This window comes from Mustela lutreola, chromosome 2 (genome assembly GCF_030435805.1).
Source record: "Mustela lutreola isolate mMusLut2 chromosome 2, mMusLut2.pri, whole genome shotgun sequence".
Taxonomy (NCBI): Eukaryota; Metazoa; Chordata; class Mammalia; order Carnivora; family Mustelidae; genus Mustela; species Mustela lutreola.
In genome coordinates this window covers 1,369,645-1,500,688 of record NC_081291.1, presented here as the reverse complement: position 1 = coordinate 1,500,688, position 131,044 = coordinate 1,369,645, and the positions used below count along the sequence as shown (strand labels likewise).

The 131,044-nt window shown below is 66.2% G+C and overlaps 12 protein-coding genes across 28 annotated transcripts in view; 6 read left to right on the top strand and 6 right to left on the bottom strand.

The window, feature by feature from the left end:
* The window catches only part of SPPL2B (signal peptide peptidase like 2B), a 15,427-nt gene extending 14,805 nt beyond the window's left edge, over positions 1-622 (bottom strand). The window contains exon 1 of one of the 2 annotated variants that reach the window (XM_059159358.1): positions 472-622. In XM_059159358.1, coding sequence (XP_059015341.1) covers positions 472-540 — 69 coding nt within the window. In that variant the 5' untranslated portion in view covers positions 541-622. The remainder of the gene's footprint in view (positions 1-471) is intronic. The other variant, XM_059159357.1, reaches the window with a different exon arrangement.
* Positions 623-639: 17 nt separating this feature from the next.
* LSM7 (LSM7 homolog, U6 small nuclear RNA and mRNA degradation associated) lies at positions 640-5,639 on the top strand. The gene is made up of 4 exons (XM_059159359.1): positions 640-701; positions 781-871; positions 4,054-4,125; positions 5,369-5,639. Exons 1-4 carry the CDS (start codon positions 696-698, stop codon positions 5,509-5,511), a joined length of 312 nt encoding a protein of 103 aa, XP_059015342.1. The 5' UTR covers positions 640-695; the 3' UTR covers positions 5,512-5,639.
* Positions 5,640-18,032: 12,393 nt separating this feature from the next.
* LINGO3 (leucine rich repeat and Ig domain containing 3) lies at positions 18,033-30,910 on the top strand. Of its 5 annotated transcripts, none has more exons than XM_059159352.1 (2): positions 18,033-18,127; positions 28,895-30,910. In XM_059159352.1, the coding sequence occupies exon 2, from the start codon at positions 28,941-28,943 to the stop codon at positions 30,717-30,719; it is 1,779 nt and encodes a 592-aa protein (XP_059015335.1). In that variant the 5' UTR covers positions 18,033-18,127; positions 28,895-28,940; the 3' UTR covers positions 30,720-30,910. The 5 variants fall into 5 exon arrangements, with proteins under 5 accessions (XP_059015335.1, XP_059015338.1, XP_059015336.1 ...); XM_059159355.1 differs by lacking the exon at positions 18,033-18,127 and adding an exon at positions 21,367-21,628; XM_059159353.1 differs by lacking the exon at positions 18,033-18,127 and adding an exon at positions 21,646-21,740.
* Positions 30,911-36,909: 5,999 nt separating this feature from the next.
* Positions 36,910-41,129, top strand: PEAK3 (PEAK family member 3). Of its 2 annotated transcripts, XM_059159350.1 has the most exons (5): positions 36,910-37,045; positions 37,486-37,568; positions 37,954-38,492; positions 38,599-38,634; positions 39,699-41,129. In XM_059159350.1, the coding sequence occupies exons 2-5, from the start codon at positions 37,487-37,489 to the stop codon at positions 40,479-40,481; spliced, it is 1,440 nt and encodes a 479-aa protein (XP_059015333.1). In that variant the 5' UTR covers positions 36,910-37,045; position 37,486; the 3' UTR covers positions 40,482-41,129. The 2 variants fall into 2 exon arrangements, with proteins under 2 accessions (XP_059015333.1, XP_059015334.1); XM_059159351.1 differs by lacking the exon at positions 38,599-38,634 and having other exon boundaries at positions 36,913-37,045.
* Positions 41,130-42,613: 1,484 nt separating this feature from the next.
* On the bottom strand, positions 42,614-44,309 carry OAZ1 (ornithine decarboxylase antizyme 1). Its single transcript, XM_059159349.1, is given in 6 exon segments — positions 42,614-42,905; positions 42,989-43,074; positions 43,162-43,334; positions 43,421-43,507; positions 43,509-43,560; positions 44,066-44,309. Coding segments are annotated over 6 exon segments (678 nt in total). The 5' UTR covers positions 44,212-44,309; the 3' UTR covers positions 42,614-42,771.
* A 543-nt stretch (positions 44,310-44,852) lies between these two features.
* On the top strand, positions 44,853-55,371 carry JSRP1 (junctional sarcoplasmic reticulum protein 1). The gene is made up of 10 exons (XM_059165322.1): positions 44,853-45,049; positions 45,238-45,510; positions 51,344-51,470; positions 51,610-51,796; positions 52,687-52,845; positions 53,223-53,260; positions 53,420-53,540; positions 53,906-54,082; positions 54,637-54,725; positions 54,832-55,371. Exons 1-10 carry the CDS (start codon positions 44,853-44,855, stop codon positions 55,279-55,281), a joined length of 1,818 nt encoding a protein of 605 aa, XP_059021305.1. The 3' UTR covers positions 55,282-55,371.
* Positions 55,372-55,566: 195 nt separating this feature from the next.
* Positions 55,567-59,019, bottom strand: AMH (anti-Mullerian hormone). Its single transcript, XM_059159341.1, has 5 exons — positions 57,974-59,019; positions 57,311-57,453; positions 56,846-56,954; positions 56,598-56,757; positions 55,567-56,515 (listed from the first exon to the last, which is right to left on the bottom strand). The coding sequence occupies exons 1-5, from the start codon at positions 58,386-58,388 to the stop codon at positions 55,630-55,632; spliced, it is 1,713 nt and encodes a 570-aa protein (XP_059015324.1). The 5' UTR covers positions 58,389-59,019; the 3' UTR covers positions 55,567-55,629.
* A 132-nt stretch (positions 59,020-59,151) lies between these two features.
* SF3A2 (splicing factor 3a subunit 2) lies at positions 59,152-68,851 on the bottom strand. Of its 2 annotated transcripts, none has more exons than XM_059159342.1 (10): positions 68,734-68,851; positions 65,211-65,318; positions 64,794-64,942; positions 63,470-63,541; positions 62,433-62,479; positions 61,882-61,991; positions 60,815-60,864; positions 60,597-60,737; positions 60,151-60,219; positions 59,152-60,054 (listed from the first exon to the last, which is right to left on the bottom strand). In XM_059159342.1, exons 3-10 carry the CDS (start codon positions 64,917-64,919, stop codon positions 59,275-59,277), a joined length of 1,395 nt encoding a protein of 464 aa, XP_059015325.1. In that variant the 5' UTR covers positions 64,920-64,942; positions 65,211-65,318; positions 68,734-68,851; the 3' UTR covers positions 59,152-59,274. The 2 variants fall into 2 exon arrangements, with proteins under 2 accessions (XP_059015325.1, XP_059015326.1); XM_059159343.1 differs by lacking the exon at positions 68,734-68,851 and adding an exon at positions 67,691-67,823.
* On the top strand, positions 66,322-68,910 carry LOC131826050 (basic proline-rich protein-like). The gene is made up of 2 exons (XM_059165321.1): positions 66,322-66,616; positions 68,135-68,910. The coding sequence occupies exons 1-2, from the start codon at positions 66,322-66,324 to the stop codon at positions 68,908-68,910; spliced, it is 1,071 nt and encodes a 356-aa protein (XP_059021304.1).
* A 58-nt stretch (positions 68,911-68,968) lies between these two features.
* On the top strand, positions 68,969-71,407 carry PLEKHJ1 (pleckstrin homology domain containing J1). Of its 2 annotated transcripts, XM_059159347.1 has the most exons (6): positions 69,221-69,406; positions 69,495-69,562; positions 69,748-69,814; positions 70,531-70,621; positions 70,699-70,762; positions 70,861-71,407. In XM_059159347.1, exons 1-6 carry the CDS (start codon positions 69,313-69,315, stop codon positions 70,924-70,926), a joined length of 450 nt encoding a protein of 149 aa, XP_059015330.1. In that variant the 5' UTR covers positions 69,221-69,312; the 3' UTR covers positions 70,927-71,407. The 2 variants fall into 2 exon arrangements, with proteins under 2 accessions (XP_059015329.1, XP_059015330.1); XM_059159346.1 differs by lacking the exon at positions 69,748-69,814 and having other exon boundaries at positions 68,969-69,406.
* A 546-nt stretch (positions 71,408-71,953) lies between these two features.
* Positions 71,954-129,921, bottom strand: DOT1L (DOT1 like histone lysine methyltransferase). 8 transcript variants are annotated; one of them, XM_059159332.1, is made up of 29 exons: positions 129,586-129,920; positions 115,919-115,962; positions 111,207-111,281; positions 108,161-108,224; positions 106,714-106,942; positions 104,673-104,767; positions 104,100-104,162; positions 97,604-97,659; positions 95,488-95,567; positions 91,908-91,976; positions 91,115-91,221; positions 90,671-90,712; positions 89,950-90,060; positions 89,622-89,856; positions 88,992-89,105; positions 88,339-88,430; positions 88,011-88,112; positions 87,576-87,713; positions 86,768-86,893; positions 85,034-85,518; positions 84,732-84,867; positions 84,235-84,381; positions 83,059-83,173; positions 81,569-82,146; positions 81,058-81,260; positions 78,638-78,702; positions 77,316-78,245; positions 76,034-76,607; positions 71,954-74,512 (listed from the first exon to the last, which is right to left on the bottom strand). In XM_059159332.1, the coding sequence occupies exons 1-28, from the start codon at positions 129,664-129,666 to the stop codon at positions 76,069-76,071; spliced, it is 5,121 nt and encodes a 1,706-aa protein (XP_059015315.1). In that variant the 5' UTR covers positions 129,667-129,920; the 3' UTR covers positions 71,954-74,512; positions 76,034-76,068. The 8 variants fall into 8 exon arrangements, with proteins under 8 accessions (XP_059015315.1, XP_059015318.1, XP_059015316.1 ...); XM_059159335.1 differs by lacking the exon at positions 76,034-76,607 and adding an exon at positions 77,087-77,217 and having other exon boundaries at positions 129,586-129,919; XM_059159336.1 differs by lacking the exon at positions 71,954-74,512 and adding an exon at positions 77,087-77,217 and having other exon boundaries at positions 76,493-76,607; positions 129,586-129,918.
* On the bottom strand, positions 97,751-103,829 carry LOC131823237 (uncharacterized). 2 transcript variants are annotated; one of them, XM_059159345.1, is made up of 3 exons: positions 102,658-103,829; positions 97,846-102,621; positions 97,751-97,797 (listed from the first exon to the last, which is right to left on the bottom strand). In XM_059159345.1, the coding sequence occupies exon 2, from the start codon at positions 100,914-100,916 to the stop codon at positions 99,618-99,620; it is 1,299 nt and encodes a 432-aa protein (XP_059015328.1). In that variant the 5' UTR covers positions 100,917-102,621; positions 102,658-103,829; the 3' UTR covers positions 97,751-97,797; positions 97,846-99,617. The 2 variants fall into 2 exon arrangements, with proteins under 2 accessions (XP_059015328.1, XP_059015327.1); XM_059159344.1 differs by having other exon boundaries at positions 97,846-103,829.
* Positions 129,922-131,044: the final 1,123 nt, after the last annotated feature.

Genomic DNA, 131,044 nt, shown 5'->3' with positions numbered 1-131,044 from the left:
CGGGGCGGCGACGCGACCCCACTTCCAGGGAGGGTCTCCCGGCCGCTCCGCGACACGGCCAGGCACCGCGCCCGGTGCTTACCGCAACACGCCGCGCGACAGGGGAAACTGAGGCTCGGAGACCGGCAGCCGCCCGGCCAAGGCCACGCAGCCAGGCAGGGGCGTCCCCGGCGGCGGCTGGACACCTCGAACCGGAGCGGGGCCCGGAGAGGTAGGGGACTCCCCAACTCCAGACCCAGACGTGCTGAGCGACGCTACAGCGGGGGAGGGCTCCGAGGCGGAGGAGAGACAGCGGCCGGGGACAGGCCCGCAAGGTCACGGCCCGGCTCCCGGCTCCCGGGCCGCTCGCGAGGGGGGCGCGCGAACGCGAGGCCGACCCCCAGGCCGGGTCGGGCGGGGCCCGCGCGCGGTCCGGGGCCCGGGGCCCGGGCGTCACAGCCGGCGGGGCCGGCGGGGCCGGCGCAGTCTCACCTGGGCCACGAGGAGGAGGAGGAAGGCCACCGCGAGCCGCGCCAGCGCCGCCGCCGCCGCCGCCGCCATGTCGGCCGGTTCCAGCCGCAGGCGTCGCCAGATGTTTCCCAGCAACGCCCCGGCGCGCCCGGCGCGCTTGCGCCGTCTGTGCTCCGCGCCTGCGCGCGGGGGCAGGGTCAAAGGGCGCGCGGCGGCGCCTGCGCAGAGGGGCGCCGTGCGGCAAGATGGCGGTGAGCGCGCGGCGGGGCCGGCGGGGCGAGACGGGACCCGGCCGCGCTCCCCGCCTCACGCGCTCTGCTTTCCCCGCAGGACAAAGAGAAGAAGAAGAAAGAGAGCATCTTGGACTTGTCTAAGTACATCGACAAGACGATTCGGGTGAAGTTCCAGGGCGGCCGCGAAGGTGAGGCCCCGCCGCCCGCACCCCGTGAGCCGCCTGGGGCGCGCGCCGGCGGAGGGGGACGGAGGGGGACGGAGGGGGGCGAGGGGGACGGAGGGGGCGGAGGGGGCCGAGGGGGGTCGAGGGGGGCCGAGGGGGGCCGAGGGGGACGGAGGGGGCGGGGGGGGCCGAGGGGGGCCGAGGGGGCGGAGGGCGGCCCCGCCTCGAGCGCCGGCCCCGGAGAAGTCGGCGGGACTCCGAACCCCGCCGGCGTCGGCGCTGCGCCTCGCGTTCCGCGCGCGGGGAAGCCGAGGCCCGGGCGGCGGCCGGACAGCCCGAGCCGCGGACGTGCCGCCGGGACGGGCATCCCCGGCCTGCGCGCTGCGCGCCCGCCTCTCGCTGTGAGTCCCTCCCGGGAGCTGCCCCAGCCGGGCCGTGATGCCCCTGCACCCCGCGCTGCCCGGGCTCCGGGTTCGTGTCGTTCTCGCTGGCGGGGCCTGCCCGGGGCGCTCGGGCACGTTGAGCGGCAAGCCTGGGTGCCTCTGGGGCCGTGTGACAGCCCAGCCGGGCATCTCCCCGCGGAGACCACCTGCCCCTGCGGTCAGCCTGCAGCGCGGGCCCCGCTCGGGCGCCGTCCGCCGCCGCGGTCCCAGGGAGAGGGCAGCCTCGCGGCTCCCAGGAGCCCTGCGCTACCACGGGGCTGCCAAGGGCGTGCGGCGCAGTGGGCCGCCAGCTCGGGCTGTTGCCGGTGGAGATGGAAACCTGTGAGCTTCGTGGCTCTTGCCGGCTTCCTGCCGCAGCACGCGGTGTGGACCCGAGGGAGCCCCGCCGCGGGCGGAAGGGGAGGTCTTCGGGCGCAGGAGGCTGCGGGAGCGGACGGAGCGGCCCTGCTCGCCCTCCTTCCAGGGCTGGTGGGATCGCTCAGGACGACCAGCTCCCCGGAGCCGCCCGGGAGTCCCAGAGTGACTGGGGGAGGCTGCAGTGAGGTTAGGGGCGTGGGCTGGGCGCAGGTCGCTCCTTTTGGGGGTCTCTCATTTCTTTTTTAACCCCGGGGTAACGCCAGAGTCATTTTCCTGCTCTCAGCGCGAGGTTCTTGCTGTGGGAAGCATCCCTGACCACTCGGGGCCACGCCCCTTTGGTGTAAGCGCCGGGTACCACCTGTCCAGGTTCCCCGACACACTGCCTTGTGCATCTTCCCCTGAAACGCAGTGCGGCAAGGGCAGGAAGGCGGCCCGGTGCTGCGCGTGCATGTGGGCAGCGCGCCCTGGGTATACCCGCAGCCCTAGCGCTTCGGCACACCGCCCGGGGGACGTGGGACAGCTCACCTTCCCTGAGGCGCCGCTCCTTTCTCCCCTCCGCCGACCTGACGGGCCTCGGTGAGGACTGCAGGGCTGGAGGCAGGCGTAGCTCAGTTCCTGACACCAGCAAGCACTGGAGCGATGTCCTGTCGCTCCAGCTGCCTCTGACCTCCGGGGTGTGCCCTGAGGCGTGGGTACCTGGGTGGCGCCGTCGTGGTTCACTGCGCGGTGCCTTCAGGTGGGGGCAGCTGGCAGCGGTGAGACAGCTCTCGCTTCCCAGGGTGCTCGCGTGGGCTTTCCACCCTGCGTAGCACATCGCCAGCCCTCGAGCAGCTCAGACAGCACGGACTTCCTGTCCCGCAGCGTCTGTTAGGAAGGAGTCGGGGTGCTGGGGCTCCTGGTCTCACGGGTTGCAGTAAAGGAGTATCGGGGGGCCTGTTCTCTCCGGCCCGGGCTCTTCCCCCTGCCCTGCGGGTTGTCGGCGGATTTCAGGTCCCTGTGGCTGTAGGACGGGGTCTCCATGTCCTGCTCAGCTGTCTGGGGACACGTGGCTCCCCGAGGTGGCCTGCCAGCCCTTGCCACAGGACGCTGTCCTCAGCATGGCAGTTTGTTCCCTCGGGCCCCGCAGGAAAATCCTTCCCGTGCTTCCACGTTCTTCTTTTACGAAACCCTGTTCCCTTCACAGCGCATCTGATCGGGTCAGGCGGAGCAGAGTCTCTCCAGGAGCTGAAAGTGCACTGGTTTGGGGACCTCAGTCACTTCTGCAGACTCGTTGGTCTTCCTAGTCCTATAACACCCTTACAGGAATGACATCCCATCGTATTCGTGGGTGCCCTCCCCCACTTGACGGGAGGGGTGACGCAGGGTCGTCACCGGGGTGGGAGACATGGGCTCGCGCCCCACTGAGGCAGACCCACAGGAGTGGGCGCAGTGCCCGCTGCTCTTAGTCCCGTCGGGCAGGTGTCCTCGTGACCTTTGTTTTGCAGGGTGGGGATTGGGGGCCAGCAGGGAGAGGAAGCCACAGAGCCAGGGGATCCGACCCAGGAAGTCGGAGGCTGGCAGACATGTTCCATAAAGGGCCCGAGTGTCTCTGTCACAGCGGTCACTCCTGCCCCTGGAGCAGGAAAGCAGCCACGGACCGTTCGTCAGCAAGTGGACGCGGCTGTGAGCCAGCCTGGCTACTTTGGGAAGCACAGTGGCCGGCTTTGGCCCGCGGGCTGTACTTTGCAGACCCGGCCCTACTCCCGTGTGGCTGCAGGTCACACCAGCCGTGCTCATGGCACAGACTCCACAGCTCTGCCCCCATACTGACATGGGGGCACGCCCGCTTCTCCCACTGTGCCTGGGAAGGGGAGGCCTGTGCGGCGGGGTGGGGGGGCTTTCAGACCAGACAGCTGGTCCCCTCGTCTCCTACGCCTCACACGGCGGCGCCGGTCGTCACTCCACGGGGGCCGTGGTTGGTGAGGTGGGAACAGTCTTTAACAACCCCGAGCATTTGAAGACAATGAGACGGTTGTCACACGTTTCTGTATCCGTAAGGGGAGTCTCCGCGTGGCGCAGCCACTCCCGAGCGTCTGCGTGTCCCGGGGCTACTTCGCCCCGGAAGGCCAAGCGGGCGGTTGCATTGGAGACCGCGGGCCCAAACCACGGGCCCACACTGCTGAAACTGCCCCCGCAGGCCCTTTGCGAAGACGTTTGCCGCCCCGTTCCGTGGGGGGGTTGGGCTCGACCTCCTGGCTCCCGGCCTGGAGCCCGCCCTCACCCTCACCCCCGAGCCGGTGTCCCGTCTCTCCCGTCCCTGGAGAGGCTGCCCCCCACATCGGCACGTGGGGTAGCCCGACTGCACCGGTCCCAGAACAGCCGCTTCCCTGACGCCTCTCTGTTTCTCTTCTTGGTGGTTCCTACAAGCCAGTGGCATCCTGAAGGGGTTCGACCCGCTGCTCAACCTCGTGCTGGACGGCACCGTGGAGTACATGAGAGGTGGGCATGGCCGCGGGGCGCGGGGGCTCCTTGCCGGGCTCGTCCTGCCCCAGACCCCCCCAGCGGACCCCCCACCGCAGACACGGAGCTTGTGAACCACATGGCCGGTGTTCCCCGTCTCCTGCCGCCCCTGGTGGACGCTCCACTGCTGGCAGAGGGTCCTGCTCCCTGTCCCCGCAAGTCTCCAGATCCCATGCAGCAGCATAGGGCGTTGGCCGGCGTCTGCCCACCTCCCAACACGAAGTGCAGGTCAGCCTGCCTGAGGTCCAGGAGGGCGGCGGTCCTGCCCCTCGGGGACGGCCTGTCTTTCTCTGGTGACAGAGTCACAGGGCCTCCTCTTTGTGGGGAAAGCGCAGTTGTGGCTGCACAGCCGGTGCCCCAGGCCTCTTGCTTAGCCCTCAGTTTCTCCGCTCCCCTCTGGGGCCAACCCCGTGGGGATCCTGGCCCGGCCTCCGTGGTTAGACGGTGTCTTCCTCTGTGAGAGCCGCACCGCGTGGGCCTGGCAGGAAAACAGGCCGGTGCTGGGGTGCACGCCAGGCCGCGAGGCCCTGGGAACCTGCTGCTCCGGGGCAGCCTCCCCGTGGTGGGGCCGGTGCTGTCTTGACTCAGCCCCAGAGCAGCCCCCAACGTGGGTTCCTGGAGGGATCAGGCCTAGCACAGAGGTTACTCCTGCACGATCTGGTCAGGGAGAGCTGTGCCCCAGAGACGTGGTCTCCGGCACGTGGGACCGCCTGGCCCTCCCCCAGCATCCTGCAGAGGAGACCACGGTTTTCAGCTGCTGTCACTCCCATGAGGCCTTTCATCCCAGCCCTACCTGCCTGTGAACCTCGGGCGAGCGGTACCCGCACGGGCCTTCCAGGATTTTCCAGGAGCCGGGAGTCCCAGCCTGGTTGTTTTCCCAGCAGCTCCTATCATGGTACCTGCTGGCTTAGCCGCCAGGGTCCCCACTTAGCAGCCTGCCCCGGAATTCCCCCCCCGTGCCGTGTTTGCAGAAAGAGGGCCGGCGTGGACCGCTGTCGCCCTCGTGGTCCAGGCCATCTCCAGACGAGGGCAGCGTGCCTGGGCTTTGGGGTGGGGGGGGAGGCACTCGGCCTGTCGCTCAACCCAGCCTCTTCCCTTGATTTGGCTCCTTCGGGCCACACCCCCCACCCTGTCTGTCCCGCAGTTCTCCCCCATGCCCGTCCCTCGGGTCTAGAAGCCACGCGGGGGCCGTCTCACTGCCACTGTCCCTCTCTCTCCACAGACCCCGACGACCAGTACAAGCTCACAGAGGACACCCGCCAGCTGGGCCTGGTGGTGTGCAGGGGCACCTCCGTGGTGCTCATCTGCCCGCAGGACGGCATGGAGGCCATCCCCAATCCCTTCATCCAGCAGCAGGATGCCTAGCGGGCGCCATCGGCCGCCCGAGGACTCGGAGCTGCCCTCCCCTGCCGCGTATGCCCCCGCAGGACGGAGCTCTCCTTTTTATATAGGTTATGTTTCTGTTTTCATAATAAAACTGCAGACCCCAAGTGTCCCGGAGCCCCAGAACCTTGATCTCAGCCTGGGCTTTCTGGCAGGCCCTTCCTCCGGGGATTGGGTACAGCCCACAGGTTTGCTGGGTGCTGGGTCCAGGCCGCGCGCGCCGGGGGAGGGGCCGTGTGAGGCTGGAGGCCCCGAGCCCCGTGGCAGGTGTGGACCCCCAGGGCCAGCCTGTGGGTTGGGCCGCACGCGTCCATGGGAAGGCCCCGGTGGCCCATCCCTGCTGTGTGCTTTCAGTGCGCCCCGACGCCGGCCAGCAGGGTCCCCGGAAACCAGGGCCTCCTAGGTCCACACAAGAGCAAAGCAGGGAGATGTTCGTCTCGGCTGGGCCCTGCGGCTTCTGTCTTCCCTTGGGTCCCGCCCCAGCAGCCCCCTGAGGGCCTCTCTAGACCACCACCCTCCCCGGACGGCTCCAGACCACCCTCGGGAGTGCCCGTCTGTGTCCTGTCCTCCAAGTGGTGCGTTTCCCTGAGCCTTGTTTTCTCAACTCCGTGTGCGTGTTAGGACTCCCCAGGGCACCGCCCCTGCTCGAGCTTCCTTTGCCCGATTTGTCACCCAGGAGGGCTGGGAGGATCTGTGGCCCCATAACCCCTTCACGGCCAGCGAGGCACGCTCCAGAGGCCGGCGGCAGTCGGGACCGGGGGCCGGAGGGGCTCCGAACGGGGGGTCAGACGGGCTCAGAACGGGGCTGGCTGGACGCACGAGCTACCGTGGCGCGTCACCAGCAAAGAAACCGAAGCCGGCCGGCTCCCAGCTTATCGCGGGGACCTGGGTTCCGTGGCTGTGGGCAGTGTCCGCTGCTGCTGCTGAGAATTCGTTGTCCGCCACGAGGCCGAGCCCCGTGCTCGCTCCTCATCCCTCCCGCCGGCTTCCCTGCCGCCTCCCCCAGCTCCCTTATCAGCAGTCTCATCCCAGAGCCAGACCCTCAGCGGCTGGGCGGGTGGGGGGGTGACGGGGACAGATGCCGGGCTCCCGCGGGCGGCAGGCTGTGACCTAGAATCGGCGTCCTGCCTGCCCACCCTCGGCACCGGGGAGCCACTCCCTGGTGCCTGTTTGACAGGGTCGGTGAGGCCGTGTGGGGGAGGGGCCGAGCCCCCAGGCACCGGGGCGTCCGCTGTCCGCTTACTCACACACCGAGCCCGCCCAGCGGGCCGAGTCCTTGGGGTCACTACTGAGTCGGCCCAGAAGCCTTGACCCCAAGGTGGGGGGGTGTGCAGCAAGGTCGTGGAGGTCAGCAAGACATTAGAGCCCTGGGGGCAGCCTGGCTTCCTGTCCCACCGCTGTACGCCCCTTGCCCCGGACCGCGCCCCACCCTCTGTCCCCGCGGCAGAAGCCGCCCTCTGTGGCCGCAGAGCGCAGGGCTCCAGTCCCCTCCCTCCGTGGCTGTGTGGTTTAGAGGCTGGGTCCCACCTCTCTGAGGCCCCACTCCTCAAGTTCAAGGAAAGGCATCACGCCGTGACTGAGGCCAGGTGCCGGGCCACGGCTGTGTGGGGAGGGGGAAGAGCGCCAGGCTTTGTGTCAAGCCTGAGAACGAGAACACGATGCTCTGGGGCCCTGGAAAGAGGGAGACTTCACCCCTGGGGCTCGGGCAGAATTCCCCAGCAGGGGGTAAAGTGGGCCTGTCCCACGGGACCGCATGTGCCCGAGAGCGTCCGTCTGACCTGGTTTGTGGAAGACCCGAAATAGCCTCGCTGCCCGTCACCGGGGGTCTGCGGCGTAGACTCTGCTTCCTCCGACCAACTGGGAAGTGACTGTGCAAAGAGGAAGCTCTCAGCACGCGGGGGCCGATGAGATAGAGCCTCTCGCTCTCCGCAGCTGTCCCCAGCGAAAGGGGGCGTCTGCACCCCCCAGAACCCGGGCACCTGCTTGGACCATCAGGACGTGGTGGAAAGAGCCTTGCAGCGCCCACCTTCCCCGGCGACGTGCGCCACGGTGGAACGAAGCTGGGCCCGCTGCCTGCAGCCCTGAGAGGGTCTCCCACCCCCAGCCCAGGTGCCCCCGCCGCGGGAATCGCAGCCAGCGCGCAGCGTCCCGGGGAAACCAGTCGGAGGCCGCGGTGTTTGTGACCCAGTGACGCGCTCCCCAGACTCAGGGACAGTGTGACACAGCGGGGCTCACCGCCGACTCCGTGGCTCTGACCCCGTTTTCCTCCGGACGAGAGTGGCTGAGAAGGCCTCATGCTTCTGTGCTTTTGAAGGTCTAGAGCAGATCTGGAAGGGTTGTGCTGACCTGGAAGCGAGGACAGCGCCCGAGGGGGTGTGGGCCTCCTGTGGGTGTTCGGACGTCTCACGAGAGAGTGGATGTTGAATGTCACGTTGAAATCTTAATAGTTCACGAGGAGCCAGGGTAGGAGGAGACCAGAAGCGGGGAGATGCAGGGGTGGACGTGGGGGGACAGCGCAGGCGGAGCAGGGAGCGGGGAGACATGAGGGCAAGGCGGCCCGGCAGGTGAGCCCGGGTCCCGTCCGCCCGCCTTCCCTGCGGGGCTATAAACCCCCCGCCGCCCCACCAGCCGGCCAGCCTGTGGCCATGCCCCGGGGAGGCGCCCCCTCACTCCTGCCCAGATCCGGCCCTTCGAGCTCCCGGGCCGCGGCCCACACCGGCCTCGGCACACGGGGCGGATGCTGCGGCCGCCGGACCAGGGGCCGGCCCTGCTGCACGTGCACACGGTTGCCACGGCCCGCGGCTTCCGGGTGCTGGCCGAGAGGCCTCGGGTGTTGTCGGCCGAGGCCCCGCTCTGGGAGACGGTGCCAGCAGCCCCCGGCCACGCGGAGGGAGGGGCGGGCCCCAGCTGGAGGCCGGAGCAGCCAGAGAGCCCCGGGACCCCACCGCACGGCAGATTCTGGAGGCTTCCGAAGGTGGATGCGATCCTGAGGTTGCGGCCGGTCAGCCCTGCCCCTCTGCGCCCCGGACGCCCTGTGCAACGGCTCACGCGCCCCGGGCTGGCACATGCCTCCCCAGACCCTGTCGCCCCCCCGCTTCCAGATGAGGACGCTGAGGCTCCGCAGCTGGGCGGCCCCCAGCATCCTCTCCCCGACCCGCCGCCGAGGCGGACCGCCTGTCACCGCAGCCCAAAGCCGGGTGGGTGACACGCGAGTCGGGGGCGGGCGCACGGGAAAAGGAGGTAGCCCCCCGCCCGGCCCGCCCTGGCCCCAGCAGCCCTGGCCCCAGCAGCTCGCGGGGAGCCATCTCCTCCCTCTAGCGCTGCGGGTGCCTTCCCGACCCCAACGGCCAAGGAAGGACCTGCCTTTGACAGCCACAGCCCCGCGGAAGCACCCCGAGGCAGCCGAGCGGCGTGGGGCCATCCGCTGCAGAGCCCGGAAGCCCCGCGGCATCCGGGTGTCCCTGTGAGTGTCCAGGCCTCCTGCCTGTGAACCCGCACAGGGGTCAGCCGGGGGCCCAGGTATAAGGGGCTTCGGCCCACAGGACGAGTCTGGGGGGCTCTCACATCCACGGGGTTGTGGCTTGAGCTCGGGGCTGGCCCCCCCGGCACGGCTGCTCCTGGCGCCGAGCCCCACCCACTCCCGGAGCCTCACCGTCTGCAAGAACAGCTGCCGCACCGCCTCCCCGTTCGACCGGGAGCTGTGGCCTGGCGCCCTGGGGAGACCCCGGCCCTGAGGCCTCCACCTGGCCCATCCCAGAGGTGTCCCTGGAGGCTCCCGGTCTGTCCCCTCCAGTCATGTTCAAGGACGAACGCAGAGTTTGAGCTGAGCAGGGGGGGTTCATGGAAGCGCGTGTGCTCCCAGACGTGAGTGGGGGTCTCCAGGGACAGTGGGGGTGTGGGTCTGTCTGTGGCCAGACCCCCAACGAGGGGGGAGCATTTGTTACTCGGGGGGACTTTGGGGGCAGGTTTTGCATCTTTCCTCTCTCAGTGGGTCAGGGCCTCTGCCTTCTTGGTCTCGGGCCTGTCTGGTTTGACCCGGCTTCCTGGGGCTTTGTGGGGGGGCCATCGGGACCAGCCTCCGGCCCCCGCTTTGCTGGCCTCCAGACGTCCTCTTCGAACCTGCCTGGCCGCCGCCTCTGATGTTCCCCTCAAGGACTGGGCGACAGTCCCTCTTCTGTGATAACATCAGAGCGAGCAGGACGCTGACCTGCCTGGGACCCCAGAGGTCCCCACACTGTCCGGGTTTTCGGAGCCCTGGAGAGCCAGAAGGGAGCAGCCGACATCTCGGCTCCCCGTGTTTGGGGGTCCCCTTCGGGGTTGTCATCCTCTGGCAGCTAGAGGTTTACCTGGCCCAGGCACAAGGAGATGCGTTTCGTGCGAGACTTGAGGCTCTGGGGAGCGGACATCAGGACGGGGTGCGTGGTCAGGAGGAGGCCGAGGAGAGGCGGTGGGTGCAGCGAGAGAGGCCCGGGAACCCGGCAACACGGCGCCCCCCGGGAGAGGCGGTGGGGCTGGGTTCGGCGGCCGCCCCATGGACCTGGAGGCCTCCCTCGACCTCCTCCACGGGCCGCGGCGACAATGACGGGTCCGCTACGCCTGCTGGTTCCGCTCGCAGGAGATGGCGGTCTTTGGGGGGGCGCGCAGAGGGAGCTCTTGGCCATTGAAGTCCCCTTGCCTTTCGGACGGCAGCGAGGGGCAGAGGAAAGGGGGCACCTGCTGCGAGGCTGGGGGACGTCCACTCTTCAGAGCCTCCCTGATCCCAAGGCTCGGTCCAGGGACAGGCCCGGCATCCGGGCGGATGGGCTGGTGCGGGGCGCCCGCCACTAGAGGCTGGCGGAGGTCCTGCTTCTGTGAGACCGCAGCGGTGGGTCGGCCCCGCACCGTCCTGGTCCTCGGCCAACTACCCCTCGGCCACCGCTTACCCTTGGGATAGGAGTGAGGCAAGGGGTTCTTCAAGGTCAGGCGTCCCCCATGGGGACTGTGGCCCCAGGCACTTCATCGTCTGCTCTTTTGTCCAAGCGGGTCGGGGTCTGGGCCTCTTAAAACCTCCTACGGGGCTTTGGCTAGTGCCCGGACCCCGGAGTCCAAACTCTAGAAAAGCCTCCCAGCCCGAGGAATCGCCGAAGTGCCGGTCTTCCCAGGCTCGGGACGTTGTCCAGGCGGGCCCTTGTTGGGGACTCTGGGCTTGTGTCGGGGCAGCTCCCCGCCCTGGTTCCGGGGGACGTCGGTTCTCCCTGGGCGGGGGGGGACGGCGGAGTGGGTCACCCACAGGCTGTGGGGGGCTCCCTGAGTTCTCTGGTGAGAGCACGGCCTGGCGGGTGGGGCCTGTCCCTGGAGCTCTGTGGTCCTGTGGCAGGGCCGTGAGGTCACTGCTGAGCCACGCTGCCACGGGGACCACCTGAGCCGCCGGCAGACGTACCAAGACTCTGGGTGTCTGGGCTGAGAGCGCCGGGGTGGAGGGGTGGCCCCGCGGGGCCCACGGGGGTGCCGAATCCCCTGGTCCTCCCCGTCGGCTTCCAGAACGGGCAGGATGGGGTCCTGAGGGAGACCGAGCGGCCCCGGAGGCCACGCTTCAGGAACGGGTCTGTTACGGGCGGGGTTCAGGCTTCACGGATGCTGGCCTTTGCCAGGCCTGGACGTTCCAGCACCACCCGGGGTCTGGGAGCCGCAAGGTGGTTTCTCCACCAACGAGACAGAGGTTGGGCGAGGTAATTCGGTTCTGCTCCCCCCTCCCCCGAGGATGTGGCAGGCCAGGGTGGAAGTCAGGGAAGGGGCCCCGGCTTGAAGACACGCCCCTTCGTGTCCTCCCAGAGACCCCATGCCCTGTGGTCCCCGAAGGCCAGGCCTTGCTGCCCAGGCTGGCGGGCCCAACCGGGGCCCGTCTGAGGTCCTGCTGCCGTCCCCAGCGGGTGCACATGTGCAGAACGCGGTGGACGGCGCCTGCCCAGGTCTGCGCCCCCGTCCAGATGCAGAGGTCCCCGGGTTCCAACAGAGGGTGACAGCCACGACCTAGGGATCCCTGCCGGTGAGATCGAACCTGGGTCAGGGCCACGACGTCCTCCCGGAACGACCCAGGCCCTCGGGACACTGCTCTGACACAGAAGAGGGGACGTACTCTGGTTGTTCCCGGAGGACCCCGTCGGGAGGCAGGCAAGGGGCTCCTTCTGACTGGGCTGCAGGGACATGGACCGATGGGCTGGTCGGGACTCGCGGCTCCAGCTAGGGCTGCAGGCGAGGGGGAGTCCCCTTCAGTCTTGGGCTGTCCCCCGAGGGGGCGGGAGAGGAGTCCCTCTCTGGGAACTTGCATCTGTGGGACTGTCCGGGGGGGCATGGAGGCCAGGACGTAGGGGGTCTCCGTATGCAGTGTGGGGTTCTAAGGAAGGCCTCCCTGTTCTGGCCAGACCTCCCCGCCCTCCAGCTTCCATGGGGGCCAAGCAGGGCTACGAACGCGGTTACACTTCTTCCTTTCCAAGTTGTCCCACCGGAGCTGGTTGCTTCCAGGTACGACCGGGCTGAGTCTTGGGGGACGGACGCAGTCCTGGGGGACGGACACAGAGCCTCCTACGGCCTTCGGGCAGTGGCTTCCAGATCAGCGAGGGTCCCTGTCACCCTCAGGAGGGCCGGCTCTGTCCCGGGAGGTGCCCCGCTGAGCCATCGCGGCGGGAGCCGGCACAGCCGGCCCTGAGGACGCGGGCCCCATCCTGGCTCCCGGGAGCGCAGGCTTCCTGCGGACCCCACAGGAGCGACGTCCAGTCCTGCCCGGGTGGACATCCTCGTGACTCCAGGATCTCTGGATATCCCGTTCCCCTCGCGCTAGGATGCCTCCACCTGTCAGTCAGGGACAAGCGGCGGCCTCCCGGGAAACGGGGTCCCCTGGACTGGTCACGTGGTTCTCGTCTGACAAGCTTCTACCTGGAGCCCAGACCACGTGGAACCGACCCCACCCCCCACTTTCCCCGGAGCCCTCGCGTGTCCAGGCCGAGCGGCCTTCGGTGACAGAGGCGAACCCACAGGGCAAGCTCTTGTTGCAGGAGGGCCCTCACTGGGGAGCTCTGCGGGGACCCCCACGGCAGGGGACCCCCACTGCCGCGAAGTGTTTCCGGATCAGGCCTCTGACTTTCCGCCTCGCGGGGCCAGCTCCGGCTCTCGGGGAGGCCGTGCAGCCGGGCCTCTGCCTGCCTGTCTCCCTCCACCAGGACCCGTCGGCGCTCTGGGGCCCCATCCGCCCCTGCCAGTGCCCGCCCACTCTGCGCTGGCTGCGGGGGTCAGGCCTCACCAGGGCCAGTCGACCCAGAGGCAGAAAACACTCCTGGCATCCTGGGAAGCCCCCACCCTGTTGCTGAGAATCTGAGCCCCCAGCCCTCCCGCCAACAGCAGGGCCACACCCACTCGGGGATCCGCATGGCCTCCCAAAGTCGCGCACCCCAAGCTGGCACTCCACCTTCTCTCTCCCCTGCTGCCACCTCCCCAGCCATCCTGGCCCCGGGCTCTAGCCCCACAGTCCCCCCTCTTGCTCAGGCCGCACACCTCAGGGTCGCCCTTGATCCCATTAGCAAGCGTCGAGAGGCCTCCCTTCCGAACCTACCCTGAATTCCTTAAGGAACCGGTAACACCAACCCCACCGCTCAGGACACAGAGGCATAGGGAACACTGCCCGTGTCCCCTCGGCCACACTCCCTCCACTGCGCTGGGGTCACCGCAGCCTCCCTGCTGACTCTCCAGTGCGTTGCTCTCGCTCCTGCCTCAGGACCTTTGCGTGTGCTGTTTGAGCTCCTGAGCATGCTTCCTCCCACACGCTCACAAACCTCACCCCCCACTTCCTTCAGGCTGCGGCTCCACGGGAGATGCTGCCCGTCCTCCCAAAACGGCCCCCTTGATGCTCAGCCACCTTGGGCACCTACAGAGCGGGTCCCACTGACCCGGAGGCTCTGCGAGGCAGGGACTGCATCTGTCTCTGAACGCTGCGACGCGGGGGTAAGACGCCAGGTTCTCTGGGGGCCGCGGCGAGAGCGGGGTGAATGGGCCACAGACTCCGGGGGGACCGGTTTCCTCAACAACGAGGCCGCCCCCGGGGAGACGGAAACAGGGAAGGTCAGACACGGAGAGACCCTGTCCCTTAATAGAGATGCATCAACCGACGGCACCGAACCGACCGACTTTGGACCCAACTTGGACAAAGTAAAAGCGTCTCACAAGTCAGGGGATCTGGGCGCCGGCCGGACGTTGGAGAACATTCAACAATGACTGTGAATTTTTTAAAGGATGATAATGGAGTTGTTGGATTTGGTTTCGTGTTTTTAAGTCCTTATATTTCAGATACGGACGGAATCACACATGTCCGGGACTCCCGCCACGTCTGCCTGGGAGAACTGAGGGTCTCCACGAAGCCCGAGGGCCGCGGCCCGTGACGGGGGCACAGGGGCTCGCTGCAGGACGCCCTCAGCCTTCGCTCGTGTTCGAAAATTTCCAGGGCCGCTGGCCGGCTCAGTCCGTGGAGCCTGCGGCTTGATCGCCAGGTCACAAGCAGGAGCCCCACACGGGGGGTGGAGCCTGCTTATAAAAGAAAAACATAAAATTTCGGTAACAAACTGTTACCTGCTCTGTGTATCAGAGCAGATGTGCTTTTAGTGGTGGAGGCTGAGTTTGATTCTCGCTCGGTGGAAGGTGTTGCCTGCTCAGGGGACACTTGTCAAAGCTTGTGGCTTCTGTGCTTAGACGCCTCCCATGTGGCCACACAAAGCCAATCCTTATGTTCCCTGCCTAGAACCTTCTACGGCTCCCAGCGTCCCCTCAGAAAAAGTCTGGATGCCTCTTTTTTATTTTTTTTTTTTTTAGGATTTTATTTCTTTAAGGAATCACCACATCCAACGTGGGGATTGAACTCACAGCCCCGAGATCCAGAGCCGCACGTTCTACCGACTGAGCCAGCTGGGCGCCCCTAGGCCCTCTTCATACTCATCTTTTGTTGCAATCGATCTGTCCCCTCGTTGTGACTGTTAAATCTACGGTTCTTAAACAGAGCCCCGGGGTCCTGGCTGGCGAGCCTGCCTGACCAGGGCCCCAGAGGCTCGAGACCAAGGAGTTTCTTGCTCACAGGATCCGTGGGAGGGAGGCCCGGGCAGGCCTGGAGGCCCCCAGGGAGTAGGACCGGGCCCCGGCCTTTAGTAGGGTCCCTGCGTGGAGTGTTTTGGGGGTCCCTGGACCCAAGCAGGGTTGGTCAGCTCCTTGGGGGCACAGCTAAGGGGAGGCCCCCGAGGCAGGGAGACCGCTGACCGCAGGGCTGTCATGGGCGTCACAGCACCCGCCTACACTGGCTGCGCCCAGATGCTGCTGTCCAGGGCGCACTCCTCTGACCGACCAGTGCGGGTTCAAGGGCCCCGCAGGACACGTGGGGAGACAAAGCGGATGCCGACGAGAGGTTCGGTCCCACGGCAGGGACCCCAGGGATGGTCTCCGTTGCTGTGCGTCTGCCCCTCGGAGCCGATGACTCCCCTCCCTGTCACACGGGGAGGCCGCTGTGCGGGGCCACACCCGCGGTTCCCCGGCCACCTGCCCCCGAGGCCTCCCTCCACCGGCACGCAGCAGAGAGAGGCCAGAGGAGAAGGGCTTTTAATTTTAGAGATAATTGCTGCTCCCTAAGGGCTCCTGCTGCCTTTCTCGGGGGCAAGAGCACAAGACGGCAGAGCCCGAGACCCAGGCACAGCCCCTCATGGGGCGCACCAGGGCTCTGAACCCCCCGGGCAGGCGGCCGCCTCCCTGCCCCCCACCGCCTCCCACGGCCTCTGCATCCGGAGCTGGGCTCTCCTCCTGGGTGCTGCATCTCTGTGACAACATCCCCAGCACAGGTGGTCGTAACCTTGGCAACCAGGTACTACGCCCCCTCCCCGGCTCCACCCAACTCAGCCACACCCCCTTTCCAGGTCCCCTCATCCCCCGTCGCCCGCCCCCACGGCATCCTGCTGGGGATGCTGGCCGGCCTCCCTCACCCTGCTGGACGCAACGGAGCAGCACTGGCCAAGGGGCTCGCGCTAGCTGTTTGCTGAGCACCCACTGTGTGCTCCAGGGGCTCCCTGGGGACAGGGAGTGGGAAGATGCTGGCCAAGGACAGAAAGGAGAAGACAAGCCGTGGTTTTGGGGTGGGGTAGATGCGCAGAGGAACATCAGGGTACCACTTCCCGGCTCAGAAACCGCACCTCTGGGAGCAAACACTATCTAGGGGACGCCTCCTGTGTGTGTCCTCCTGTGAGCCACAGCAGTAAAGAAGGAACACAGGCCAAAGAGACTAAGTCAGTAAATCACACAGTGTCCCAACGGGGGAGACACCCGGAGCGGGGGGGGGGGGGGCGGGAGTCAGGAGGGACCGAGGAGGGGGCGTCCAGGGAAGGGCACCGTCCACGGAGGGAACAGCCCTGCGCGGGTCCCGAGCTGCGCTGGTAGGAGGCCTCCCCCTGCCCTTCCGCCGGCTTCGGAGCCTCGACCACAAGCTGGGCAGAGCGGCCATTCCTCCGGTGTCCCCTCTGTCATCGGCAGCGGAGTCTGCAGGCCGAGCAGATGGGTCGCGTCTGACCCCTGCATCGCGGATGTGCTCACGGAAGCTGCAGGGGAGCAGCCCGCAGACCCAGGACCAGGGAGCGGCGGCTGCATCTGGATTGGAACCCGGGCCACAGCTCCGGGCTGCCTCTCGGCCTGTAGGACTCACCCCCAGGGCCCCTCCTCGGGGAAGCCTCCCCGGGTTGGGCCCTGCCCGTCTCTGCTGAGCTTTCCGCCGCTTCATGATTATTTCATGTGCCTGCTGCCCCCGCCCGCCGCAAGGAGCCCCTCCTTTCCCCGAGTCTCCTCCATCCGGCACCTGGCCTGGTACACAGCAGGCGCTCAATGACGCTTTCCTCCAAGGGCCCCGAGGAGCAGGTATCGGCAGGGGCCGGTATCAAAGGAGAGACACAGAAGCTCAGAGAGGGGAAGTGACCACCCTGAGGTCATACAGCAGGTCCCTTGGGACAACGTCTCTGCACAGTGTTCCGGGCTGCGCCCAGGGCCGGGAGCCACGAGGGAGGGCCGCCCGCATCCCCCCTCTGGACCTCTCTGCGGCCAGGGAGGGGCCACCCCCCACCCCTGGCCTGTGGGGGGCCTGGCCTGCAGCTTCCTGAGATGCAGTTTCTGGGCCTCCAGCCAACGCGACAGTCTGGGAACAGAGCCTGCTTGAGTCACAGGTGGCTGAGCGGACGCCGAGCCGCCGGGAAGATGCGGCAGGCCTGGAAGTCGGGGGTGGGAGAGTACAAGGTTACACTCGGCGCCGAGGCAGCTCTGCCGGCCCCTCCCTGGGGGCAAGGGCATCTCGCAGCCTCGGTGTGCTCCTCTGAGGAATGGCAAGGGGACCACGAGCATAGCAAGCCGCCAAGGGCCCGAGTTTCAAGCGAGCTGAGCACTGGTGGTGTTAGCACAATGGGGGAGGGGGTGCCCCACCCCATCCTCGCCCCCGGGCCCCCAGCTGTAGTAACATCCCCCTGCCCTGCCGGACTCCACAGTGTGCGTCCCCTCCGTGGGTCCGGGCTCACCCCTGGCCGGTGCGGGGCAGGCCTGTCTTGCAGGTTAGGGGACCCACTCCTAGTCCCACTGCTGCCCGGTCCTGCTTCCGTGCAGGAGCCGGGGCATCCCAGCCTGGGGCTCGGAAGTCGGTCGGGAGCCTGCACGCTGCACGGGGACATTCTGGGATTCTCAGCAGATGGGGTGGGCCCCCTCCGAACGTGAGCTTCCCAAGCAGAGGGGCACCCACGGGCCCCCAAACTAGTCACCGTGGATAAAAGGAGACCCAACATTCACTGGGCGCGGCGGGCCCTGACCCTCACACACACGAGTGATGACCAACGGCCCAGGAAGGATGAAGGGAGAGACGCTCCAGGCAGAGGCAACAGCAGGTGCAGAGCCCTGGGGCGGGCCAGCCGGGCTGGCGAAGAGCAGGGCCCTCCCTGGGGACAGTGCGGGGGCGGCTGGGAGGAAGTGGATGCGGCAGAGCCAGAAACACGCGGACTTCAGACTAGACCCTGAGGGCGATGAGGAGCGCTGGAGGTTCGGAGCCCCGCGGGGAGCTGGCTGGGGCGGAAGGTGCTGGGGCAGGAGTCCAGAGCCAGGTGCGGAGGCCGGGCCTGAGGACGAGGCAGGGGCAGGGAGCAGGCCCCGGAGCGCGCAGCCAGGGCGCCCCGGCCTTTCCCGCACCGCGGCGTCCGCAGCCCCGCCGAGCCCCGGCCCCGCGGGTCCTCAGACCGGCGCCCACGCGGGCGGGTGCGCACAGACGGCTCGCGCTCCCCGGCCTGCTCCCGGCCCTGCCCGCCGCCCGGGCGCGCGGCCCCGCACCTGCGCGCACGTGGCCCCGCGCGCCCCGCACACCTGCGGCCCCGGCGCCGCGCACCCCGCGAGCGGGCGGCGCGCACGGCCCGGCGCAGCCCCGCGCGCCCCCGCCCCGAGAGCCGGGGAGGGCGGCCGGGCGCGCGCGGCGGGGGCGCGCACGGCGGCCCGGGAGGAGGCGGCGGCGGTAGCTCGTGTCGGCTCCGGGCGGCCCCCGCGCCGCAGCCCGCGCCGTGTCCGCGGCGGAGCCGCCCAGGTGAGTGGCCGCGAGGGCCGGCGACCCCGCTCCGCCCGCGCCCCGCAGCCCCCACCCGCGCCCCTCTCCTCCCCCCCGGGGCGCTCGCCCCGCGCACCCCTCCTGGGGGCATGGCTCTCCGCCAGGCCCCCAGCGCTCCCCCTGGAAACTTTGGGGGCCACTCCCCACGCTGGGGTCCCCCTCCCGTCCCCTGGGGCACTGGGGAGCGGGGAGCGGGTTGGGCGGCTCTGTGGGGCAGTGAGGACGCGGGAAGGATGCGCCCCTTCCATGGGGGAAGAAGGGAGCCCTGACTGGGTCTGGGGGAGGGGGTTGGGGGACCATGAGGATAAAGACTTCATTCCTGCCTCTGGGTCTGATCCAGCCCGGAGGTGCTGAAATGCCCGGAAGGAGAAGGGGGCCTTTGGGGTCCGCACCAGGACAGGCTCCATCCTGGGGGCTGGGGACTGCTCAGCCTGGTGGGGAGGTATTTGGGGACATGGGGCTGAGCCCTCTGCACTGTGGGCCTGTGTCCAAGCGACGCCAAAGACGTGGTAGGAAGCTTCTCTCCAACCCCTCAGGCTGGGCCTGGGTGCCCCCTGGACCTCTGGAGCAGGTCAGTGAGACCACTGGGCCCCATTCAACAAGTTGTGGGGGGAGCAGACAGCGGCTTGTGCCTTGGTCTGGGCCCAAGAAAAGAGCCGGTCCTGACTTTGGAGAGCGCCTTAATAAGTGGTTTCTTTAACATGTGCTCTGGGCACGAAAGACACAGGTACCCCAGCCCCCCACTTCTTAGGTTTGGGCCCCAGACCTTGCATTATTAACAAGCAGACCCTGGTGATTCGGTGTGTGTCCTGAGGTGGTTGAGAACCTCTTGCAGCCAGCAGAGGGTGGGAGGGAGGGTGTCTTGTGTGATGTGGCAGCAGGCCGAGGGACCATTTAGGACTTGATGGGGGACCTCTGGGCCCCAGAGCAGTGGGACCTGGAGCAATCCGGGAGGGCTCCCTGGAGGAAGTGTGGAGGCTGGGAAGGGTGTGGCAGGCGAGTGACAGAAGGTGGAGGACATGCGGTCTCAGTGTGGACGAGGTGGTGAGCGAGGAAGGGTCGTCTTTGTCAGGAGTCTCAACCCAGGCGGGCTCTGGGCCCCTCTCAGCCAAAGCAGCCAGCTGAGGCAGCATCCAGACGGGAAGAGCCCACGGGCAGACCCCTTAGGCTTCCCCCACAGACCCTGCTCCTGCACTCTACCCGGATGACACAGGGTGACAGCAAGGGGCTGCCCAGCTCCGGGACGGGGGTTCGGAAGGGCTAAACCCGGTGATCTCACCCTGGCTTTCCTTCCATTCTGCGTACCAACTGGTGACGGGGGGTGTTGGAGAGACGCTCGCAGGCCTCCGGGGCCGAGGCCGATGTGACGGTGCGCGGATGCACGCCGGGCCCTGGTCTGGTGCTCGGTGCCCCTGCTGCCCTGGCGGCAGCCCTGCCCTGTGCCCGCTCGGCCTCAGTGTGCTCTTCTACAGAATGGGGGCGGCTGCTCGTCGCCGCCCCAGCAGAGGCCCGGGATCTGCAGGTGCCTCGCTGAGTGGGCCCAGAAAGCGACGTGAGGCAGCCGCTTGATTGCTCTCCCCCGTGCTGTCATTCCTGGGCTCCCCTGAGTCACCACCTAGTCACCAGGTAGACAGCCTCCCCGGGGGCTCTCCAAGGAAAGCTTGTGCCGGGTGGGCCCCAGTGAGCCGCCCACCACCACGTGTCAATCCTGGGCCGCAGGAGGGCACCCTCTGCCCTCCAGTAGTGCCCTGGAATTTAATGAAAGGAGCTGGCATCAGACCCACATTCAAATGTTGACCCTTAAGCTTCGTGATGCTAGGTGAGCTGGACCACTCGGACCCTCAGTCTCTTCTTCTCCAAATGGGCTTCATTATTCCCACCCTCAGAGCTGGGCCAGCAGGTGAGCAGCCTCAGTGTATGGTGGGCATTTGAAGAGCAGTTCTAGATCAAGAAACCTCTCCCAGAGAGGGCAGTTGACAGTGCCCGTGTGTAGGCTGGCAAGGAAACTGGGTCGGGAGGCCCCCAGCCCCCCTAAGAGTTAAGGGACTAACAGCAGACGGAGGCTAATTAGGGCTTAATGAATTGTCATGGATGAAAGCCCCAGGAGGGCCTGGATCTAGGACAAAGGATGCACCAAATGGGGGGGGGGGGTCGGCAGTGTGTTCCCAAACGCAGGCCTCGGAGGGCCGGTGCCGCTGCAGCTGGGCCCCCCAAGTCTGGGAAGGGGAAATGGGGGATAGTTCTAGTTCCTGCGAAATCCAGTTCCCCTTGCTCCCTCCTGTCCCTGTTGTAACAGGGAGACGGGTTGTGGTGGGGGGCGATGGGGTCCCGCTGTCAAGCTTCCACCCCCCCACCCCAGCCCCATGGGTTCAGCTGCTGCCTCCAGGGGGGCCTGGCCGGGCCTTGCCCAAGGCAATCTTCAGTACCCCCTGGCCTGGGACAAAGCTCTCCAGAACAGCAGGTGGATGGGAGATGCAGGGGGCCCTGGCCAGGCTGCGTCTGCCCGAGGGGACGGGCCCGAGGGCCCCGGCCACACTCTGCCTCCTCCTTGGGTGGAGAGTTTATGGCAGATTAGCCCTGGACAGTTTCGGGTGGAGGGGCGTAGGGGGGCCCTTTCCCCAGGGGCCTCTGTGATGGACAGATTCCGGGGCCCGTCCCCAGGTGGGTCCCTACACTTAAGCTGGTGCTGATGGCCTCCTCCATGGGGAGCCCAGCCCCCCGCTCTTCCCGGCCGCTGGAAGCAGGCTCACAGCTCTGCAGCGGCCCCAGCCCACCTCCTCCAGGCTGCATGAGTCTCCTGGGGTCGCCGTCACAAACCAGCGTCGGCTTAAAACCACTCCGATTCTCCGACACATTGGGCTCACACATCCTAAAACCTCGGCGTGGCAGGGCTGCTCCCCCCAGGGTCCAGGGAGACCCGGCTCCTGCCCTGCCCCGCAGCCCCCCTCCGTCCTCCCCGCCCTCAGCCCGGGGTCTGCCTGTCTCAGGGACCCCCGCCCTCTGCCGCCCTCTCGAGAGGACGTCGGGCGCCCCGGGATCCCAGGGCGGTCTCCCCGTCGGAGGTCCGCTCACCGTCACCCTTGGTTTCGTTGGCAAACTGCCTCCTCTTGGCCACAGAGCGCGACAGGCGCATGTTCCCCGCGTCTTTGGGGCGTCTGCCGACCTGCTGCCTGCACACCCCGCCCCCCATTGATCTTCACAGCACGGTCTGCCTGGGGCCGCTCTGTTACCTCTTTCTTCTCTTTATCACCCGTAGAGGGAAAGGCGGGGATTTTGTCTCTTTTGTTCAAAGCCGTGGCCCTCGAGAGCAAGAATAGCACCTCGTAGCCCGCAGGTGCCCATGAAGCGCTCCTGGAGTGAGTGACAGAGTGCGGGCAGGCCCCGCCGAGCGAGGACTCGAGGCTCCTACCCCAGCCAGCACCCAGGGCAGACTCTTCTGGAAGGATCCTTCTCTACAAAGCATCTGCCCCTCCCCGTGCGGTCAGCCTGGGGAGGTGGGTGCAGGGAGGGACGCGGGCCAGCCTGCGGGCGCGGACGGGACGGGGCATTGTCCCGCCCCAGAGGCTGGCGGGTCCTTCGCTGTGTCTGCGGGGTAGGCCGGGCCCCAGAGCAACCCAGCTCCGAGCGCGCCGCGGGGGCAGAGCGGGACAGGGTACAGCTCGCTGTCACAGGACGAGCTGTGGGGTAGGCAGGACAGTAGGCAGGACGGTCCGGACTCGGGGCCTGCAGGGCTGCGGGGCGACGGGGTCAGGCTACACGGAGCGGACGCACCTTCAGACGAACACAGACGCCCCCTGGTCCTGCCCCAAGCCCCTCCTGACGGCCGCCACGCTCAGCCTGGGCTTCCAGCCCCTCGGCGGGGTCCACGCCCCGTGGGCTTCCACCCCGGCCGACCCCGGCTCCCAGCCCCCAGACGCAGACACACGCCAGCCCCTCAGGGCTGCGCCTCAGGCACCAGGCTTGTCACCACACCAGCGACTGGGCTCCTACGGTCCCTCCACTCAGAACACCATTTCCCGGACTGTCGCCTGGCTGACCCCTGCCTCCCGTGCAGATCTGGGCTCAGAGAGCCCCCCAGGCCATGCTGGGCAAAGCGTCAGACCGCCACAGACCCCCACTTTTCCCAAGCCCTCGATGTGTGTTCACTTTCATGACCCTTGTCCGCTCTCACCCAACACGACGCTCGGGGAGGGAACCAGACACAGGAGGCCACACGGGCTGTGAGTCCACGCGTGTGACACGTCTAGACCAGACTCCTCCACGCCCGGGAAGACGGCTCGTGGGGGCCGGGGAGTGACGGCCGACGGGGACAAGGTTTCCTTTGGACTGATGGAATGTTCTGGAATCAGATAGAGGTGATGGTTGCCCAACCCTGGGAATGCACTAAAAGGCACCGCACCAAATAAAAACTTGAAATGGGAAAAATGTGCCCGTGGGGGCCGGGCACCCGTCGGGGCGTGGCATGCGGTAGGTCTCAGGAGGAAAACGGGACACCCGGAGTGTGAGTGGGTGGCAGGGAGCCTCCACGCCCCGGCCCGGGTCCCCGGTGACCACTGCCGCCCCGCCCACCGCGGACAGCCTGTCACAGCAGCGGGGCGCCGTCCGGGAAACAGGTCATCCGCCCACCTGGACGCTGAGGCCGGGCCGCCCCCGTGGGATTTGGCTTACGGGAGGCAGACGAGGCTGTGCACCCAGTCCCCGGTGCTGGCTTGTCCATCCGGGGCACGCGGGGGCCGGGGGGAGGAGGCCTGGTTCTGTGAGGGGGTCTGGGTGGCCCCAGGCTGAGCGTCTGGCACCCAGCACAGTGCCCTCGGGGACCTTCATCGGGGGCAGCATGCATGCCCGGCTCCCGGCGCTGCCGACCCCGAGCCTTCCTGGGGGGTGGAGGAAGGCGCGGCGGTGCTGGGGGCCTCGCGGCCCTGCCCGGCTGACACACGGGTCTGCGGAGCACGCAGACGTCACGGTTCCGCGGGGGATGGGGTCCCCTGGCCCTGGGAGAGCCGTGGAGACGAGGAGACGGCGTCCTGGGCTTGAGCTTTATCTGCTCATCACCCGCTGTGTGGCCCTGGGCAGGTCCCTTTCCCTCTCTGGGCTTCTGCGTCCCCGTGTGTACCACAGACCGATGGTGAGCTGATTCCGGGGAGGGGGGGCTCCACCGTGTGCCTGTCATGTGTCGTGCGACCTCCAGACAGGGCTCTCACCCTGGGGTGCCCCACTTCCCCGTCCTGTGGTGGTCGTGGTGGGTGGCGCTCCTGGCCTCACGTGGGTGGGGGCCGGAGATGAGGCTTGGCCCCCCGCCCTGGCTGGAACGGCCCCCCGGAGAACGACCCCACCCCCACGTCTGTGGGGCAGGTCTCCTCTGCCCGCCCCCAGGACCGTTCTGCAGGGGGGACACTGAGGCCACCAGAAGGAAGGAGGTGGGTGCTCCGTGGGAGCGGTCTGCCCTGCGCGGTGGCCTGGCGGTGCCAGGAGAGGCCGGGATCTGGAGGTGCAGCTGAGGGCATCTGCCAGTGCACTGGCCGGGGGGGGGGGGGTTGCCATGATTCCAGCGTGTGCGGGACAGGGGCGTGGAGTGGAGACGGCTCCCCGTTGCCAGGGCTGGGGCGGGGTGGGGGGCACTGCAGCAACCCCCCCGGAGAGGTCGGGGATGTGGCCGGGTCCCCAGGACTGGAGCTCGGGGGAGATGTGCCGCCCAAGACAGAAAACCGAGAGTCGTTAGCTGACAGGGACAGGAGGAGAGGCCCTCGGGGGCGCCCGGCCCCAGGTCAGGGAGAGAGGGTCTGGAGCACGTGTCCCCCAAGACCCCAGCCCTGGGAAGAAGGCAAGGGGCAGAGAAAGGGTAAGAACAGGGCCCTCCTCTCCCTGTCGGCCACAGCCCACCACAGGGCCTTTGTCCACGCTGTGCCCCTGCCCTTCCCGCCCGCCTCTGCCCTGCAGAGCAGTGGGCACAGGGCCCTGAGAACCCCCAGAAGCAGGACGGGCGCCCAGACCTCCAGCTGGATGGGAACCCCACTGCGGGGCCCAGGGTCAGGACACAGGCCCGTGAGGGTCCCTCCCGGGCTCGCCACACCCCGGGCTCGCCTCACCCCTAGCCCCGTGGGGTGGCCACGCCTGAGGGACGGTCAGGGACACGCTGGGTCACAGCTGGAGGGCCCCGCGGCCGAGGGCCAGCGGTGCTCCCATCCGGGGCGTCGCCGTGGCTTGGCCGCCCAGTAACAGGTGAGGGACGCGGGTGAGGTGCCCCCAGGGTCCTGCCGGCCCCCGCCGGGCCCCCCTCCGGCCGCCGAGTCCTTACTTCCCGGTTTCGTCCTCCCCCGTGTTCGGGGCCAGCTCTTGGGTAAGAATTCTTTCCGACGTAGAAACAGCTTAAGAAACGGGCAACGTCCGTGTTCGCGTCTTGCCCGAACCGCAGGGCCTCACCCCAGGGTGTCTGCGGGCACCCCCACCCCCCGCCCTTCCTGCCACCCCGGGCTCAGCCCCGCCCCCTCTGCGGGTCTCGGGCAGAGCAGCACCCCCCCCCCCGCTCTGGGTAAACCGGAGCCTGCGAACCCCTCCGCGGCCCCACCGTCCCTCCCCTGGCGTCTTTCTCTGACCGGAGCCAGGGGTGTTCGTGAAGCTCCCCCCGGCCCCGGCGCCCGGACGAGGCTCTTTGTCTCCTGGGCTCCGCGTCTCACCAGCTCTGGCTCAGCCCCGGGGAGCTGTCCATTGACTGACTAGTGGACAGAAGCGGGGACCGCGGGGCAGCTGCATGGCCGTGTCTCTGAGGTGACAGAAGTAGGCCCCGCGTTATGCACAATAAAAACGGTTTCAAGATTCCCCGGAAACCACGCACGGCTGCTGTCAGCCGCCCTCGAGCAAATCGTCCTTTTTAAAAAGCCCGGCAGCAACAGCTGTGCTCCGGACTGCGACCGGACGCGCTGCCCGCTGCCCCCCGAGACGGTCTCCCGCCACCCCGAGGTGCTGTGCTACTCAGTGTCCCCGACTGGGAACGGAGGGTGACAGCGAGGTGCCCCCATGGGCTGGGGTCCCGGCGGAGACCCTGCTGCGCCAGGGCTGGCCCAGAGCCGAGGCTCCTCGGTGTTTGCCGTGTTGAAGGCCGCGGCGGCGGCGTTCACAGTCGGGTGGACGGGAGACCAGCGACAAGCGAGGGTCTCAGTGGCGCGAGAGTCTTGATCTTGGGGTCGTGGGCTCGAGACCCACGCAGGGTGCAGAGCTTACTTTATCGAGAGAGACTAGGACGAGGACTGTAGTACGAAGTCACCAGGAAGTGACACGAGACCAGACCCAAATAAAGTCAGGGAGGAGCCATGCAGGGAAAGTGTTTCAGGCAGAGGGGACACCACGTGCAAAGGCCCTGGGGCAGGACCAGGCCTCGTGTGTGGGAGGAACGGCCAGGAGGCCCCGGTGGCTGGAACAGAGAGGGCACGGGGGAGAGGGAGGAGGGGCGGGCGGGGCAGGTTGTGCGGAGCCTTGGGGCCTCGTTATATGCCAGACGGGGGTGCGGTTCTGTGCTGCAGAAAGAACAGACCAGACAGCTCTGTCCCCACAAGGACTCTGTATTTGGCGCTGAATCATACCACCCATTCCCTCCTTGGGGCAAAGCCAGAGGGGCCCCAGGTCCCCCTGAATTAGGCCGTTGAGGCCCTGCCCCTAGCTCCCAGGGCGAGGACAGTTACCCCTCGACCACAGGGAGCAGCACAGGCTGAGGCAGGGACCTGGAGGAAGCTCAGAGTCAGGGGCAAGTTTAAGGTAGGAAGTTGCCAGACATGGGAGACGGACAGCTGAGCGGGGGACGCTCCTGTACTCAGCCGGGACCCAGCCTCCCCACGTGCTGGGCAACCACACGGGCAGAATGACCTAGAAAAACAGCCTCAGCAGGAAGCTTGCCTTAGGGAGAGACTGTGTCCCTGCAACGTCCAGGTCAGAATTAAGGACAGCCGCGGCGGGAGGGCACAGCCGGCGGCTCCCGCTGCCTCCCACGGCCTCCCTCCTGGTCCCCTGCTGGAGGCCACGAGCGGAGAGCCGCCGGTCCCTGGTCTCCTCGCGCTGTGAACAGCTCCGTCCCCACCACTCCCCGGGCTGTTCTGCGGCGTACGTGAAATCCCAGGCATGGGTTGGGGGGCACCTAGAATTCAGTTTGGTGTTTCTTTTCATTTTATTTGTGCATTCTGTCGCTGACAACCCAGATTTTTTTAACTCCCCGACTCAGTGCCTCTCAGCTGTCTTCCCCGGCGGGTGTGTTCACGTCTCCCCAGTCCCACGGTAGCCGTGGACTGCTGCCTGTTTGATCCCCTGTCGATGAATACTGGTTAGTTCCAGGTTTCCTCCGTTTAACTAGATCTCAGCTGTCTTCCTCTGCTGGTGCGCGGGAGTCTCCTCAACGCCACAGCAGACACAGACCAATAATTTGACCAATCCCCTAGGGATGGACACGGACGTTAGGTCCAGTTTCTTTTTTTCGCTATCTCCAATGACCCTGCAGCAAACTCAAGGGGTCTGTCCACAGTGCTGGGCTCCCTCGCAAGTCTCTAGGGGTGGCGGGGATCCTTCCTGGCATCTTCCAGCTCTCAGGGGTTCCGGGTGGTCCTCGGTGTCCCATGGCTCCAAGCCACACCCTCCGACCCACTGTCTGGAAGCCTCTGCTCTGTGCATCTGTGTCCATGTCTCCCCTTTGTATTGGAAGACCAGTCATGGGGTGAGGGCCAGCTGAGCCCAGGGTGACCTCGTCTTACCTGGATTGTGCCTGCAAAGTGCAGACCCTCCCCGCCCAACCCCTCGTGCTCGGCGTGAAGCCGGCAGGGACCAGGGCTCTGGGCGTGTTCATTCCCCCAGGAGTCTGGGCAGGCGGGAGCCGGCCTCCCAGATGTCCAGCAGATGGAGGACCTGGAGCCTGAGTCCTTGCCCGGCCGGTCCTGTGGGAACAGTGTGGAAACAGGCAGCCCCTCATGGGGGATGCTTGGGGAGATGCAGCTGCTCTCAGTCCCCATCCAGCGGCCATCTGGCTGGACCCTCCCCGCCAAGCCCCACCTCGACCCCCAGGGTCTGGCTGCAGCCCAGCAGGGTCGAGGGAGGAGCACAGGGCGGTGGGGCCGGCAGGCTCCACGCCACATGTCAGCGAGCTCCCTCCCCCACGGCAGTTCCCCCAGCCTGGCACTCCCTTCCCCAGGTCTCTCTGAGCTGCCTGTGGCCATCAGGACAAAAATGCCACATGCGGAGGGACTTAAAACAACAGAGACCTACCCTCTCCCGGTTCTGGAGGCCGAAGTCTGACATCGGGGTGTTACACCACCCAGCCCCCTCCGAAGGCTCCGGGGAGGACCCCCTCTTCCTCTTCCAGCTTTCTGTGGCTCTGCACAATGCTTAGCTTTCCTGGCTTAGACACACCAGATCAGTCCCTGCCTCTTCTTCATGTGGCCTCTGGCATCGATGTGAGTGTCCCTGTCCCTCTGGTTACAAGGACACCCGTCCCTGGCTGTAGGGCTGCCCGATCCCAATAGAACCACATCATAACTGATCACATCTGCAGGACCCTGTTTCCAAACGAGGTCCCCTTCACAGGTATCAGGGGCTAAGACTCAAACACGGCTCTTGGAGGGACGCCAGCCAGCCCTCTGCCGGGTCTCAGCTCAGATGTCGCCTCTGCTGGTCTGCGGCGGCAGCATCATTCATCCTCACCGCCCACCCTTCCTTCCAGAGCGTCCGGGTGTGTCCCCAGACTTGCTGTCGGTGTGGATTGAGCACTGGGGTTCCCCCAGCAGGTGCCGGGTCTCACCACACTCCTGGGCTCTCGGGAAATCCAAGTGATGAAGACAAAGGCCTTGGAGAGGTTACAGTCCCCTGGGAGGTCGCAGCCATGACCGGGGTTTTAAACTACGTCCTAATTTCGTGCGGTGGTTGGACCAGTGTCGACACAAACACAGGGAAGAGGGAGCACAGCATGGGCGGGGCCCCGGGAAGGCCTCTGGGGGTAGCCAGGGAGAGGACTGAGACCACCTGCACCCGGCTGGGAGGATGTCCACAAACCCCAGGAGGGCGGGACCTCCAGCTGCCTGGCCCTTCAGCGGACTCCGAGCCTGTATACAGAAGGCACTCAAGTTGTGGGGGGGTGCCCCCAAATTGTACACTATGTTGTGAAGTTCTTCTCCAGTTCAATAAGTGCTTTCTCTTGTAACGTTTTTATTGAGATAAAATGGACATAACAAAACATTTGCCCTTTTAAAGGGTACCTTTTGGTGACTTTCAGTGTATTCACAAAGTTGTGTAACCATCAGCACTAGCTAGTTCCAGAACATTCCAAGCAGCCGCGTCCCCATCAGCCATCCCCTCCCCCAGCCCCCGGCCCCCAGGAGCCCCCTTCCCGCCTGGGGAGGAGCCCGGTCTGGCCGCGTCACACGGGTGGACTCACACATCCCGTGTGGCCTCCTGTGTCTGGTTCCCTCCCTGCGCACCGTGGGCTCGGGGCCGACCCGGGGCCGCGCGTGGGGGCCTCGCTCCGGCTGGTGGCCGAGGGACGCTCCGCGCGTGGGGGACCCGCTGTGTGTGTCCGCGCCTCTGCCCATGCGCGTTTGGGCAGTTTCCGGTTTCTGGCCATTAGGGGCGCGGCCGCCGCGATCGCGGGTGGACCGGCTTTCGCGTGGCCGCGCGTCCAGCTCTCCGCCGTGCGGGGCCCTCCGTGGAGGGACGCGTCTTGCGCGCGGCGGGGTCGGGGCGCTGGGCCCCGCGTGCTGATGCCTGCCCCGCCCTCAGGTGCCCACGAGGATGCTGGCGCGGCCCTAGGCCCACGCTCCGCACCATGACCTGCTGGCTGTGCGTCCTGGGCCTGCAGCTCCTGCTCCTGCCCGCGGCGCCCCCGCCGGCCGCCGGCTGCCCGGCCCGCTGCGAGTGCTCGGCGCAGACGCGCGCGGTGGCCTGTCCCCGGCGCCGGCTCACCGCCGTGCCCGACGGCATCCCGGCCGATACGCGCCTGCTGGAGCTCAGCCGCAACCGCATCCGCTGCCTGAACCCGGGCGACCTGGCCGCGCTGCCGCTGCTGGAGGAGCTGGACCTGAGCGAGAACGTGATCGCGCACGTGGAGCCGGGCGCCTTCGCCAACCTGCCGCGCCTGCGCGTCCTGCGCCTGCGCGGGAACCTGCTCAAGCTCATCCCGCCCGGGGTCTTCACGCGCCTGGACAACCTCACGCTGCTGGACCTGAGCGAGAACAAGCTGGTCATCCTCCTGGACTACACCTTCCAGGACCTGCGCAGCCTCCGCCGGCTGGAGGTGGGCGACAACCACCTGGTGTTCATCTCGCGCCGCGCCTTCGCGGGGCTGCTGGCGCTCGAGGAGCTGACCCTGGAGCGCTGCAACCTCACGGCGCTGTCCGGAGAGTCGCTGGGCCACCTGCGGGGGCTGGGCGCCCTGCGGCTGCGGCACCTGGCCATCGCCGCCCTGGAGGACCAGAACTTCCGGAGGCTCCCGGCCCTGCTGCACCTGGAGATCGACAACTGGCCGCTGCTGGAGGAGGTGGGCGCCGGCAGCCTGCAGGGGCTCAACCTGACCTCGCTGTCCGTCACGCACACCAACATCACCGCCGTGCCGGCCGCCGCGCTCCGCCACCAGGCCCACCTCACCTGCCTCAACCTGTCGCACAACCCCATCAGCACGGTGCCGCGCGGCTCCTTCCGCGACCTGGTCCGCCTGCGCGAGCTGCACCTGGCCGGCGCCCTGCTGGCCGTCGTGGAGCCGCAGGCCTTCCTGGGGCTGCGGCAGATCCGCCTGCTCAACCTCTCCAACAACCTGCTGTCCACGCTGGAGGAGAACACCTTCCACTCGGTCAACACGCTGGAGACGCTGCGCGTGGACGGGAACCCGCTGGCCTGCGACTGTCGCCTGCTCTGGATCGTGCAGCGCCGGAAGACCCTCAACTTCGACGGGCGGCTGCCGGCCTGCGCCACCCCGGCCGAGGTCCGCGGCGACGCGCTGCGCAGCCTGCCCGACTCGGCGCTCTTCGAGTACTTCGTGTGCCGCAAGCCCAAGATCCGCGAGCGGCGGCTGCAGCGCGTCACGGCGGCGGCGGGCGACGACGTGCGCTTCCAGTGCCGCGCCGAGGGCGAGCCGGCGCCCACCGTGGCCTGGGTGACGCCGCGCCACCGCGCCGTGACGGCCGACAGCGCGGGCCGCGCGCGCCTGCTGCCCGGGGGCACGCTGGAGATCCGGGGCGCGCGCCCGCAGGACAGCGGCACCTACACGTGCGTGGCCAGCAACGCGGGCGGCAACGACACGTACTTCGCCACGCTGAGCGTGCAGCCCGCGCCGGCCGCCAACCGGACCCCGGGCGAGGGCCGCAACGAGACGCAGGCGGCCGCGCGCTTCCAGCTGGACCTCACCACCATCCTCGTGTCCACCGCCATGGGCTGCATCACCTTCCTGGGCGTCGTGCTCTTCTGCTTCCTGCTGCTCTTCGTGTGGAGCCGCGGCCGCGGGCAGCACAAGAACCACTTCTCCGTGGAGTACTCCTTCCGCAAGGTGGATGGACCGGCGGCCGCGGCGGGCCAGGGCGGCTCCCGCAAGTTCACCATGAAGATGATCTGACGCCCCGCGCGCGCCGGCCGGTCCCACGAGCACCTGTGCATCTCCCGGAGGCCGCCCGCCGCCGGCGCCCCGCGCGACTGACCCCCTTTTTTGTAGGGACCGGACCACAGGACTGTCTTTTCATCAGGACTCATCTTTTGCATAGTTTCTCGAGCATTTTCTAAAGGTTTCCCCCCGGTCTTCCTGTCCCTCCTGAGCTGGGTGGGAGCTCGGAGACCCCTACAGCCCTCTCTGCAGATGGTTCACACCCCCCTACCCCTGGCTGGGGGCCCCCTGACACGGCTCGCACCCGAGGGAGGATGGCCTACATCCGGGACGTGGGGGGCTGCCCTGCTCCTGGGGGAAGCGTGCCCGGATGCTCCACTCCGCACACGGAGCACACAGGTGTTCACACCCAGGACACGCTCCTGGACACGCAGCTCCAAAACAGAACCCAGCCGACCCTCAACAGGCGCCCCAGGCTGCCGAGCTCGCCTTGAGCACACAGGGCTCTTGTGAGAGCACAACTCACACCCGGAACATACCCTGTTCACACTCAGGACACACCCAGCTCACGCACGGGACAACCCCAGCTTACACTGGGAATGCACTCGGCTCACACCCGGGACATGGCTCACAGCCAGGCCACGCTCGGCTCACACGCGACATCCAGTTCACACTCAAGACACACCCAGCTTAGACCCAGCTGACGCTGAACGCACGCCCCAGGCTGCAGAGCGCGCCATGGGGACCCAGGGCTCTCCCGAGAGCACGACTCACGCCGGGACAAGCCGCTCACACCTGGGATGTGCACAGATCATAGCTGAGACACACTCAGCTCACACTCAGCTCCCGCTCGACTGGCTGTCTCTGGGGGAGTGTCAGGGCTACACTGAGGTCTTCCAGAACAGGCAGTGCTCCCGCTGGGGGCCCAGCACGAAACAGGCTAGTCTGGGCCCCTGCCCCCAGACTCTCCCCCAGTCCGGGACCCACCAGCCCAGCAGGGTGGGCTGCCCACTAGGAGAAGCCATCTCCCCCGCTTCCTCTGCCACCCACAACAGCGGCCACCTGCCTCCTCTGCCCATGCCACACAGGAGGGGCGGCCGTCCTGGCCCCTGGCTGGGGAGCATGGCTTCTGGGGTGTCCCCCTCCAGCAGGCCAGCTGGAGTGACCTTCAGTCCTGAGTCCACACTACCCCCTCAGCCAGCCTCAGAGGGGCCCCAGTGCAGCCCTACCAGGCCTGGCCCAGCGCTGTGACCCGCTGCACCTGCGGGGAATGAGGCCAGAGAGTGTGTGAGGTTCTGAGGGTCCCCGTTAAGTGCAGTCTCTGCCACTTTGGAGCAGAGCTAGGGCTAAAGGGTAAGGGAGCCACAGGCAGACGGAAGCTCGGGTTAAGGAAGAACTCCCCTAAGCTTACTGCCCTGTTACTCTTCAGATAGTGAGTTCCCCATCACTGGGGGTAAGCAACAGGAGCTGATGTTTTACAAAAATCTTCAGGAACCCCAGGAACGGGGTCCATCCATGATCCTGCCTCTGCCAGGTGGATTACTGCCCCCACCCTCCACCTGGGCCAGATGACAAGGCATCATTTGAGGAAGGGGCACAGGAAACACTGTGGGACCCCTTGACTAATAAGGAGCTTGGCCTCCCCCCAAGGTTAGGACAATGTTCTTCAGGACCTCGTAGGAAGGCTCGAAACCAGGTCTGTTCCCTTCCAGGAGTGCAGTTATAGCTGATGGCTGAGAACCCCTGGACCCTGTACGTCTGTAACGTAGGTCTGAGGTCAAATCCACGGCTGCACATATCTGAGGCCACGTGCACGGACTGGCTTGATGGTTGTCCTGGATCCCGGATCCTTGAAGATCTTTCTGAGATGAGCCAGAGAGAAAGCTGGGCCAAGACTGGGGGTTTTGAGCACAGGATTCAGACAGAACCTGGAGGGGATACTGGCCCTCCTCCCGGGCTGCGTGGCTGGACACGGTAGGCCTTGGTCCTGCTCCCTCCTGCCTCAACCCCACTCGTGGCGGGACGTAGCGACAGCTGAAGGGGGTGTCCTGTGCCCCCGAACTCCACCTGAGTTGGGCAGGACCGACTGGTTTTCTCCCTTCACATCCTCCTGACCTTGGTTGCCATAACAACCCCAAGGGCCCCTCAAAGTGACATCCAAGTGCCTTTAGCATCATCAGCGATGGGAGGGTGTGTTCTCAGCAGCGTCAGGACACGCACACCGGCGGCGCCTGGGATCCCCCACCTCCCACCCCAACATGAACCCGGAACCCCCCAGGCCCCCAGCCCCCTCTTGCTGTGTTTGGTTGGAACCCAATAAAAATGAAGCTGATTTAATAACAGACTTCAGGGCTTTTTTTTTTTTTTTCTTTCAACGCTCACGGGAGGAGTGGGGGCAGGAAGGAGTGGCTGCCGGGGTCCCCGGGGGGAACCGTCGGGTTCCAGCTCCAAAGCCGGGCCTGCGGCGCGGCGCGCTTGCGGAGACGGAACGGCTCACCGTGATGGCTTCGGGTCTTGCTTTGGGAGCGCCCATGCTGCTCCGGGGGCCGCTCCCAGAGCCCATGTTGACTCCTTCCAACCGGTCAGAGCCCTGAGGGCTGCGTGCTCTTAGGATCCCACTTTCCCGTGGGCAAAGGCAGGGTCAGGGATGGAGAGCATTTGCCCAGAGTCCCCGGCTGAGGGAAGGTGGGGCGCTCCCTGCTGCGCTTCCTCCCTCCAGGCTTGGGGGGTCCTAGCAGTCTCCCTGCTTCGGGCGGCTGGGAGAAAAAGCAGGCAGCTTAAAAAAAAAGATTTGTCTGTTCATTTGTTTATTATTTAACTCCGCTCTCCCCCTAACGTGGGGCTCGAACGCACACCCAGAGATCAAGAGTCACGTGCTCTTCTGACTGAGCCCGCAGCTTTTAGGGGCGCCTGGACGGGTCAGGTGTCTGTTCTTGGTTTCGGCTCAGGCCGTGATCCTGGGGTCCCGGGATCGCACCCCACGTCAGGCTCCCTGCTCAGCGCAAGCCGGCTTGGGACGCTCTCTCTGCCGGAGCCTCCTGCCCCCTCACACAGGGACATGCACTCTCTCTCTCAAAAATAGGGGTTTTTTGTGTGTGTTTTTTTTATAGAGCAGGCTTTTTTTTTTTTTTTAAGATTTTATTTATTTGACAGACACGGATCACAAGTAGGCAGAGAGGCAGGCAGAGAGAGAGGGGGAAGCAGGCTCCCCGCTGAGCAGAGAGCCCAATGCGGGACTCGATTCCAGGACCCTGGCTCATGACCTGAGCTGAAGACAGAGGCTCAACCCACTGAGCCACCCAGGCACCCCCAGAGCAGGCTTTTAAACCAAGCACTTTATCCACCCTCTCTGGAAGGAGGTACGCCGGGTCAGACCAGTCAGCAGACTCTGACCCGGGTGAGATGCCCACGGGCGGCCTCTCACGAGCCACTCGGGGCCTCTCTCCAGGCCTCCGGGTTCCCATCTGACGCTGGGAAGAAGTGTCCTTTCTCGCGCTGCAGGACGGGGACGCATCAGGCTGTGGGCGACCCTCCACGCCTGACTTCCAGGAAGCTGCTAGGCGAGGGCGCCGGCCCTGGAGCTCCCGGAGCCCCCCTTCCTTGCTCCTCCCACAGCAGCGGCAGGACAAACCACCCCTCCGCAGCGATGCCCAGCTCCCTGGTTCAAACCAGGTCCAAGACCCAGGAGGTCCTGAGTCCGTCTCGTTCTTGCGGTGGGGCGGAGGGGTCCTCCTTCCAAGGCCCAGCGGAAAGGAACCCAAACAGAGGATGGGCCACTCACAGGGTCTCTGTGGGTCCCCCCAAAATACAGGACAGGGGTCCAGTCAGCATGCCTGGGCCTGGGAGGGGGGCACTGACCATCCCTGCCTCGGTTTCCCCTCCCAGACGGAGCTCAATGGTGAGCGAGTTTCTCCGGCCGCGCCCGCACACCGCGCATCTCTAAGGCCATTTCCCGGCGCAGACCCACTTTCTGTGTGGCTCCCCTCTCTTCCAGGCCCCTCCAGCCTCTGCCCGCCCCAGGGAGTCCCTAAGCTGAGCACAGGGACGCCCCGTAACAGAACTGAGAGGCTTACAACAGCTGGGATCTCTTAGTCGACCGTCCGGAGCTCAGAAGTGTGGAACGGGTCAGCAGGGCTGGTCCCCCAGGCGGGGCAGCCCCGGGGCATCTCCCTTGTTGACGGTGCTGAGCCAAGGCCAAAGGTCCCCAGTCCTGAGCCTCAGGGGAGGCTCACCCAGCGGGGCTCGGGCTCGGCGGGGTGCTGGGTGCTCTGCCCTATCCGCCTGAGAAGGCCCCCCGGGAGCCCTCAGAGGAGAGGCCCGCCCGAGGCAGGCAGCCGGCCCCCAGGCAAGCCCACCACCCTGCCCCGTCCTGGGAGCAGAAGTCCCCGGAGAGATCACCCCGGTCCCAGCCCGCTGCCCACTCACGGCCCCCACCCCAGCCCCGGCTTGGCCACGCCGCCACACAGGGCGGGGACCAGGCTGGAGGTAGCGAGGCCCTGCCCTCAGGCACAAAACGGAAGGGCAAACCGGGCACTCGGTCTTCCAGATCAGCGTTCCGCCAAGAAAATGAACTCCTGGCCTCGCTCCACCACGAGCAAGAATCCGTCTCAAATAAAACAGCCCCCGCCCCACAGGACCCCGCCAGGCCGCGTTCTAGGGACAGACAGGTCACTTACCCACGGCACTGGAGGCCCCGGGCCAGACAGCCCACTGCGTCTCTTCAGTCTCACGTGGGATGCTCTGTATCTTTTTTTTTTTTTTAAAGATTTTATTTATTTATTTGACAGAGAGAAATCACAAGTAGACGGAGAGGCAGGTAGAGAGAGAGGAGAAAGCAGGCTCCCTGCCAAGCAGAGAGCCCGATGCGGGACTCGATCCCAGGACCCTGAGATCATGACCTGAGCCGAAGGCTGTGGCTTAACCCACTGAGCCACCCAGGCGCCCAGGATGCTCTGTATCTTGACGGCCTCACCGTACATTCCGTGCTCGGGTGGGTGCCTGGCACGCGCTCCCCCGGGGGCAGGTCACAGCCAGCTGCCAGCTGGGGCGCCCACGGGTGTCCTGTTGGGAAAGGACCTCAGAAGGATGTGGGCAGCGCAGGCACCTCTGGTCCCACCCTGACCACCCTGGAGTTGCGAAATCCGTCCCTCGGAGCCCACACCCTCCCCCCTCCTCCTGTTGCGAGGTTCCCAAGGGGCGCCCACCGGTGACAGATGGAGACCGTCAATCTGTCGGCTCAGGAAGCTGAGTGTGGGGAGAAGGGAGAACACGGGATCAAGTCAGGGAACCTCACGCTGGAAAGGCCTTGAGCTCAGTCTGTCGCTGTTGCCCAGAACGGGGCCGGGGCCCCGTGTGGAACCTGGTCACCTGTGGCTGCACCTGCTTCCCCCGCAGACAGGGCCCTGGGCACCCAGCACTGCCCCGAGGACCCATCACTGTGCCCAGCCCGGCCATGGAGCCCCCCGAGGACCCATCACTGTGCCCGGCCCGGCCATGGAGCCCCCCGAGGACCCATCACTGTGCCCGGCCCGGCCATGGAGCCCCCCGAGAATTCCCTACCCTCCACCCTCTCTGCGCTCACGGCCCCTGAGCCAAACCACAGGGGCGGGGACAGAAGCCCAGCACGGACTGTGCCATCGCAACTCTGCCCGCAGGGGATGGCTCGCTTTCCCTTCACGGAGGGGGTGGGGAGGCCGCGGGGAGCTGGGCGCCCTTCACGCCGCGGCCCGGCGGCAAACCTCCAGCCCAAACACGGCTGAGTTCCAGCATCTGGACCCCCGGGTTTCCACCGACCGTGCTTTTCTCCGTGTGGCCATCATAGACGAACCGTCCAGAGCTCAGACGGACGCTTGCTCCCGCCAGCCCTGCCCCGGGTCCCAGGCTGGGCGGGCAGAGGGCGGGGGCGGGGGGCAGCTCCAGTGACGATGACCCGCAGAAGGGGAAGTGAAAACCAGGGAGGAAAGAGCCGGCCTGGGGGCGCTTCTCGCTGCCCCCGCGTTGCCCGGGATCCCCAGCATGACTGGCTCCCCACTGCCGTCCGTCGTCTGAGCCTCAGCGCAGGGACCGTCCCCGTGTCGCCCCCTCCCCGGCCCCCCACGCGTGGCCCAGGCCACGTCCTCTGCCTAGAGGATCCTTCCCACCTCGGAGGGAGGCGTCCCCTGCGGGCAGGCAGGCAGCACGGCCTGGGGAAGTGATGCAGCGGGCGCCCCGCCCTGCGGTCTTCGGTTGCACGGGGCTTCCGGGCGGCTGCGGGCCACCGGGCAGCCTGGACGGGGCCGAGCGCCTGCCCCGGAGTTTGACCCCAAGACTGCCCCCGCCCCCCCGTCACTCAGGTCCTGCAGGTAGGGGCTCCTGGAGGGGTCCTGGGGTGGGGGGTGGGCAGAAGCAGCACCTCGTGGAGGTCGGGGTGACAGGGGTCTGGGTGGGGCGTGGCCCGGCTGCCCAGCTCTGGGAAGGAGACCTGGTGTTGTCGTAGGCCCCCAGCTGACCCCCCATCCCTGGCCCGGCCCCCACAGCTGGACCTTCTATTCAGTCCGTGTCGCAAAAGCACAGGGTCCTTCTCCCTGTCCTGGACGGTTGAGAGGGGGTGTTCCTGCCCCACCCAGAGGAAAGGAGCCCAGGGAGGGCGACACACCGCCCCAGGGCCACCAGCAGGCCAGTCCGGACAAGACGACCGAGGCTGCCCCCCGCGCCTAGCTCCCTGCTCCCCCACGCACACCATCAGCACCCCGCACCGGCCTACCCCCGCGGGTCCCCAACTTTGACCCCCCCACCACTGCAGCATGAGCGGCCCTGAGCCACCCACCGAGACCCCTGGGCCTGACGCCCCGACCTGGCCGACTCCGCCCACTTACAGCAACCTTGGTGAGCCCCTGGGGGGCCTGGCTGGAGGACTGGGGCGGCAGGGCGGGCGGCTGAGCCCGAGGGCTTAGGGAGGCCCCTTAGCCCACCCGCAGTGTCACGGTCCCCACAAAACTCTGCTGAGGGAGGGAGCAGCTGGGAGCCCCAGCTCATCTACGCGAGGAAGCTGCGGCTCCCAGAGGTGGGGTCACCTGGCCGGAGCACCACAGGGACACAGGGTCGCCTGGTGTGGGGTGGACGTGTCTTGGCCACCGACACGTCGCTCCTCTGTGAACTGCAGGGCACCCGTACCCCACGGGGCCACCCTTCGCATCCTGCAGACAGGGCAGTGGGGGCTGAGGGGCCCGAGCCCATGTGTCCTCACCCCTTCCCTGCTCCCCACCATCAGGCGAGGTCCGTGCCCAGCTGCTGCCATCCAAGGCCTGCCGCTCCCGGACATCCAGGCCCCCCTTGACTGACCCGCAGCCCCTGCCCCCACCTCTGCCCAAGAAGACCCTGGCCAGGACCCAGTCCCTGCCCACCCACAGGGCCCCCAGCTCCGGCCCCACTCCCGCAGGGCAGCCTCGGAGGCCCTATCTGGGGTCCCACAGTGTGGACGAGAGCCAGGCCGGCGACGACCGAGCGTGGGCCCCTGGTCCCCCTGCGCAGCCACACATTCGCTCGCTCGACAGCCTGCTGGGCCTCGGCTGGCCCGACCTGCATCGCCCCGAGGCTGTGCGCGCCTTCCTGGAGGCCCAGCAGCTGGAAGGCCTCCGTACCGTGCACGCCCAGCTCCGGGCCCGGCTGCTAGGGGGCCGCCCGGGTCCCTGTCACCCCGGCCACGGCTTCCGCCTCCTGGACAGCTCACCCTGTGTGGACAGCGGGGACGCCCTCTACTACCGCCTGGTGCGGGTGGGCGATGAGGCGTGGCACATGCTGGCTGCCAAGGTGAGCCCCGCCCGTGCCCCTGCTCCGCGGAGCCGCCCCCGGTCTCCCACGTTGGGTGTCGTCTGGGACGCACGCCACTTGGGCTTCCCATCTTAATCCGCGACAGACGCGCGGACACAGCCCTGGGAACCGCGGGTCCGAGGTGTGTGGCGGTGGATGCGCGCGTCGTCAGGGAGTCCTAACCCCCGCCTCCCAGGCGCCCTGCAATCCGCGTCTGCACCCAGTCCACCGTGCTCCGTGGCCACCATATAATAAGTCCTAGTCTCTGCCACCATCAGCATGTCGAGCCCCTCTGCGTGCCCTGAGCCGTCCTACGGAGCCCAAAGCGCCCTTACCCACCGAATCCCCACACACGCTTTGCTACGCGACTGGCACCGCCCTTGTCATAAGATCTTCCGTTTTTGCGCGCCACTCGGGGAGAAAAAAACAGATCCCCGTGAAGCCACTCGTGTCAGACGCAGACTTTTCAGACGATGCTCAGCAGTGAGGCTGCGCTGGCGGCCCGTCCCCCTCACACCCCGAGCGCAAGGGAGGGCAGTGCAGCTGGCCGCGTGGGTCAGGGACGGCCGCTGGGCCCTGACTCCCGCGTGGAAGCCCCCACCCCGCCCGGCGAGTCTAATGTAATTCCCAGAGCTGGTGCTCCTCTGACCTTCTAGAAAGAGTCTTGCTGTCCTGCACTAGGGCTTCTGGCTGCTGGGGCTTCAGAGGCCTTGAGCCAGGGCCGCCCCCCCCAACCCCGAGATGGATCTCAGGATGGGACAGAGCCGCCGAGCGAGACACCTGCTCTGCCGTAGCCTGGACGCTCACGGCGGCTGCTTGCTAACCTTCTGGACATCTTGGCTCCGACTAAACCGAGTATGGGGGTTGTCGTGTCCACCGTAGTTAGCAGGTGTAGAATGTGGCTACTGGAACGTCCAATGACACCGCGGCCTGGGTCGTGTTTCTCTGGGACGGCCTGCCCTCGGCCCCCACACTGCCCGCCTCCTCACACCTCTGAGGGGCTGCAGTCCGACCCCCGACCCCATCGTCCTTAGCGGAGCTTTCCCTGAAACCATGCTGGCGACAGACAGCGAATTAACACGTTGCAACTCCTGCTTCTGGAGGCCGAGCACACGCAGCAGGGGCGGCGGGAAGGCCTCTGCGGGCAGAGCGCCGGCGGGGGTCTCCGCGCTCAGGCCTCTGACGGCCCCCCCCTTTGCCCCTCAGGTGCCCAAGCCGGGAGCCGAGGAGCCCCACCCGTGGGGCCTGGAGTTGCAGGCCTCGCTGGGCCCACACTTCAACCTGCAGGGGCTGTGCGGCCTGGTACCCGAGGACGCACTGCCCGGAGCGCCCTGGAGCGGCTCCGTGGCACTGGCGGCTGAGGTGCCAGAGCGCACACTGACCCAGTGGCTGTCCGAGGTGGGCAGGCGGCCGCGTCCCGCGGAGTTCCCCTGGGTCGCGGCCCTGCTGCTGCTGCAGCTCACGTCGGCGCTGGAGCACCTGGAGGCTCGGGGCGCGGCCCTGGCAGAGCTGCGGCCCGAGAACCTGCTGCTGGCGGCGCCCCGGGGCTGTGCCACGGCCGGGCCCCCCCGCCTGCTGCTGGCCGACTTTGGCCGCGTCCGACCCCAGCCCCCGGGCCCCCCGGGCCCCCACGCGCAGCAGCTGAGCCACCTGCTAGGTGCCCTCCTGGGCCCCGCGGCGCCCTCAGCCACGCCCTTGGCAGCCGGCCTGGAGACTCTGGCGGCCCGGCTGGCCCACTCGCGGCCCTCGGCGGCCCAGGCGCGGGCTGCGCTGCAGGTGCTGCTCTGGGGCCCCGGGCCTGCGCTGCGCGGCCAAGGAGCCCTGCTCGGGCCCTGGCTGCGGGTGCGCCGTGCGCTGCTGGTCCTGCACCTGGCCGAGCGGGCCGCGGCAGGGGAGGCGCCCGGCCTGGAGGACTGGCTGTGCTGCACATACCTGGCTGAGGCCACGGAGGCCTCCCTGGGCCACGCCCTGGCGCTGCTGTGGGACTGATGCCTCCCAAGGGCCTCCCCGAGAGGTAGGCACCCTTCCCAGGCCTGGCGCCAGAAGGCCAGTGGGGACCACCTCCACGATAGAGGGGACGCCCTCTTCCAGAAACAGCCAGAAGGGTGCAGGACCGTGGACACACGGCCCCCTTTCTACGCCGGGGACTTGGGCCCAAGTCCTCCCCTGGAAGCCAGAGGCTGGGGCTAATGACCAGTGCCTCCAGAGGCTTTCTGATGCCAGGACAACCCCCACCTCTACTGGCTGTGGCCACTCCCTGTCCACCAAGGTCTGTGTGAGTATGGGACCCCTCCCCCCAGCTTCCAGCAGAGGTGAGGCTGTCCCTCTAGTGCTGGAGTCTGAGGGTCACCGAGACGGTGAGGAGGTGACGCTGTCCTCCATCTCCTGCCCCGGAGCACCCCTTGTGCCGAGGATGGCCAGTGACTGTGACTCTAGACCTGGTTGGCGTCTCCAGGGGGAGGGGAAGCTCCTAGAACCCGAGACGCCCAGGCCCCCAGCACAGCCCGCCTCAGAGGAGTCTGAACTCACCTGCCCAAGCGTCCCCACGGGATCCCATGCCTTCGGCCTCCCCCACTCCCTCCACCCACCGTGGCCTCCGCGCTCTTCCTCCGTGAAATTAAATTGTCCAGCTGCCAAGCTTCTGCATGGGCTGTTCCCCCCGCCTGACTCCGAATCTCACCTCCTCTAAGCAAATCACGTCGCTCCTCCCCGTGCCTGCCCCCAGAGCAGCGACCACCACCTGGAAGTATTTATCTCACGGCCTGCCCCCTGACCGCATCACCCCGCAGGCTCTGAGCTCCCCCAGGAGCTCCCCCAGAGCCAGGCTTAACCCGCAGCAGCCGTTTAAACGCCCAGGACGCCGGAACACCGCAAGGAAGTCTCGACTGGGACCCTGAGGGAGAGAACGGGTCTCAGTCTATGCCTCTGGAAAAGGCCCCGAGGGGTCCCACCGCCCTTGCCTTTGGGGCCTCCAGTCGTGCCCCCTCGCTTCCCCTCCCCCTCCCGGCTAACTCCCAGGGACGACCAGGGCTGCTCGGTGCCCTCAGAACAGAGTGGGCTCCTTCCCATGTTCCCTCCGGCCAGTCCCTCCGGCTTCACTGCCTGTCCGCTGACCTCCAGGACTTGCCCACCTGGTTTCTGCCCCTGAATCACTCTGCCCGTCTCCACTCATCTGCTTCAGACTCCTCTGTACCCTGCAACACCCCAACTCCAAAGCCCTTTGCACTGCCCCCAGACTGGTGTGCTGCCCGGCTCTGTCCCTTCGGACCTTTGAGGGCCGGCCCCACCTTCAGTCGCTGAACATCCCCAGACACACTCCCATCCCTGCGGGTACCTGTCCCGCTCCGTGAAAGATGCCCCCTCTTCCCGCTGCCGCCCAGGCTCCAGCGTCCACCTCCGCCGTGCTCAGATGCGGCCAGCAGGTGGCACAGCAGGCCTGCCCGGCGTAGGCCTTCAGGAACCCCCGAGCCCCGCTGACCCTCTGCGGGTCCCAGACCCCACATCCCCGCTCTGACCACCCCTGCCCCCCCCACCGGAGCGGCCCTGCAAGGCCCTCCCCAGGGGCTGCTGGTGTCCCGGGAGCCCACACAGGCGAGGACGGGGCTGCGCAAGTCCAGGCGCAGGCCAGCACCTCAGCCCCACCCCACACGGACCCACAGAACCAGAGGGGAGGCTGCGCGGGCCAGCAGGAACTGTGCCAGCGCGGAGCAGTGGCCACCCCAGATAAGGCCGGGGAGCAGCAGAGCAGCTGGGGTGGGGCGGTCGGCCACCCAGGGCCTCCTGGGGCAGCCAGGACTGAAAACCTGGGGGGGGGGGGGCGCCGGTCCCGGCCGGCCACGCACCAGACCGCACAGGACCGGGCTGCCCCAGAGGGGTGCGGCGGTTCCCCCGCACGGGAGGGGTCACGCAGTTCGGAACCGGCACACCCGCGCCCCCACCCGACCCAAGCGGTCCCGGGGCACCGGGGCGGGGTCAGCGCCGGGGGAACAGCACGGAGCCGACACAGGTGCGGGGCGACACCACTTTTATTCCGGTCTTGGGGGCGCCGGAGCGACCGGGCTGCTCCGGATCGGGACCCCGGACCCCCGCGCCGACAACCGGAATCAGCCCGAGCAGCCGCGGAGAGTAAAATATAAACTTTTATTTAGAATTAAAGCAGACGCCTCGGCGCCGCGCGTCGGGCCGCGAGAGCGCACCGCCGATCCGGAGGAGCGTGTCCGCACCAGCACGACACGCGCGCCGCGACGCGCAGAGGGACCGCGAGGCGGGGGCGGCGCCGCTACTCGTCGTCGCCCGCGGACTCCGGCTCGAACGTGTAGGCCATGAAGCAGGCGTCGGGTCTCTTGGGGACGAGGGGGTGCCCCGGTCTCACGATCTCAAAGCCCAGAAAGCTGAAGGTCCGGAGCAAGGCGGCTGCGGGGGAGCCGGGTCAGCGCCGCGCCGCGCCCCGCCCGCCCGGCCCCCGCCCCGCCCGCGCCCCGCCCGGCCCCGCGCACCTCGGTCGTCGCGGTTCCTGGCGAAGCAGACGAAGACGTGGGCGGCGCGCAGCTGCTCCTCCGCGAACTCCAGGAGAACTGCGAGGCTGAAGGGCCGGCGTCAGGGGCCGCCCCGCCCGCGGCCCGGGGTCCCCGCCCGCCCGCCCGCCTGCCCGCCCCGCCCCGCGGCCCACCTGTCCTTGCTGCCCTCGGGCAGGGCGCCGCCCGGGATCTCCACGTAGAGGCAGCGGCCGCGCAGCACCGCCCGCCAGTCCACGCGCCGGGAGCTCGAGAGCCGCGTCTGCGCGCGCAGAATCCTCGTCGGGCCGTGGGGCGCGGGCTCCTCGGTCACGCGCAGCCGCTCGTCCTGCGGGAGGGAGCGCCGGTCCGCACGGCCGCCGCGGGCACTGCGCAGCCCCCGCCCGCCCCCGGCCCGGCCCGCGCGGTACTCACGGCGTGCAGGACGGCGGCCGCAGGGCTGTGATCCCTCTGCCTATCCCCTCGCCCACCTGGGATCTTCAGGGGTGGGTGAGGGACATCAGGAGCACCACCGAGGCCCCGGACCCAGGGGACTGCAGCCGGCGGCGGGGGCCCTGCCACGGCAGCACGCGGCGCTCAGCCCCGCGCAGGAGCCTCGCCGGCCCGCGCCCCCGCCGCCGCCCCTCCCGCACGCGCCCGCGGCCCCCGGGGAGGTTTTCGCCATCGCGCGCCCCGCGCCGGAGCAGCCACTGGCCGCGCGGGGCCCACAGGCCCCAACGCCGCCTCCATTTTCCCGGCTCGGAGCCCGGCCCCGTCCGCCTCGGCGCTCCGCGCGGCGCCCCCGACTCCGCGGCCCGCCGGGGGGACGCGCACCTGCCGCGGGCGCGCCGCCGAGGGGAGGGCGCGGCCCAGGGGCGCCCCGCGCGTCCCCACCCCCCCCCCGCGGGCCGCGACGTCAGGCCGCGCCGCCCCCCCCAGCCCCGCCGGGCCCCGAGCCCCCGGAGCGCCCGCCCCCGCTGCGGGGAGGCCTCGACACGGGGACGGACTCCGCGCTCCGGGCCCCCCGCGGGCCTGCGCGGCGGCGCTTCTGGAAGCTTCGGGCGGGGGCGGGGCGCTCACCGCTCGCGGCTGCGGCCTCCGCGGCTGTGCAGGCTGAGGAGCGGCATGGCGCGGGCGGCGTGGGCGGCGGAGCTGGCTTTGTCCCCCTCCTTCTCTCTGGCGAAGCAGTGGCTGTTGAGGATCCGCTGCAGGGAGGATTTCACCATCCGGCCGCTGGGGTCCGAAACCAGAAACCTCCGCTGCGCGTCTCCGCGCCGCCGCCGCTGCTCGCCGTTCGCAAAATGGCGCCGCCGCCGCCGCCCGCCTTTATAGGCGCCGCGCCCGGGCCACGCCCCCACGCCGCCCGGAACGCGGACGCGCGAGGGGGCGGGGCCGCGGGGCCCCCGGCAGCTCCGGACGTGCCCGCCCCCCTCAGCGTCTGACTGGCGGACGGCCGGGGTGGGGGCGGGGCCGCCGCGGGGACCGCCCCCTCCACCAATGGCGGCTCTCTGCGGGCGCGGGAGGCGGGGCGCCGTGGCGTCCGCAGCGCCGCGTACGCGCCCCGCCCCCATCAGCGGGGCCTGGGGTCGGGGGGCGCCGCGCCTTACGGGTCTTCGGGTGCTGCCAGTGGCGGCGTCTCCGCCGTGGCCCTTGTCGCCCTCGCTAGTGTCCCTGCCCCAAGCGGGGCCCCCTCTTCCGGGAGGCTCGGGGTGACAGAGGCCCTCGTATTCGCGGGCGGAGGTCCCAGAGCCCCCGCCCCACGGAGTGAAATGCCTTTCGGTGGTAACCTCGGAAGGGTCGGTCCCGCGGTGGGTTTCTGGGTTCGGTCTGGCTCGGTTCCGGACCGCCGCGGCTGAAGAGAACCTTCATGCTCAAGACGCTCGTGTTTCATGAAATGGAGCGTGTCGCTTCCGAGCTCAGCCAACAGTCCTGCTCCCAGAGAAACGCAGACCCCTCCCCGGTGAACGCAGACCCCTCCCCGGTCAGCGCGGACCCCTCCCGGGTCAACGCAGACCCCACCCGGGTCAACGCAGACCCCACCCGGGTCAACACGGACCCCTCCCGGTGAACGCAGACCCCTCCCCGGTCAGCGCGGACCCCTCCCCGGTGAACGCAGACCCCTCCCCGGTCAGCGCGGACCCCTCCCGGGTCAGTGCGGACCCCTTCCCGGTCAACGCAGATCTCTCCCAGGTCAGCGCAGATCAGCGCAGACCCCTCCCTGCTCAACGCGGACCCCTCCCCGGTGAACGCAGACCCCTCCCCGGTCAACACGGACCCCTCCGGGTGAATGCAGACCTCTCCCGGGTCAGTGTAGACCCCTCCCCGGTCAACGCAGACCCCTCCCTGGTGGACGCAGACTTTTCCCCGGTGAATGCGGAACCCAACGCAGACCCCTCCTGGGTCAGTGCAGACCTTTCCCCGGTGAACTCGGAACCCTCCCTGGTCAATGTAGACTCCTCCTGGGTGAACGCAGATCTCTCCTGGGTCAGTGCAGACCCCCGGCCAGTGAACGAGGACCCCTTCCCGTCAGCGGAGACCCCTCCCCAGTCAACACAGACCTGTCCCAGGTCAGCGCAGACCCCTCCCGGGTCCACAGAGACCCCCTCCTGGGTGAGCACCACCAGCCCAGGCAAGAAAGAGTCCAGAACCAGAGGTGGGAGCTGTTCCCCGGGGGTGCCAGTGGAGCACAGAGCTTGCAGGTCCTGCTTCCTTTCCTGATTTTGCTTTTCAGGCACAAAGGGAGGGTCTGGAGAGTTAGGCGGAACTGAAGCAACTCTTGTATGTTTCTTTGTCTTCACAATTCATGCCTCTCGTTTTTATCTCATTTTTATTTCAATCCGCTGTGTCCATCTGGGTTAGAGACACAAGCTTTCCCCAAAGAGACCTTGAATGATTGCAAAACCCACAGGAGCTTCGTCTGCACAGCAGGTCTGCTGAATCCGTGTGTCTTATTAATTCCTTGCCAGGAGGAAATGCAGTATTTATATTCATACAGTAATTCCACGTACAAATGTCTTATTTGCAGCTTCCGAACACGCATTACGAGAACGCCACCAAAACTCTAAGAATTGCGTGTGTTGGGCCAGCGCCATGGAATTGTTCTGGGAAAGAATATTTAATCCGTGACTTTGTGTAGCATTGCAGCCTGTGGTGAAACTTAAAAACAAGTGGATTCTTGGGGCGCCTGGGTGGCTCAGTTGGTTGGACAACTGCCTTCGGCTCAGGTCATGATCCTGGAGTCCGGGGATCGAGTCCCGCATCGGGCTCCCAGCTCCATGGGGAGTCTGCTTCTCTCACTGACCTTCTTCTCACTCATGCTCTCTCTCACTGTCTCTCTCTCAAATAAATTAAAAAAAAAAAAAAAAGTGGCTTCTCGCTTTGATTTCCAATGGTTTCCAGTCGTTGCGCAGAGGGGCACGCTTTCGTTGCAAAGGCGCCCTCCAGCCCACCCACACTGGCAGGGGCGGCCGTGGCCGTCACTCTCTGTGGGACTGGTGTCTTGTTATGACTCAGGCCCTGTCTTCTTGAGGCTGGAAGAGCTTCTGCACTTTGAAATCTGGTTGGGTTTTTCGTTTGTTTCTTTTTTAGGTTCTCTGCCTCTTGTGGGTTCCCCAGTGTTTCGCACAGACGAGCAACTCTGGGCCAAGAGTCCAGAATTCAGACTGGCCACTGGTCACTGGGTCATAGGGTGTTTGCCCCTCATGCCTGCGGCCAGAAAGTGACAGAGACCACAGCTGACCCTCAGCACCAGTAGGTTCAAGACCAGCTCTGGTCCACTGCCCAGGAAGCACCTGGAACAGTGAGATGTCCACCAGAGTGCCTCCCCTGCAGGGGCGGCGTCTGGAGCCCTCCTCAGCTACAGGGAACCAGCAGGAGCCTTGAGAGACCCAAGACTTGGATGGGAAGGGTCCCCCACTTCATCGGCGGGCTTTGCGCTGTTGCTGGCCAATGTGCTCTTTAATTTGGGATCACTGTGGGTGGGAAGGGGCAAGATGTAGCTTCCTGGTAACACAAACAAGTTGAGCAACCTGCAAAGAAGCAGAGGTTGAAGAGTAAAAGGGGCGCTTGTGGGGTCAGGTGGGGCAGGGCGTCCGACTCGGGGAGAGTCGCTGGCGGGGTGCGGGCCGGCGGGGAGGGCATCCGAGGGCTCTCAGCACCTGGCAGGGATGTGGGAACAGTGTCCCTTGTCGTCTTGAGGAGGGCGGGCTCTGGGTCTCGGGGATGGCCCCCTCTGCCTGCTGTCGGGGAGGTGGGGACAGCTGGCATGAGGAACATGTTCATTGGCTTTGGTGGCTGTGGGGGCAGGGCGGGGACCCAGGCACCTGCCCCCACCAGGATGGGAAACCCCAAGGCTGGGTCTAAGTGTCTTTCCAGATGTCATCTGGCATCAAAAGGTTTGCTCGCAGTTGGATCTCGGGGACTGAACACACGTTCAGGTTCTCAGGTGGCAATGGACTCCCACGATGCATGGTCAGGCCGGTCACATCTGGGCGCCCCTACTCTGCGTTTTATTTTAACGTCGCACATAGGTACGGACCTGCTTCAGCGTGAACTAGAGCCACCGCATGTGGCTGAAGTTCACACGCCACCGGCTGCCGCGGACCCAGACGCAGAAGGTTCGCTTCCCTCCGTGTGGGAGCTCCCCGGGGGCCGCTGGGACGAGTGCCCCAATTTAGTGGCTTAAAGCCACAGGGATTGATTCTCGACAGTTCCAGGCTCGGAAGTCCTAAAACCCCGGCGTGGGCAGGGCTGGTGTCCCAGGAGCCCCAGGGAGACCCAGATCCTGCCCTTTCCTGGCCCGCGGTCCCCTCCGTCCTCCCCACCAGCAGCGCGGGGTCTGCCCGTCTCTGAGACCCCCGCCCTCTGCCTCCCTCTCATGAGGGAGAGCTGGGCCCCCCAGGAACCCAGGGTCACCCCCACCTTGGGTCTTGACCTGCCCCCACCTCAAAGTCCCTTTAACCCCATGACGTAATTCACCCACACATTCTGGACCTAGGACATGGACGTTTTGGGGGGCTGTTAGACAACTATACTCTGCAAATCCTTTTTCAAAAATCAGAGTGAGAGCCCCCCCAGCCTCCCTGGCACCCCCAGATACCTAATGTGGCCGTGGTGATTCAGCAGGACACGAGGCATGGGCTCTTTCCCTCCTCGACCTGCTCCCACAGCATCTCTGTCCCACCCCTGCAGCTCAGCTCTCACCGCTTCCAAGAAGCTCCCCCTGATACACCTCTTTCCTATCCTGCAGTCCAGGGGGTCCCTCACCTCTCAAGGCCCATCCCGCAGGTCTGGTCTCTGTCTCTCTGTCCCCAGCAAGCCCAGCCAGCGCAGGCTGCCTTGAGCACCTGACCCGGAAACTTCCTTCCACCCCGCAGTCCTCCGAGAGTGGAGGTGACCTTCCTCACAGACCCAGCATTTACGGGGGCACCCACAATAGACAGAGAAAGGAGGACGTGACATGGGTGGGACACGGGGCAATGACTTGGGACGTCCGTGGTTGCCATGACGGGGGGAGTTCCTGGCACCGAGGAGTGGGGGCCAGAGATGTGCCCACCCCCACCCCCGTGTCCAGGAGGGCCCCCAGATGTGACCGGCCTGACCATGCATCGTGGGAGTCCATTGCCACCCGAGAACCTGAACGTGTGTTCAGTCCCCAAGATCCAACTGATGCCAGATGACATCTGGAAAGACACTTAGACCCGGCCTTGGGGTTTCCCATCCTGGTGGGGGCAGGCGCCTGAGTCCCCGCCCTGCCCCCACAGCCACCAAAGCCAATGAACATGTTCCTCATGCCAGCTGTCCCCACCTCCCCGACAGCAGGCAGAGGGGGCCATCCCCGAGACCCAGAGCCCGCCCTCCTCAAGACGACAAGGGACACTGTTCCCACATCCCTGCCAGGTGCTGAGAGCCCTTGGGCTCAGGTCATGATCCCGGAGTCCTAGGATGGAGCCCCTCATTGGGCTCTCTGCTCAGCAGGGAGCCTGCTTCCCCCTCTCTCTCTGCCTACTTGTGATCTCTGTCTGTCAAATAAATAAATAAAATCTTAAAAAAAAAAAAAAAAACGCAGAGCAAGACGGCAGCGGGCCGTGGCCGCGCAGCGGGAGCCAGACAGAGGGAGCCGGCGGTCGTTCGCGGCGGGATGCGGTGGGAGGGGTGCGGGTGGGCGAGTGTCCGCTGCAAACGGTCCGCCATTTGGAGTCTCTCGTAATAAAATGCCCAAGAGTAAAACTGGAAGACGGTCGCGGCTCTTCTCATCACGTCCAGCCTGGCCCTTCGGCGACCTCCGCTCCTGGGAACGCAGAGGCATCAGGCCTGGGGCCCCGGCCCCATCGGCCGGAAAACACGCGAGGGTTCTGACCGGTGGCGGCCAGCCCGGCGGGCTCCGGGCCCGGGGAGGGCATCACCGGCCGCAGTCTGGCCGTGAAGCCCCGCACGCTGGTGGCCCAGGGAGCTCTTGGCAAACACGGGGACCCAAGCCCCCGAGGGGCCAGATGACCCGGAGGCTTATCTCCAGCCGGCAAAATGTTCTTCTTATCTCCTTTGTGGTTTCCCTGTTCGGGCTCCGGGACACGCCCAGGGTGGCGCGTGTCCCCGCGGAGGTTTCGTGATAGAATGAAAACAGTCCCCAGGAGGACGTCTGAAGGCGAGGACGCAGCTATGTGGACCCTGCCCCACGGGGCCCTCTCCTGTGTGTTCACCAAGGGTTATCTTCATTTCTCTAGAATTTCTGTCACTGAACACGAGCCTGGCGGGCTCGGTCCGTGGAGCACGCCGCTCGTCGACGTGGGGTTGTGTTTGAGACCCATGTTGGACGTAGAAATAACTTAAAAAGAAACGTATAGGGGGGGCACCTGGGTGGCTCAGTGGGTTAAACCTCTGCCTTCGGCTCAGGTCATGATCCCAGGGTCCTGGGATTGAGCCCCACATCAGGCTCTCTGCTTAGCAGGGAGCCTGCTTGCTCCTCTCTCTCTGCCTGCCTCTCTGCCTACTTGTGATCTCTCTCTGTCAAATAAATAAATAAAATCTTAAAAAAAAAAATGTGGTTTTAAAAAAAAAAAAAAAAAAAAAAGAAACGTATAGGGGCGCCTGGGTGGCTCCGTGGGTTAAGCCTCTGCCTTCGGCTTAGGTCAGGATCCCAGGGTCCTGGGATCGAGCCCCGCATCGGGCTCTCTGCTCAGCAGGGAACCTGCTTCCTCCTCTCTCTCTGCCTGCCTCTCTGCCTACTTGTGATCTCTGTCTGTCAAATAAATAAGTAAAATCTTTAAAAAAAAAAAAAGAAAGAAAGAAAAGAAAGAAACGTATAAAGCCAAGAGAGTGCACGTTCGCTGAGGACACTAGACATATACGGGCCTGTGTCTCACCAGATCTTTGCTTTTTTTTTCTCTAAAGATTTTATTTACTTATTTATTTGACACAGAGAGAGAGACACAGCGAGAGAGGGAGCACAAACTGGGGAAGAGGGAGAGGGAGAAGCAGGCTTCCCGCTGAGCAGGGAGCCCGATGCGGGGCTCGATCCCAGGACCCCGGGATCATGACCTGAGCGGAAGGCAGAGGCTTAACGACTGAGCCAGTGCGGCCAGACCAGAAGGACCCGTCCCGCGGGACCCCACTCCCAGGAGGGACCCAGAGGAGTCTCGTCCACACAGAGAGGACAGGGTGGGAGTCGGGGCTGGGTCCGGGGTGGGGAGTCTGTGCTTCGTGGGGACAGAGTCTCCTTGGGGGGTATGGAAGGTTCTGGAGACGGAGGGTGGCTGCAGGACGAGGGAGTGTGCTTCCCGCCGCTGAGCCGTGCGCTCGGAAGAGAAAAATGGTGTGGTTCATGTTATGTGGATTTACCACAATAAAAAAAAATTAATGCATAAAAATCCAACGATGAACGAAATATTCACATTTTATATTTTCTAAAGACAGGATCTGACACTGGGCTTGAGGGGCAGTGCCCCCACTCCCCCCACTGCTCCCAGCCCTGTTGGATGCCAAGGAACAGATAACACAGCGTGTCCCCCCCATGTGGGAGCGTCCCTTAGCTGCGGGCAGGACCGAGGTCCCCACGCGCGGCCCCAGAGACGGACCACGAGCCCACGGCGTGCAGGGAGGGAACCAGACACAGGAGGCCACACGGGGTGTGAGTCCACGCGTGTGACATGTCCAGACCAGGCTCCTCCACAGACGGGAAGGGGGCTTCATGGGGGCTGGGGGCCAGGAGGGAGCTGGGGGAGGGGTTGGTGAAAGGGGAGGGGGTTACTTTCCGGTGACAGAATGTTCTGGAGCAGCACAGCCGTGCTGCTGGCTATGGAGTGGTCTTGAATTCGGGTTCTAGAGGAGGAAACAGGCTTCTCCCATGGGGCCCCCCCTCAGGCTCCGGGTCCCACGGGCCACCCCTGGCTGCTCCGGGAGCTTGTACCCCGTTGGCTTCACCACAGGGGAGCCCGGCCCACGCTTCGTGGCTCATAGGCGGCTGACCGGATTTGAGGGAGAAAGCAAGGTGACCCTTTGTGCTCTCCTCACCTCCCGGACTTGCTTCTCTGAGGCTCAGGGACAGGAAGCAAGCCGCCCAGGCCACTGTGGCCAGCGGGGCAGTGGCTCTGTGCTGGAGCGGGGGTGGGGGTCACCCTCTGGCCCAGGCTCAGTCCCGCGGCAAGGGTGGAGGCCTCCCCAGCCACCATCCCCCGCCACCCTCCTCCCCTTCCCGCCACCGCCCGCCCCGCGGATTGGCCCACGCCCCGGCCTCCGCACACCTGTCACCGTCTGTCTTGGGGCCACGCTCCCCGGGCTCCATCTGTCCAGCGGGCTCACTGTGGCGGCCGTGGAGTAAGTGGGGCAGGGGGAGGCCTGGGCTGGGGAACGGTCCCTTGTGTCTGGGGAGGGCATCTCTGAGGTCCACGGGGACCCCCAGCTCTTGTGACTGCCCCCCTACATGCCTAAGGGCACCTGCCCGCTGCCCATTTGGGTCCCTCGCTCAGAGGCCTGCTCCGGCCCCAGGGGAAGGGTCACTCTTCTGACCAGAGACGGCAGAACATGCTAACGCTGGCAGCCAGGGCCACCGGGGGGCCCAAAACAGGGCTGTGGGGAGCCGGCTCAGCTGGGTGTGACCACAGGCTGCCTACGACCTCTGGCGGATGGCTCTCTCTGGAGACTCAGTTTCCCCATCTGTCCTATGGGAGTGGGGGTCATGGGAGGAGGCTGGGGCCCCAGCGCTGGGATCAGGAAGCCCCTGGGGGCCCCCGCCCCTGCCTGTCCTGGCCGGAGTGAGGCCCGTCCTGGGGGGGGCTACAGCCTGAGCTTCTGGATTTAGGGGCCAGGGTCTGGGACGGTTCAAAGACCCGGGAGCGAAAGTCCGGGAGGGGCCTGGAGGCACATCTGCCTGTTCCCCAGGCCTCGGCACTGGGTAAAAATAGTGTCTGGTCTCAGAGAACCTGAGCTGACCCTGGGGCCAAGGGTTCTGGTCTGGGCGGTCTTAGCTCATCTGTGTGTGACCTTGGGTGGGTCCCAGCCCTCTCAGGGGCCCCAGCAACCTCCGCACCTCAGGGAGGGGTCCCAGCACAGGGAGGGGGCGGGGTGGGGTGGGGGCGCTGGGCCACGCCCACCCCACCGTGACTTATGTACAATTACGTACAAGGGGTGCCCCCAGGTCAGGCGCAGCCCACAGCAGGGGCTCAGCCAATGCAAGACACGTCTGATGCAAGACGCCTCCTCTCCAGCCGCTGCCCCCCAACTCCCAAGGATCCCAGGGTCAGACATCTCCATGACGACCAGGGCCCTGCAGGAGCTGGATGGAGGCCTGGGCAGCTGCCCAGGCGAGGACCTCTCCATGCTGGCCGACCCCTGCCCTGAGCAGCCCCAGGAGGGCAGGGCTCGAGGTACCCACAGGGGCTCGGGCAGGACGGAGCCCCGCCCCCGGCCACCAGCTGAGCCGGGTGGCTAAATGGTCAGCGGGTGGCTAACTGGCAGACCCAGGACTAAGACTCCCACGTTGGGCCAGCTCCAACTCTGCTCCTTGTCTTCAACCCGTGTCCATTCGTGCCTTGGGGGATATGTAAGGAGCCCCAGAGATACAGGTCAGAGGCCGCCAGCGAAGTGCCGCGTGGCCTTTGGGCAGGACTGCCTCTGAGCCCATTTGCTTTCCAATCTGTGGAATGGGAGGGATCCCGCACCCCTGGCCCCGCAGAGCCCCGCGGGGGGGTGGTGTGCCTGGGGGGCTCTCACAACCTTGACTCTCCCCCTTTTCCTCCCATAGCGACGCCCAGGCTGGCCGACTCTAGCAGCTGGCCCCATGTGAGTAGCCGGGGTCCTGGGGTTACCGCCTGGGATGTCCCTGGAGTCAGGGACGTGCTGCCCAGAGGGGTGGCTCTCTCCGGCCCATGGGAAGGGTTCGGGTTCCCTTGGAGGAAAGAAGGGGAAGAAACAGCCCGGGCCACTCATGGCTTCTCATAGGTTTCTCAAGCTGAGGGCAGCCCTCCAGGCAGTGTGGATGCCAGGCCCAAGAAGACAGAAAAGGAGCCTGTGGCCAAAGTGGCCCCAGGACCCGGGAAAGAGAGGCTGAAAGCAGGAGCAAGTAGGTTTGCGGAAGGCAGGGGTGAGGTGGGGGAGTGGGTATGGCCCAGCAAGCGGGGGGGGGGGGGGTCGGGGGAGGCCCTGGGCTGGGTCCTTGGATCTGGGGGGAGGGGAACAGGGTGCAGTGGGGCTGCTGGCTGTCTTCCGTCCCGTGTCACCAGCCCTAACTAACAGGGCTGGAAGCCTCGCGAATTCGTGATGACACAACGTGAGGCGCTCCTGGGCTTCAGCTGGCACCTTCTAGAGCATCCCCCACATCCCAGTGAGGCTCTGACGCACGCGCGGCTTCATCCCCCGCCCAGGGCCTCAGGCAGGGTGGGCAGAGCCCCATGGGGCCGCGCCCAGCCCACCCCTTGCTCCCCGCAGCACCCCGGAGCCCCATGCGCAGGAAGGCACAGGCCTCGCCACCCCCGCAACGGCTGCCGCCACCCCCGGCTCTGGCCCTGAGTGATGAGCTGCCCTGGGGAGACCTGTCCCTCAACAAGTGTCTGGTGCTGGCCTCATTCGTGGCGCTGCTGGGGTCAGCCTTCCAGCTGTGCCGTGGTGAGCCTGGGCGCAGGCCCTCCCGGGGAAGCTCACGTGCTCCCAAGGGTTGGGCTGGTACCTCCCCTCCCGAGGCAGGGTGTCTTCTATACCTGGCTCCCCCCTCCGGGGGGGTCCCCTTCTCCCTGGCATGGTCTCTGCGAGGGGTCCTCGGTCCCCCAAGCGCCCCGCCTTGTGCACCCCCGTTCAGCCACTGACCTTGCGGGCCCTCCCTCTGTGCTGGCTCGGGGAGAAAGTGCCTCCTCCTCCGGGGGCCCTTCCTCTCCCAGATTGTATCTCAGCACACCTGTCTCCTCCGTGGGTGAGCAGGTCCTTGCCCCCCAGGACTGGCCCTATGAGCCCCCTTTGGGGGGTATGTGCCAGGGAGCTCCCACAGCCCACGGAGGAACGGGGCCTGCCCTTTTGCAACTGGCACGAGGGAGATGTGGAGGGAAGGGGGCGCTGCAGCCCCGGAGGTCAGGAGGGCAGACAGGGCTCCAGGGGGGAGGGCTGGGCGGAGGGTTTGGTCTGCAGCTCCCGCCTCCCCGCCTGGGCTGACTCCGCTCCCCTCCAAGATGCTGTGGCTGGGGAAGCGGACGTCCCTGCGCCTGTCCCTGAGCCATGGGTACCGCCCAGCTCAGCCCCGGAGCCAGCAGCAGCCCCGGTAAGCGCTTCCGTTGAGTGACCGTGGGCGGCGGGGGCAAGGTGCCTGGACCCCGCGCTGGGCAGGTGTGCGCTGACCCCAGCGCCTCGCACCACCCGCCTGGCAGCTGCAGCCGAAGCCCAAGGCCTGGGCGCCCCCATTAGGACCGCCGGCACCCCAGGCGGAGGAGGAGGCGGCGGCGGCGGCGGAGGAGGCTGAGGTTCCCGGCAGGCGGGAGGGTGCGGACAGCGCTGCTGGGGAGAAGCGCGGGCCCAAGGAGCCTCCGCGGAAGGAGAGGCCTCGCAAGGAGAGGCCGTCGAGGGAGGAGCGGCCGCGGAAGGAGAAGCCGCGGAAGGAGGAGCGGCCTCGGAAGCAGGAGAAGCCACGGGCCGCCAGGGAACCCCGAGGAGCCCTACCCCGGCGCTGGGAGGTGCGCGAAGGGGGCCACCGCCACTGGGCGCAGGACTCCCGAGACCCGGGACAGAAAAGGAGACAAGCCTGGGACTCCCTGCGGCGCCCCGACGAGGACCGGCCTCCAGGCCGCCAGAAGCACCGGGCGGGCAAGGGGCGGGACTGAGCCAGGCCTGGGTCCCGGGACCCAATACTCGGAACCGCCCCCCTCGCCGTGCGTGGCCCCGAGGTTCATAGAAATAAATTGAAAGCTGCAGCCCCAGGGTCGCTGGCTCCTTTGGCCTGAAGGTCCGAGAAGGGAGGCCCTCCAGCGGGCGGTGGGGGGCCGGGGTGGGGGCGGGAGTGGAGGCCGGGGGCACCGGGGATGACGCTCGCGTCCGCGCTGGGGGAGAGCGGCCAGGAGGGGCCCCCGCCTGTGCCCACGCGCACGTACACACCAGCTGGTGCTCGCTGGTCTTTATTGGGGGGGGGGGTCTGGACAGACACGGGCGGGCGCCGCGGGGCCGCCTGGGGGTCACCGGCAGCCGCACTCCGTGGCCACCATGTTGGGCACGTGGTGCGCGCTGATGCGCTCCTCCGACAGGCCGATGAGCAGCTTGCCGGCGTAGGCGGTGGGCACGCAGCAGGGCGGGCGCGCCAGGGCGGCGCCGCGGGCCTGCATCTTCAGCAGCAGCACCACGTGGTTGCCGTAGCGCGGGTTGCGGTCGGACTGCGGCCAGCCGCACGCGCCCTGGCAGTTGTTGGCCTGGTACGTCTCGGGGATGAGCACGGAGCGCTCGGCGCGCAGGTCCACGCTCAACTCGCGCAGCGCGCACGGCCCGTCCGCCGCCGCGGCCCCCGCGCTGCGCTGTGCCCGCGGCGCCCCGCTCCGCTCGCGCCCCCGCCACTCGGCGCGCAGACCCTGCAGCGCTTTGAGCAGCAGCAGCGCGCGCAGCGGGCCGCCGGGGCCGCCGGGGCCGCCCGAACCCCCCGGGGCCCCGGGGCAGAGCGCGAGCAGGCGCTCCAGCAGCGGCGTGGCGGCGGGGGGCAGGCCCGGGAGCCCGCGCAGCTCGGCAGCCGCGGCCCGGAGCTCGGCGGCCACACGGTGCGCTAGGCCCGCGGCCCAGGGCCCGGACTCGGGGCTCCTAAGCGGCGCGGCGTCCCCAGCCGTGGCCGTGGCGGGAGGCGGCAGCAGCAGGAGCAGCGGCTCCTCGCCGTCGAGCAGGCGCTCCTGGGTCGCGGGGTCCGACAGGTTGACGAGGCCCTGCGGGAAGCCGGCCAGCGCGCCCGGGTCCAGGGCCAGGCGCGGCGGCGAGGCCTGGGTGGGCGGCCCCCGCAGGGCGCGCACCAGGCGTGTGAGCGTCTCCAGGAAGGGGTCTGCGCTGGGCGGCGGCTCCTCGGGCTCCTGCTCCTGAGAGGGCCTGGAAGGCGGAGCTGGGAGGCGTGAGCAGGTGCGAGGTTCTTCCCGTTCGCACCCCTCCCCCCCGCTGGACCTGCACACACCTGGGTGGCGGGAAGGGCACTTGGTCCAGGAGGCCGCGCGCGGGCACTGGACTGGGCCCGGGCAGAGGCAGCAGGAGCAGGGCCGGGGTCTTCCGCGTGAAGCAGCGGGGGTCGGGGCCGAGCAGCAGCTCCTGCAGCTGGGCCGTGCTCAGGGGGGCACCTGGAAGGGCGGCGCGACCCCGGGGCGCTCAGCGTTTGAGGAACTAGGGCAGCCCACCCTTGCCAGCTCCCCGTCTTTGAGAGCCTACCGTCTCCTTGGGGTTGCAGGGTCAGGGTGACCCCAGGGCTGTGCCAGGCCCCCGCTGGGAGCTCCACAGCCAGCAGCAGGTAGCGCGTGTCCTGGGCCCAACAAAGGTTCTGTGGAGATGGAGGCTCAGCCCAGTTGGCTGCGGCGAGGGTGCCCGTTGCCCACCCAGGACGCTCAGAACCTTGTTCTGCGCGGTTAAAAACCCCATTCCCGAGATGCCCGGGGGGCTCCATTGGTGAAGCGTCTGCCTTCGGCTCAGGTCATGATCCCAGGGTCCCAGCATGGAGCCCCGCATCCCACTACCTGCCCCGCGGGGAGCCTGCTTCTCCTTCTCTCCCCAATAAACAAGTAAATAAAATCTTAAAAAAAAAAACAAAAAAAACGAATCCACCACCTCTATACCCTCTCCTCTGCTAGGCGAGGGCTCCTGGAGGCCCAGGAACTGCCCCATTGGGTGTCCTGGTACCTGGGTGCCTGGCAGCCCGGTCCCCGTGACAGTGACCTCCGGACCAGGCCCGGGGTACAGCACCAGCAGCGCCAGCTCCAGGGGACCGGCTCCTCCGGGTGGGGGCGCCTGGAACTTCAGTGTGACCGCGGGCTCCCAGCTCACTGTGGCCAGGACGGACAGGGAGGGGACGACACCTGAGGCCCCGGAGCCAGCCCCCTTCCCGCACCCGCCCTGCGTTCCTGCAGGGAGAGCCCCTGGCCCAACTGGGAGCCTTGAGGACCTGGCGGGAGAGGTCTGACACCCCAGCACGGGTCGCCCAGAGGAATGAGCGGCGGGGGGTGGGGAGTGGTGAGGCCGCTCATGCTGGGCTCCCTGGGGTCTCCGCCTGGGGTTCTCACTGGGGGCCGCCCATTCCTCCAGTGGCTCCCAGGGACAGGCCAGCTCTCACAGCAGGGCCGCCTCGGCTGGACCAGCCCCTCCGTTGGGCTCCTTCCCTGGGAAGGGCGGGAAGGGGCAGGTCCGGGAGCCCAGCTTTGGGGATTTAGAGCCTCCACAGGAGCCCAAGAGCACCCGCCTCTGGGCCATGGGGGAAGCTGGGGAGGGGTCTGGTGTGGACATCTCCTTTCCAGGGGACCAGGGGCAGATCCTCCGCTCAGCAGCAGGTCACAGCCCCCCACATACCTTCCTCCAGGTGCAGCACCACCAGCTGCCGCCCCCCGGGCTCCCCCAGCCAGGCCTGCAGCTGCCGCAGAGGGAGCAGTGCGGGCTGCCCCGCACTGGCGGTGCAGACCCCGAACGTGGCCAGGTCGTGGGGACCCCAGTGTGCCCGCTGCACAGCCTCGAGGAAGGCGTGCTCGTAGCTTCTCAGGGCCCCCACCACCCGAAGCGGGGTGCTGCTCCTGTTGCCGCTCTGGTCCAGGGTCACCAGGCACAGGGGGTCTTGTGGGCTCCCTGGCAGCCAATCCCAGTCTTGGTGGAAGATGAGCCCCTCCGTGCCCATGTCTGGCTCTCCAGGCAGGGCGGGGGCCCCGGCTCCCGGTGGGGACCCCGTCACCCACAGGACCAGGGCCAGCAGCCGGAGCAGCAGAGCCCGCATCTTGGCTGCGGGAGGGGCTGGGCGGCTCTGGCTTATATGCCCGAGGCCAGGCCAGGCTGTTTGTGCGGGAGACGGGCCCCACCTCCTCCTGGGCTGTGACCTTGGGGACCAGTGTTTGGCGCCCCAGCACGGGCCAGGGCAAGCCAGGAAGCGCTCAAAGCCTCCTCTGTTCTGACCACACTGCCTGTCTCCTCACGCTGATAGGAGGCGCAGCCTGTGACCGACTTGTCATACGTCTGTCCTTGACGAGCAGCCCCCCCCAGGCAGGAGTGGGACCAGGGGCAGGGAGTGTCGGCCCAGACTATCAGCAGCTCTGAGATCCGGGAACGGGAAGGGGGCGGGGGCGGGGGGGGGCAGGCCTGGACCAGGGCAGAGAATGATGTCCCAGAGGACTGGGCAGAAGGCTCTGCTGGGGACCCCGTGTCTCCAGTGTTCAGACCGCCAGGCAGGGGGGCCTGGGCAGCGGGTGGTCACCGGCCCAGCTGGGGCTCCCCGAGTGCTCGGTCACACTGTGGGAGGGCGGGCAGCTGCGACTCTCCCCTCCTCACAGAAGAGATCCCAGACCAGCTGCTGGCTGGGCCTGCCCTCCCCCAGCAGTGTCCCCGGGGCACAGGGACACAAAGACGAGGACGCCGACGCCCCAACCCCAAGCAGCCCCTGCACGCAGCAGGGCAGCACAGCAGGTGTTCGCCAGCAGGACGTGGGGGCCCACGCCACGGCTCCGTGGCCCCCCAGCTGCCGACACAGCAGTCCAGTCTGGGCATCGGGGCAGACGTTTAATGAGCAGTGAGGACGTGACACGGGCCGTACAAGAGGACCGCACTCCGCTCCGACAGAGCACACAAGCACGCACCACACGGGGGTGGCCTGGAAAAGGGGCCGCTCTTCAGTTGGCTGGGGGAGGGGGCGGAATGTTCCCAGGGCCTTCGGAAGGCAGGGGAGGCCTCAGCATGGGGGGCATGGGAGTGGGGGGGTGGACCCCAGGATTTGAGGGGTGAACCCCAGGAGGCTGGGGGTGGACCCCAGGAGCTGGAGGATGGACCCCAGGAGCTGATGGGTGGACCCCAGGAGGTGGGGGGTGGACCCCAGGAGGCTGGGGGTGGATCCCTGGGGCCGGTGGGTGGACCCCAGGGGCCTGGGGGTGGACCCCAGGGGCCTGGGGGTGCACCGTAGGAGCCGGTGGATGCACCCCTGGGGCCTGGGGGTGAACCCCAGCAGATGGGGGAGGGTGGACGCCGGGAGCCGGGGGGTGGACCCCTGGGGCTGGCGGGTGGACGCCTGGAGCCGGGGGGTGGACCCCAGACGTTGGTGGGTGGACCACCGGTGCCGGGGGGTGGACCCCGGGAGCTGGGGGGTGGACCCCTGGAGCCGGGGGGTGGACCCCAGACGTTGGGGGGTGGACCCCAGGAGCTGGGGGGTGGACCCCAGGAGCTGGTGGGGGCAGCTGGGGAGGGCCCGGAGGCCCCGAGGGTGCAGGCCCGCTGGGCGGCATGGGTGGCAGAGGCAGGCCTCCCGGCGGTGGTGGGGGCAAAGCCTCCGGCAGCGGCGGCCTCGGGGGCAGACCATTCATCAGGGGGGGTGGGGGTCTCTTCACTCCCGGAGGCCCTGCAGGGAGGCTGGGCGGGGCCGGCGGCTTCTCCATCTTGAAGTGGAACTGTAGGAAAAACTGGAGGGAACAGGAGAAGCTGAGTGAGGCCTTCGGGGCCCTGGGTGAAGGGACAGGCTGGCCAGGAAAGCCATCCAAGGCCCCAGAGTGGCTCACCTGCTTGGTTTCCCGATTCCAGTGAGTCCAGAACTTGCCTTCGGCCTTATCAATCTCCCTGCTTGGCACCTGTGTCAGGAGGGGACAGAGGGCGGCCTTCAGGACCACCGCAGCCGACGCGTCCAGGCCTGCAGGGACTTGCCCCTTGGCCCAGAAAAGGCCCAACTGGGACAGGATTTGGTTCTGGGGTAACAGACTAGCCCCAGTACTTGGCAAGGCCGCTGCCCTGGGGAAGGAGAGGCTCGTGCTCTCGTCTGCGGGGCCGAAGTTACGGCATCAGGTTAGGGGATCCCTGAGCAGCCTGGCCATGAGAGCCTCTTAATGCCAGGAACACCGGCCTCAGGACGCCCCCGACCCCCGGCCTCCCCCACCCGTCCCAGGCAAGCGTGTGCTGAAGGGGCACCTGGGGCACAGGCAGGAGGGCTGGGGGACCCCGCGTGCACCACCTTGAAGGCGATGGTCTCGTAGGGCTCGGCGGCCATGAGCAGGTACTGCCAGCGCCGGTCGGGCGGCTCGATCCTCTGCTCGTAGGCGGACATGAAGCGGTGGCGAGGCGTGACACCCTCGGCGATCTCAGGGTAGTCGATCTGCAGGGACATGGCAGGTGGTAGCACCGCCCTGCGAGGGACCCTCCCCTCACGACAGGGCTCAGGCTTCAGCTCACCTGGAAGAGGAGGCTCTGCTGGCCCATCTCCGTGTCCCTCTGCTTGGTCACTGCAACACACGAGGCTCTCAAGTCCCAGCCACCTTGTCCTACCCGAAGCCAAGGCAGCAGTGGAGTAGCCCATGGACGGGGGACAGGACACCAGGGGACCTGTACTTGGGTGGCTACTGCTCAGTGCTAGGAGAGTCCCTGCCTGAGACCACAGGGAAGGGAGCGGGCAGGAGCTCCAGACCGGGCACGCTGTGCACGGGCAGCTGGCGAGGCCTGTACCCTGGTTGCTGGGAGGTGCCCTCTGCGCGAGAGGTCTGCAGCCAAGCCGCGGTGGCCATGTGCCCACCTCCGGGTCGCTCTCCGTACAGCCCCGAGGCACGCCACACCCACGTCCCTTAAGCTCTCGACTGTCCCTGCTTTACTCGGGATGACAGATGCCCTATTATGGCTGGAAGACCTTTGGTAGACACCCCCCCAAGGATTCTGTCATCGTGTCCTTCGCTTATAACGCAGACCTGCGCCCAGGCCTTTGCACTGCTGTGTCCTCCCTGGAAAGCCAGTCGCGCACACGGTTTCCACTTTTAGGCGAGACGCCTGCCTGAGAGCTTTCTTCTCTCCCCTCCTGCCGCCCGGGACAGTCCCCTGCCTCCCGACCCAGCGCTTCTCCAACGTCCCAGCCGGAGAATCAGGGACCCTCCTCTCCGCCCAAACGGTCCACTGCGTGAGCAGTTTCTTAATGTGGACCCTCCCCCCTCCAAGGTCAAAGGAAAGGGACCCGTGAGCCCCTCGTCCATGGCCACCATCCCCACAAGGACTGTTAACAATCCCCAGCTCCGCAAACACCAGCAGAAGCCAAGGGAAGCCCTGACACCGTGACTCAGCGGGCTGAGGAAGCTCTCAGGGAAGGCGGGGCTCACAAGTGCCCGGGGACCAGAGGGAGAGCGAGGGCCCCTGCCCCAAAGGGAGCCACAGTCTCCCTGGGGCTCAAGGACGGGCTGGGGGCCGGGGCCAGGGGCTCGTTCCCACCCAGCGCCGGCCGCGGCCGCGGGCCAGAGCACACGCCCAGACAGAATCACCTTTGTAGCCGGGGCGCCCAATCTTCACAAACTTCTTCACCTCCACCTTGACCTTCTCGGGCGCCGGCTGGGCGGGGGCCTCCTTGGCCTCCTTGGCGGCTCGCCGGGCCCTGCAGGTGGGACGGACGCGGCGCTGGGACCCTCCACCCAGGCCGCCAAGGCCACAGGCCCAAGTGCTGGGAGTCGTCCAACTCCCACACTGACCTTGGAGTCTGTCTGAGAGCCCAGGGACATGGGGTGTTGGCTGGGGGTCCTGGGGTTGCATGAACTGGGGACGGGACAGGCCCGGGGACAGTCCCACTGCCCCTTACTAGGGCGTCTTCGGGGAACCCTCGCTGCTTTCCTCTCGTGTCCCGGGAGCCTCCCGCTCAAGCAAGCTCGGTCAGCTCAACCGCTGCGGACAGAGCTGCTCCCACTCCCCTGGCGTCCCCCCAGCAGCCCCGAGGCACGGCAGGGCTGGCTCAAGACCATCTCACACCGGCGACTCGGGTGACGCCTTGTGTGCCTCGGAGGCTGGGCCCCGGGCACTGGACGGGGTCTGGGGCACTCACAGGTTGGTCTGATGCTTCTTCCCCTGGGTGTGCGCCAGGTAGCTCCCCTGCAGCGGGAAAAGCACACGGACGACTCAGAACAAGGCGTGTGGGGTGGGCCGAGAGAAGCCACCGGCATCCATCCACCGGCTGCCACCGGATGGACAAGCTCTCGGGGCTTACACCGCGTGGAAGGAAGTGCACATAGAGCCCGAGAGTGAGTCTGTGAGCGTCAGAGGTCACGGCCTGTGGGACACGGAGAGTCTCGCCGCCTGCCCCGGTGGGGGGCTCAGCGGACCGGGCTGGAGGAGAAGAGCACCAGGCGCCAGCCAGCGGACGAGTGAACTTGCCCCGTGACCCTGTGCGTCCATTCTGACCAAGGCCCTTCAGAGAGCAGGACGGACTCTACGGGTTTCTGGACCAGCACAGGGACACTGGGCCATGACTGGGGACGTCTGTGGTCCTCGTGACAGGGGGACGCTGCTCAGCAACCCCCAGAGAACGGCCGGCTCTGAGGGAGCCGCGCCCGAGGGAACAGACGCTGACGTGCGCGACCGGCCCGCTCAGCGCTCCGGGTGCACAAGCGCAAGGCCGCGGACAAGGACGACCCACATCTATCCGTTACTGAGCCAGGGCCCCGCGAGCACCCGTTAGACCATCCCTGGGAGGACCTCGGGGTCGCTCAGAGAAGCGAGCCGCGCCCACACTGACGAGTCCCCGACAGGTAGATCTGAGCATCCGGGGGGACACCTGCCGTGCCTGCAGGCTGGCACTCACGGGGATCCCCAACGGCATTCAAGGATCCTCCCGCGTGGGCCGGACGCAGCCCTGTACGCCCTGGGCAGCGGTGGGCTCTGGGGGCACAGATGGTGAGCAAGCCGACCTGAGCCCCACCGCCTCCGCCACGCTCTGAGTGACATCCCAGCCCTAACGGGCAGCGCGGTGGGACAGATAGGAGCGGCGGGACCTGCCGGAGCCCAGATGGGCAGCACCCCGCGGGGGCTGGGGCGGGGGAGCAGCAGGGCCCTGTCCGAGCAGAGAAGGCGCAGAGAACGCACCTCGTTGTTGTGCAGGGTCAGACACAGCTTGCACTCGTACGAGCCCAGGTGGTTCTTCATGAAGTACGGGTCCTGCACGGAGACACGCTGTCAGCAATCGCGCCCCGCGGTCCCCGCCGCGGTGAAGAGCCAAAGCCTCCCCTCTGGCCGGCAGAGAGGGCGCCTACTCTCCCCCATGCAGGCGTCCTGAGGACAGAGGACTAGCGGTGGCGTATCTTGAATGCCGTTGGGGACGCTTGCAGGCGCTGCAGGCGTCCCCCCGGACACTCAGGTCCAGCTGTCGGGGACTCGTCGGTGTGGGCGCGGCTCGCTTCTCTGAGCGACCCCGAGATCCTCCCAGGGACCTCGCAGCCCAGGGCCCCGCAGGGTCCTCTGCCCGAGGCAGCGCTGTGGGACCGGCTGGGATCCCGCGGGCACAGGTCACCTGGCAGGGCTGGGGGCCCCCGTGCCAGTTCCCGGCCCCACCTGTGAGGGCGGTTCCCGGCCCGGAAGACGGCAGAGGTGGCACTGCCGGGCGGCTGCCTCCGCAGAGACGGGGGGGGGGGGAGCGAACGGGTTAAATCAAAGGCCCGTGGAGGCCCTGGTCGGTGCGCGCGGGCTCCCAGGCTGGACGGGGACCTTCCATAAACCCAGGCCGCAGGGTGGGCGCTTCTGGCCCCAGGCACAGAGCAGACCAGCTGGGGTTTGACTCCGACCTCCGCCGCCCACTGGCCGTGTCATCCTCCACAAGGACGGTCCTGCCTTGCCTCCTCGGAAGGACAGTGACAGACCTGATCCTGGGGGTGGGGCTCACCACAGGTCAGAGAGGAAACACACACTGGCTGCGGGGCGCGCCCAGCCGACTCTGCCCCCAGGCCACACTGGCGATGTCTGGGCACAGCTGTGGTCCTCACAACTGGGATGCTGCCCGGCTGCCAACAGCGCCCCAAACGTCCAGAGTGCCGGGGGGCAGACCCTGGGCCCCCCCAGCAGTGGACACCCAAGTGAAACGGGGCCCTGTGCTGCTTACTGCCGACACATCAGAACTCTGCGACGCTGTCCTGGCCCTCACCACTGGCAGGTCTCACGGCTCTGGGGAGTCGGACAAAAGCAACCCTCCGTGCAGTCACGGCCCCTGAACAGCGAGTGGTCTGTGGGGTGCCTAACTGGAGCTGCTCTAGGTCAAGTTCCCTCAACTGCAGATCAGGACCCCAAGGCCAAGAAAGCTGGGCAGCAGGGTCAAGGGTATACGGAACTTGGCTCTGCTGACAGAAGAGGGGGGAGGGGCCCCGAGCCCGAGGGAGCAGGGGGGAGCTGCCTGCCCGCTGCCCAAGGCTCAACCCACCTTGTTGATGTCGATGGTCTCCAGGGCCAGCTGCCGGAGGCGCTCCCTGCGGTCTCGGTTGCTCTCCGAGGAGGAGGCCACGCCTCCGCTCCCCGTCTTGCCCCCGGGGCGATGCTGGAAGTCCATGGTGATGGTTTAGGTAGAGGGACCTGCAGGACCAAAGGGGAAGCGGTGAGAGCGCAGGACACGGCCCGGCAGACGGGTCAGCTTCCTCCTCCCCACGTATCTTCCAGGAGACAAAGGGCCCACGGTGGCCCAAGGACACACAAACCCGGAATAAGGGTGAGCAAGGACGGGCGGTGTGTCTGTGAGTGCCCAGGGGGGTGGAGAAGCCACCGCAGCCCGAGAAGTGTCCGTGCTCAGAGCCCCAGCGCGGCAGCAGGGAGGCGGCGGCCAGGTTCTCCCACCAAGTCTCACCTCCGTCAGGAAGCCTTCCCGGACCGCCCACACGCGGTGCGCACTCCTCTGAACTCCTGCTCGTCTACACTCACTTCTTCCAAGCTCAATCCGACCTCCGTGGCTCACCTGTGAATTTGCTACATTTACCGACCCGCACCTTCGGCCGAACGCTCAAGAGATTCAAGACCTCCCTGGGGCCAAGGCAGGCTCTCCCGGGACCTAAAGCCCACTGGCTGCAGCTGACCACTGTGCTTCCCTCGCTCTCTCCGACTCAGGTCAGACCCACCCTCCCGAACCTCCCTCTGGCCTCCGAACACTGTCACTCTTGACTTGGCCAAAGTCAGCTCCAGGCCCCTGTTTAACCCACAGTACCTTGTGTCTGCAGAGGTCAGCCCATGGGAATGGGCCCAGGAGCGAATATGACCTCACAAAGATGTCCCCATTTGAATCCCCAAAACCCAAGAATATAGAACCATAAATGGCAAAAAGAACCTTGCAGGGACGGGCAATTCAAGGCCCCTGAGATGGGGGTGACCCTGGGTTCCCGGGGCGCCCAGCGTCTTCACCAGGTCCTCACGAGAGGGAGGCAGAGGGCGGGGGTCCCAGAGACGGGCAGACCCAGCGCTGCTGGCAGGAAGGATGGAGGGGGCCGCGGGCCAGGCAAGGGCAGGAGCCGGGTCTCCCTGGGCCCCGGGGGAAAACAACTCTCCAGTTTATACTTAGAAATGCAGCGTTGAATGATTCATATGCTTGTTTCAGAGAAAAAGAGCGACAGGACAGAGAAGCAGAGGGGTGGGAAGAGTCTCCAGAAGCCCCACACCGAGCGCAGAGCCGCGGGCAGGGCTCCACTGCACCGCCCGGACCATGCCACCTGAGGCGAAATCAAGAGTCCAACACTCAGCCGACTGGGCCACCCAGGTGCCCTCTTTTATACTTCCGACCTCCAGGACCGCACAGTAAGAACTGCGTCCTGAGAACCACGGGCTTTGTGGCGCCGGTGCCGGCGGCCCAGCTCTGCGGTGGGCCTGCAGCGTGGCTCTCAGAGCTGCCCCCAGCTCCGCAGGAATCTAGATCTCTGTCTGGCTCAGTCCCGACGCCCTCACACCTGGGAACCTGCAAAACGACCCCGATGGCTGCCGAATCCGCAATCAGACCCCTGATGGCACTAGAGGCTTCACACCGTCCGCCCAGAGCCGCCCAGCTCTCGTCTCGGGAGACAGAGCGTGAGACCAGCACCACCAACCGGGCGAGCCCTTCGCGGGAGAGAACGCCGCGTCTGGAAAGGAGGAGACGCTACACCTGGGGGTCCCGGCCAGGCACACCCGTGTGTCCCCCGGAGCACCGCGGTTCCCGCCGCCAGTCCCAGCCACGGGCTCATCGGGGGAGGCCGAGCACCCGACCCACAGGAGACACGCAGTTTCCGGGTGAAGTGACGGAAGCTGCCGCGGGAGAGGCAGAGGGACAGGGACACCCCCGCCCCCTCGCCTCCGCCGGCAACATAGATGCACAGCGGGATCAGGGGCCGGGGAGGTCTCCGGCCCACAGGTCCCGAGTGCCTCACAGACCTCTGTGGAGATGACACCCATGTCTCAAGGCCATTACAGGAGGGTGCCGGCCTGAACAGCGGAAACCGAGCGCTTGTGGGGGTGCGAGTGCGCTCAGGTCAAGTCGGCAGCCAGGCGACAGGTGGACAAAGGCCAGCGCAGCCATCACCAGCGGCACGTCGGGAGCCTTCCTTGCGCAGACCAAGGAGGCGGTTCCCAAAAGGAAGACAAAGGTAGTGCGTGCTCCCCGGTGCAGCCGGGCTGGCCTGGGGGCGGGGGGGGGACGGGGACGGGACAGGACAGCTCCAGAAGCCGCCCTCACTTCCTCTCCCCTACTGTACTGGCGACTCCAGAACACCCCGTGCAGGTGCGACTTGGAAGGCGACGATGATAACAAAGCCACGACCTCCCCCCCCCCCCGCCCCGGCGAGGAGCCCAGTTCCTTCCTGAGCCGCGGATGCGTCCCTCGCGTGCTGGGGAACAGGCACCAGGGCCTGTGCAGAGAGTGACGGGCTCAGAACGGCAACACTGAACTGGCGACCCCGTTGGAAGGAACCCAGTAAGCTGCCAGCTGCTCGAAGCCCACTGCCCACAGCAGCCCCGTCCCCCCAGGAGAGCCCAAGCGCCCGCCAGCAGCTGCGTGGGCAGGCCGGGGTCACTCTCAGAAGAACCGGAACGAAGGGCCCCTCCACTCGCAGGGGCAGGGCCAGTGGGAGGGACTCAGTGGAAGGCGGGGGACGCTGGAAAGCGGGAATTCCGTCAGAACCTGCCCTTCCCCCACGCCCCGCCCAGAAGGTCCAGCTGGAGGGCTCCGGCCCAGCCCAGGGGCCCAGCCAGAGCGCCCGAGACGGTTCACTCAGACACCAGACACGCACGGCTGGGGTCGGCGACGTCCCGGCTCATGAGGTGAGACGCTGGGACCTCGCACGCACACACACGCAGACCTCCACGTACCCCCTCCACGGGGCAAGTTACAGCCGCGAAGCAGAACGGCAGCCAGAGGTCAGCACGGCCAGTTACACCCGGGAAGACAGGACCCCACGGGGGCCGAAGGTGAGGGCTGGAGTCGATCCGAGTCCAACAAGCCTTTCCGGAGGGAGAACAAAACCGGGAAACAAAAGGCACAGCAGAACCCAGATGAGCTTCCAGAGCGAGAACAGCAAGAAGCGTGGAAGCACCCAGAGACCCGGGAGCGGCCCCCAAAGGGTCCCGGCGCGGAGCTGAGCCCTCTCCTCGCTGAGACGTGGTCCCGCCAACGGAGCAAGCAGGGAAGCTCGCCGCACCGGGAAGCCCCCCGTTTCTAGCGAGAAAAAAAACGGCCAGGAGCGAGGAGCCGGCCACCGGGAGGGAGTCCGCCGTCTCCCCAGAGCGCTCCGGGGCCGCGCACCCCTTTCCCAGTTTCCCGGCGGTTCCCCCGACCTCGGTGCTGCGGGGGCGCAGGAAACCAAGGCCGCGCGGTCCCCGACCCCAAAGCCGCCGCGGCCCCGCCGGACGGCCAGCTGAGCACAGAAGCGGCCTCGGGTGCGCACGGACGGCTCCGAGAGGCCGGTCGGCTGCCCCCCGCCACCCGAGCGGGGGCCCCTGCGGGGGCGTGTCCGCGGGGACGGCGGGGACCAGAGGCCCAGGAAGCACTCGATCTGCTCCGGACCACGAAGAGTGCGGGGCGCCGGGGGCGGGCCCAGCCCCGGCCCCGGCCCCGGGGTCGAGCCCCGCGCGCGGCTCCCCGCTCGGCCGGCGGCTGTCCTCCCTCCCGCTCTCGCGCCCTCCGGAACGACAAGATCCTCCCGACGCAGCCGAGCAGGGACACAGCGGCCGCGACGCCGACAGGCTCGGCGCGGGACCCCGGCCCGAGGCCCACCCGCCGCCGCCCAGCCCCCGCCAGCTCCCGGCGCCGAAGCGCCGCGGCCCGGCCCCGCCGGCCTCTCAACCCCAGTCCGCTGCGGTCCCGGGAAGCCAGAGCCCCGCGGCCGCCGCCCCCAGCCCGCGCCGCTCCTCACCCCGCGCTGCTTCCCTCTCCGCGCCCGCCGCGGCCACGAATACGTTATGCGCACGCGCCCCGCGCGCTAGGGAAGCACTTCCGGGGGCCAACGGGCTGGGGGTGGGGACGGTCTCCCGAGTGCGCATGCTCGCTCTGCCTGAAGCGCCGGAGGCGCGAGGAAAAGGGGCGGGGCTGACGAGCGCCGAACTCGAAGTGCGCGTGCGCACCAGGCCCTCAACGCCTAACGCGCGGGGTCCGGTCTCACCGGCTCCCACTCGTCGGTAAAGAGCGCCACCAATCGTGAGGGGACCTTCCTCTGTTCCCACCCCGGATCCAGCTTATTTCATGCTTATCTACGAGGATCTTGTGTGTCCTCTAGTATGGCGTGCGCTCCCCGCGGACTTCGCGTAGCGCCAAGGGTCCCCTGGACACCAGCGCCTCCCGTCGGCGACCCGCAGAATGCGTGGCTCGGGGACGCGCAAGCGCAGTGGCTGCGGCAGAGCTTCCGGGACGGCGCTGTGCGACTTTTTTGGCGCGAGTGGCGACGGCGGCCGGGAGGGCGCGGTCCGCGCTCCGCGGTGTGGGTCCCGGCAGCGCCATGCGCTACAACGAGAAGGAGCTGCAGGCGCTGTCCCGGCAGCCGGCCGAGCTGGCGGCCGAGCTGGGCATGCGGGGTCCCAAGAAAGGCAGCGGTGAGCGGGCCGGGGCGCCGGGCCGGGCGGGCCGGGCGGGCGGGACTGGGCGGCCGCGAGCCCGAATGAGCCCGCCCTGTGCCCGCAGTGCTGAAAAGGCGGCTTGTGAAGCTGGTGGTCAACTTCCTCTTCTACTTCCGGACGGACGAGGCCGAGGTGAGCCTGCGGGCGGGGGTCGGGAGCCGAGGGTCGGGGCCGGGGGCCGTGGCCCGGCGGGGGGCGGGGCCGGGTCGCGGCCGGCGGGGCGGGGCCGAGCTGGGGCCCGGGGGCGGGGCGTGTCGGGGTCCCCGCGGAGGCCCGCCCCCACCCCCGCCCCCGCCCCCGCCCCCCTCTGCCCGCAGCCCGTCGGAGCCCTGCTGCTGGAGCGCTGCAGAGTCACCCAGGAGGAGCCCAGCGGCTTCTCCATCAGTGAGTGCCCGGCCCTGCCCTGCACCTCCCGGGCCCCGCCGCGGTGTCCGTCGGCCTGGAGCGAAGTCCACTGCCTCGGGCGGCCGGAGGGCGGGCCCGGCTCTTCCCCTGGGGCGCAACCCCTTTCTAGCTGCAGCCGCAGTTCTGCTAGAACGGTCGCTCTTGCTGGGGAGTCCTGCACTGTCCGGGGTCCTGCGGAGGATCCCCCCGGGGTCGTCTTGAGAGCAGCGGAGTCGGCCGATTTTCTGGTGTGGCGCTCAAAGGAGAGAAACGTGTGCTCGGCCCGTCCAGGAGGGCACAAGTTCTACAACAGGGTGTCTGCAGGGGTGGTTCCTTGCCAGAGGACGCTTCCCCAGGCCATCCTGGCTCCTGGGGGTCGCCAGCAGTCCAAGGGGCTCTTTGCCTTTGTGGAGTCATTCCTGGTGGGATCAGGGTTGGTGCCCACCTGCTCCCAATTGATCTTCTCTGAGTCGTTGCACCGGTAATGGTCCTGCATGCAGGTAGGGCCGCAGTTTTAGGCTCTAGGGGTTAGGACTTGAACGTAGGGACTTGAGGACACAGTTCAGTCCCCCGCACGGCTGTTGGGAAGGAATGAGCCTGGCCTAGGACAGGAGGGGACGCTTGGACAGAGGTAACAGGAAGCCGAGGCCCGTGGCGGGCGCTGGGTGGGGTGGGGGGGCAGTGAGCGGGAACGGACGGGGCTGCTCCCTCTGCAGGCTTCCTGGAGAACCCCGAGAGGAAGTATCACTTCGCCTGCGGCAGCGAGGCACAGTGTCAGGAGTGGATGGGAGCTCTGCGGCGAGCCAGGTGGGGTGTGGGCCTGCCTGGGCGGCCGGGGCGGGGCACAGCAGGGCTCTGTGAGCACGTGCCACTTGCTCCCCCAGCTACGAGTTCATGCGGAGGAGCCTCATATTCTACAGAAACGAGATCCAGAAGATGACTGGCAAGGTGTGCGGAGGGTCTGGGGGCCAGGGGTGGGAGCCAGGTGTGGGGGCGGGGCAGGGCCCTCTGGGGCCTGGGCTCATGCGGTCCCTTCACCCACACAGGACCCCCTGGAGCAGTTCGGCATATCTGAGGAGGCCAGGTTCCAGCTGGGTGGCTTGAAGGCCTGAGTCTGGAACAAGCTCTCCCCATCCTCTCCGCGCCCTGGGTTTCTCGGTCAAGCTCGGATTTCCTGCTGCAGGCGCTTGGCTTAAAGACTTCAAAAGTCCAATATTGGTGGGGGTGGGCAGGGGCGGGTTGGAGAAGTAACCCAGTAACACGCCACCCCCGACCTGGACTGGTTTGGCACCTGTTGGGTGCTCCATGCTGCTACCGGGGGACACGTGTCCACTCCTAGAAGCTGCGGCCAGCCCCTCGGGTCCATCCCTCTGGGGCCTGGCAGCTGCTGAGGCTGGTATCGCCCTTCTGCCCTGTGCAGGCCGAATGTATGTAGCTAGACAATGCTGTGAAGGACGTGGGGGGCCGCGCCTCTCGGAGCCACTGTGAATTCTGCCGCTGGGCAGCCCTGGCCGATGCCTCTGGGCGGAGCAGGACGCCTTCGCTCCCAGGCCAGTGTGGTTGTTGTACTCAAATAAAGGGACCTCTTTTCCACGTGGGATGGTGCTGCGATGAATGCGGGAGGGGCTGCTGCCCGGAGGTGGAGTGAGGCAGGGCTGTTCCAGGAGAGGACAGAGACCTCGAATCAGATCAGGGAGAGGCACGGAGTCTGGGACTTTGCTTGGTCGGTGGCCCATGGGGCCTGTGGCACTGACTAGGCTCTAGGAGAGAACAGAAGGGTGGTCTGATTGAACCCAAAGATGATCTATGAACCCAGTTCCTAGGCCTCCCCTTGAGTACAGGCACGACTCTGGAAAGGGTTCTACAAATGTTGGAGTCCTAAACCATTTGTTAAAAAAAAAACACCGCATGAAAGGTATCCTGGTGGGCCTGACCTAATCAGGTGTGCATGCAGGAGGGGCTGGGCCTCCCTGAGGTGGGTAGGTGCTGTGGGCCTTGGTCCCATGACGGCCTGAAGGAGCTTGCCAGGCTCCTGCTGGGAGTCCTTGTCCTCCCGGCCGGGGAGTGGGGAGCGTAGCTGCTGGCCCTCGGGCCTCTCCCTGCATCCCAATCAGAAAGAAACGCTGCGAGCAGACCAGCTTCAAGTGGAAACAAGTATTTTATTACAGCGTCTAGAGGTGGAAACGCAGAATGCATTGGTGATCTCTTAGAAGAGGGTCAAGCCAGGCCAGTACCCCCAACTGAAACACAGTCTACCAGAAACACAAGAGCAAAGCCCCGTCAGAGTTACAAATCAAGGTCAAGAGACGTGGGAGACAAACCAGTGTGGCTGGACCGTGGGAATGAGGGCGGGTGGGTGGGGACAGAGGGGCACGTGAGCCTTGGAGAAATCACAGTCCATAGCTGCAGGGCCTGGCCAGCTGCCCGGGAAGGCCGTGTTCACGGTTAGGTTTTCCTGAGCAGAGCCACCTACGACCCGCAGACTTCCCTGAAGTGGCCCGTGGTCAGCGGCAGCCCCGGGGCTCTGCGCCCCCGTGTGCCACCTGCCTCACACCAGGGACCGTGTCTGCACACGAGCGTCTGTGCTGGGAGACTCCGTACGGCACGTCTGCAGGAGGCCCCCCGGAGGTTACGTGCCGTGTGCCTGGACAGGGCTGCTCTGTTCTACCCCGGGGACTCCTGTGTGACCTCTGCCATCAACCCTGTATCTTTTCACGGAGCCCTGTGCGCCTGATGGGGGTGGGGAGCAAACACTGCCCTGTCCTGGGGGGCAGAGGTTGGGGTTCACAGGGGCAAGGCACAGCACCTTCATGCGCCGGGAGCACCAACCAGAGGGTGGGAGCCAGGGCGGCCAGTTACGGAAGGACGGGCCAGTTCAAGAACCCATCATGAGCACCATCTTCTGCCTCAACTATTGCTCTGGGCCACCCCCAGGACAGGCAGGAAAGCAGAGCTGTGGCAGGCCCCTGCCTGGGCGAACCAGGGAGCCCGCCGACGGCCAGACCTGCGCCGCACAGATCAGTCTGCTTCAGAAGCAGCTGCGGGCAGGAAAGGGCCCTGCAATGACCCTCTTTGGCCCGCATGCCTCAAGGCATCTGCCTGCCCCTCCGGAGAGTGGGGATCAGGAGGAAGCAGGGCCAGGCTGGCCCGGTGCGCTGACCCTCCCCAGGCAGGAGCTCAGGGCCCACCCACGATGCACAGCCCACCTCTGGGAAGAGGCAAGTTCTCGGTGTTCCTTGGTGGGTGCAAGCACCTGAGAACAGGGCTCCTACCTCACCAGCTCAGCCCTTCCTAAAGCACCCATCTTGGGGTCCAGGGCCCCCTGCCAGGACCTTGGCTGACATTCGCCCTTCCAGGGACCTGGGGACTTCTGGACACACCCTTTTGAAGACTGCGCACAGACATGACACTGGTCAGACTGCTACGCTGGAGGGGCTGGAGAACCCTGCTGGCACCTTCTGGAGGCATCCTGGCTCTGCCCTGGCGGGTGAATGCGGCGAGGGGCACTCACTACCCAGCACCTTCCCTCCCAGGCACCGTCACAGCGGCTGCAGGGCGGGTGGGGCGGCAGCGGAGCAGCTCGGAAGGGCCAGAGGGCCTTGGGCAGGGCGCAGGGCCGAGCACTCCGCCCCAGGAACCACGGGCACGCAGTCAGGGGCGGGGCGCCGGTCCTGGGCCCGTGCCACTGTGTGCACTTGAATAAATAGAAAGGTTTTCCCCTCACTTTTTTCTTCTTTAGTTTACTGTGCATTATACAATCTAAAAATATATGAGTCAAGTCTATGAAATTTATAAATTTTTATCACATCTCTATAAAATACTGTCACTCCTCAGTGTGACTCTCTTCTGTACAGACAGCCCAGGCCCCCTTGACTGCCCAGCGCCCGGGCCGGGAGCTCACCGCACGCTCCAGCGTACCGCGGTGGGAGCCCGAGCCGAGTCGAACCAGTAAATGCACTTGCTGCACTGGGCCCGCTGCCGCCGGGGGTCGGGTACCAGCCCTTCCTCAAGCACCACTCAGAACGGGGCCGCGCACAACCGGGGAGGCTCTGACCGGGCCTGCGCCTGCGCCCGCCGTCCGTTCCTATGCCAAAGGCCCGACGCCAGGCCCGAGCGGCCGCCAGTCTGCAAGAGCCATTCACAGTGATGGGGCGGGGGCGGGCGCCCCCTCGGGGACAGGGCCTCTTCTGAGGAATGTCACGACAGAACCAGCCACCTTCTGCCTGGAGACGGCCGTGCCTTTGGTATAGGAAGAGCGGCGGGAATAAATAGGGCAGGCGCCTCGTGGCCTGGTTTGGCGTTGGTCAACCTCCAGTCAGCACCAAGAGGGCGAGCAGGCCGAGGCCCGCGTGGAGATAGCACCGGGACGGCGGCCGGCGCGGCGGCGGTCGGGCCTCCGGGACGTCGGTAGGTAGGTCCTCTCACACACAGTACTTACACTTCTCAACGGGTCGCCTTACGACTTCGGTGGAGTAAAATAAGTCAGAGTTGTTTATACTTTTTAAAAAACGATAAATACTTTATCTAAAACTATCGACAGCATGAGCCGCGGCCAGGCCCCAGCGCCTCTGTGGGTCTGCACAGCGCGGATTCACAGTAGAGCCTCGTCCCTGTCTGCGGTCCGTCCTCGCCGTCCTGGGGCCACCGGCCGGGCCAGCCTTGCATAGGTCTCGCGGTTGAGGTAGAAATCCTAGTTACCTGCGGAGACCCGCGGGAGGAAAGGCAGCACAGCGTCAGCGTCCCACGCAGGGGAGCCCGGACCTTCCCCCAGGCCAGGGAACCAAAGCCTCCTACAGACAGACGGACGGATGGTCGGACAGAACATGGTCGCTGCAGGCCCCGCCTCTCCTGGTCCACCAGAGGCAGCAGGTCCCCGTCCTCCTGTCTGCCCCCACCAGGAGCCTGGGCACCAAGGCCCTCCCTGGCCACATGCCAGGCCCTGCTCGCAGTCCAGCCCACGGAGACCTCCCGTGACAGCCACGGGGCAGGGGAACACAAGGCGGCGGTCCGCCGTGGGCCAGGCCCAGGAGCCTGACGCGCACCAGCTTCCACACGCACACCTCGGAGCTCTTCAAAACCAGTCCCGGCCGCACACCTTCTCTGATGGCGTGAGACCCCCCGCGCGCACCAAAGCCGCTCTGCCTTCTGGGCTTTTCCGAGAGGACTGTGGCACAGCCTTTCCCCAGACCTCAGGGAAGGCTGTCCACCGACCTGCGCCCTGACCGGGAGGCCATCGGACACCGGCGGTCCCATGCCTGTTTGCACGTAAACACGCGGCAGACGGCGGAGGACGGCCCGGCCCCAGTGCCCTATTAGCGCCGGGCTTCCTTTCCTTGAGTCCTTGGCCCCAGGGACGTCCCCAGGGACGCCAAGCAGCAGCTACCAGGGCGGCCGTACCGGGCCTCACTCTCTCACGCCTACACGCGGCCAGCGAAGGCACGGACCAAAACCCCTGGAAGGCCTCATGCCGACCGTCCACCCGCTTCCAAAGACCGGCCCTTCCTAAGCTGCCTGCACCAACTCCATGCACGGCCAAGCACGGGCCGCGCCCCCGCGAGCGGCAGGACCTGTGCATCACAACAAGGCTGTCCCTCGGCAGCCGGCCCCACGCAGCCCTGCGCCTGCTGGCTTCCGGGGCCTGCGCGGGGGCCTCAAGCTTGGGAGCCCGAGGCACGAGCACCGAGTTTGGACAACCCTCCACACGTGGTCTTTTCTTAAAGCCCTAATGGTGCATTCAGGGAGACAGGCCTGCGGGGGAGCCCTGGAGCAGACCAAGGGCAAAGCTGAGCTCTGAGCTGCCCTGGGGGGCCCCGGTCCCCCGTGGCCACAGACATGAAGCCTGAGGGCAACGATCGCAGGCTCCATCCAGCTAGACGGGCCAGGCTACGGGCCTCCTCCACCTCCTTCCAGCCACCTCTGCTGGGCAGGGCCCCAGGCGCGCTTGCCATAAAGGGTTGGGCCAGGTGGCAGAAGCCGGCCATCCCCTGGAGCCCCACAGTGGCTGCTCAGCCGCCCGGGAGGCCAGAACGCACGGCCAGCCCTGTCCAGCCGCCCAGCTTCCCTGGCCTCCCTGCGCTGTCTTTCCTTGCACTCTCAGAACCAACCGTCTCCACCCGAGGCAGAACAGCCTGGGTCCCCTGGGCCCCTCCACTCTCTGCGGAAGGAAGGACAGATAGTTCAGGGTCTCGTACGGGCCCCGTGGTTGGGCTCTAGCCTTACCTTACAGAATACGAACGGCTAGCTAAGCAAGGTCTTTATCTCGGCTTAACCCCCGCAAGGCGCGCGGCATACGGAGGCGGCATGCCAAGGGAAACCCACACGGCAGACGGCCCCGTGGAGCTGGCCTGCGGGATCACGGGCGCAGCCTGGGCCAGGGCCAGCCCGGGCAGGGGCTGGTGGTGCACCGTGAAGGAGGGGCGGGGGGCCTTGTGCGGGAGGGAGGTGAGCTTGATGGACAGAGAGGCGTTAGCAGGCTGCAGAGAGGCGGCAGAGGAGGCGGGTAAGAAAGCCTGGTTAGCCGGGAGGGACGCGAGGTTCTGCAGAAGCACGGGCTCAGAGTTAGCCGGGAGCAGCGCAGGGGCAGGAGGCAAGGCAGCGTTAGGGGGTGGGGGTGCGGGGAGGGCGGGCTGCCCCTGTGGGGGCGGGGGCGGGGCCTGAAAGGAAGACGCGGGGGCGCCAGCCACCGCCTGCAGCGCGGTTAAGCCCAGCGTGCCGCTGCGACACGCAGCCCCGCTGCCGAAACTGGCTCCAAACGGATGGGCGGAGGCGGAAGGCACCGCGTGGTTAAAGACACCTGCAAACAGGAGAGAAAAACTCAGCTTCAACAGGTGGGCAGTGTCCGGCCAAGCGCAGAGAGACACAACAACGGGGAAGCAGGTAGCGGCCGCAGCTCCTTGGGCGTCGCGAGGGCAGGGGCAAAGCAGCAAGCAGTAGGGCGCGGGTGGCCAGGTGCGACTCCCCTGCAGGCCAGTGCTGGGCCACGCCCCTTGCGGGCACGCCCCCCGGGCTCCCAGCCCGGGACCCGCCTGCGCCCAGCAAGGAGCCGGCCGCAGAGGCCCGGGACCCCCCTCCACGGTGCCCCCACACAGCAGCTGCTGTGGCCCCTCGCTCTGGCCCAGTGACAGCCCCCAACGCAGCCCAGAGCCCGTGGGCCATGTCAGTGGGACAGACGACCTCCACGGGGAGGAAACCAAGCCCTAGCTGTGGCGCCAGCTCTCCTGAAGGTACGAGGGACGCCGTCACCACCAGAGGGCCTGACGCAGGCTGACTCACGCGCGAGTGCGCTGCCCACGCCACAGGCACATCTGCGTCTCATGAAAAGGAGCAAGGTGGCAGGTGCAAAGTGGCCCCCAGGGGACAGGTGGGCACAGCCTCTCGCCCCTTAGGGGGCCCTGCAAGGGAACCTGTAAAGCAGTTGTCATTAGCCCCACGGTCCGGGAGGGCGACGGCGTGCGGCCCGCAGGACCCGCGATTCAGACGAGGGAGGCGCGCGTCTGCCTACCTCCAACTGCGCCGCCTGCCACCCCAGAGGAGAAGCTGCCCATGGCGTGCGAGTTGGTCAGTCTGGTCGCGGCGGACGAGACGTGCACCAGGCCGGCGGCGGCCGGCACAGAGCTGAACAGGGACTGCAGCACGGAGGAGCCCAGGTTGGCCTGCAGGGACATGGGACCCAGGGCGAACTGTGGGCCGGGGGCAAAGGTGCCCAGGAAGGGGCGGTGTGTCTGGGCAGAGGGAGCCGCGCTGACCGTCGAGGACGCCACTGTGGCGAGGCCCGGGCCGCTGAGAAGGCCCCCGGGAGGCACAGTGGCGGCAGAAATGAAGAGGTTGTGGCCGTTCTTCAAGTCGGGCTCGCGGTCCCGGCCCTTGCCCGGCTTGCTGTGCGTCAGCGAGGCCTTGTCTGGAGGCCCACACGCCGGAAGGCCCGGCTCGCCCGCCTCTCTGGCCTTGGGGCCACTCAGTCCGTCCAGCTGCCTCTTGTTCACAAAGGTGCCAGGCTCTGCGGCGGCGCCCTCCTTGCCCCGCGGGGTGGGAAAGCTCAGGGGGCCGCTCAGGCTGGCCGTCTCCGGGGCCTTGTGGGAGAGAGAAGCACCATCGCTGAAGCTGTGTAAACTGAGGTCGGCGGTCAGGCCCCCGCTGAAGGCGAAGCCGTTGGGAGGGTTGCTGCTGGGGCTCAGTCCCCCGGCCCCCGCCAGGGCACCGGGAAAGCCCTTCCTCGGGTGGGCAGCCAGCTTGGCATCGGCCAGGCCAGGCTCCTCCAGGGGCGGCCGGAAAGCGAACAGGGAGTTCTGGCTCAGGGCGGAGCTGGCCTGCAGCGGGCTGTCGGCGCACTTGGCCAGGCCAAGGTCGGAGATGGGCGAGAAGGTGGATTTCCACTTGCTGCTGTTGGCGGGCTCGCTGGCAGGCGCCGGCTTCCTCCCGGTCAGGCCACCACCTGACGAGAACCAGAGCCGGTGAGGCCCAGGGCTCAGAGCCACCCCTCCCGCCCGAGCGAAGTGCGCTATGGTCCACGCGGGCCTCTGCTGGGGGCCGAGCAGAGCGAGCGTGGGGCGGGATGGGGAGCTGGAGACCAGAGAGTCTGCGGCGGGCTGAGGGCCGTCTGCGTGCTCGCAGAGAGTGTCAGAGGCTGGCCCAGTTCGACCGGCAGAGGACGGACTGCCCCCGGCAGTATCGAGACCAGCCGTCACGGGGACACAGGTGGCATTCGACATCACCCAGAGACAATTCTAGAAGCCCAGCGTGGGAGGTCCTGAGGGTTGAGGCCACACCCTGGGGCCAGGTCACCTTGAGCCTGGGAGTCACGAGGAAGGGCACATAGCCACTCACCGCTTTCCAAGGTTTTCGGAGGAGATTTGCTTTCTAAGGAGATGGTTGCAATTTTCCTCTCAATTCTATCAAGAGAAAAATAGATGGCGGAGGTTTGAAATACATCTGCACTGCCCGGCCCACCTGCCCGCAGACCTCTCTAGAGGGGACCGTGACTGCTGGGCAGAGCCTGCGGCCCTGGTGGGGAGCGGGATCCTGACTGCAGGAGGGGACGAGGCTGAGTGCTTGGGAACCGGGGTGTCACGTCCCAGCACAGACGCCAAGAGTCCCAGTCTCTGCGTCATGCCCCTGAGGCTCACAACAGCTCCCTGCGCCATGTCAACAACGGCGTGTCACCACATGACACGGGGTGCGTGGCACATGCCAAACCGCAGAACAGTACACGCTACGTGCCCACGCTTCCATGACAAGTCCCGAAGAACACCGTGACCTCTACAAACACAAGAAAACTGCCCCCAAAGAATTCGGAAACAGAGAGGCTGGACATTCCTAGCACAAAAGAAAAGCACTCGAGGGCGCCTGGGGTCTCAGTGGGTTAAAGCCTCTGCCTTCGCCTCAGGTCATGACCCAGAAACTTGGGATCGAGCTCCACATCGGGCTCTCTGCTCAGCGGGGAGCCTGCTTCCTCCTCTCTCTCTGCCTGCCTCTCTGCCTACTTGTGATCTGTCAATTAAATAAATAAAATCTTAAAAAAAAAAGAGAGAAAGAAAGAAAGAAAAGCACTCGAGTATTAAACTTCTAAAAACATAATTTACGTCTGCAGAAAAGGAACAAGATGAACGGGCCTAGACCAGCCGCCGGGCGCAGGCAATGAAAGCAGACGGAGAGAAACGAGACGGGACCAAGCCGCAACACTCCCGTCCTTCAGACACCTGTGGGAACGTGAGATGACAGACCCAGAGACCCGCGGACATTCACGGAGCAGGTGTCACATGAGACCGCCCGTCCGCACACGAGAGAACTCCTGCAGCCCGACCACAACGCAGGACCGGAACAACGTCTCTCCATGGACACACACACGGCTCTGAGCCACGAGCAGACCCTCCACACCCCTATCAGAGCGCAAGGACGCTCAGAGCGCCAGTGAGACCCCCAAACCCATGGGAACGGCTGTTGTGTTACGAAACAAAACAGACAGCAAAGGTGCCGGGAGAGTGTGGCAACACCGGCCCCTCCCGCCGACGGGGCGCGCGAGGACGGCTGCTGCGGAAGGTTCCTCGGAATATTAAACACGGAGTCGCCGTCGGGCCCAGAGTTCCACACTGGGAGACTGAAAGTATTTTCTTCTTTTTCAAGACTTACTCGTTTATTTGAGAAAAGAGAGCGCGCAGGCGTGCGTGGTGCGTGAGCAGGGGAAGGCAGGGGAGGAGAGCGAGCCCTCCCACAGACCTCGGCCGAGCACAGAGCCGACGTGGGACCGAGACCCTGACCTGAGCCAAAATCAAGGGGGACACCTAACCGACCGAGCCAGCAGGGGCCCAGCGGAAAACGTCTTCAGACAGAGGGCGGTCTGGGGCACTTACGGGAGCCTTACCCCATTAGCTAAACACCGGACACCCCAGGCATCCACCGGCACGTAACGAATGACTACGACGTGCGCAGTCCGTCCCCACACGGGAACACGGTCCAGCCTCAGGAAGGAAGGGACCCAACCTCTGCCACACACGGAGGGACCCCGAGGACACAGGGCTCAGGGAGAGGAGCCAGACCCAGAAGGACCCGTTCCTGCAGGTCCCCACTCCCAGGAGGGCCCCAGAGGAGTTCCGTCCGCACAGAGAGGAGAGGGTGGGAGCTAGGGCTGGGGAGTCCGTGTTAAGGGACACGGGCCTTTTTCTGGGGTCATAAGAATGTTCTAGAATTGATGCTAATAATGCTTGCACAGCTCTGGGACATATCCAAACCCACTGGGCCACACTCTTTACACAAGCAAGGGGCCACGCGAGTCCAACCGAATAGCGCTGTCCCACATTCGGAGAGAACACCGTTCTCGCTCAAGCACCCCCTTGTGCAGTGCCCGCTCTCTCGAGCCCCTGCCTGCCGTGGCCACTCATGTGCCCGTCTGCTCCAACCACGTGACACACGCACCAAGAACCAGGCACCGGCAACTAGGGGACACAGCAACCCCACGCCCCGGCGGCTCCAGGCCCAGGGTGCTGGCCTGCCCTAGGTCTGACATCTCAGGCGGGAGGACCGCCCAGCCCCTTCCCGACCAGCATCTCACCATGTAAAGGTGAGCAATCTGGGCCCACCTACTCGAGTATGGTCACTCTACGGCACTGCGGACGTCAGCGGACGGGCCACGGACAGGGCCCTGGCACCCACTGACGGTAACCCGGGAAAGCGACCTCATCACGAGGGCCTTTCCTTCCAGAAGCCGCGCCCACGGACGCCCTGTGCCCACCCCATCCGGTCCCGCTCACCTGGCGCTGCCCGGCTCGTCCTCGGAGCCCTGCTCCTCGTCTGAGGTCAGTGGGGAGTAGTGGGCCCCGTTGGTCTGGCTCAAGGGCTTCTCCTTCTTGAGAACGGGTGGCTGGTCATTGTCCTGGTAAGGGACAGGGGAGCTCTTCAGGCTCTCAGGGGACGAGATGGCCGTGATTTCCAAAGGCTGGTTAATGTTGCTGACCTGAGGGACCACCACAGACACAGCACAAGCCTGTCAATGGGCTCCCTGGGCGCCAGCACCCACAGGCTTTGCTAGGGTCCCCACTGCCCACACCTGCCCTGGACCTCAGGCTGCTGGGCAACGGCAGAGCCGGCCTGCCGCCCTCGGAGGAAGGCGGCCCATGGCCATCCTCCCGGCTGTGCTCCTGGGGCCCTGCCATCCTGGCCAGGCTGGGAACGGGAGCCGCCACGTGAGACACCTGCGTGGGCCAGACGAGCTGGCCCGCCCTCCCCACCGTGTCCCTGCCCCCCAGCCGGCCCTGGACTTACCATCGAGTTGAGGTTCAGCGGGGACCCTGAAGACTGTGTGAAGAGGCCGGCGACGGAGGGCAGTGCCCGACGCTTGGGCGACACGCCGGAACTCAGGCTGGGGGTCCCGGCCGCCGCCCGCTTCCTCCTGCCCCGCTTACGGCTGTCCGGCCCATGGCCTTGGCCGCTGTCCCCACGGGCGCTCGTGGGCAGAGGGCTGGGTTTGCCAGGAGGCGACTGTTTGGCACCGCCGCCAGCCGAGATGGTAAAGACGATCCTCCTCTTGGCCTCGCCCTCGGGGTCGGAGACGCCCGCCTCAGAGGGAAGGTCCCCTTTGTTGGCCTCGGGCAGCGGGCCCTGGGCAGCGCTGCTGAGCCGCGGGCTGGCGCAGAGCGGATGGGCAGGAGAGGCCGCACCGGAGCTGCGGGACTGCTGGAGCAGGGGCGGGAGCTGCGGGGCGGAGCCACAGGACCCCATGCCAGCGAACAGGCTTCCTGAGCTCGAGACCTCATCCAAGGTGCCGGGCTCGGCTCCGGGAGCGAGGGGAGCCGGGCTGCCTGCCAGGGTCCCGCTGACGGCCCCGGAGCCCGTGTAGAAGCCTGCCAGGAAGGACGGGCTATGTCAGGGGCGGACGCCGTTGCCTCGGGAGCGGCCGGTCACAAAGCTCCATGCCCGGGAACCCGCCCTCCATGGGGTTCCGCCGAGCATGGGAGACAAGCACCCATGAGCTGAGCATGGCTGGGCTGGGCTGGGCTGGGCCAGGCCGGGGGCTCCCGAGCAGGCACTTCTGGATGCGTGAGGACCCCTGGTGCTGGAACCCGACAACTCCAAGTGGGCCTGGGCACACCCCTCCCCCAGAGGCTCCCTAAGCCGCAAGAAGCCCTACTGAGGTCCCTGTCTCCTGCACAGACCTGGGCCTCCCCACCCCAGAGGAAGGGCTGCTGGACACGAGAGGTGGCCCTGCCCTCCCTGCATTAACACAGGTGGCGGCAAACTGGTGACCGGCCCCCGGGGCTGGTGTCACTGGCACGCCCACCACCCCTAGGGCCGAGTGGCTGGGACAGAACCCCCGCTGCCACAGAGGCGCCATGTGCCACCTGGCCCTGTGTGCAGTCTGCAGAGGCCTCTGCCAGCAACCATCAGGGGTCTCTGAAGGGGACTCAGAGCCCAGATGGAGAGCAGGCTGCTCCCCAAGGACATCACCAGCCAGGTAGGGCTCGCGACCAACCCCGGGTGACCTCCAGGAGGAAAGGGCAGCATGCCTCAGGCCAGAGGCTCCTGACGTGAGCCAAAGTCCAGCCTAGAGCCGCTCACCCCAGGGCACAGGGGCTGACCCCGTGGCCAGGAGGAGATGGGCCTGCTCGGAGCCCAGCCTGCTGGGTCTGGGGGCTCCCCTCCACCCGCCTGCCCCGGCTCCTCCTCCTTCCGGCAGCGGCAGCAGAGGCTGGGCCCGGCTGGGCCCTGGGGGCGGGGCTGGAGGCAGGACCCAGGTGCAGGAGAAGCTGTCTGACCTGTAGAAGCTGGAGCGAGGTTTTTGCTTCCAGCGCCGTGGGCATTAGCGCCCATCTGCTTTTCAAGTGTGGACGAGGACTCTCGGGTCTGTGACACAGGGCTGGGGGTGCTTCTCTGTGGAGAAAAAGTCCACACTGTCAGATGAGCCAGCGCTGGAGACGAAGGGCAGGGAGGGAGTCCCCGACATGAGCCAGAGGATGTGCAAAGGGCGCGAGGCAGGGAGAAGGGCAGGTATGTGGGAGCCGGCGCACAGAAGGGGAAGCCACCTGCTCGGGGTTTGAGCTCTGCGGGCAGCAGTCAGAAGGTTCTGACAAGGGGAGGGGCAGATATCCGTTCCAAAGGACTGTTCTGCCAACAGCGAATGTCAGGCTGGGGACGAGGGGAGCAGGGACAGCGGCTGTGACTCAAACCGTGACTCCACTCCTCGTGGACGGGCTGGAGACACGCAGCCACGCAACATCCGTACACAAACGTTCACATCACCGCAACTCGGAACAGCCACGGGTGGGAACAACACGTCTGCCCGCAGGAGAGCAGATAAACACGACATGGTCTGTGCACGTGGGGGAGTGTCCCCGGCCACAAGCAGGAGTCAGGCGCCCCCATGTGCGGCCCCAGGGACGGCCTCCCGAGCCCATGACACGCAGGGTTGGAAGCAGACACAGAAGGCCACGCGGGGTGCGAGTCCATGCGTGTGACACAATCTGTGGACAGGTGTCGGCTGCACCACTTGGTGAACTAAAGGCCACTAGAAGGGGCACGTCAGCCGAGCGGACGGAACACCAATCACATCCGCACTCACAGAGCCCAGCCCGCGTCACACAAGACGGAGCCCCAGGGGGGCCCACGTGTGAGACAGGACGAGGGGGCTGGGGCTTCATTCTTCCACCGAATCCGGAGTTCAATTCCATCTCCACCCAGACATACCACCCCCCCAAAAAAAATCGGGAGATGAAAATGGGAAAACGTTACTGTAACCAACCCCGCATTCTGGGGCTCTGTCTCGGGGGTCGCGGTACGCCCCACACTCATCAGCAGGCCAGTCAACAGAAAGTAGGTCTCACAGGGAAAAAGCCCGCCGAGACCCCCTCTTCGCCTACACACCACACTGCGGAGCCCAAGGGCCCGGGCCAGTCACCCAGGGACAACAGCGCCCCCGGCCAGCACGCACTCACCACCTTCTCGGCGCGGCTGGGCAGCACCACGCTGGCCAGGGGGATGCTGACGGGCAGTTTGCTGGGCTGCACGGTGCTGAGCGGGATGCTGACGGGCAGGCTGGTGATGGCCTCCCCGCTGCTGGCGTAGGCGCGCTCCTTCACACCCTGCACACACACCACCAGCCCGGCCTCGCTCCTGCTGGCCAGTAGTGCCAGGCCACCAGCGCCACCCGAAGACCACAGGGACATCCCCACCCCCCACCCCAGCACAGGAGGAAAGCCCTTGTCCCGAGACACGGTTCCTCCTCCTAAAGTCCCAGGGACCCGCCCCCTTCCTTCCCCACAGACTCTCCCTCCCGCCTCTACGGACAACAGCCCCCCACGGGGGCTCGGCTATGGCACCGTGTCCCAGGCTCATCCCAAGCCCCCCGCCTGGCCCTCACCTAGAGGGCCTCTCCTAGCAGCCAAGCTCGACACCCAGCACCCACCCTCCACGACGCAGGTCCCGCTCTCACCTTCTCGCTGCCCCTCTCCCCTGTCATCTGTAAGGCGGCGGGGGAGGACGGTCGCGGGTCCTGAGGGCTCAGCTTGATACCGTTGGCGATGCCAGGGCTCTGGTATGGAAGGCCGTTCTCCTTGGCGTGCTCAGCTCTGGAACGAGACACAGCCCTGGTTCCTCCTCTGGGGGTGCCCGCAACCTCAGGTCTGCATCTAGAGCCAGTGGCCAGGCTCAGCGCACACCCCGGGGGCTCCTCCAGACCGCCGAGTGCCGGCTCACCAGACCCCAAGGTGGTCCCCGGCACCAGAGTGGACTCACCGTGGGTGTAGCTCGCCGGCCGCAGGCTTGCCGCCGGCTGCATGGTCCTGGCTCAGGTGCCGCCTGAGTACCAGCTTGGCCGGGGAGAGCCGGGTATAGTCGGGCAAGGCCAGGCCCGCCATCTTCTCGAGCCGCGGCCGGCCACCATGGCTGGGAGTACAGGGCACGACGTCCTGGTCCAGCGGGGAGGCCAGGTACTGGGGCGTGTTCTGCTTGGACGAGGGCCGGCTCAGCGCACCGCACACCTCGTAGCCGGCCACGTGGCCGTTCATGGAGAGCTCCGGGCTGGCGCTGCTCAAGTGGGGCAGTGAGAACTTGGGGCCGTCCAGGTCGAGGTGCAGACGGCCAGGCTCAGCCTCCAGCTCCCGGCCCAGGGCGCCCTTCCCACGCAGGTGTGCGGACAGGCCGTCGTCGGGCGGCACGCACGACTTCAGCTGCAGGAGCTCCTGCCGCCGCTGGCTCTTCTCCAGCTCCACGATGCTGATCTGCCGGGTGGGGAGAGGCTCAGGCCTGCCGCTCGGCCCAGGGCCTGAGGCCCGGCCGGACGTGCCACACCCGGCCACCCAGCCAACGCAGACGGACACAGCCCCGGAGCGCCTGCGAGGATGCAGACCGGCTTTGGGGGTGATGCGGAGGCCAACTGCCCAGCACGGGGCGGGAAGCTCCGGGGCCACCGGACAGAACACCTGGTGTCCAGGGAGTTCCACGGATGTGCGCTTGGGGGACGAGAACGGGGAGCTGTGACCCTGTCTGTGCTGAAGGACCCTACGTATAAACCGGCCACGAGAAACTGTGGCTCTGGGCTTCCCTCCCCCAGCGTGGGGCACCGGGGATTTTCTCTCTGGTTTCTCTGCTTTGTGGTTCGCCCTCACGAACGTGCCATCACTCCACAGAGGGGTCAGCAGCCTAATGGCCGCTCACACACGAGAGCACAGCAGAGAGGCCTGTCTGGGCCAATGGGGGTCAGCAAACCTCCTCTGTGCCAGGCTCCCCTGAGTCACGGCCCTTCAGAAGGCGGGTGGCCCGGACCCCGGGACCTCACACCACTCACAGACCCACTTTGGGGAGCAGGTCTTTAAGAAACATCCTTAACCGGAGTCTTCTGTGCCGAATAATTCATTGCGACATCGTTTTGTAACAAAACAACACTTGGAAGACCCCGAGGGCTGGTGACCAGGAGAGCCTCCCGTGAACGGTGAAGCCACGCTGGGGAGACGCCAGCCCAAGCGGGGGCCACAGCCTTGCAAAAACGGAGCTTGCAGGTGCTGCCGACGCCCATGCCGCACACCGTGCTATGGTCCTGTGGTCATCGGAAGGCTACACGCCCAGCCAGCCAACTCTGGGAAACCGGGACCGGAGACAGACCGCCCATTCCTCCTTCCCTCCTGCCTTGCTTCCCGCCGGACCCTGATACACATGCCACCCTTCTCGGCAGAGGGGCCAGCTCCCGGGATCTCCTGCGCAGACACCGGCCTCCTCATGGCGGCTGCATGTGTGACTCACTAAGGGGCACTGGCGAGATGCTGGGTTTCCGAGGAGCCTGAGACGCCTTGGAGCAAGCAGGGCCGCTCGGCTGCCAAGCCCTCTGCTCCCCTTCGAGGGCCAGAAACGGGACGTCCAGGCTGCTTCCCAATACCACGACAGACGGCCTGACCCGGGAGCAGGACAGCCCGGCGGAGGCGGCCAGCAGCACTGCCCCGGGAGTGCAGGGCCCTCTGCGGCGCTCGCCCCCACCTGCAGCTCCAGACAGTGCCTCTGCTTCTCGGAGATCTGGGTCCTCAGGGCCTGCTTCTCCTTCAGCAGGTTCTCCAGGGACAGCGTGGACCAGTCCAGCTTCAGCTCCTCACACCGAGCCTTGAGCTGTGGGGATGAGGAGGTCACGGTTGTGAGGCCCGGCCGGGCAGACCCTTGCTGCAGAGCACGCGCCGCTGTTGCGGGGGCACCTGTCCGCCCGGCAGAGGGCAGAGCCTGGGCTCTGAAAGGAGACCCAGCCGATGTCTGGGCAGGTGTCTCTGAACACCTGTGTATCCGGCAAGGGAACCTGCTAAAAGAAGGCCAGGCTGGGAGGCAGCCCAGAGTAGAAACTGGGCCTCCCCGGTCAGCACGCCCAGGGGGAGCAAGGCACGGGTGCCCACAGGATGGGACAGGAAGGCTCCGTCACAAGTGACGCTCCCGCACGCCCAGCAAGCGTGCTCTCGTCTCCAGAGCAGTGAGGTCCCAGGAGATGTGCCCCCGGCCCTAGGGCTCATCAAAGAGACCAGCATGGGGCTGCAGGAGTGCCAGGAGGATATTAAAGTCTGAGCACCTGGAGAGCTTCATCGAGTGAAAGCGTATGAGCCTTCGGAAGGGCCGTGGGCCCTGCGGGCTCTAGGGGGCTCCGAGAGCCCAAGAAAGGAGGGCACTGGGGATGCGGGCAGGCTGGCAGCGGGAGTCCTGAAGCGGCCCGTGCAGACTGGGGGTTATGGCAAACGGGTCCTGGAGAAGGATGCCTGGACCCTGTCCGCCCGGCGCCCCGCCCCCGCCGACCCCGCCGCGCCCCCACCAGCCGCAGGCTCTGCGTCCTCAGCTCCCCGTTGTCCTTCTGCAGCTGCTCCGTCTGCTCCCGCAGCTGCTGGTTGTGGGCCGAGATCTCCTTCTGCGCCTGGATCAGGTCGTTGTAGGTCAGCGCCTTCACTCCCAGCTGCGGACACACGACAGCAGAGGTGGGCTCTCCCGCCGGAGTGTGCAGCGGCAGGCTGAGGGCAGGGGACGGGGCTGGGGGCCGTCTGGGGGGCAGGAAGGGGCGGGCTGGGCTGGCGGCCGATGGCGGTCGCAGAGAGGACCTATGGTGGCCCCGAGAAGGGACAAGGACGACCCCAGGGCACGACCCCACACCAGCAGCGCTGCGACTACGTACACCCCACACACCGGGAGGGAGCCCCTGCACCCGCATCCCGCCCCAGGGGGCCCAGCGGCGGGCACAGTCCCAGCAGCCCACCTCGTCCAGCTTCTGCTGGAAGAGCCTCTTGATCTCCTCCTTCTGGGCCTGGCAGTGGCCAAATAGCTGCTGCGCGGCGCCCAGCAACCGAGCGTTCTTCTCCTGGGGACGCAGCAAGGTGACGGCAAGGCCCTGTCCCCGCCACGTGCCCTCCCACAACGGGCCAGACGTGCCCCAGCCCAGAAGGCTGATGACCCTCAGCAGAGACCCCCACGGCCTCTCTGGAGCGAGCAAGGACAGCGCGCGGGCCCTTGAAGGGACCGCCGCTTCTCCTAGGGCCCAGGCGCCTTCTGGGGCCAGCAGGTGAGGGGCACAGGGCAGGGCTCACCTTCTCCTGGTCCAGCAGCTGCTGCAGGCTGGCCTTATACTGGGCGGTCTTGGTGTAGGCCAAGAACTGCAAGTACTGAATCTTGAAGGACTCTACAAGGGTCAAGTATGCAGCTTAGCCCACACACGGGCCCCCGAGTCCGGCAGGGAGGAGGAGGGCCGCCCTTCAGAAAGCCATCGTGGCAGCTGCCACCCCCAGTGGCTCACCGCCCACCATCACGCCGGGGCCTTCGGTCCCCACCTGGGCGCCCCTCACAGCTCCTGCCTGTGCTGCCCCATGTCTTTTGCCCTCCGACACCACGTGGGTGCCCGTTTGCTTAGGGAAACGCAGGTTACTGATGTTGAACTGAGAAAACCGGCAGCTCCCAAAAGGTGAAAAAGGGTTTCCTTCACCCGCTTTTCAGAGATAAGCAGCTGCTTGATCTCTCCCAGCAGCGTGAGTCTGCGCCTCGGCTCAGCGACACTGGGCACCAAGCTCCCCCGACACAGCCCTCTCCACCCAACGTGGCCGACACGGGGTGGGGCTGGGTGGTTCTCTGGGGGCGTCCCACGTGCTAGGGAGATCACACCAGCCCTGAGCCCGTGTGACTCTGGTCTGGGGCCGGCAGCCCTCCCCCGACCCCCGCAGGCCCGAGGGGTCCGTGGGCAGCTCACCTAGCAGCTTCTGCAGTGCGGGCGGGGTGGGAGCCAGCAGCAGCTGGTCGGGGGGGTGCCGCTGCACGCTGGGAGGTAGCTGGTAAAACGGGCTCTGAGGTGACTTGTACGCGTCTGTAGGACACAGAGAGGCCACGTGTCAGCGGCAGGCCGGTGCGCCTGGGGACTTCCACAGGTCTGCTTCCGGGAACCAGCCAGCTTGCCCACACCGAGACTGAACGGGGGAGCAGACACTGCATCGCAGCGCTTTGAGAAGTGGAACCAAAGCCCCGCGGGATCCAAGAGGTCCCTGTGAGCCATGTCCCCTGTGTGCGGTCTGTCATCAGAGCCCAGGACGGGAGGCCAGGGGAGCCCAGAGCCCGGGGCTAGGATAATGGGGAGGCCCCACCGGGGTGCGCTCTCAGGGAGCCTACCCCAGGGCACATGGCCGTGAGGATGGCGTGACCCTAGCAGGGTCTGGAAAGCAGGCAGCAGCCACACGGCACACGACGCCGTCATGGAGGCCTCTGCCCCTCTCACCGCCTCAGCAGACAGGAGGGGGACCCCACTCGCCGCACCAAGGCAGAGAGAAAAGGGGGCGCCGGGACTGGCCGACAGCATGCCCCAGGGATCCGCCCACAGCCGGCTCACCCTGCGGCGAGGGCGCTGCCGTCTGCGGCGCGGCCTGGGCGTGCAGGAGGTCCAGTGCGGTTTGGCTCTTCTTGGGCTTACGCTCGGGGTTCGCAGTGCTCATCTTCTTGGGGCGCCCGCGCTTCCGGCCAGCCATCTTCCGCCCCTTCTTGTTCAGCTTCTTTTTCCGGGCTTTGGAGGGGGACGGCTTTTTGATGGTGGTTGCCCCAGCTTTTTCTTCCTCGGCCCCCGAATCCTGGCAGATGGGGGCAGGGCCGTCAGGGGAGCACTGGCGGGCCCATCAGGCCACGTGAGCCCTCCCTCCGTGGGGCACAGGGCGCACGCTCACCGTCGGGGCGTCCGCAGACGCGGCAGCCTTGCTCTCGGGCCCCTTGGTGGGAGTGGTCGTGGCGCTCTTGCTTTCCCGCTGTTGCCGCCGCCGAGCTGCCTCTTGCTCCTCCTGGAAGGCAAGTGTGGCTGCGTCTGCAGCGGGGCTGGCTCGAGGCGGCCACCGGCCTGAGCTCTGCCCGCCTCCGCACACGCAAGGACGGAGGAGCCTGACGGCACACGCCCCCCCAGGGCTCCGTCAGAAAGCAGGTGGCCTTCCAGCTGTGGCCCCCTCCGAGGCCGGGGGCTCTCCTGTTTGGATACTTATCCGAGTCCCCAAATAGAAAAACTCGTGCGCAGACAGCACCGACTCTGGAGGCAGATGAACAGCGGCCACAAGGGCACGGGAGGGACGTGGGCACAAGGATCCCGGCTCCCCTCGGACAGCAGCTCGGAATGGTCCAGCCCCTCTGTGGCTCGGGCCTCAGATCGGGACAGCTCGAGGGCTGCTCTCCGCCCTGCACTTGGGCACAGCCCACCATGCCGCCAAACCCCATTTCAGAGACTCATTCGACCCATTCCCCAGAAACGTGTGCAAGAGCTGCGGGCCACGGGGCTGCTGAAGACGAGGCAGTTGTGTGCGCGGCCCCTGGTCCCGGCACCGAGACCCGCCCCCGCCCTGACGGCCCCTCCCAGCCAGCACACCCCCACAACAGGAAGGGGAACAGAAAACATACACTTACCCTGAGTTTTGGATTTTTCAGACTAGAAAAATAGTTTTCAAGCTGAAAACACAAGGCAAAGTCTCATGAGAAGCCAGTCCCAAGCCCCGGAGTGAGCGCGACAGCCTGGGCAGACCCCGCACCTGGCAGAGCGCGGCGGGGCACCTCCCGGGTGGGCGGCTAGTAGGGCACCCGCTGGGCTCAGGGCTCCCCCCGTGTGGGCCATGCAAGCCCCGCACCGCCGTCCCACAGGGGCAGCCACACGGCAGGCCTGGCAGGGCACCGGGGGCCTCGGACTCCAAGGCAGAGCCGCTGTTCCATGAGTCCTCGTGGACAAGGTCTGGCCCCCACGAGGGCTGAGGACAAAGGTGAGACAGACCAGGGTCTCCAGCCTCCCGACCCACTTCCACCCGTACTGAGGGCCGGCTGGCCAGGCCCCCGACCCCAGCCCCGCGGGGCACTCACTATGGTGCGGTCGATGGTGTGCAGATAGTAGGAGACCGGCTTCCCCGTCCAGGACACTGAGCCCTTCAGGGGCGAGAGCTCTACGACCCGCATGATGGTGCCGATGTCTGCGTACAAGGGGCGAGGGTTAGGGCCCCTCCTGCGCCTGGGGTGAGCGGGTGGGCCCTCGGTGCATCTCCCTCTGGTCCGGAGTGACCCCGGTGAGGCAGGAAGGGGCAGAGCCTGTCCCAAGCGCCCATAGGGGGCAGCTGGCTGCCAGCACGCGGCTGAGTGAGGGAGGCTGCAGGGCCACGCCAGGGGCTTGTCCCAGGAAAAGAGCGCCAAGCGTGGGCGGTGCCGTCGGAGGGCACTTGCAGATGACTCCGAACAATGTGGAGCCAGGAGCTCCCACCAGCCCCCCAGGAGGCCCAAGACCCCGAGGCCCGTGCAGCCCGACCCAGGAGCTTTCTGCTACCAGTCCCTCCTGAGCAGGGACAGGGCAGCCACTGCCTGCTCAGGCCAGTCACAACAGGAACTCAAAGGGCTTTGCACACCTGTCCCTCTGAGTTCCACGCAGAGCCACTCTCCCCGCCAGGGACACAGGGCCGTGTCGGGGAATGCCTGCGGCCCTCAGGACCGGGGGGCTCGTGGCACCAAGGGGGTGTGGCCGGGGCAGCTGCTGACCCCCCGTCCCCGCAGGACTGGACGCCCACACCGAACGACTGGCCCAAAGTGAGGAGCACCAGGTACGGACCCCACACCAACACAGATGCTTAAAGTCACGTATATTGACTCAGCAACGTGAGCTTCTTACCGCTCAAGTTCCTGCTGTTTATTCTAAAGTTCAGAGGTGCGAAGGGCTTCGAGGACACGATTCTGCCACCTGCAACACAAGACTAGTCACCACGGCTCGTGGGGTGGCCGCGGGGCGCAGGGCGGCAGAGCAGGGCACAGCCGCAGCAAGGGCAGGGACAGCGGCACCACCGAGTCCTGTCCGCGCTCGACAAGTCGAAGCAAAGGCAGGGGACGCCTTCCCCGTGGAAGTCTGTCCCACGAGCGGATCGTGTGGACGAGGATGCTCTGGGCACAGCTCCCGGCCAGGGCTCCGGCTGGCCACAGGCGGACACCAGCTGCGAGGACACGCGCCCCTCCGCAGGCTCCGTACCTGCGCGGACGAGTTCAGTCACAGCCGAGGCTGAGTGGCCAAGGCAAACCCTGAACTCCCACCACCGGGCCGCCCGGCGAGGGGGTGCTGAGTTCGAGGGAGAGAGAGACACGCAGAGGAACCCACAGGCACACGCACGCTCTCAGAAGCTTCTGGGTGTGAGGGAGAAAGAGCCAAATGGAAAAGTCAAAGCAAACACTATGTCACACTGAAGTTGGAAGAGTGCGTCCGAGCTCATTTCCACGCGGGCACATGGTTGCCCACCGCAGCACGTCCCGCACCAGGCGCACCAGCCACCCAGCACACGTCCCGCACCAGGCGCACCAGCCACCCAGCACACGTCCTGAGAACCAAGCCCGGTGGGAGCAGGCCATGACAAACCCAGCACTGGGCCAGGCGCCAGGTCGGGGCAGCCAGGGTCAGAGACCACAGGGTCCTATCAAAGGTCTCAGCAGACAGAGGCTGAACAGCCCCGCGGGGTGCCTGGAACCCGGAGGGCCTCTGAACTGCATCCCGGGCCCCCCGGGGGCTCCCGTGAGGAACACAGCACCCTGCGCGGCCCACTCGGCAAGGGAGCTGGGAGGGGCCCAAGGGCGTGCCGCTCCAGGATTACGGGTCAGGTGCCTGGGGACCGCAGGGCTCCGCGGGCTGTCTGGGCCCCATCAGGTCCCCCAAGCTCACCCATAGGACACCACAAGGAAGGAACGAGAGCCGCGACACCCCATGAGACAACGAGCCCGGACGTCCGGCGGGGGCCGTCAACAAACGCAGAGGAGCCCGGCTCCCACAAAAGCCCACCTGGCCCCTTGCCCAGGAGGAAACTGCCAAAAGGGAGGCTCCTGGGCAGACAGCAGGACAGTGACAGGTGGAGGGGCGCTCTCTCCTGGGGGAGGCGCACGGCCCCTAAAAAATGACGGGGAGCACCCAGGCTCGTGCACACAGTCCCTGCACACAGGCCATGCAGCTGGCAGGGCTGAGGGCGGCGGGCGGCGGCCTGCGCAGGTGCGGGGTGGCCCTCCACTTCCTCGAAACGTCTCGTAATGGGACGTGTGGGGACCCATCTCATCCCTCTCCCGCAGGAACGGGAATGTGGAGGGTGCTTGGCCCTCCTCAGAACTAGAGCCCGAAGCAGCTGGGAGGAGCAGGGAAGGCAGCACGCGCGGGCTCCTGAGTTGGGAGCGCCCAGGTCACATTCAGGCCACCTCGGAACCTGGAAAACCAGCAGCGGCTTTAGCAACTGTGTTACAAGCTACAGGGATCAGCCAAGGATGAGGCACGTCCTGAGGCTTCCCGTCCAGACCCAGGAAGGGTACTGCTGACCACAGGGCCCAGGCGGGCGACACCCACACTGAGGCCACAGCCCGCAGCCCACTCCTCCGACAGGGCAGCCACACTGGGGGCCGAGGAAGCCAGTCGTGTTCATGCCAGGAGGGCCTTGAGAAGGATGGGCACCTGAGGCCAGAGCTCTAATGAGGACAGTAGCACCCCCTGCTACGACCCAGGGCCTGGCCGCCCTAAACCCGGGCACGTGTGAGGAGGAGAGCCTGTGGGCTCTGGGCCGTTGGCTGGAGAACTCGGCCCAAAAGCAGTGGGCTACTCTTGATCCTGAAACACAGTGGGCCACGACCAAGGACTTCAGATTCAGTGTGTCCCCAAGCTCAGCTAGACAGAGGCCCCACACTGTTCCAAGACTGTCTCCGCTTGGGGAGAAAATGAAAAAACAGCCAGAACCTTGACTCTCAGCTCAGCGAGGACACATGCCAGAGGCACAGCTGACAAGCGGGTGACAAGGCCCTCATCCACGGGAGAGCGACAGGAGGCCCCACTGGGGCCCAGCCCGTGTGCCCCAGACAGCGCCCAGGGTGGCCCACACCCGGAGGAAGCTGCTGGTGTTTCTCCTTCCTCCAGGAGCCCACCGGGCTCGCTCTGCTGCGCTCAGACACAGAGCACATGAACAGTCCCCTGCACTGACCAGGCCTCAATCGGTGCTCACGTGACGCTGTCTCCCGCCCACCTCCTCAGAAGCTTCTAGACTGGATGGTCTTCTCTGCCTGACATTCCAAGTACACAGAGGCTCCCGGCACAGCACAGGGAAAGGTGACACCTGACCTGCGCTGCCTAAGACAGAGCTGGAGGGAGCTCCTCCCGTGGCCAGCGTCGGCAGGGCAGCTGCGGGCGCAGGGCCCACGTACCCCTGGCGCAGAGGGCTTGTCGGTCCACCGCCCTCAGGTGCACCTCGGGCCGTGGGAGGAGCCAGGGAGCAGAGGGCTCCCCTGGAAGGAGTCCAGCCGGGAGGCTGCCCCCAAGCACAATGGCCTCCGGTCTCTGCTTGCCAAGATTCAGAAAAGTTTCCCCTAGAAGGTTCGGGCCAGATAGAGTAGAGGGCCTCACCCCACTCGTGCACCCACACAATTCCAAATCTGGAAGCCTCCACGAGCACAAAGAAAACGCAACCCTGCGGTGCCTGGGGGCTCAGTGGTTGGGCGTCTGCCTTCGGCTCAGGCCATGATCTTGGGGTCTTGGGATCGAGCCCCGCATTGGGCTCCCTGCTCAGCGGGAAGCCTGCTTCTCCCTCTCCCTCTGCCCTGCTTGTGTGCTCTCTCTCACTATCTCTCTCTGTCAAATAAAAAGTCCTGAAATTCTTTAAAAAAAGAAAGCGCAACCCCACCTACACGCCAACCAACTGGAGCAAGAGCCCAGGCCGTGGAGTCCGAGACACGCGCGGCAAGGGGCCCCTCCCCCTCCCCACCGGGGACGGGAAGGAGGACGAGGGCAACCGGGGCCCAAACTCAGGGACAGCCCAGAGAGCTGAAGAGGCCTGTCGGGACGAGTCCCGTGGCCTCACTGTCCCCGGGTCGGGGTCACAGGTCGAGCCCGAACGTCAGACCCTCAGCGAGTAACCCTGTAGCATGAGCTCGCACCGAGAAGTCACTTGTTGCCTCCAGGACATGTGAGCGCGGCCGCACGGTATGCAGCCGCTGGCAAGCCGGGCCCCCACCCCAAGGCCCCCGGGCCCACGGGCCCCATCCACCCGGGGGAGGCCCGGTCGGCCCCACCATGTCTGCCGGGGCCAGAGGCACCGGCTGCGGAGCCCGCAAGTGAGGGCGGCCAGCACGGACCCGGCCGTGCCCGCGGTCACAGCCAGCTCCACAGATGGACCGCGCGGACCTTGGGCGCCGCGAGCACACAGGGACCACGACAGGGCAGGGTTGTGGGGAGAGTGCATTACCTTCCTTCATGTTGGCAAACCGCTCCTTCAGCTGGTGATCCACCTCAGGACCAAAGGCAAAGTTATTCACAAATATAACACTGCAAAACAATGTTCCAGTTGAGTGAGGCCGAGGCTCCGGCGCGCCGCCTACCGCCTCCACCGCCGGCTCCCCCAGCCCAGGACGGGACCCGCGGCCCGCAGGGCGCAGAGGATGAGCAGGCTGGCCGGTGGGGGGCGGTCCCCGCCCGCCCCCGGGGTGGGAATGCGGACTGCACACGCGTCACCTGGGGACGGAGACGTGAGGACACCCGGGCAGGCGGGCACACCGACAGCGTCCAGAGGCATTTGGCAGGAGGCGCCCGAGGACCGGTGGGACCAGAGCCAGAGTCCTCCTCCGCCTGCCCGCGTGCTCTGGCGCCGGACCACCGGGCCCTGGTCCGAACACGCCAGCCGGGGTGGCCGGGGACGCTGCCACCTCACACTGCGTGTGCAGAGACGCACCCCTGCCCGCCGCCTGGGCCCAGCTTGTGCCCGCTCCAGGCCCTCTCTGAATGGCCGCGAGCCGCCGAGCACCGGCTCACGTCCAGCCCCGCAGGTGAAGCAGCTCCCGACGCAGCCGGGCCGGGCGGCTCTCCTCCCCCACGGAAGTGCCTCCAGATAGAATCTGAGCCGGGGCAGACGGACGTTTAGTTCCGCTCTTGGAAGGGACAGAAGACACGCCGGGCTGATCCCAGCCGTCCCCTCACTGCTTGTTTTGAGTCTCGACAGGTTAAAATCGAGATGCCTGGAAGCAGAGCAGGTACCAGAACAGCCGCGGAAGACCCGAGAACAGACACCGGTGCCCGCGGGCAGAGCAGCAGGGAAGAAGCCGCACAGACACGGAGCAAGCCCCGTGCGCTCTCCCTGAGCCCCGCGCAGGAAAGACAAGGGCGAGAGCCGTCAGGCTGGGCCCAGGCGTCCTGGGGAGCCCAGGGACAGAGCCCTGACAAGACAGCCGGGGAGAACAAGCTCTCACGGGGCGCGCGCCTGCTCTGTCCTAGTCCCTAACTGGGGATGGGCCTGGGAAGGCAGGACGTGAGCCAGCCAAGACCCTGGCGACCGCTCTGAGGGAAGAAGGGTGCCCCGAAGGCAGTCACTCCCTCCCATGCCCTGCACGAGAAGGCAGAAGCGGGGACGTGTGTCCCCAACAAGAAAGGGGCTGGGAGGGGGAGGGGTACCCCTGCCGGGACACAGAGCACCTGGGGGACATCAAGAGGCCACTCGCCCATCACCGACGCCTTTCCCAGTCTGCCTGCAGTACGAGGGGCCGACAAGGCCCGGGGGACAGCGCCCTCCCCGTGACCACAACAGGGGACACCTCAGCCCAGACGCCGCCAGCCTGCGCCCAGCACTAGAGAGCCCCCAGACCCCCATGGACGGGGATGCCCACGAAGTCAGCATGAGTCTCTCAGGAAGAGGGGGAAGACCCGGCCAGGAGGGGAGAGCAGAGCAGACCCCTCGGATGAGAACTTCTCATGGGGCAGCCACAAAGGGAGGCCTCCTGGAAAGAGCAGCACCCAGCTTCTACCAGCCCCCAGGACTCATACGGTGGGGACTCTGGGGCAACAGGCAGTATGTGCCTGAAGGAAAGACACGGAGAGGCCAGACGGCAGGGTCTCCCAACACAGTGGGCCACCATCAACAAGGCTGCCTCGTCCCCAGGAAGACAGCTCTGGGTGCGCAATGCCCCTCGGGTCCCGGGCTCCCAGCAGGCTCCAGCTGACTTCCGCGCCCCAGCCCGAGGCCCGGGGCAGGGCTAGGGGGGAGTGTACGGGCAAAACCACAGCAGCCCAGCCGTGGGGGACAGGACGCCGTTCCGCAGCGGGTGCAGAGAAGCCCAGCCCCGCGCCCACCTCGGGGAGGTGTGGACACAGCAAGAGTCCGCGCGCTGAGCACAGGGCCGAGACGGTAGGGAAGGGCCCTTCCTGACGGGCAGCCCGGGGACTGGCACATGCAGGCCTTGAGCCACACCTGGCCCTACCCTGGGGCCCTGGGTCCAGCCCCCGGACCACCTGCTCCGCTGCAGGCAGGGGCAGGGAGAGAAGGAGCCCGGCAGCCACGCACCCTCCCCGGAGGCGCTCGCCCGGGGCCCTACCTTGTGTTGGCGATCCGCTCTCTCCACTCCTCTGAGAGGAAGTCGCCTCTCTCCAGCTGAAAGGCAGAGAACCGGCAGAGGCTGACCCGGGGCCTCCGTCGACCGGGGCCTCGGCCGGCTTCGCGCCCCGCCCGCCCGCGCAGAGAACCGGCAGAGGCTGACCCGGGGCCTCCGTCGACCGGGGCCTCGGCCAGCTTCGCGCCCCGCCCGCCCGCCCGCGCAGAGAACCGGCAGAGGCTGACCCGGGGCCTCCGTCGACCGGGGCCTCGGCCGGCTTCGCGCCCCGCCCACCCGCGCAGAGAACCGGAGACAGGAGACAGGAGCGCAGTCACTGATGAGGGGAGGATCTGGGATCAGGCCGGCGGCGGCTCAGGGAAGCTCCAGCCCCAGCAGAGGACGCACCATGGAGCCACCCAGAGCCAGCTGGGGACGCAGCCACATGGGGTTCCCAGCCTGCCGGCAGTTCTGGACAGGAGTGGGCTGGCCGGCCGGGGCTACCAAAGGGAACAGTGGTCGTGCCCTCAGGAGGCACCTACGCACCGAGCGACACCAGGGCAGAGCTCTCTGTGTGGCGTGGCCCAGCACACTAACACGGGGCCTCCAAGAGCCTGCGGACCGAGGTGCCCCAAACTGGGGCATTCAGCAAACCTACATGCCTGATGTTATCATTCTTCAAAACACGACCGCACTCCACCTCCGCATACGCCGAGAAGCGAGACCGTGTGTCCCTGCAAAGCCTGCACCTGCCCGGTCTCGGCGGCCAGATTCCGAAGAGCAGACGACAGAGACACCCATCAGCGCATCCCCATGCGCAGGAGCGACCCCCGGCCACAGACAGGAGCTAGAAGCCCACGCGCAGCCCCAGAGACAGACCCCAAGCCCATAACGCGCGGGGAGGAAACCAAACACAGAAGGCCACGTGGGGTGTGAGTTCACACGTGTGACACGTCCAGACCAGGCTTCTCCATGGACGGGAACGAGGGATCGTGGGGGCCAGGGGAGGGTGGGGCCAGTGACTGGCCTCACCTGCACCCTGATGAGTGCCGCAAGGTGACCCGGAACCCCCACTTCCCTCATGAAGACAGCAGGAGTCCAGCAAGGCACTGGGCCTGCTGTCGCTCAGAAACAGACAGAAGACGCTGAGCAGAGACGGCCCAGTCTCCGGTGAGCGCCGCTGATCCAGGGCAGAGGGCAGTCCACCCAAGCGTGCTCGGGCATTGTGGGGGGCTGCCCACACCCCAGCTGTCCCAACTCTGAATCCTCTCCCCTCCTGTGGAACTTCCTAAATCTGCCACACTCCTGAGAACAGTCCTGCCAGGCCCCGGGAATGACTCGAGTCTGCAGCGCACGTGAGAGAGAGCTCGCACTGACGGTCAGAGCCCGCCCTCCCCACCGGCCGCTTGCGAGTCTGGCCCTCCACGGCATCTGGAACCGGACTGCGGGCTCCGGCCAGCCTCACTGCTGGGGTCTCTGGTCCCTGAACTGTCTGTGCGGACGCGAGGCTCGGGCTGAGCACCTGCTCCCCGCCCCGAGTCGGCAGATGAGCCCGCGAGACCGACCCCGTGGAGAACCCGGAGCTGGGTCTCTGCCAGCCCCTGGAGACCACAGCACACACGCACGGCGCTGTCTCGTTTGGGGGGAACTAAGCGTGTCCTGTGGGACACCCCGGGAGAGGGCTCTGGAAGCTCCTGCCTGGTGTCCCCCCCCACCACCACCATGAGCTCATTTTGCTTTCTGTCCTCTGTCCTCTGTCCAAACCATGGCCTTGGGGACAACCGCCTGCTGGGCCCTAACGTCCTCCCGGTACATCCCCGCACCTGGGCCTAGGACAGACACAGATGCCTTCAGGCACTTCTCCAGGCGGCCTCCCTCTCCTTGGCGGCTCCCTATCCAGGCCACGCAGCTCAGGCCGGAGCAGCACTGCTGGGTTGAGGCCAGAGAACGGCCGCTGGCTCGGGCTCTGCTCGCCCGGCCCTACCGTGGCTCTGCTCTGGGCACAGGCAGGCTGTGAGCCTCAGAAGAAGGGCGCCGGCTGCAGTGGCTGTGCCGTTGGGAAGGTGTGTGGCCTTCCTGTGCCCCTGCCCTGGGACCCCGTGAATGGCTCCAGGGTCAGGCAGACCTCCACGTGTGACGGAATGGGAAGACACGGAGAAGGTCCTGGGCACGCACTGGCGCAGAGGGTGTCGGAGCCCATGACCACCCCTGGCAGAGACCCTGGGCCGGCAGGCAGGTGCCTGGGCCCCTCAGCCCCACAGCTCGCCCCAGACATGCTCCTGGAGGCCGTGCACATCCCCGCACCAAGCATACATGCTCTTGTCGTGGGAAAAGAGCACAGCGCCTGAGCATGAAGAGACCGAGGTCTGCCCCAGCCAGAGTCGGGGGGCAACGGGCAGGCCCCGGCATTCAGCGCACCCACCCAGGAGTAGCCCCAAGTCCACAGATGCAGCATGGCTCGGCCGAACCACCAGGCCCCGTCTCCTGGCAGCACCAGCCTGCCGGTGACCCAACCCAGCCCAAGACCAAAGGGGAGGTGGGCCAGCACGTCTGAGATGCAGGGGGCCCCAGCGGACGTGGCCCAGTCACCCCAAGGGCCACACGTGCACCATGGTGACATCAACAACGCTGGAAGGGTGGCAGGTGCCCAGGGGGAGGCCCCGCGCACGTCCTGGAGAGAGAGGCCCGAGTGCAGGAAGCACCTCTGCACAGGCCGGTCTGCGGACACCCTCCCTGCCGTGGCACCTCCACGAGGCCACAGCGACCCCAGGTGACACACCCTCGATGCCTGCAACCCGCTGAGGGCCAAGCCCATTGCCAGGTGCCCACAGCGTATGGGGCTCATTGTGAACAGCCCGGCTACTGTGTTAAGGGGCCTCTGGGGGCCTGGACGTCCGCCTGGGCAGGGAGCCGGACAGAGCGTCTCCCAGGTGGAGGGGGCACCCTTCACCCCGCAGGCAGAAGCCAAGGGAAGGAGGGCACGGGGGCTCTGACGGGAGGAGGCACGTGGTGGCAGGGAGGGCCTGGCGCCGGGCACTGCGGGACTGCAGGACAGGGAGGCGGGGCCGAGGCTGGTAGGTGGAGCCTCGGGGGGACCTCTGCGGAGGCGGGAGGACACAGAGGAGGCGGTGCCACACGGGGAGCCTTGGCCGAAGAAGCAGGCTGTGGGGCTTGGAGAAGCCACGGAGCTATTTTTAGACCCCTGTTGGCTGCCTCCTCTTAGGTTCTTGATCAACGGAGCAGGACTGTCTGTCCGCCAACGAGACGCCTGGTCAAAGCCACAGAATGCGGCTGGGAAGGCCTCACAGACCCGGGACATGAGTGTCCGCCAAACGTGGGCGCTCCCCGTCACCACAGGCTCCCACAGCCGCGGGGCCGGCGCTGCAGGACGCCCTCTGGAAAGAGAACACACGGCAGAGGCTCGGCCAGCTTCCTCCACACATCCACGGCCAAGGTCGTGCCTGAGTGTCCTCTGAGCTGAATTCCTTTTGCAGCCACCCCGCAGGGGCCGCGGCGGGGCCAGCGAGCGCTCTGCCTCACGCCAGACCCAAGGAATGAGGGGGGCCCCTCCTGTCCGCCCGCGTGCCAACCACTGACCCTACACCGAGCCAAGAGAGGGAAGCAGGCAGGCAGTGGGCAGCAGGCAGCGGCCCAGCCTGGCCCCCGCCCTGGCCCCCGCCCCCAGGAGCTGCCCGAGGCTGCAAGTGGGCCGCACTGACTGCACTGGGGGCCGCTCCTCAGGGTGCGGCGCCCTCACCAGGAATGAAAAGCCCTTGAAGATGCAAAATCCCACGTCTCAGAAGGTCTGCCCAGGGCTGCAGTCTGCAGAGGAGACGTGGGAAGAAGCTCCTAGAAATGGAAACCCACTGGACTTCTGCAGGCTCAGCCCAAATGGCTGACCCCAGGAGCCGCAGGTGCGGGGCAGAGAGCTCCAGAAGAAACTGCACCAGGACGCAGGGAAGCGAAGCAGGCCCCACCATGCCTGCGCATGTCCTGGCCCCGGAAACACAGAACAGAAGCAGAGGGCGCACCTCCACCCCCACGGGGCCAGCACCCCGCACCCGAGGACGTCACAGGGGAGGAGAGCTCCCGGCCGGGAGCCCTGGGGGACGCCGATGCAAGCGCTCCCCACAACGCAGGTGTGGAGCGGAAATCCCGCACCGTGTGAAAACCACCCACGCCACGACCGGGCAGGACCCCCAGCCACGGAGGACCCCTGCGCTTGCCACACTGGCAGGGATGTGCCAACACACTCGGGAAAGGCATTTAACAGACGCCAGCGCCATGCACGGTGAGGATCCCCAGCCCAGCCAGAACGGAGCGAAACGTGTCTGCTCGGTCCGGAACGCCCACGAAACACCTGCCGACTCACATCCCCTCCGTGATGGGAAAGTCACTGCTTTCCAGGAAGCTCGGGAACAGGCCACGGTGTCCCTCGCTAGCGTCCCGGCCATACCAATGTTACACCGGCTTGTGCAACAGACAGGAGAAATAACACACACAGACCGAGAAGGAGACGTGACACCACCTCTGTTCGCAAATGACAGGATCGTCTACGCAGGAAATCTGAACGAATTCAGAAAAGCACACGTGGAACTGATAAGCCACTACAACACCACTCTAAGATAGGGGCGTCGTCGTATGTGAACACACGGCAGAAGCCGACTGCCTTCCTACAAACCAGCAACTGACATGCGGATTTGAAATTAAAGCCAGTATTGTTCATACACGCACCAAGACAGACAGACAGACTTCTAGGTAACGCTAACAAAACGTGTGTGAGATCTACGGGAGGCAGACTACAAAAGCCTGGCGACTGACGTCGGTGAGGGAGAGCAGGCTGCGTCGGAGGCAGAAAGACGCGACCCTATCTGGACATGAGCTGTCCCCACACGCCGGCACAGACTCTGGCCCGCCACCCCCCGCCCTGGCTTATCTGGGGACGGGAAAGCCCCCAAGTCGGCGACACGGCATGGAAGGAGAGCCAGGTCAGAAGACAGGTGGGTGGCGCCTGAGTAGACTTGCTACAGAGCCACGGCAGTGGGACGGCACGGACGGACAGACAGAGCCACGGCAGCGGGACGGCACGGACGGACAGACAGAGCCACGCAGCGGGACGGCACGGACGGACAGACAGAGCCACGGCAGCGGGACGGCACGGACGGACAGACAGAGCCATGGCAGTGGGACGGCACGGACGGACAGAGCCACGGCAGCGGGACGGCACGGACGGACAGACAGAGCCACGGCAGCGGGACGGCACGGACGGACAGCGGTGTGCGAGGGCGGAGCCTGCAAGCTCCGGCTGAAACCACGGGGCTCCACATGCAGAAGGAAAGGACCCAGGTGCCAACCTCAGCCTCTCGGCCCTGCTCCTAAAACAGCCACCGGAAGACACCAAGGAGCAAGCGCGGAGACCTCGGGTCTGACAAAGACTCTGGAACACCACAGTGCGGGGACGACCACAGGAGGAGAAGCCATTGGGCTGGCCTGAGGAAGGGGAAACCTCCCCCCCCCCTTCTCCCCACACCCCAACCGAGCCCCAGCCCGTGGTCCCGTGACACGACCAGGACACCGGTCTCAGCACAGCAGCCAACGCCAGCGGACGGCGTGCTCTGGGCCGGGGACGGAGAGGACAAGACGTGAACACACGCAAGAGACGCCGAGAGGGACAGTGACGAGGCCGGCCGCGGAGCCGAGCGCAGGCTCGGGGGTCTGGGCGCGCGCACTGGACCCGGAATGGGAGGAGGCGGAGTTAAAGGTCTGGTTGGGACACACTCTGTCCACGGTGTCCCCGCAGTGGCCACGTGGCTGCAGTGTGTCCACAGTGGAAGAGGGAGCAAGGAAGGGATGAACCCGGGCCCACACACGTGTTTCGGGGTGTGATGCAGGAGCCCTGGACGGGGTAGACAGAGGCCGGGGCTCTGGAACCCTGGCCAGCCAAAAAACGTGGGGCTCACAAGCCTGGGGCAAGCCACGGAGGCCAAGGTGCAGGAGTGGCCCGGGGAGCTGGGGGCGTGCGGCCCGGCCCCGAGCCTTGCCAGGAGGACGGGCTCACCAGCGGGGTCACGTGCTGCCAGGAAGGCAGCGGAGAGGACGCCACGGGGCCAGCCAGTGGACCAGGGAAGAGGCCTTCTTGTCCGCACCCTGCCGCCCGGACCCGCACCACGGCCGAGACACACACGTGCACGACACCATGCAGGGCTCCCTGAGACCCGCCAGGTGCCCGGGGACACGATGCCCACAACTGCCTTCACGCGGCTGAGGGCTGCGGGAGAGGGGCCACCTGCTGCCCGTTCTTGGAACGCCCGGGGCAGGAGCAGTGGCAGCCCCCAAGAAGGACCGGAGAGGGCCGAGGAGGAGGGCCCTCGTGAGGCCGGGCGGCCCTCCCCCAGGCAGGGGGAGGGGGAGGACAGGCAGGGCAGAGCGGCGGGTCAGGGGGGAGGAGGCGCAGGAGCGGAACTGGACCGTTAGCCGCGGGGCCCGGGGCGGTGGCACTCACTGTGTATTCTGCATGCTTTTTTCCATACCATTTCATCCACTTCCTGAACTCTCGGTCCATGGTCTGCAAGGGAAGGATGCGACAGCCCGTCAGCCGCTGCCCGCCGCCCCTCCTCCCTGCCTCCCCCAGGACAGCTGGGACCGCCCCTCCGCCGGCCCAGAGCCCAGTCCCTCTGAGAAGCAGCCTGCGTGACTCTGGGGGCTGCAGGAGAGGACAGACCGCAGGACCTGTGGAGTCCACCACATGTGCAGGCCACACACTCTAAAGGCGTTTCTGGACATGCACCTATGCCGCAAACCCCACTGACCCCACCCCAGGTGGACACAGGCACCTAGGGGATGCCTGCTGACCCAGGGTGCATTTGGAGGAGACGGGCCCAGCCTGGGGTAGACAAGGCTGTGGCCCTTGCTGGCGGCACACGCACTGGGGCCAGATGTGCGGGCAGAGACACAGCAGCCCCTCGGAACGCCCACCTCCTGCTCTCCTTCCCGCCTTACACCCCGAGGGTCACGGCAAAGGCTGGGGAGGAAAGAGGCGAGCACACACACCTCCACCGCACCCGCAGGCACTCACCTCCGCGTACTTGGCTGGGATGTCCGCTTTCTCCACGCCGTAGTGATGCTTACAGTTGGTGGCCGCGGCGACCTGTAGCACGACCTGGCCCACTCCTTCAGAGGGAGGGAGGGACAGTCAGACACGGGCCCTGGGACGGAGGCGCCGCCCACCCAGCGCCGAGGCCCAGGCCACACAGGTGCTGGCCACAGGGGTGAAGAGGCAGAGGCCAGCGGCTCTCCGAGGAGGTGTGAGCACCCCTAAGGTCACCAGGATATGCCACTGTCCCAGGCCATGAGCCGGGGCCCTGCTAGGGGACGGCCTTCTGGCCTACGCTGCCTCCTACAGACAGCATAGCCAGGCTCCCAGGAGGGGAATCCGCGCTGTGTCTCCCTCTGGAAGGTGCCCCGTCACCGCCACAGCACAATACGGCCGGCCCATCTGAAACCGCCGAGAACACCCACCACACTCGGCGTCGACAGGGCCTGATGCGCAGCGGGAGCCGCAGGAGCAGCCCCCGCACACCACCAAGCCCAGCTGGGCAGTGCGTGGCGCTCAGACTTCACGTACGCCCAGAAGCCTGGCCCGCAGTCCCCCTCCTACTTGGGTCAGTCGTGCCTCTCAGCCAGCGTGCCGGGAGCCTCCTGAGCTCATGCTTTGAATGGAATATATTTGGATAATGAAAAGAAGCCCGAGTGCCCGGCTGGCTTGCGTGGTGGAGCGCGTGACTCTCAGTCTCAGGGTCATGAGTTCAAGCCCCATGCTGGGCGTGGAAATTCCTTAAGTAAAAAATCTTTATTTCATTTATTTATTTATTTGACAGGCAGAGATCACAAGTGGGCAGAGAGGCAGGCAGAGAGAGAGGAGGAAGCAGTCTCCCCGCTGAGCAGAGAGCCCGAAGCGGACTCGATCCCAGGACCCTGAGACCATGACCTGAGCGGAAGGCAGAGGCTCAACCCACTGAGCCACCCAGGCGCCCCAAGTAAAAACACGTGCACATACACGATCAAGGAGAAAGACAAAGGAACAGAGTCTCAAGAAGGCTCCTGCTCAGCACGGGCGCTGCGGTGGGGCTCGATCTCACGACCCTGAGGTCATGACCTGAGCCGAAACCAAGAGTTGGACACTTGACTGAGTGAGCTGCCCAGGAGCCCCTGAAAGTACACATATTCTTAATACGATATGAATTGTGGGGGTGCCTGGGCACCTCAGTTGCTAAGGAGCTGCCTTCAGCTCAGGTGGGATCGAGTCCCGTGTCGGGCTCCACGCTCAGCAGGAAGCCTGCTTCTCCCTCTCCCTCTGCCTGCCGCTCTGCTGCTTATGCTCTCTGTCAGATAAATAAAATCCTCAAATAAATAAGTAAAACAGGAATTGTATGCTTAAAAAGGTCCACACTAATGATAACGTGAAAAGAGTTGTCCTCGCCCGGGGTGCTGGCCCTCTGCGAGCACTGAGGCCGCGCCGGTTTGAGACGGGACACTGAGTCTGCGGCACAAGGCTCTGTGTCCAAACGGGGTCACAGCCAGGTGGCCGGCCGACCCAGAGGAGGACTGTGCACGGGGTTCCCACGCAGGCTGACAGCCACCCCCTCGCCAGCCCTGTCACCGAACACGTCCGATCTGGATTCAGCCAACCCAAGGTGTGCGCTCGTCCCGCTCTGCCCACGGCTCTTCACGTGGACGCCTGCTAGGCCACGCGGAGGACAGGCCCCTGCCCTCAGGACCATCCATGCTGGTGCCAGGGGCCCCCGACGCACAAAAGAGGCGGGGGCTAGTGAGAGCTGGGGCGTGTGGGGAAGAGATGAGGGCACACAGCCACATGGGGGGCTGGTCTGCGGTGGTCACTGGGGTCCCCTCTGGACAGGTCCCAAGAACAGGTCCCCCAGGGCAAGGAGGGGTGAGGGAGAGGGAGGGCCCTTGGGAGCGCGGCGACCCGGCCTCTCCTCGGTGCAGAACACCGGCCGGCCGCAGAGAAGGGCGGCCCCCCACAAGGGGCTGCGGGTGACCGGGTGCTCCATCTCCGGGGACCAGGGAGGCTGGCGGCGCGACGAGCCCCCACTCACCACTGCCCAGGTCCACAAACAGGTCGTCCTCGGTCATCTTGATCTCGTCGATCATCTGAGCGACCAAGTCAAAGGACGTCTCCCCGTACACCTCCGGGGAGAAGGGCTCGTAGTTGTTGAGCTTCTCGGGGTCCGTCACCGAGTGGTTGTAGACCTGCTGCAGGATGTGCCGCAGGAGCCCGTTGGACGGCCGCGTGTTCAGCTTCATGGGCTGCGTGGTCCCCTTCCACTAGGACGGCACAGAAAGCCCCACGTGCGTGACATGGGGCATCCCGGCCCCAGCCCCGCCGCCTCCCCAGACAGCAGAGGTCGTCGGCCTCAGAGCTGTACCTTCACCTGAAAGCCCATCTGGGAAAGGAAATGGTCACGGAAAGAGCCAGCGCCTGGCAGGTCCACGTCAGGAGCCTCAGGGGCCAGAACTGGGCCTGCACCTGTGCAGCTCCCGAGGGCCCGAGGAGAGAGTCCTCAGGCTCCCAGCCCCGGGAACCACTGAGCCCTGACCCCGCACGGTCCACTCCCTTGGGCTACCTGTGGCCCGTGACTGCGGAACCGACCGCTCCTGAGGGCCTTCCCAATCTGGGGCCAAGCCACTGCCATGCAGCCCACGAGAGGCCACACGCCCGCCATGAGTGGCCCAGGTCAGCCCCGAGCCTCAGGCCCCACCTCCTGCCCAGGACAAAACTGAGGGGAGAGCTCTGGACTGAGGCAGTGGGAGGGCGCCCACATGGCTGACACAAAACTTCTCCGAACCCCGGTCCTTACAAGGAGCCTGGGACATACTCGTGAGATCCAGCAGTCCCCTCCCCTCCCGGCAGCAACCGTGAGGGGGTCGGCAGCCCAGAGCCCCCGCCAGTCCACGCCAGGCCCTCAGAGCTGCAGGCCCGACAGCCCACCACAGCCTCCCCGACCGCAAGGCTCCTGCACGAGAACCCGCACCCCACCAGGAGCCCACGCTGCCTAGACAGCGAGCGGCCACAGACACGGGGGAATGCACTTTCCAGAACCGCTCTGGCAGCCTGGCCTGGCCCCACTGTGTTCTTCGCCAGGCAAGGGCTCTGCAGGCCGCAGCACGGAGGCACGGGGCGGTGAGGACAGAGCCCCAGGCCTCTCCATAGTCGGAATATCCCAGAGGGCCGGCAGGAACGCACTCAGGACACAGCCGGCTGAGGGTGCCCGTGGGGCCAGGGCGCCGAGAAGGTCTGTCCGCTCGGAGACCCAGCGGGGAGCACCAGCATGCGGGGGGGCGGGGCTGAGGAGGCACCGACCCCCAGCCCAGTCCCAGCAAAGGCCGGCCCACGCCGCACCCCTGCACTCCAGGGCGGTCTGCAGGGGTCTGCAAGGCGAGTGTGATGACCACCCAGGAAATGGGAGGGGCAGTGGGTGGAAACCCCCTCCCCCCGGGGCCCCGGGGAGCAGATGCACGTGAGGGAGCGCAGAGGCCACCTACCAGCTGGTGGATGCTGTCGATGGCGCGGTTGTACTTGTCACAGAGCCTCTGCATGCTTTCGAAGCTGAAAGACAAGGGCAAGAGGTCGGTTGCTGTGGAGCCCAGCACACGCCACAGGGGCCTGGCGGGGCTCTCGGGAGAGATGGCTTCTGGACAGGCGGCGCCAGCCGTCCCCTGAGGAGGCGCAGTTACAGGACACCAAGGAGAACCACGTGTGGCCAACAAGGCTGGGCCCAGGGTGGCACTGAGGTGGTCTTTGGCTACGGGCAGCCTCCGGAGGTCAGGGCTCACAGGTCAAAGCCGAGGTCAACGGTGTGCCTGGCCGGTGTTAGGAGAGAGAAGGGGCTGTGCGCAGCCTCTGTAAAGCCCCGGAGCTGGGAGCTGGCCGGACGCACACCCCACCTGCTCCCCAAGCTGGGCCCGCTGCCCCAGGGCCGCGCACACGGGCCTTACTTCCTTCCCGGGCTATAGGGAGCCTCCACCTCAGCCCCGACTTGATGGGCACGGAGGGCACCCGGGGCAGAAGGGCCCCCTGGCTCTCCCAGCAGAAGAGGATCCCAACACCTTTTTTTTTTTTTTTTTAAAGATTTATTTATTTATTTATTTGAGAGAGGCCGTGAGAGAGAGCACGAGAAGCGGGAAGGTCAGAGGGAGAAGCAGACTCCCCATGGAGTTGGGAGCCCGATGCGGGACTCGATCCCGGGACTCCGGGAACGTGACCCAAGCCGAAGGCGGTTGCTTAACCAACTGAGCCACCCAGGCGCCCCCCAACACTTTCAAAGATGGAAGCAGCACCCATGAGGTGCCTACCGAGTGCCTGCCTGGGTTGTTCAACGAGACTGCACCCTCCCGAGCCCCGTGCTCACTCCAGGTAGGACTCTCAATGATTCCCTGACCCGGGAGGGCCCCCCAGGACTGACTGCCTCCAGGGGCCACAGTACAATGTCTGGGGACATCCTGGCATTCGAAGGGGCGAGTCCAGGGATGCTACCCGGACGCTCCGCAGAGAACGGCCCGACGGAGGCAGTGCGGGGGGCAGGGGGCTCCCGCGGCTGTGCTGCACTGGAGGGGGCGTCAGTCGGGGGCTCCATCCGTAACACCCGCGCACACACACAGCAGCAAGGAGCCTTCCTCCCTGAGCCGGACACCAGGAGCCTGGGAGAGGTCCTTCCGCACACAGGCCACGACCAAGCCGTGTGCACCCCACGCCGCCCGCCCCACGGCCCCCCACATCCTCGCGGACTGTCAGATTCACCCCGAGAGCTCGCACACACCCTTCCTTTAGGACAGAAATGAAACAATTCAACGAAGCTGGTTCCCTGACAGCAAGGCCGAGGTCCTCCGTAGGACAGCCACAGTGGACAAGCGAGAGAAACGGAGAACAAGCGGGAAGACCAGGCCCTACCCAGGCCTGAGGCGTCCTCAGGAAGGACAGTGACCAAGCCGCCCCCAGGCTAATGTGGAGAACTCAGGAGCCCAAGAGCAACAATAGGCTCTGCCCCTCTTCGGAGCAACAGGCCACGGCCACAGGCCACGGCCACCGGACAGACACTCTACCCCCTCCCCCACTAAGTGCTGGGCCAGGTGGGGTCACAGGGAACCAGGGCCAGCAGTCCCCAGCCCCAGCGTCTGAGCGACACTCCTTCACCCTCCTAATTGGCAAAATGAAAGATCCGAGACCTCTGGCTCCTAGTTTCTCATGCTGCCCTCATAGGAAAACCCAGGCACCCCTTTGTGATTTTACTTCCTGGGGTTTGCCTGCCCCTCAACAGCTGTGAGACCCCAGGTCCAGCCGGCCCCGGAGGAGGCCCGTCCCTGGGACGGTGCACAGGCACCCGGCTGCCACCTTGCTTGGGAGAGAAACGAGGGTCCCCCACCGCGAGCCTGACCCTGCAGCCATACCAGCCCCTCAGCCTGGCCCCCCACAGCCATGCCCGGGCTTTCCTGAGCCGTCTGAGTACGACGGGGAAGGGCCTCCAACAGCCCCTGCAAACATCTTGCAGCAACCCTGCCCTGAGAAGCACGGGCTGCTCTGGGCCCGCACGGAGCACTCCACCCGCCACGGAGGGCGAGCTCCCCTGGCCAACCCGCGCACGACCACAGCTTGCCCCTACCCCCCCATCCCCACCCCCACCCCGCCACCTGCGAAACGCACCCTGGGGGCAAGAGAGCCGCGCCCCAGCCCTCTGTGTGGGCCCTCGCTGCCCACCGCTCGCACACCACCGGAGCCCACGGGGCCACCCGGCTCCCCAGGGGCTGGGCTGCTGTGGAGGGAGGAGCGCGTGCGAACCGTGCGCGAACGGTTAGATGCAGAACGAGGCAGGAGGCCAGGCGAAAGGGATCAGGGCTGACGAGCAGACCAAGAAGCCTTCAAACAGAGGTGAGACCGGGTCACCACCACCTGGGTGCCGGGGCCTGTGAGGGGCCGGGGGCTCCTCCAGACTGGGCTCCTGATCGAGAGCAAGCCAGCAAAGCCCCAGAAGACACGCTCCTTCCGGGAAGACTGCGGAGCCGGTCTACGCCTGCCGAGAGCTACCACGGCGGGAGAGGGAATGCCCGCCCGCCTTCTCCGAGAGAAACAAAACTCCAGGCCGGCATTCCAGACGCGGCCTCCCCTTCCCCGCCCACCCGGCTGCGCTCCGAGATCCAGGACGCGCCTGCAGAAAACCACGAGAAGGGGCCACAGAGGCTGGAGGGGCAGTGAGGACCGAGCCCCCGAGACTCGGACGGGCCCCGCGAGGCCCGGCAGAGGCACCGTCCCCGGGACCGGAGCGCTGGCCGCTGGCGGGCGGCCACAGGGAGAGCAGCCCCGGGCGGCCGGTGGGGCTGACTTCACACACACCGGGCGCCGTTTCCACAATGTGGCATTTCCAATCACGTCCCTGCTCGGACAGCCTCTGCCAGTACTTCATCAACGTTTCCTACCGAAATAACTCCACGGGACGACAGCCAACTCTAAAGGAAACTGCCGGCCAGCTCGCACCGTCGAAGAAGAGCCGGCCGGAGGCTGCGGCCCCAGCCGGTGCGGAGAGGCGGCTGGGCTCACCTTTTGGTGTCGTAGTCGATGAGAACGTAATTCTCCATAGCAAGCTTGAGGTCCGGGATCTCCTCACAGACCCACCTGAAACACAAGAGCGGAGCCAACAGTGACGACTGGTCTCGTGCTCTACTTTCCACTCTCGACTCCCAAACATTTTAAAAAAAAAAAAAAAACCTCATTATTCAACTCAATGAGCACAAGAGAAGAGGGAGGCATCGCTTGGGAACAGGCCGTGTGAAGCCGCGCGGTCGGCTCCTGGGGCCAACGGGCCACCCGGGACGAGCCAGGGAGCAGGCAGAGCCTGGAATGCGCCGTGTGCCCGGGGCTGGCGGCCAGCGCCGCTGCACGAGCTCCCCGCGCCCCGGACAAGCGGGCCGCTGCACAGGCGCACGGCGAGAAGCGGACGAGGGGAGCGGACAGAGCAGAGGGACAGAGACACATGCCAGCCCGTCCCGGGGCCTAACCCTCGCTGGATCCTGACCCCACCTTGACAAAAAGCCCGAGAAAGGAGTCAACGCTCCACAGGTTCAAGAGAACCCCGGGGATGTCATGGAAGGTGCCCGGCCGAGAGATCTGACAACTTAGACAAAATGAGCGACTTCCTGGAAAAACACAAACACGCGAAACCGACCCCGGGAGAGACGGGACGTCTCTTGCTGAAGACCGCGACCCCCTGATCAAGCGCATCCCGCCAGGAGAGCCGTGTCCGGCTGGCCTCGCCGGGGAGTCCTGCCGCACATTCAGGAAGCAGGACAGTGACGTGTTCAGTCGCACGAGGCCGGCATTACCCTGATGCCGAAACCAGAGGGAGACAAAGCCTCGGAAAGACAAAGTCGGCGTAGTACAGGCAATCTACCCACCGACACCCCCCACGAGCACCGACACGACAACCCCCTAAAAGCACGCGTGAACCGAAGCCCGCACGCGCTCACCATGCGGAGTTTACCGCAGCAACGATCCACCGTCCTCCGCCTCGTCAACAGAAAGTTACACAATCGCCTCAGCAGACAGAAAACGCCCAAGCCAAACCCAAGCCCCACGCAGGGTAAAAACCCCGAGGAATCAAGAGGTGGAAAGAAGCATGGGGGGGGGGCACCGCCGCATGCCCGCTGTCTCTGCTCTGCCAGTGGGCCCCCCGCAGCTCCAATCGGTGGGGACGGGAGGTCCTGTCCCTGTGTCCTCGAACCCTGCTTCCCTCGCTCTCTCTCTGCCTGCCTCTCTGCCTACTTGTGATCTCTGTCTGTCAAATAAATACATAAAATCTTTTTTAAAAAAGATTTATTTACTTGAGAGAGAAAGTAGCATGTGCGTGCAGGGCTGGGGCAGGGGAAGAGGGAGAGAGAGAATCCTAAGCAGAGTCCCTGCCCCGTACGGAGCCCAACGTGGGGCACAACCTCACGACCCTGAGATCATGACCTGAGCCCAAACTAAGAGTTGGATGCTTACCTGACTCAGTCACTCGGGCGCCCCTTTAGTGAAAATTTTAATGAAAAATTTGTAAGACCTCTATATTGGAAACTGTAAAACACTGCTGAGAAAACCTGAAAACGAAAGAAACCAAAGGCAACTATGTTCACAGGACAGAACACTCAAACAGCCCTTTCCCCGGACCGAGCTGCCACCTCGAAGCGACCCTAGAACGCGCCCAGGAGGCCCTCGGAGAACCGGACTCGCTGACTCTGAGACCGGCGCGCGAAGACGGAGCACGCAGCCTCTGTAAGCTTCACAGCGAGCACCGCCAGAAGAGCTGACGGCCTCATCCTGAGACCCACCACAGGTCTACAGTAACCAGAACTGGTGCTGGCGCAGGGACGGACAGACACGCTGACCCAGCGCACAGGACAGAGGCCGGTGGACGTTTACACGGCTTTCGGATAAAAGCACCGAGACAACGTGCTGGGAAACAGTCTTTTTAATTAATCTCGACCCCACAAATATAAACCCCAGCTGACACACGGGAACATCTGCCCACCGCTGATCTTAACCCTAACACAAAGGCTGAAACCACGGAGCTTCTCGAAGAAAACAAAAGAGAACACCTTTGTGACTCGGGCAGGCAAAGATTTCGCGGACGTGACCCAGAGGCGTAACCGCCGAAACGGATGGAGACACTCCAGACGTCCAGTCCTGAAGGTGCGGCGCGTCCCACGCGTCCCATGGGCGCTCGCGGCTGGAACACGTCAGGAATTCTCACAGCTCCGCGAGGAGAAGACCGCTCCGTGCCGACAAACAGCACGAACTCCTCTCCGCTAGAAGAAACCAGAGCCGCTGAGCTGTGGCCGACTCGCAGGTCGGGAACACGGGAACTTCAAGGTGACGTGGAGCACCGCGGTTCTGGAACATACGGGCCTGCTCAAGAAGGGGGGGGCACGCCGAAGGGACGGGGCGCGCACAGAGAGCCCCGAAGAGCCAGCACAGGAAGAGCGGGCGTGCCGCGGCGCAGTGGTGGGTCACAGCTCGCGGAGCCAGGAAGCGCGTGGGAGCGCACAGCTCTCCGGAGAAGAGCGCCGGCCGAGAACCTCCCTTCGAGAACACAGCAGTAAGCAGTCATGGCAGTGAGACCCACCTCTGGGCGCCAAAACCAGGGGGTGAAAGTCCAAGGAGAAATGGGATACTTGCAAGGTCTCCAGGGATCTCCCCCAAGATACGTATTAATTAAAAGGGGGAAAGAGTGCCTATACCTCAGAGAAACGTGATGGACCGGGGGCAAGGTTAATGTCCCCACAGTAAGAGAAAACGATGGGCTGTGTGCCTCCTGCTGCCTCGAGAGCCCAGACACCTCCGTCAGACGCCGTGTGGGCACCGAGTCCTGACACTCAGGAGTAGACCACAGACACTACGCTACTTCATCCATAAGTACTTCAGCTTCCGCCTGTGAGAGTTACCACTTCTTTTAACACAACTACAAGGCAAGGTCACACGTAGGACAGACATCAGGGACGGCAGGGAATTTCCCCAAACTCGCACAGGGCATCTGCGAAAACCCTAGAGCTTTTACCACGTCTACGCAAAATTGTACTGAAGGTCCCAGCCCATTCGATAAGGGCAAGAAGAACTAAGACCCTGAAGACCGGAAGAAGAAATGACTGTCCCTAGTCACAGACGATGTACTAATTTCTACGAGTCCTAAGAAACCTACAAATCACGTACTAGAATCAATAACTTTAGCAAGAGGTCATGGTTAATACGCGAAAGTCAACCCCATTCTTATTTATAAGGCAACCGGAAAGTAAAACTTGGCACAGAATCCTAGCTACAGGCCTGCCAAAAGCTCAACTCTCTGAGAATGAATCCAACCAACGGGTCCAAGACCCCCTCCCCAAGACGACAGAGCGCCACTGAGGGAAGTGTGGAAAGACCTGAGCGAGCTCAAAGACACATGCCATGTTCATGGACTGAAAGACCCAGTACAGGAAGCCTCAACGGCAAATCTCTCCGAGTGACCTACTGGCTCAGTGCGGTTCCTAACAAAATCATGCAAAAAACCGACAAGCTAATTCCAAAATTTACATGGAAATGCACAGGAGGTAGAATAACCAACGCAACATTTTTTATTTATTTTTTTTAAGAAGGTGACATGGTTTGGAGGCCCGGGATGTGAGGATCAGGCCCGCAGAGAAGCAGCCCTGGGCAGCCCCCAGAGAGGACGAGACCACGGCAAAGGGCTGGCTCGGCAGCCGGGCAGGACGCCAACCCCCAGCTGCACAGGGACAAGTGGCCCGCGCCGCACGTGAGAAACCGACGCAGAGGCCCTGGCAACCGGCTAACACTACTGGCTGCTTTCGGGCCCGCACTACAACACCTGCGCACATCAGTTCACTTAAATTTGAAAACAGTCTCGCAAGCAGGCATCGGTGGGCCCCCAAGCCAATCAGACAGGCTCGGACAGCGAGAGCGTCCCGGGCGCGTGGCCCCGCTACCACGTGGCAGGAGAGGGACTCCCATCACAGCCGGCCCTCCCGTCCTGGCTATTTCACGGGGCACCACCCGCCTAGCCCTGCCTCCGGCCACGGCAGCTTCCTGCAGGCATCACAGCGGGGGCCCGAGGTGGTGGCCACACGGTTAAGGATTCTGAGGAACGACACAGCGACAGACTCCACAGCCACGCAGACACACGAGGACAACAGGGTCCCTGACCACAGACTGTAAAGCCAGAAGCAGGTACAGAACTGCCCCCAGCGGCCATGGCCGGCCCTCTGCGGTTCCTTCCAGACCCCAGGCCAGCACGGGAGAGAGCCCACTAGAAACAGAAGGGCGGACAGCCTTCCTGTGGGTTCCGTCAAGGTCCCCCGCCAGGGGTCGGGGGGCCGGCACTTCTCTGCACAGCCCGGGACCACGCTGGTGAGAGGCTGACCGGGGCACTGGGAGAAGGAGCAGCCCACGGGAGGCTGAGTCAGCACCCGGTCCCGGCGGAGGAGACGGAAGCAAGGTGGGGAGTGGAGGTGGGGGCGCCGTCTGTACCCCGCCAGCTCGGCAGCCCCTCAGAGCAGAGCCAAGGCTCAGAGAAGCACAGAGACCTGATCGGGGCCACACGCAGATGGCCCGGACTCCTCTGACCGGTCACTGCTTCCCAAGTCGGCCGGCTGCTCACCGCGAGGAGCCATGCAGGGCGCAGCGGGCTCAGAGGGCGGGCCGCAAGCCGAGAGCCCAGGTGGGGGGCTGGCGCGGGGGTGCCCACCCCGTGAGACCCCGCCCGCCCCGGCAGGCGCCACACTCACCGGATGGTCTCGATGATTTCGTGAGCAGCATCGTGGTGTTTGTCCTGAAAGACAAAGGGACAGTGTTCACACCCTCGGGTGATGCAAGGGGCAGGGACCGGGGCGGCCTACCAGATGGCCCTGGCCTGGGCCCGGAGGTGCTGCTCCGGGACCCCTGCCCAGGCTGGACGTGCCGCCCTTGGGAAGACCTGCTCCTGCAACACTCCCCCCCCACCAGCAGGCAGCGGGGGCAGGGTCTGGGATGGAGTCTCCGCCCTGACCCTCCCCTCCCACCCCGCCCCCATCCTTCGGCTGACTCCTCACCCCACCCCCCAGGTGCTGCTGTAGCCCGGGAGCCACAGGCCTGGTTCTGACTTACAGAACCTCTCCAGGCCTCTGCTTTCCCGTCTGTGAAACGGGGTAACACCAGTAACACAACCATGGGAAAAACCCACATGGCCGTCCTCCCGCCAGAGCACAGACACCCCGTAACCCCACAGCAGATCTCGGCGGGTCCCCACGGTGCCCACTGCACAGGGGCTCATTGCTGCTCCTTCCTCAAAGAGGGGGGCTGAGGGCTCGCTCCGGGCCTCTCACTGGGGTCTGTGCAGCCAACTGACCCCAGACCTTGCAGAGCCCAGGACCAGACACACCGAGTCCTCTTTCGGGCCCTGTCCCGATGCAAGCACGGCGTGGGCTGCCCCTCGGGGAGGCTGTGCATACACCCCGGCCGCTGGCACCACCTCACGACAGATACCTGGGGGCAAGCACCCGGGGTCAGGGTCATCACAAGTCCAAGGACCGCGTACCCTGCCCTTGCTTCTGTAGGGGCAGCCCCGTGAGGCCGGGGTTCTCACAGAACGGAGCTCTCCCGCTTCGCATGCACAACTCGGCGGCTTTTCAGCCTTCCAGAGTCACGAGAGGAACGCACTAACCCCAGAACACTCTCGTCACCCCTACGGACACCCGGCCCCACCAGCCATCGCCCCTCCTCCCCTGGCAACCGCTAGTCCACTTTCGTCTCTGTGGGCTCGCCTGTCTCTGGACATTTCATGTGAAGGGAATCACACATTGTGTGGCATTTTGTGCCAAATCTTAACTTTTTTAAGGCAAATCAAGAGGCAACTTTTCGTGTTCTCAGTAACATCCTCCAACTGACAAAGGATCAAACGACACACGTCACTAGTGATCCTGTGACGGGGACACGGCGCGGGCGGGTCGAGACGGAAGGCAGGCAGCCCCCGGGTCCCAACCGCCGGCACCGACCGCAGCACCGGCTGCCGACTCAGAAACTCGGGGTGGGGCCGCTGATGGGAACCGGCGGCCCCTGGACCTCCTGGCACAGGTCAGAAGACTACTGGGGCAGCTCTGCTGGGCACGTGAAGCCAGCTTTAGCCCAACTTCAAAAGGTCTTAAAGGAACAAGGGGGACTGGCCACAAGGGGAGCCTCCTGGCAGGCGGCGGGCACGGCAGGCCTGGCCCGGCATTACCTGCCCCCGCGTCCTGAGGAAGGAACATGGAGCCGGCGGACACCCCCGGCCTCTGACACGAGAGCCCAGGCTCTGTCGGCGAGCCACACCAGCCTGGGTCCCAAGGACGCGGGGACACACTCGAGAGCTCCGATCGCCGGGAGGGCGCACGGAGGGAGGAGCTGGGGGACCCCCACAAGGAAACCGCTCCTCCGCCCACGTCAGCCCTGTCTTCACAGCTCCCGGCGCGCCAGCACGGGGCCCCTCTCCCCCGCGCACCCCAGCAACCCCATCTGCTACCTTCAGAGCCCCCCACACTCCCCGGGGCATCTCCCTGACCTGGCCAGAGCGTTGGAAATAAGGGGGAAGCCACAGTTCCTTCTGCCAGACCACTCGCCCGAGAGCCCACACCGCGGAACACCCCGCGCCCACGTGCACTGCCGTCGGCCACGCGCCGTGACCGCAATCCTCGGGCCCGTCACCCGGCGAGCCTGTCCGCTCGGCCTTCCAGGTCCACACCTGCCACGCAGGCACCAGTGAGGCAGGAGACCTGGCAGCGACAGGGAGGCGGCAAGCGCAGAGCTCAGGAGAGCGCACGACACACGCAGGGGAGTGTGTCGCACAACCGTGGAGCCCTCCGCGGGCACGGCCAGCAGTCCATCTCGCAGATGGAGACGCTGTGCACCAATCTGCCCCAAGCGTCTCTCACGAGGCCACGGGGGCCTGAAGCAAGGCCAGGAGACACGGCAGCACCCACCGCTGCGGCAAGGAGCGGGCAGGGCAGAGGGGAGGGCAATCAGGGTGCCTGCCTGGTGGTGACGCTTTCCACAATGATCACATAAACCTCAGGGTGGGGGGGCAGAGGGCACAGGTAAGCTGCACGTCATCAGAATGAAATGGTGACGCTTCCAAGGACAGCATCACGAAAGCCGAAAGACAAACCACAGAACAAGAGGAAAATTCTGCAAGTCATTCTCGGAGGCAGCATCTGTAACCCCACAGGCACACCTCGCCAGGCCGCGCTGTGCAGACAGGGCGCTTTTCCAAGCCCAGGGCCGGTGCCCACCCGGGAGGAGCCCGTCTATCGGCACTGTGTTTCCCAAGGCGGTGGCTCCCGCGATGTCCTGCGTCCCACTCGGGACTCCTCGCGACACTTCTAACTTCACTGCGTTTGCTGCGGTGACGCTGCCTCGCTGAAAGCGAGGGGACGATGGCGTTTCCCGCAAGTGTCTTCTCTTCAAGAAGCCCGCGCTGCCTTCTTTAGCCGTCATGACGTGGCACGCTGATCAGACACGGTGCATAACCGGGAAACCACACAATCCATGTTTAACTGCGACACCTGCTTCGCCGCGGGGCCCAGGACCCGCGGGACCCCCGTGTGTGCCTGTGAGTACCCGGAACGCGAACCACTCCCGATGAAAACACAAGAAGGGCCGTAAAGCATGAACTGACACGGTCACCGCTACAAAGAAAATAGCCCTGTGGCCAGCCAGTAAGACCAGTAAGGACACGAAAAGACGCTCCTCCACGAGCCAGGAACGGACACGAGGCAAAACCACAAGGATGGCCAGAGTCCGAACGACGGACACTGGGTGTTGGGGTGGGATGAGAACCTTCAGAGCCGGCTGGTGGGCCCAGGAGTGGTGCGGCCGCTCTGGAAAGCAGTCTGGCAATTCCTCAAACGTTTAAGGGGAATTTCCCCATGGCCCAGCGATTCCGCCCGTAAGCACACACCCCAAAGAAACCTCCTACAGCCACACGAAGATCCGAAGATCCGCGCACGCGTTCACAGCAGCAGGGCTCCTCGCCGCCAAAAGCTGGAAACAGCCCCAGCATCCGCCAGCGGGCGGGCGGACGAACACAACCTGCCCCCGCACACGGAGCGGCCCCGGCCCCAGCAGGAGTGGCGCCCCCACGCGCTGTCCCGGGACGGAGCCGACCCCATGACGCGCAGGGAGGGAGCCAGACACAGAGGGCACGCGAGGTGTGAGTCCACGTGTGTGACATGCCCAGACCGGGCTCCTCCACACACGGGAAGGATGTTCGCGGGAGCCGGGGATGGGGGTGTGGGGGATGACAGCGGACGGGGACGGGGTTTCTTTGGGGAGATGGAAGGTTCTGGAATTGACAGTCGTGAGGATTGCACAGCTCTGTGAATGCGGCACACTCTCAACGCGTGAGGTACCTGGTACATGACTTTCCCTCCAACAAAGCTGCTGACGGACCTCCACACGAGCAATGACGCCCCGGAAAGCACCCCAGCCCAGGAGGGAAGCACCGAGCCGAGGAAACACTCGTCCGATGGCCTCTCCTGCTGCCGCCCCATGACCCTGCGGGGGACCCAGACTCACGGACCTTGGCAGGAGCTCACCTGACAGCTGCACTGACCGCCCTGCAGAGCCCAGCAGGCCCCACGCTGGGTCACAGGGTCTCCAGAAGAGACCGTCAGACCCACACAGCACAAGGACAAGCAGCTACAGAGGGGAAGGTCGCCAGTCTGCAACTTTCCACTAAATCTCTCCCTCTCTCACAACCTCATGAGACCCCACGCCAGGACCCCCGGCTACGTCTGCTCCGGGATTCCCAAGCACACACCACGAGATAATAAATGCTGCCACTGGGGATGAATCTGTTACGCAGCCACAGCTAACCGACACACAGTTTGTGCGAAGGCTGCCGGGCCGGCCCGGAGCACTGCCCACGAGAAAAGGTTCTGCGGCAGCGGAAGGTGACGGGATTCGGGCAACACCCTGGCCACGAGGTTGTGACTCCAGTGGGCCCAGCAGTCACGAGAGGAGAGGCACGGCCCTGCGCACGGCAGGGTGGGGGCCAACAGCAGCCCCAGGTGCCCCAGCAGGGCACGTGCACAAGCGGGGCCCCCACCCCTCCCCCTGGCCTCACAGGAACCCACACGGCCGGCCCGGCTGACTTGTCTCACACCAGATCCGCAGACCCGGAAAGGCAGAGGTGCCTGGAATGCGATCTCAGCTGGTGAGAAGATGAAATCCAGCTTTCCCAACGCTTCCAAAGCAGGAAAAGGGAAGCACGAAGGGTCTCAGAACGACCCTTCGGGGGACGGGCCAGCTGCCACCAGCGGCCCTGAGGTATGTAATTTAAGATGCTCTGATCGCCATGAATGATTCAGGACCGTCCGGGGCTGCGGCCTCTCCTTACTGCCCCACAGGCTTCCGGAGAAAGAGGCCAGAAGCCACCCGGAAAAGTCAGATTGAGCGTGGCCCCTTGGCAGTCACACTCATGAGCGCCCCCGTCTTGTGGCCCAGGAATATCCCTATCCCCCTCCTCCATCGTCGGAGCCCTGGAACCCTGGTGTCCTTACAGGGACCCCGCTGTGCACACACACAGCCCACGTGCCCAGCCTGGCGCTGGCCACAGGAGGAACGTCTGCCTGCAGAGAACCGCCTCACTCCCTCGCCACTAACGGCATCAGAGCACCCACACGGAGCCGCAGGGAGAGGCCCTTCCCCGCGGGGCCCGTTCAACGAATGCAGCTAACTGGGAAGCAGGCGCCAGGGGGCAGGCAGCACTAGGCTAGGCCCTGCACCTCGGGGACCCACGGAAACGTCCGTGACAACCACGACCTGTTCCTGCCTTACACTGCACACCACACAGGGCAGTCGTCACACCTGGAGATGACACGACACGCTGTCCCTGCCGCTACCACTCGGCGCCTCAGCCCCGGGGGCAGTGTGACTGCCTGGCACGGACGGCGCATGGGGGGCACACGCACCGAGGGACAGAGCGCCTGGGGAGCCCCAGCCGCCTCAGCAGCCCAGGCCCGGACCCTACTTGTACCCTGAGGACAAGCGTCGGAACAAGAACTCAAGGTCTGGCTCCACCACCAGCCTGTCCCTGGCAGGTGTGCAGGTCTCCCCCCAGGCCCCGGAAGCGTGGACAGGAGGGTCTTCGAGACGTCCTCCGCAAGGGCACCGCAGGCTGCCGCGCCAGACCTCCTGCACCATAAACGTCCACACGGCTGGAGGGCGCTGGGGCCAAGGGTGTACGGTGAGAGGCGGATGCAGAGCCCAGAGGAGAGCAAGAGCTGAACACAGGGGTGCGGGAGGGGGGCACCGCCGGCTCCACGGCCCTGCGAGAATGACACCAGGGAGTGCCCTCGGCTGCCCTCAGGAATCACAGCCGGAGGCCAAACCGAGCAGCACAGAGCAGCCGCACAGAGCAGGCCGCACAGAGCAGCTTCGGAATCCCCCGCAGGGCTCCTGAGCACAGGCCCCCACCCCCACCCCGCAACAGCCTCCAGTGCGGCAGCTCTGCGGGTCTGGGAACCTGCATCTCTAACAGGATCCGGGGTGAAGCGAAGGTTGCGTGCGGCCCCCAGACCCGGCCCGGAGGAACTGCCGAAGACAGGCCAGTGATGTGCAAACACAGCTCTCAGGGGCAGAGGACAAGGAATGAAGGCGGGGGGATGGGCCGGGCAGGAGGCCTGCCGTCTGCCGCCTGTGCACCTCAACAGCAGGGCTCTGACGGCAGAGATCTGGTGGGGGTGGAGAAGGACACAGTGCAAAGTCAGCAGGCGTCCAGAACACTCAGTCCGGAAGGGAGCTCTGCAGTGTGGAGAGCACAGGGCCCGGGGCCAGGCTGAGGAGCTCCAGCCTCATGCACCCGCCCCCGTGCCTGGGCACCTGGGAGCAGCGGGGTCAGGGAGCAGCGGTGAGGACAGCCGACCCACAGGACCTGAGCATCAAGAAGGAACAGGCTTTCGTGTGAAAATGAGCAAATTCACGCAGCGCGGCAGGGATCCCAGCCTGCAGAGAACCAGGCCAGCCGCATCCCCAGCCCGCCCATGTCTGCACCCCAGCAAAGGCAGAGCCGGGGGGCAGCGACGGGGACTCTGCCCCGTGGGCTCCGGGAAGGCGGCGGAAGGCACCCCGCCAACCACACCTGAGGACAGGCCGAGCCGCAGCCGAGGTGTGCGCGACAGACACAGGCCTCCCAAGGGAGCACAAACACGGAGCACGGCGCCCAGGCGGGGGGCCAGGCTCAGCCAAGCCGGCTGGGTCTGCCAAGACTCCCAGGCAGCCGCCGCGGAACACGGACACTGACACCGACAGGGAAGTGCTCGGGGGGCTGCCGCAGGGCTAGATACTGAGGCCCAGGGAGACTGTAAGGAGAGAACGTTTGGGTCGCCCCAGTCCACTCGCTGGAGCCCTGCCGCCGTGGAACGGTCTCAGGAGACGGGGCCTTTGGGAGATATTAGGGTTAGGGGCGCGGGAACCCCCGTGGGACTAGTGCCCTTGTAGGGATGAAGGGACAGAGAACTATCGGTCGCCTGCGGACACAGCGAGAAGCCGGGGCCGCCGACCAGGAAGTGGGCCCGCCCCAGGCGCCAACCCCGCCGCCCCCTGTGGTACCCCATTACCGCAGGCCAGGCAACGGCCCCCAGGGCACAGACTGTGCACGGCCAGGGTTCACAGGGTGACCCAGGAGGAACGGAGGGGACACAAAGCCGGCTGAGGAGGAGCAGGCCTCCGGCCGAAGGCAGGGAGGGGGACCCAGGTGGAAAAGCAGAAGCAGCAGCAGCACAGTCGTCGCGGACGAGATGCACTTCCGCAGCCGCCGGGGACCCTGCAGTGGCCCGGGCACTCTCCACGGCAGCTGCCCACGCCCGGCGGAAAACCAAGCACCGCTAGGAGGCCCCCGCCCCAGAGAACCCAAGTGGAGAGACGGGCCCTCGGAGCAGGGGTGAGGGCTGGGCGGGCCACAGCTCCTTGGCGGATTTAAATCCGGGTTTGCACAGCCGTTCCTCAGCCCTGGTTCTCTCCTCCACAAGGTTCTGAAAAGGAACTAGGCTCCTCGGAGGAATGGCGGGTTCCAGGGCCGAGGCACAGAAAACACAAGAGGAGCGGGGACAGCCGGGACAGCCTGGGCACCAGGTGGGAAAGGCGCGTCCCCCCCGAGAGGCACAGGCAGGCCCCAAGCCCAGGAGAAAGCCTGGAGGCACTCCCAGGGGCAGCCCCAGAAAGTGAGCGACAAAGTCCTCGCAGACGGAACCACCACCCCACGAGGCTGCACCGGCTGGAGTGAGGGGGCAGAGCAGGGCTTCGGGAGGGGAACTGCAATCCGGCGGAGGGCGATGGAGGGAAGGGGAGGTCCCCCGTGTGTAGACAAGGTCCCCCCAAGGCCCCGGACAGCATCACAGGCCCCTTCCCCTCTCTGGGTGCAGAGCAGCAACCTGACCGTGGTTAGGGGAGGGACCCAGCAGTGCCCCCCAGACCAGGGCTCGAGGTCAGCACCATCCAAAGGAAGGTGCCAGTGGCCTTGGACGTGGTGCCCAAGGAGGCCCAGCGTCCACCCTCGGAATACCTGCCTAGAGCGCAGGAGCCTCTAACCACACACTGGCGCCCCCTGCAGGGGCCCGTCTTGGGAGGGACAGCCGTCTTGGGAGGGACAGCCGCAGGTCACAGCTAGGAACAAAGGACAGCTAAACTCTAGGCCTGGCTGGACCTGAGCAGGCAGGGACCTGGGGAGGCGGGGTCCTGAGTGTCCTCAGCGCGCAGCCCGGGCTGGGGTCCCAGTACCGCGAGCAGCTGAGCAAGGGGCACAGGAACTCAGGTCCACGCACGCGCCAGGCTCTTCCATCTGAAATCCTTTCCGGGGGGCCTGCGGGGCTCAGGTGGCGAAGCGACTGCTTTCAGTTCAGGTCCTGTTCCCGGGGTCGCGTCAGGCTCCCTGCTCAGTGGGGAGTCTGCTTCTGCCACTCCTCCCCACTTGTGCTCTCTCTCAAATAAATAAAAACCTTTCCCGGTGTAAAAATGCTGCCCAGAAAGGTCAGACGCAAAAGGTCCTCCAGAGGCGGACAAACCAGAAAGGTGCTATCAGGGTCTGTGTGTGCTCCGGGTCCACGCAGGGCCCTCAGCCGGCCCCACCCCCACCCCAAGGCCTTCCCATGCACCTGCTGGAGACACTGCCGGCTGCCTTCTCACTCGGCAGGACTGCTATAAAGATCACACACTTAGGGGTGCCTGGTCAGCTCAGTGGGGACTGCATGCAACCCTTGGTCTCCGGTTGTAGCCCTACGTTGGGCCTACAGCTTACTTTAAAAAAAGGCGGGGGGGGGGATACTTCAAGTCTTCTGAATACGTTAATAATTCCATGAATTTTACAGTATCTTTCCCCCACTGAATTTTTGTATTTCTCAACTCAGAAATAAGGAAAATGTGTAATATAACACCCACAGTGAGGAATGTAACAGATTAGTCTGAAACTGTTTCAACATCTCAAAACTCAACATGGTTAATCTGCTATCTTGACAATCACCTTAAATTTCATCCAGAAGCTGCCCTTTCACAGATATCATGACACGGGCTTGTGACAAAGTAAACGCTCACTCCTAATCGCTCTGACACAGAGAGCGTCACTTCTGAGTTCATGGTTAAGCCGAGCCGGGGGAGCAAAACACCAATTCAAATATGTATAGTGACAGCACATTTTCTGGTTCAAATAAGCAAGAATCCAAAAAGACAAGCCACGTGCTCAAGTAAGTAAGGAGCAAAACACGGCCGTGAGAAGGCTGGTGCAGGACGGCACTGATCCATCCTGGGTGTCAGCCTGCACGGGAGGAAGGTCAACACGCAGGGCCCAGAGTGGGCAGGAAGAGTCTGGGAGCTCCCCCGAGGCAGAGGGCAGCTCCTGATGGTGCTCTGGGAGGTGAACAAGGGGTCAGGTCTGCGGTTCACACTGAGCTCTCAGGAGAGACTGCAGAGCAGGGCAGGGCCAGAGGCCAGGGACATGGGTCAGGCTGCCACGAGCCTGGGCAGGCCGAGGGCGCTCCCGCGCAAACCCAGCTAACCACCTCGCAGCATTAAACCACGTGTGGGGCCTGCACCCGAGGCCGTGCAGTCTGCAAGGAGCGAGACTCGGGCCAGGTCTCGTCATGTCTGTGCGGGGCTCCCTCCTCTGCATGCCGGACCCCGTGGGGACATGTGCTGGTCCTCCTGCCAGACCTCTGCTTGCAACTGGCAGAGTCTTCAGACAGCGCGCACCACACAGAGACAGACACGCAGGGGCCACGACCTCCCAGCTCCTAGCCCTGGTGTCCAGGCAGCAACGGGCACCCCCGGGACTCTGGGCCTGCTGTCTGCAGTAGGGGGCAGCACAGGGAGAAAGGGGGACTTAAAGACCCACACAGCGACTGCGGTCCCACTGGGGGCTCACGTCGATTCTTGGTGATCATTTGCCAGTGGCCACACCGCAGGCCTGGCGCGCTGCTGGGATGGCGTTGCCTGGGGCTCCCCTGCCCTGGAGGGTTGGGGGCTGCGGTTCTGGCGGGCTCTGTCCTCTGAGCAGCCCCGTCTGAGCTGGCGCTGGGCAGTGTGGCCCCTGGAGGGGTGCGGCGGAGGTGGTGGCAGGAGCCAAGCCCTCCTTCCTGGTGAGTCACTGCTAGCTGGCTGGCGTCACAGAGCCGAGACATTCCCTGCGAGCCAGCATGCGTCACAGGTGAGCGGCTGGGGGTGGGGGTGGCGGGGAGGGTGGTTCTCCGAGCAACGGCGGCTGCCCTCACTCTCACCCCTTCGCGGTGGGACAGTATTTCGGGGGCCATGTAAGTTCAGTCTTTAAAACTTGCAAATCCCACGAGCAGGGACGGGGGACCTGACTTTCTCCGCAGCTCCCAGGAGTGCATTTGCTGTTCCCATGGAAACCATACTTCCTCACAGGGCAGTGACTTGTTCCCTGTCCTTCAGCCCCAGCAGGTGGCCCCAGTGTGTCTCCCACATGCAGAAGGTGGGCAGCCCACAGGTCCCCATATTCAAAAGACGACCCCAAAATGCCTTGTAGCTTGACTGCACCAATGCCAACGATAGACTCGTGGCTCTCCGGGAGAAGCTGGATAAGAGAACAGGATCTCTTCTCGTCTAAGATTTACTTGAGAGAGACAGCGCGGGCCAGAGGGAGAGCAGCAGACCCCTGCGGAGCACAGAGCCCAGCTCTGGGGCTCAATCTCACCACCGTGAGATCATGACCTGAGCCGAAACCAGGTTAGGCACTTCGACGGAGCCAACTAGGCGCCCCCGTTACTTCTTATGGGTTTGAGAGAATCTGCGATTATCTCAATATTAACAGTTTAAGAAAAAAAGGCAGAGCTCCCAGGGGGAGACTAGACGGGCCGACCCCCAGCAGCCTACCACGGCCTCCCTAGAGAACATCCCAAGTTCCTGCTCCCTCTGTGCCCTACGCATCCGAGACAGAGCCTAGCAGGCACGTAGGTCCTAGAGACCAGACTAGGAAAACTAACAGCCACACACGACGGACAGGCTTTTCTGAGCGTCCCTCTCCCCTTCCCAGTGGCTGCTGCGCTGGAGCAGCTGTCTGGGGTTAATCTGCCTGCCACCTGAGTGCGATGACACAGAAGGCTCACGGGAGACCAGGTCACCATCAGAAAATACTTTCTGAGTCACAGGGAGGGATGGCTCACTCTGCCCACCCACTCATCCCCCTGCATAAAGGGCATGACTGCTCAGAGGGCATTCATGGGAGAATCGTGGGCTCCCTGGAGGAAGCTGGAGGCGGGGACAGTCTCGCTGGGGCTGCTCCCCCGCCCACAGGCTTAATAAGTCACGGAGGGGATGAACCACTCCACCCCCTCGCAGTTTCTTGCCCTGCCGCCTGGCAGCCAAAAATACCACGCCCTCCCTTCCAGCTGGGACCCGGTTTTCCCAGTAAGACATGAGCCACCTTGAACAGCGGGTGGGTGTCCGAGAACGCCAAGTCAGGAAAGGAACAAAACTCAGCCTGCCCCTCCCCCCACCTTCCCTCCGATTTGTCAATTTCCCAAAAAGCCTGTTTCTGAGGGGGACATTTCCCAGAGCGGGTGGCTGTGGCTGTTGGCACTTCCTCCTCCAGATGCCCCCTCTCCAAGAAGCCACCCACATGTCCCCCAGGGCAAAAGCAGCAGCCCCGCCCTCCAGGAGCACCTCAGCCCGCAGCTATCCACGCAGCTATCCACGCCACACATCACCGCGGAACCTGTGGGTTTACAGAGCCCCTACCTCCCTCGCTCACACATCCCGAGAACGCGAACCGTCCACCAGCCTCCGCGCCCCCAGGGACGCGGGAAGCACCCAGGACGTGCCGGCAGAATGAATGGGTCCTTGAACAAACAGGCCCAGTCATCTCACACACGCCGTCGAGGGACAGTCCGACCTTCTCGAAAGCTGACTTATGAAGTCATCCGTTTTCTCAACAACCACCACCGAGTCACCACAAACTACGACCTCTTCCCAGAGCGCCACCCGGGTTCCCACCAGAAAGCCGGCCCCGTCAGCAGCGTTAGGGAAAGTGAACAGACCTCAGGACAGAGCTGTACCAGGAGTGCGGCCTCCCGCGCGGCTGGCTGAGGACCACGCGGGGCCGCCTGCCCCCTGGCCGGGCAGTGGGACAACCACACAGGAGAGGACCTGCTGACATCAGGCAGAGCGCCCCGCCAGGCAGGCAGCACGGCCCCATTCTCCTGCCAAGGGAGGTCCCGGCCAGAGGGAAAGACACTCCACAGTTCAGAACCAGTAACTGGTTGGAAGCCAGGTCCCACCACGCCCCCACGGAAGGCCCTGTTTACCCCGGTACCACTTGCCGAGGGCCCTGCTCCACCCGATAGGACATTGGGGACGGGCTGCTGCGGCTGTCTCTGCGTGTCCAGGACCCAGACAGCGGGTCACAGTGCACCTCCTCACTCTTCTGGTGCCCAGCAGTGCCACGCTGGGAGACACGCAAGTGCCACACACACGGGCATAGGCCCCACCGTCCTGCACGGACGAGTCCCAAGGTGAGAAGTCAAGCTGCCTAGGAAGCTGCCCCCCAGGCTCAGAGCGGCTTTATTCCTAACCACGTCCCCGCCCCCACCCAAGGCCATCGGGGGCCAGATGAACAGGGCAATGACCAGCTGCAGCAGGACGCGCCACGGACAGCGACTTCTGATACCCACAGCCACTCGGGTCTCAGCAAGTCCTCGCGGGGTCAGAAAGCTGCCCGCTGTCCATTCCATCTTCCTGACTTTCAGGAAAAGGCAGGCCTGGAGGGGCGGGGAGGCCAGAGCCGCGCCGGTGGAAGGGCGCTGGGAGGGCTGACAGCGGCCTGATCGGAGGGACGGGTCAGCGCTCCCGCAGCTGCACCGCGCCGCCAACAGTGAGGCTGCGCGCGCCAGCGAAGGAGGAGAACTAACTCCATTTTCCAGAAGGCTCTGGCCAGCCGGCGGGTGCACGCGGGGCGCTGTCACAGGGTGGGGACAGGCGGGGGCCGGGAACGGTTGGAGTTCTGAAGGTTCTCCCCGCTTTCGTCACCTCGGACGTCGGTCCCCCGCCCTGCCCCCTGCCCTGGCGGCCGGACACACACACGCCCCGCGCTGCCAGCCGGAAAAGCCGGGGCCCGGGCTCGACCTCGCCTCCGGCCGCAGGATGAGCAAAAATAGCAAGCTCCGGCGCGCGCGGCGGGCTGGAAACCGCGGAGAAGCCGGGGCCGGCGGCCAACACCCGCTCCCGGGCGGTCGCCGCGCCCCGACCTCGACCCCGCCCCCGGCCGCGACGTTTCCAAAAACTGACACACACGGAGCGCGCGTGAGGGGCGGGGCGCGCGGGCTTCCCCGCCGGGTCCCCCCGAGGGCCCCGTCCCCCCCGCCGGGCGTGCGCGCCGAAGGGCGCCCCGAAGACGCCCGCCCACGGCGCCCGCCGCGCTCCCGCCGCGCTCCCGCTCCCGCTCCCGCTCCCGCTCCCGCTCCCGACGGCAGCCTGCCCGGCCCGAGCGGCCCCGGGGTCGCGGACACCCGCGCCGCGCCGCCCACCCGCGCCCCCGCAGCACCCCGGGGCCGCCCCGGTAAATTTCCGCGCGGCCCGTCATCCTCCGAGGGGGTCCCCGGGGCCCTCCCCGGGTCTGGCCGGCCGCCCGCCCGCGACAGCGCGGGGACGCCGAGCGGCGCGGCCACTGCGGGACGGAGCCCGCTGACAGCGCCCGACCCAACCGACCCCGCGCGGGGCGCGCCGACTGTCAGCGCCCCCGCCCCGCGGCCCCCGGCCCCGCGCCCGGCCCGGCCACGGCAGCGCTGCAAACGGCCGCGGGCAGCGCCGTCCAGCCGCAGGACGGCCGGAGGGGGCTTCCCGGGACCCCGGCGGCACCGTCCGCGGGCGGGCGGGCGCGGGACTCGGGCCGAGGGACGGGGCGCGGCGGGGCGCGGCGGGGCGCGGGGGCGGCACTCACGTAGACCGGCAGCGGCCACGGGTAGACGGCGGGCTCGGCCCCCACGGGCGACTTGAGCCTCAGCTCCAGCTTCTCCCCCATGTCGGCGCGCGCGGCCGCCGCACCATGCTAGTCGGGCGGTTGGGGGAGGGGCGCGGCGCCGCCGGCGGGGGCGGGGCGGCGGGCGGAGGAGGGCGGGCGGAGGGCGGGAGGCTGAGGGGAGGGGGTGGGCCCGGCCTGGGCCTCGGCCGCCGCCGCCGCCGCCGCCGCCGCCGCCGCCGCCGCCGCCGCGGCGCTCCCGTCCGGCCCCCGGCTCCGCTTTGTGGTCACAGGCCCCGGGCCTGCAGCGCCGCCGCCATCTTGGGCCGGCGTGAGGCGAGCACAATGAGCCGGGGCCGGGCCGAACCATTCGTCGCGCGCGCGCGGGGGGGGCCGGCGCGAGGAGGCGGCGCGCGCCCGCTGCCCCGCCCGCCGCGCCGCGCGCCGCCCCCCCGCCGCCCCGCCCCGTGGGCTCGCCCGCACGCACGCACGCACGCACGCACGTCCTCGGCTGCCCTCGGCCGCCGCCGCCGCCGCCGCCGGCTGCGGGGACCCGGGGAGACCCCGCGGGTCCGGGATGACAGGTTCGAGCCCCGCCCCCGGAGCGCCGGGGCGCGTCTTCCGCACGCCCCGTCCCGCCGTCGCGCCTCGTGAAATAGGACGCCGGGCGTCGGGGCGGCCCGCGCTCCCGCTCCCAGCGCGCGCCGCGCCGGCCGAGAGCGTCTGCTGGGCGCGGGGAGGCCGAGAGGGTGCCGAGGGCCGCTGTCCCGGAGGGCGTGTAGGCCTCGCTCCGGCGGCCGGGGGCCGGCGTTCCCGCGAGATCGCGGTCGAATCCTGGACGTGAGGCTGAGGACGCTGTCGCCGGCGGGCTGTGGGTGGGCCTCGTCCAATCAGGGGACGGTCTTACGAGGGCAGAATCGGTTCCCTCCAGGGAGGGACCTCGGGCTGCACCAGCGGCTCTTCCTGGGGTCCCGCCTGGAGATGTCCGACCGGACGGCCACGCTCCCCTGGCCCGGGCCCTGCGGCGAAAGTGCGCCGCAGCCGTACCGTGTCTACACAGCGCCGCGTGTGCGTCCGCGTGTGCGCGGCGTCTCTGCACGCGCGTCGGCTCACAGGTGTTCTGCCCATGGGGCTGTGGCACGGGGGCCCGTGTGCGTGTGGACACACGCGGCCCGTGGGTTCTGCTTGCGTGGGGCGGCCTCGCGCGTGGCCTGTGGTCACTGTCCGCGGGGAGCCAGCCGCCGGCCTTCGCAGTCCCTCCCCGGGGTGTCGCAGCCCCGGGAGGGCGGCGGGGCGTCCGCGCTGGCCGGGTGAGGGCCTGACGGCGGGGACCCGCTCCGGGTCGCGCGGGTGGGAGGTGGAGTCCCGCGGCAGTGCCCACGCCCCCAAGCGTGCGCCTTCCCGGCGGTGGGGACAGGACGAGGCAGGGTCCGAAAGCCAG

Bases quoted from the DNA above. Each gene is read 5' to 3' on its own strand.
- LSM7 (XM_059159359.1), top strand. The intron at 872-4,053 runs GTGAGGCCCCGC...GGTTCCTACAAG, and splicing joins GTTCCAGGGCGGCCGCGAAG to CCAGTGGCATCCTGAAGGGG. The intron at 4,126-5,368 runs GTGGGCATGGCC...CTCTCTCCACAG, and splicing joins CACCGTGGAGTACATGAGAG to ACCCCGACGACCAGTACAAG.
- LINGO3 (XM_059159352.1), top strand. From the start codon at position 28,941: ATGACCTGCTGGCTGTGCGTCCTGGGCCTGCAGCTCCTGCTCCTGCCC.
- PEAK3 (XM_059159350.1), top strand. From the start codon at position 37,487: ATGAGCGGCCCTGAGCCACCCACCGAGACCCCTGGGCCTGACGCCCCG. The intron at 37,569-37,953 runs GTGAGCCCCTGG...CCCCACCATCAG, and splicing joins GCCCACTTACAGCAACCTTG to GCGAGGTCCGTGCCCAGCTG. The intron at 38,493-38,598 runs GTGAGCCCCGCC...AATCCGCGACAG, and splicing joins GGCACATGCTGGCTGCCAAG to ACGCGCGGACACAGCCCTGG.
- JSRP1 (XM_059165322.1), top strand. From the start codon at position 44,853: ATGCTCAAGACGCTCGTGTTTCATGAAATGGAGCGTGTCGCTTCCGAG. The intron at 52,846-53,222 runs GTACCCACAGGG...TTCCTCCCATAG, and splicing joins CCAGGAGGGCAGGGCTCGAG to CGACGCCCAGGCTGGCCGAC. The intron at 53,261-53,419 runs GTGAGTAGCCGG...GGCTTCTCATAG, and splicing joins ACTCTAGCAGCTGGCCCCAT to GTTTCTCAAGCTGAGGGCAG.
- AMH (XM_059159341.1), bottom strand. From the start codon at position 58,388: ATGCGGGCTCTGCTGCTCCGGCTGCTGGCCCTGGTCCTGTGGGTGACG. The intron at 56,955-57,310 runs GTACCAGGACAC...CCATCTCCACAG, and splicing joins CCGGGCTGCCAGGCACCCAG to AACCTTTGTTGGGCCCAGGA. The intron at 56,516-56,597 runs GTGTGTGCAGGT...TCCGCCTTCCAG, and splicing joins GTGCCCTTCCCGCCACCCAG to GCCCTCTCAGGAGCAGGAGC.
- SF3A2 (XM_059159342.1), bottom strand. From the start codon at position 64,919: ATGGACTTCCAGCATCGCCCCGGGGGCAAGACGGGGAGCGGAGGCGTG. The intron at 63,542-64,793 runs GTGGGTTGAGCC...GTCTCCGTGCAG, and splicing joins AGACCATCGACATCAACAAG to GACCCGTACTTCATGAAGAA. The intron at 60,865-61,881 runs GTGATTCTGTCT...CGTGTGTTGCAG, and splicing joins TGGGCGCCCCGGCTACAAAG to TGACCAAGCAGAGGGACACG.
- LOC131826050 (XM_059165321.1), top strand. From the start codon at position 66,322: ATGGCTGCCGAATCCGCAATCAGACCCCTGATGGCACTAGAGGCTTCA. The intron at 66,617-68,134 runs GTGAAGTGACGG...CCCCTTTCCCAG, and splicing joins AGGAGACACGCAGTTTCCGG to TTTCCCGGCGGTTCCCCCGA.
- PLEKHJ1 (XM_059159346.1), top strand. From the start codon at position 69,174: ATGCGTGGCTCGGGGACGCGCAAGCGCAGTGGCTGCGGCAGAGCTTCC. The intron at 69,563-70,530 runs GTGAGCCTGCGG...CTCCCTCTGCAG, and splicing joins TCCGGACGGACGAGGCCGAG to GCTTCCTGGAGAACCCCGAG. The intron at 70,763-70,860 runs GTGTGCGGAGGG...TCACCCACACAG, and splicing joins TCCAGAAGATGACTGGCAAG to GACCCCCTGGAGCAGTTCGG.
- LOC131823237 (XM_059159344.1), bottom strand. From the start codon at position 100,916: ATGTCCCGGGTCTGTGAGGCCTTCCCAGCCGCATTCTGTGGCTTTGAC.
- DOT1L (XM_059159331.1), bottom strand. From the start codon at position 129,666: ATGGGGGAGAAGCTGGAGCTGAGGCTCAAGTCGCCCGTGGGGGCCGAG. The intron at 88,431-88,991 runs GTGAGCTGCCCA...TGACCCTTGTAG, and splicing joins CGCACTGCAGAAGCTGCTAG to AGTCCTTCAAGATTCAGTAC. The intron at 76,608-77,315 runs GTAGGCAGACGC...TCCTGTTTGCAG, and splicing joins GGCAGGCGGCGCAGTTGGAG to GTGTCTTTAACCACGCGGTG.